Below are 122,845 nucleotides of genomic sequence, written 5' to 3' on the forward strand. Positions count from 1 at the left end.
AAAACAACTCCTTGATCTTTCACCATCTTCTAGATAAAAGATGGTAGCTGTCCTCATTTTCAATAATAAATGCCCAACAAATAGTTATTGTCCAACCCTTTGCAACTTACCTTGATGAGTTATGATAAAAAGATGTTCATCGTGGATTTTATTTCCTTTTATTTCACTTTGAAGTTCTTGTGCATTCAAAACTTTATCCAACTTTAAATGAAAAATAGGAAGACTGATTTTAAAATTACAGAACTTGAGTCTTTTTAATCAATTTTCATAAGAAGTAGAGTATAACTCTGGAAAAGGTCCCCAAAGTCCCAGATTCTCAGAAACCAATCTAGTTTCTTTCAAAAAATGAATGTAGGAAGTTTCATCATAAAAAGTGAGTTGAATTTGGGGGTTTTGTCCTTAGAAAAATTTGATTTGGTCGAACTTTGTCATAACAAGTGCAATAACATCACTGAGAAGTCTCATCTTGCCTGTCTATGATGGGAGTGTGACAAAAGCTTGACAATTGGCTTAGATGACTACATCTTCCAGTCCTTTGTTCTTTTATTCTACTAAAGAGCCTGGTCTGTGAAGGTCTTAACATTCTTTATCAGTTCATCCTTAGAAGCCCATTGATGAAAGCATCAAAGTCCCTTATTTTTGCTTCTAAAAAAAAAAAGTAAAAAAGACAAACAGGATGAAATTTAGCTCAGAATATCCACATACCTCACTTGTTGAGGCTTGAGATTTCTCTTTTATTTACTAATGATTTCAAGAAGATTCTCACTGCCCTTTATATTTCTCCTTTATGAAGAACGTTTATAAAAATAGTTCATTTTTGAGATGCACTTCCAGTTACCTAGGTTGGGATTCATTGACCACGTCTTATTTATCTACATTGTGCAATGTCTGCCTGTTATCTAAACTGCAATTTATCTTTTATACTCTTCTGCCCAGATTCTGGATTCTGTGCTTTTTACTACACCTCTATCAGAGAGGTGACTTTTCATCTAGAATCTCTTTTTTTTTTTTTTTCCAATCAGAAATTGAAAAAGCATAAATTTTCATGAAAAGAAGGTATCTTTAAGTCTGGTCTATTGATGATGCATTAAAAACAAAGTCATATAGCAGAATTTAGAAACTAACACTGGAAGTGAAATATCATTAGGACCCTGCCGCTTACCTGCAGGTAGTCCCCATAAACGAGACCTCCTTTGCTGGCTTTATTAATACCAGCTTGTGATTTGTCTTCTTCACTGCCTTCTATAGATAGATTTTTAAAAGCATATCTGCGGATTTAATAAACGAGGAGAAAAAAAAACAGAGCTTGAGAAAACACAGTTAACTAATAATTGAGTGATTAAACTTCTAATTTAAGAAAGGTGATAATTTTCAATGCTCTTTAAATTCAGAGATTAAAAATGATCATACCTGGCACCTGTAAGAGCTAAACTCCGCTTAGAATACAGGTCAATACTCACCCAAAGTTGTTTCCTAAAAATGGGCACCCACTCATGTTAAAAAGACACTGAGGAGCAGGGAGTTGAGTCTAGATGGACCCTATCATTGACCTACCCAGATGTTATACAGCTGCCTTTTATGCATCCTGCTTACTGTGACCCAGCCAATCAGCATTCTTCTTATATTCCCAGCTAGTTTCTCATTTCTACTGGTACAGAGAGGGAAATTCAGAGTGAATTTTTATTGGGCACAATTTGTTTGCTAGTACAGCAGCTATTCTGCCAAACTTAACCACCTGATTTGCTAAGTTCTGCTTTTATTTTCAAAGTGAAAAAAATAAATTTAAATAAATCAATAGTCCAATTAAAAAAAAAAAACATTCATTCAGTTTCAAGTAACAATTTGGTGTAGTGTTAGGGTTTGCAATGATGATCAGATTATAAAAAAGAAACAAGTATTTATTTATTCTCTCATATTTGCTTATACTTTCGAATCTTAAGCCAATAACTGAATTTGAATGTCTCTGGGGAAAAGAAAGCACTCTACAACAGAGGCTAGTGCCTGCTCAGAGCTCACTTGCATTTATTATCAGAGTTATCCTGGCCAAAATCTCCTCTAATAATCAGGAGCAGTTAAGCTCTCAACACATTGCACTGTAATTGAAGTGGATTGCTTCATCCTGACACACCAATGACAGGTAATAGGAGTCATCCACATTAGGACACATTGTCTGTAGAGAATTTAAAAACAATAATAGCTGTGGGTCCACAATTTGAAACAATGTCAGCAATAAAAAAAAAATGCTTTCTAGAAACAATGAGCTAAATTTCATCCTGTTTGTCTTTTTTACTTTGTTTTTGTAAAAGCTCGAAAGAATTGCTGCAGGGACTCTCCCATCAGGGCAGAATCTCTTAGCCTTGACCTTAGCCTGCCTTGGCTGCTCACTAAGAACTGTCCTCGGAGACAGCACTTCCTATTTACTCCCCCCTCCCTAAAATGATAGGTAAGAGAAGCAGGAAATCATCAAAATCATATCCTACACCAGTCATAATTCCTTTGGGATTTTCAGACCCGGGTAATTGATTGCACATGGGACAGGACCTTACATGGGAAAGGGATGGAGTCACTGTTCCTTTTTCTGGTGTCCTGGGCCACAGTTTTTGAAAGCAGAGAATATCTGATTGTCCCTCTTTCTCCATTTGGTTTTGCAAGTAGGTATGAGCTTTTAAAGAACAGAGCTAAATAATTTGTTGCACTCTCCTTAAGCCTTTTGAGCTGAGAAGTGCTCTTCCCCTATTGGTAAACATACTGGTGAAACTAATAAGGAAATTGGCTTTTCCCCTATAAATTAGAAAGAAATGGATATTCTAGGAAAAAAAAATAATTTGCCTTTTTATAAAGTAGATTTCTACTTGCATCTCCCAAGTGTTATTAGTTTAGTGGTGTGCTTTTATAACTACAAAGACAGCCTCTCCAGCACATGCACTTCTGTTAATTTTTGTCATTGCAAGCATTATCAAATTTATGATTGGTTATATTCTGGTAATTATCTAGGCAATACGGAAGTTTTTTTAGTTGGAACCCAATTTGTCAATCTGATGTGTACCTCAAATTGGGAGATTTTTCTTCATGATCATGTTTAAAACTTCTTTAAACAATAATATCTACTGTTCCAAGTACATTTCATATACTGATTTTTTTCTTTATTTCTGGAGATTGAACCCAGAGTCCTGTACCTGCTAGGCAAGCTCTCTACACTGAGCTACACCCTTGGCCCCTATAATGGATATCTTCCACAGACATTGTGAAAATGCACTTTAACTCAAAGAAGCAAATCTAATGAGAAACCTCAGACATTCTAACAAACCCAAAGAAAATATGAGTAGAGGCAATGATCTCCAGTAATCTTCTAAACTTTTTATAATATATCCACATGCACTAACTCTGTATACAGATGGATTATGGAAATAATACGCTAGAAGCAAGACTGGTTGATGATGTAGCTTGAAGAATGCAAATCACAATGAATTCTGGGCTCAAATGGTCCCCAGAAACCATCTAATTTGTTTCAGAAGTAAAACCACTGAAAAGGTAAGAGATAAAATAACTTTTTTTCCTCAGATATGCAGTAAAAGTATCAAAAGAATATGAAAAATAAATTAAGCCCATTAAAACCAAAATGTTCATCTCATGTTTTTTTTCCTTGTGATTTCTTAAGGCTATGCTATAGAACAGAAGTAAGCTCATGAGAATAGAGCAGAGAAGAATTAACAGAAACTGGTCTTGGGGCTAAATTGGAATGTAAATAGGAATTTGGAAAAGCTACTTTTTTTTTTTTTTAGCCATCACAATATTTGTTTCTACAAAACATCATTTGTAATCTATTGTATTAGGTACATTTTCTTCTTTCATCTACCCCTGATGATTATAACTGCTAAAATGCAACCCCACCAACCCAGTTGTCCAAATTTTTCCTACTCAACAGGTCACAACAGTCCCAGAAGCCTGCCCAGAGGAGCAGTCCGGTGGATAAATAATCCAGTGTCCTGTTTTTCAGAAATAATTCTGAAAGGACTATGTTTTAGTCAGCTTTTTGTCACAGTCACCAAGAGATCTGACAGGAACAACATAGAGGAAGAAGAGTTTATTTTGGCTCATAATTTCAGAGGTGTCATTCCACAGATGGCTGATTCCATTGCTCTGGGCCCACAGTGAGGCAGAACATCATGGTGGAAGGGCGTGTTGGAGGAAAGATGCTCAGGACATGGCAACAAGGAAGTAGAAAGAAAGATCCACCCAGAAGGAACAAAGTGTATACCCCAGTGACCCACCTCCTCCATGCATACCCTACCTGCCTGTAGTTACCACACAGTTAATCCATATTAGTGAATTAAGCCATTGATTAGGTCATGCCTCTTGTAACCAATTAATTTGCCCCTGAATGTTTCTGTATCGTCTCACATCGGAACTTATGGGGAACACCACATGTCCAAATCATAACAGAACCTTCCTTCAAATATCTTTGAGGAACTCCTAGCTGCTCACAGTATTGACATGAAAATTTATTCTTATTTTGCTTTTCCTTCTTGTCTTCCTATTTCTACTTCCCTATCCTTCACGATTTCTTTCCAGAATCACCTCCTAAATAAATTCTCCCTTTAAGTCCTTATCTCAGGGTCTGCTTGGGTGAAAGCCAAACTGGTATATACTTATTTATACTTAGATCATACATTTAGGAATTGAATGGTTACTTTTCTTCAAAACATTTGTTCTTTCTAAGCAAAAAAGCATTTATGAACATAGATGCCATTCAACAAAGTTTACCTGGGACAGTGACTCACTTGTTATTAGTGGGGTTATGTTTTTGTCTCACGCCACATCTCAGAATCTGAAGACAATGAAAATTCCTTAGTTAGGTTTTACCTTAGTCATACATGTAAGAGCTTTTCAAAGTCGTACTTGGTAAAGTCCAGTACCAGCCATTAACAAGTAATGTTTTTTGTTTTGTTTTTTAAATATTTTGCTTTAGTTGGACACAATATCTTTATTTTTTATTTTTATGTGGTGCTGAGGATTGAACCCAGTGTCCCACACATGCTAGGTGAGCGCTCTACTGCTGAGCCACGACCCCAGCCCCAACAAGCAGTTTGCTCAATGATAATCATGGCCTACTCCAGAAAAGGCAGATAAAAGCCGTGGGAAGCTGACGCAGGAGGATGGAAAACTTTGTGGCCACCCTGGGCAACGTAGTGAAATTATTACAAAACAAAAAACAAAAAGGGCTGAGAATGTAGCTTAGTGGTAGAGCATACCTGAATTCAATACCCAGTACAAAAAAAAAAAAGAAGAAGAAGAATTTAGATACTGATTTCAAGTGAAGAGGACTTGCATTGCTAACCATAGATCAATTACCACACCATTTCTTTACTGTTTTCCAAAGGGGGGAAAAAATTCTTGGAAGTTGTGTGTAGATAAGGTTAACGTAAGCAGTCTTATATATAAAGAAATTCAGCTGGGTGTGGTGGCACATGCCTGTAATCCCAGTGGCTTAAGAAGCTGAGGCAGAAGAATCACAAGTTCAAAGCCAGCCTCAACAACTTAATGAGACCCTGTCTCAAAATAAAAAAAAAAAATTAAAAGAGCTGATGATATTGCTCAGTGCTTAAGCAATCCTAGGTTTAATACCGGGACCAAAAAAGGAAAAAGAAAAAAGAAAAAAAAATTATATGCCTCACACAGCAAAAATACCACACACACACACACACACACACACACACACACACACACACAAATACAAATACAAGAGATCCTTTTCTTACTCTGAACTAAGGAATATGTGTTTTCAGAGAAATACTTACCGATAAACTTGTATTTTTCTTCTTAACTTATTAAAAGCCATGAATATTACAAAAACAATTCCATTGAGATTTGAAATATAAATTGCAGCTATTTCAAACACAGGCTTATGAAAATTGCTTTTGTTTGCTGTTGATGGAGCACTTTGTGGTAAAATTTGAATCAACATTCATTTTTTCCAAGCCCTACATTTTATATTGCCATTTAAAACTTGTCAACAAATAATGTTCTTCATCTGGTTGACGAATTTTATAAATAAAACATATACATTTTCAATTTAGTAGAATTTTAAAAATGAATGTACTATTTGTAAATCAGAAATTATTAAAATTATCTACATAAAGTAAACTGTATACAAATTAATTTGTATGAAGTTTTCTTGAACTTTCAATCATATATTATGAAGTTTTTAAAGCAATAAAAAGTATCTTTGTTATCAAAATAAAACTATTTCATAAAATATGAATAACTTATAAATTATAAGACAGAAATTATTTTATTATTATAAAAAGAAGAATGATGAAAAAGTCTCAGTCTTGTCATAACATTCTGTTGGAATCATATGAAATTTATAACTTATAGGCCAAAATGTTTAAATAACAGTGATTTCATATGATTCATCCTATTATTACTATTACAGTCATAATAAACATCACACAGTAAAAATAATATAAAAGGCAACTTGAAAGTCAAGCATATTTTTATACGGCTCAAAAAGAGAAGTTTTTTTTTAGAAGAGGAAGGGGAAAGCATATTTTGATGCTTCCATGATAAGTTATCTCCTTAGAAAATCAACAAAATACGCATGATACCCACATGTATTTAGCAGAGAACCCAAGACTTCACTCTCTTATAGTAGTCTGCATAATTTTCAGATCTGTGTAGTCAGCTTTTCACCTCTTTAACCAAAATACCTGACATCAACAACTTGAATGAGGAAAGATTTATTTTTGTTCATGGTTTCAGAGCTTTCAGTTCACTGTTGATGGGCTCCATTTTTTTTCTGAACCTGAAGTGAGGCAGAAAATCATGGCAAAAGAGCCTGGAAGAGGAAACTGGAAGCTCATGGCAACCAAAAGGTGAGAGGTTGGGAGGAGAGAAGGAGAAGGAGGAGGAGGAGGAGGGGAGGAGCAAGAGGAGGGGGAGGAGGAAGAGGAGGCAAATGGGGAATGATATTGAACAAGATACTGTCCCCAAGAGCATGCTCTCAGTGACCTATTCCTCCAATTATGCCCCACCTGCCTACTGTTTCCACCACCTCCCAATAGTCCATTAAAATCATAAATACCTCATTGACGAGTTCAGAGTTCTCTCAAGCTGATCACTTGCCAAGAGCTCCACCTCTGAACATTGCTGAATTAGGAAACAAGCTTTCAAGACATGAGCCTTTGGGGGACATTTCTGATCCACATCATAAGGAGATCTTATTTCCCACGACTTCCCAGTGAAACATCTGATGATGCACCCAGAATATAAGGACTAAGTCCTGGAATCTTCTAAATTCTTCATGCTTAGAGTGACCTCCTCTCATTTCATCTGAATTTTATTGTAATTAAAATACATTTCAAATACCCTTTCACTGGGATGCTTTCCAAGGTGCCTCCAAAAAGAGCAATTTCTTCCCTAGTGATTGAGCAAACTTGGTTCCTATTCAAATTCTTAGCACTTATCACATTTGATTCCCATCTTTTGGTTTGTGCCTGACTTGCTCATAAGCCTATATTTCCTTTTAGTCAGCACTATGCATCACTTTTCTTTGAACTCAGCAGAGGTCAGGTATATAAGAACACACAAAAAAAAAAATTCTCAAGAAAATTGAATCTCATCTTTCCATCACTCTTTGTTCAAACAGAGTCAGGATGAATTCAAAAGCCTCATTCTGCAGCATACTAATAATATTTGGAATCCTGGGAAGGAATAAGGACCTGCAAAATACACTAGCTGAACTTTGTTTAAAGTTATGAAGCTTCAAGCACAATGGAGCTCTGTTTATACATAACATTGCAGAGAGGGGTGTCAGTAAGTCTACAACTTTTGCTGAATTCCTTCTCATTAAAAGTTCAGGTATAATTAACTCTGATTTGTGCATTTCAAATTCTCATAAGTCCGAGGTTAAATTGATTATTTTCAAATAATTTGAAATGTGTAAAATTATTTGGACATATTGGTGCAGAAAATTTAAAAGTGGAGAAAAGAAATATATTTTTGAAATCTCTTTTCATGCCAGACACTATGATAGAGCTATTTAATATGCTCATGCATTTATTTATTAATATAGGTTTTCATTTTTTTTTATTCTTCAGATGGGGTCTCACTGTGTTATCCAGGCTGACCTTGAACTATCAGGCTCAAATTTTAGCTTTCCTAGTATCTGAGGTATATACCACAGCAACCAAATATATATATATATATACATTTAGAACTCTCAGAACTGACTTTGTCTGGGTTACACATGGTGTTAATTGATGGAGTCAGACATAAACTTAGAAATTTCTCATCTGAAGTCTGTTTTCTTTCTCCTTCAAAGGTTGCCTTAAATTCCCAACTGTTAGACTTCATGACATACCTTTCCAGATTCTGTTACCCGCTACAACGCCAGGGATGCTGACTAGATCTTGGCTGGCTAGATTGGGTTGCCTATCCCCATAAGAAATAAACAAACAATGTAGAAAGAACAAATAAATATAAGGCACTTTGTTCAAAACTGGGGACACTCAGTTTGTCCCTTCACTGGTCCTATGGAAACAGGTACAATTTATAGAAACAAAAGCCAAGAAATATACATATATAGATTTAACTAGGCTGTGTTAGCCAGAAAACACATTATGAATCTTGTTTTTCTATTCTTGCTGGTACTTTCCATACTTTGAGGTCAAATTTTCACCCTCCACTGAGATATGGAAAATATAAAGAAAAGAATAAAACTTGGAACTTTTAATTTCAGTGGGGCCCTGTTATCATTTTTTGAATCAACAATAAAACCCAGGTTTTGTATTGCTATACATCTAGGAGTATTTCTAATGACCTGTGTAATTTTTAAAAAATTATTTTTACAATGATTATTTGCTCATTTGACTTAGATTTCAATTTTTATTTATTGCATGATCAAATTTGTAAGATCCACAGTCTCGTTCATATGACAAGTTCACTGGTGTTTGCAGGAAATAAGACATTTGTGAAAAAAATAAGTCTCATTCACTCCAAACTTGCCTTAAGACAGCCTTGTTTAAACAGCCAAATGGGGAGAAATGTTTCCAATGTTAATCGAATAAAATACTAATAGGACACCTAAAGATTCATGTTTCTAATAAAATAAAACTTGAGCTGGTTATTATTCTGTACATAATATTACTTTGTACTTTTTAGGCATTTTAAATATGTCACAGGTTGTAGAAAAGTTCATGATCTATCCAATAATGGAGAAACCTTTAAAATAATGTATCAAAATATAATGTGTGTGTGTGTGTGTGTGTTACAGGGGATGGAAGTTAGGGCCTTGAACATGCTGGGCAAGTGCTTTTCCCCTGAGTTACATCTTTAGCTCATATTCTTATGTGTTGATTTAAATTATATTTCTATTTACCTACAAATGCCATGATTTTTGTTTTCTCTGATATAAAGAAGCTGATTGATAGTGGGTTTGGGAGGGGGGAACATGGGAGGATTAGGGGAAGATGGTGGAATGAGATGGACATCATTACCCTAACTACATGTATAAAGATACAAATGGGCTCTATAAGTGTAATATGAATTGCAATGCATTCCACTGTAACAGAATAAAAAATAAATTTAAAAAATCAAACAAAAAATAAATTATATTTCTAAAATATAAATATAGATTTTTTGGATACCATGGATCAAACATAGAGGCATTTAACCACTGAGCCACATCCCCAGTCCTTTTCATTTTTTATTTTTTATTTTGAGACAGGGTCCCACTAATTTGCTTATGGCCTCGCTAAGTTGTTGAGGCTGGCTTTGAATTTGTGCTACTCCTGCCTCAGCCTCCCAAGCTTCTCAGATTATAGATAGATTTCTACTAAAACTATACACTCAGCTCTTAAAGACAAGCAACCTTCCAGATCCTAAGATTAAAAAGATGAAGCAAGACAGGAAAAAAATCTATTCTATCACAAAACTAAAATCCATGAGGGAAATTACAATAAGCTAAGAAAAAAAGAAGATGACTTTAGATTACAGTATAGCTATGAGAAAAATGAAACAGTGGATAAGATGAAATAACAGGGGTCAAAGGAGATGAAGAAAGTTCTCTTAGAGAAGGACCCCAAAGGATTAGGAATCAGCCTGGCACAGATCTGAATGAACATCAGATCCATCAGATCAGATGGAATGATGCTAGTACATTTTATAGCATTTTAATGTCAAAGCAAATTTATAAAGAAAAGATATACATAGAAAGTTATACAATCGATATATTTAAATTCACAAATATAATATCTTGTGTGGTGGAATTGTGGAATAAGCCACAGTGTGACTGTTTACACATATTGCAAAATAAGTTTTCCTGAGTTTTGTGGTTCTATAGTAACAGGACCACATGTCATCTCAATTATCTCAGTACTTTTGTCTATTCATGCAATTGTGAAACATCTTTTCTATTAAGCACAATGTTGAGATTTGGCTTGTGCTTGCAGTAGACTGTCATATACCTACTAAGTTCACTTAAGTTGTTGCCTCATTTTCCAGAACAGTTTAGAAATAGGCCCACTGTGTCACTGATAAAATGTAACTGGAGCTTTTCTCTGCCAACATAGAGAGCATCCTCAAGGTGGTGAAGGCTAGGGGAAGAATTCTCATTAGCCCCCACCTATTTGTAGTTGAACATTCTTGGTCACTAGCAGGTATAGTGCAGTCAGCTAAAATGCTGAGACTGAATAAAGCACAAATATTGCTGTTTAGAAGAATAATAATTTTAATTCTTTTATGCTAGTTTCACAAGAATTTAAAGGTGGAAGAAAAAATAAAGATGCTGTTTCTGAAATTTTCCAAACTACTCATTGCACTTCAGATATTGGCAATGAGTTATATGTGAATTTTCAATTATTTATTTTTTTGTACCAAGGATTAAACCCAGGGGTACTTAACCACTGAGCCACATTCCAAACCTTTTTTATATTTTTATTTACAGACTTGCTCTCATGAAGTTGCTTATGCCCTTGGTCAGTTGCTGAGGCTGAGGCTGTCTTTAAACTCATGATCCTCCTGCTTTGGCCTCAGAGCTGCTGGGATGACAGGTGTGTACCACCATGACTGGCTACTGTGAACCTTTTTAAAAACAATTCTGATTCAAGATAATTTGTTTTTCCTTGCTCTTGCCAAAACAAAAAACAAACAACAACAACAACAAAAAAAATCCCAAGAAATAAAAACAACATGTACGAAGACTTGAATTGAAGTGTCAACATGCTTTATGTACAAACAGAGATATGAAAAATTGTGGTAAATATGTGTATTAATAATTATAATGCAAAAAATACATGTGTAACTGCATAAATTGGCATGAACATACTTTATATACAGAGTTGTGAAAAATTGTGCTCTATATGTGTAATAAAAATTGTAATGCATTCCACTGCTGTCATGTATTTTAAAAAAATCAATAAAAAATAAATAAAGCCTGTACAGGCAAAAGGGAAACAAACAAAGAAAAAACTCAATCTATAAAATGTCTATTTAGATAGTTACTAAACTTTTAGCTAACTCCAAGTTACCCACATAACAGACCAACCCTATTTCTACCTGACATCTGACAAAAGTTAGCCCCATCTTATTTTACTTTCTTCTCTACAATTGAGGCTTCATTGTGCTGATCAGGCAAAATCACTTGCTCTGTAATCTTTAAAAGAAGTTATCTACTTCTAACAACTCACTGACTGATAGGAAATGAAAGCCCAGAGAATTTCAGAATAGCACATAAATGCATCACCTAGGCAGGGGAGGAACAGAGATAGTAATTAAAAAATGTTCTGGATCCAAGTGTGCAATGATCATTTCCTCTGTTACCCTCCTTTTGCTAAAAGGACAGAGGGCTTCTTAAAGAAAATGCATGTATGCAGGTTCTGTTGAAACAGAGTTGTTGATCATTTATACCCTTTTTGTTCCCCGCCCCCGCCAAAAAAAAAGAAAGAAAGAAAAAGAAATCTTTAAGGACATGTGACAACATACATTTAATGAATATGAAAAAAGAAAAAAATGTAGCCAAAATAAATATGCACAAGGTTAATACCCTTCTGTCTTAAGCGTGTAACAAATTTTGTGTTGTCTTTTTCCTATAAAAAAAATAGGCACATAAGGAGGAAAGGGCAAAAGAATAATGAATGTGGAAAAAATATAAATAAAAGATTGCTGTGATTCAAGGTGGAAGAATATGGACAGTTGGTTAATCATGAGCCACAATATTTTTTCCAGTTTTCTAGAAGCCAAATACAAAGAAGAAAATTGCATAACTATATGATTTACTGTCATTAGAATGAAAACAACCCAATTGTCAGGAAATCCACCAAAGTTTCTGCTAGGGATACAAAGTAAAAAATTCTTGTCTTAATATGAAGATAGTACTTAGAATATGGATGATTCAGGCATTAATCTCAAACTGTAGCTTTCTCTTTCTGTCCTCTCTCTCTAACCCAAAACCTCATGTAGTTTAGTCAAGTGCTCTAGCACCAAATTACATCCCAAATCTTCAATTTCTGGTTATTTTTTAAAGGGTTATGCCTCAAAGTTTTATTAATATGCTATAGTTTTAATTCATCATTTTAGGGAGGGGTCTGGAAAAGAATTTCCCCCATTACCTTTAATAGGAATTATAGAAATAAAGGTTCTATAATCAAAGGTTGGCTCTACACAAGTACACTAAGATTCTGTGAGGTTTCTTAAAACCTTTATAATTTCCAAATATATGGTGAATCTCAAATTTAGGAACTCTCATTTAAAAATTCAAAGGAATTTACCAATGAACTCGTGTTGTATTGGGCACAACTGGGGTTGTCCTGTACTAGAAATTCTAAATACTGCCTCCCTCACATTAGAACCTTGGCATCTCATTTGTAAATTGACATTTTCCTGTGCAGGCAGGGTAAAATAAATGAAAAAAGAAAAAGGAGAGAAACTATGATTATGCTCCTATTGGTGATTGTTGGTTGGGTGCTGTGAATTTTTCTCCAGGAGGCAGGAGGAAAAAGCAGTGTTGGAGCTTTCTTTGAGAAGTAGGAGTCTCTGGTGTTAGCAGCAGAGTGAGCTTGAATTCATTGGATGTGATCTCCTTTGCTGCAGAAGGAACAAATCTAACCTAGTAAAAGCGCTTCACTTAGAGCGAAATAGCACTAATAACTTTCTAATAGTGTCCTTAACTCTCCAGGATGTGGTTGAAATCCTTCCTTTACCATGATGTCTTCTTATAGCACCACTAACCCAGAGGGAAACAACTCCTGACTTCAGAGGGCACCTACTTGTAAAACTCATCTGGCAAATGTTTGCTTTACCTCTGGATCCTGCGAGCAGTTTTTGCATCTTTTGGTGAAGACTGAGTTGTTGTTTGCACTGCATAGACTGAACACTCAGAATTGTTATTGACTACCTAGTCATTGTGGTTGACATTGAATGTATTATCTGAGTGAGTACTTAAAAACGAAAACAAACTCATTCACTTAGAAATGCTTTTGAAATCCTCAGTATTTCTTCAGGTTATATGAATTCAAAGAACTTCAAGAAAAGACCTGATATTTGAATTTTTTTAATTATTGAAACACAAATATACATATTATGATAAAATAGATTAAAAATACACAATTTTGAAAATAGAAGTTACCAAAGTACCACCTTCCAGAAATAAGCAACTATTGAGTTCATTCTTATCTTTTCTAATGTTTCATGCTTAGAAAAAAACAATTATTCTTTTTATAGATTAATAATTATAAGAAATTTTATATAATTATAATTATAGGAAAATTTTCATTTCTGTTAAAATTTGTAAAAAGCAGCTCAATTCCTAATAGCTTAGATATGGAATCAACCTAGGTGCTCTTCAACAGATAAATGGATAAAGAAGTTGTCACACACACACACACACACACACACACACACATATATACACACATCACTCAGTCATAAAGAAGAATGGCTTTATGTCATTTGCCCATAAAGTGGAAGGATCTGGAGACTACCAAGCTAAGTGAAATATCCAAGTCCCCAAAGCCAAAGGACAGATGCTTTCACTGATACGTATAAGCAAATCCATAATAAAGGTGGCGTGAGGGGGAAGAATAGATATTCATTAAACAAAGGAGAATGAAGGGAAGAAGCAGAGATAGAAAGAGGAAAGTCTTTCTTCATTTGCATTCAAGAATATTTCATTTTCCTGTTTATTCTCATATCTACCGGACATCACATTAATGGTTCTTCCATTTTCCCAAAGTATTTTGAAATAGGGGGTTCAATGGTCATCTTCTCCAGTTACATTCCCTGCCTTGGTAATTCATTTTACTAGCCTCAAATCCATCTATTTGCCAAATGTCTATCTCCACTTTAGACTTCCTCTTTGGATTCCAGAATTCTCTCTCCAACTGTCTACTCAACATCTCTACTTGGATGACTAACAGATATTGCAAACTCAGTGTGACTAGAATTGAGTTAAATTTTTCCCTTCCACAAAACCTACTGTACAGAAAGCCTTCTCTATTTCATTTGATTTTAATTTTATCTTTCTGAATGCTCAGGTCAGAAATCCCAGACTCAGGGGCTGAGATTGTGGCTCAGCGGTAGCGCGCTCCCCTAGAACGGGTGGGACCTGGATTGCATCCTCAGCACCACATAAAAATAAAGGCTAATTGTGTTGTGTCCATCTACACCTAAAAAATAAATATTAAAAAAAAAAAGTTTTCCCAGACTCAACTTGAAGCAGACCCCCTTTAAAATGGAAATCTCTGAATTGTTTTAACTTCTGGACTTCCTCATAGGGAGAATGAAGGCTGAGGGGCTGCCTCCTGGCCTTGACAAGTGCCAAGGGACTTGAGATTATGGCATGTTTCTGATTAATCCAGTCTAGCTAAATCTACACAGTCTATTCCCTAACTTTTGTACCTCTGTAGGTTCTCTCCTCTTATAAAATGATAAACTGAGCCCTGGAAGATTGAAATTTAAGAAATAAAAATGTCTCCTATGTCCTATCTTTCTCAAAGACTGCCTTAAAGAAAATTCCTTTTTTTCCCCATGTAAATTTGTCTCCTGACTTTTTCATGGGAGCACAAGGAGCAGTAAAGTCTTTCCCATCACCCTTCATTCTAATTCCTGACTTGTTTCTCATACAACTAATATGTAATTCACCAGAAAAGCTTCCTTGCTCTACCTCTAAAAATGTATGAAGATTTTTCCCAGAGTGGTGGTGCATGCCTATAATCCCAGGGGCTTGGGAGGCTGAGGCAGGAGGATTGCGAGTTCAAAGCCAGCCTCAGCAACTGCAAGGCGCTAAGCTGCTCACTGAGACCCTGTCTTGAAATACAAAATAGGGCTAGGGAAGTGGCTCAGTGGGAGAATGCCCCTGAGTTCAATCCCCTGTACTCCCCCCCCCAAAAAAAAATGTATGAAGTTTTTAATAAAACATTCTCTCTTTCTCTGTCCTCAATAACCCAAGAGTAAATGGAAATTGAATCATATCATTTTTATTTAAACAAACTTTTCAAACAAAGCAAGTAAATCTGACATTTGGATACCTGTCTGTTCTTCTCTCCTTTCTGTTACTTACTTACTATCTTCCAGTCATATCAGCTTCATTGCTCCTCCTTGAAGCCTGATACCTCCACCCCAGGGTCTTGGCTCTAGCTCTTCAGTGTCCTGGAATGCTTCTCTTCTGTTAAACAATTCCCTTGACTCCTAAGAATTTTCTCAACTCTCACCTTCCCAAGTAAGCCTGATCACCATAATCTGCATTGTTGTCTCAAGCCCAAGACAATATCTTTCCTACAATGTTACACCTCTATTTCTATAACATGTTCCATCTCTTGAAACATTGGGTCACTTATTCATTTATCAGGTTCAGTGTCATCTACTAAGTCAAAAGTTCCAGCAAAATAGAGATCTTTGTTTTGCTCACTGATGGATTCCACACAGCTGAATCCAGTATCTGACCTCCATCACGTGTTCCATGTTTGTGAATGAAGGTAATTGTCCATGGGAATGCAATGCTAAACCCAAGTAAAATGCAAAAGCATTTCACATGGTTCTTGATTTACTGAACACAAAACAAGGATTCAGGCCTCATCCTGTGACCTGTGCGTTCATGAACCATTTCTTGTCATTACATTGTAACAAAAGTTATTCAAAGTCATTGTGTCTGTATCTATTCCTACATTCTACCAGATTCTTACAAGTTTTGCCCTGCAGCTGTGCAAGGGATTCATCTAACATAAAGCCTCAGTGGTCATCTTTAAAAGTCCTAGCAAAACTAGATTATATTACAGATAAAAAATTCTTATAGTTGCCAAAGGGATTCAAATTGTTTTTTTGACTCCCCAGTTAAATTCCATCTGCTCTCTCTTCAGAGAGTGTACTACATTTTTAGGGCTACTGTAATAAATTACCACAAATTTGGTGGTCAGAAGTTCAAAATTAAGGTGGCCAGGAATCCAAAAATCAAGTTGCCACCAGGACCATCCTCCCTCCTGTGACTCCAAGGAGGGTGCTTCCTTTGCCTCTTCTAGCTTCTGGTGACTCCTGCTATTCTGAAAGGTAGCAGCATTAATCCTACAAATGCCAGTTGTTGGATCTGCAAGCCATAAATTCAGGATGAAGTCCTTAAATAATTATGTACACAAAGACCTTATTTCCAAATGAGGTTCCAGAGAGACATGAATTTTGAGATACCATTTCACTATGATGTATAAAATTTACATGGGAAAATTTTAAAATCATTTACAGTATATTATCCTCCATGATTTGTGACTTCTTAATGTTCTATTTTTTTTATTTTGCCTTATTTGTTTTTTCTTTGTTTTGTTTTGTGTGTTTCAAAAAAGGAAAATAGCACACTTCATTAAAACAGCCTCCAAAGGTGTTAGAATAACAACAAATCAATATTTTTGTTCTAAGTAGTTGGAAGTAGATAAATCTCTCCCAAATGTTCTATTACCCAAAAAATAAAAGATCAGAGTTGAGAAAACAGGAACATAAAATTTCAGGGAGAATACTTGGAGAAACCCTGCTCAGGCAACCTTGACATATGATGTCATGAACTATACAGAGACAACATTTTGCAACATCATGGGTCCCAGGTTAAGCATTAGCGGAGTCCTTCCCCCTACCTTGACCAATGGCAGGATCATTCTCAAAATTCCATGGGAAACCACAGAGGTGTTTAAACAGGAGCTTTCCCATTATGCTTGGCTCTAGCTGAGTGACAAACAGAAACCTCCCACAGACTGAACCAATAGCAGACCATGGCAGAGACCTGGAGTGATAAACCCCTCAGCAGAGTCCCAAAAGCCTTTCATTTTCAGAAGATTGGGCACAATGTCTAGGTATGGACTTTTGGGTTGTACAAATAATTAGGATAAGTTCGTGGCACATTCAACACACGTTTATTAATGGCAATGTCACAGTTATGTAATGTTTTCCTATGTATATTACTCTTGTGTATATTATAAAAACAGTTGCTTTCTATATTGAAAGATCCAAAGATGAGGATTTTGTTCAATAAGAATATTCAAATATAATTGAGAACAATTCTTTTTGGATAGCAAGTTCAACATCTTGTTAGTTACAATGATGTAATAAAAATAGAATCGAGGAATAGAATGAGATTCACTTTTATTCTGACCTGAGAAAGTTTAGAAGTTGGGTTTCTAAACTTATCTGATAGAAAAGTATTATATATACTCTCATAAATATAAAATTATTGAGTTATTTAAAAGAAAATCCAGAAGTTCTTGGGCCTATGTGCTGCCTTATATCTCCATAATCACTCAAATAGGTGAGAACTAAAATGTTCATGAATCCTGTTTCTACACCTAAATATGTTGGTGCTTAAAATTGGTTAACCAGAATGTAAAACATTACAAATTTGAATTTTCAAATGATCAATTAGTTTCTTCTACACCATATTTTGAGTTATTTACTATTAATAGGTAATTTGAAAAATAAGAAACCAGTAAGCACAGTGAACTTATTTTAATTAGACCTTTCAGGAAAAGTATCAATGTAAATAATCTCTTAAATAAATTCATCAATGAATTAGGCTATAATGTATAAAACTGGGAAGTAACCCATGACTCCACAAATTAAATTTTGTTTTCATCAGGAAGACCAGAAGATAAAGCTTTTCTTTACAAAAGCATGCCAAAAATAGATACAGAGAACAACAGAGTTCAAAAACCATTTTGTGAACACTGTAGTAATAATGCTTTCAGATGAGATTCATTGATTTATACGAGTATCATTGCGTAAAAGATTGGGAACAAGATATTCTTATTTCAAATAACATCCTCTGCAGATTACTTATTAATTACAAAGGGGAAAAGGTACATTCAAAAAGGAGAAACCTGGCAGACATGTCCTTCACGAAGGGTCCAACTTACCTCCACTAAATGTAGGAGAAACTGAGACCAAACATTTTTAGAGGTGAGGAACTATGAGGACTACAACAGCACCTGACACCTACTACAGATATTTGACTGATAGCTAATCATGAAAAAGAAACTGCAGGACTCAATTGAAAAGTGTTCTGCAAAACATCTGTCGTGGACCCTTTCAAATAACAATGAAACGAGAAGATAGAAAAACAACAACAACCAAAAAAATAGATTAGTGCCTGGGGATGTCCTCTGGAATACAGAAGACCAAATTGACATGAAAATTAAATACAATCCATGTTCCATTATTGGTTCTTGGATTGGTGAAATTAAACATCATAAGATTGATTTGGGGAAGAACTTAGAAAACTTGAGTACAGATTGCATTTTAAACAGTAGCGCTCTGTTCAGGTCAAGTTTTCTGAATGAGATTCTTGTATTTATTTTGGAGCATGTCTTTGCTCTTAAGAGATAAGACTATGCATTTTGAGGTGAAAATAAAACAAAATGTAGGAAAAAAGTTAAAAATTGGTGACTGGTGAATTTTGTATGGTTATTCATTGTGTAATTTTTCCGGAGAAAAAGTGAACAGAGTTATCAATATGCCAAATGAGAAAAATCAGATCATAGGGGATAAATCACAGAAGTGTAACTTATTAAAAGCCCATCACAATTCAAAAACTTAAATACCCCTTTTTCTATAGGGCAGGGGAGAAAAGAATATTTCAGAGGAATGATAAATGAGACTCTTATGGGGAGCTTGATGGGTTTGGAAACTGTACACTCTGCTGAGACAAAGTCCATTGGGGCCACAGAACAGAAGATGGATTGTAAGGCTTTTCTTAGACTGAAAATAAAAGGATAATGGTATGTGACAATGTCTTCTCAGGTGTGTTGAGGGACTTTAATCTTTCTTCTTATGATATAAGTTTAGTTAATAAATCCCAGAGAGGGGACTGTAGAAAATTCTTTCTTCTTGGTGGGTCTGTACTTTGGGCAAATAAGAGAATCCTGCAAAAAGTTTCTTCCTGCACCTTGATTCTAAGGGACCTTGATTCCAAGATTCCAAGGCTGATTCTATAAGGTCTTTTAATTTCCTTTAGATCAAATTGCTCAGTGTGAAACATACGTGTGTGTATATACTATATATTATATGTGTATATTATAAAAGTATTCTTTACTTTTGTGTATGTTCTCTGAGTTCTAATAGTAATCTTTCCTCTGGTTTTCTTTCACTCAATGTAGTGTTTTTTAAATTCACTCATTCTTTTCTTTATATTCACTTTGTTCCTTATTTATTCAAAGTATTCCCTTGTATGGGAATCAACACAAATCATTACCATATATATAACTTTTATATCTAGCATCTATCTCTCCTTTGTACAGATAAACAGTCAAAAGGAATAAAACTGAAGCTTGGAGAGGGATCACCAGATTCCAAAATGGATGTAAGCATTATATAGGTAGGATATATGCTGAATTGGAGTAGGGGAGCAGTGCCACCTTACATAAGTTAGGACCACAGGCTCAGAGGACTCAGGCCATCTAGATGAAGTGTCCACATGTTGCTGGGGAGACAGGTCTTGGCTCCATCCTTAGGTAACTGGTGGTGTTGAACTTCTTGCTTTTGCTGAAGTCTATTACCTTTTGTTTTCTTGAGTTTTTTTCCTGTAGTTCTTGAAGAAAACATGCAGTATTGTTGTATCTATGTTCATCTTTGTGACCATTTCATTTTTCATGCTGGGGTCTGGGTGTTGTTTTCTTTCTCTTTGTGAATGATTCCAGTCCTTGCCTTTAGGGAGGCCCACAGAGCCTGATATCTTCTCATTCAGATAAGTTTCTGTTTAGCTACAGTGGCAAGCCAATTTTTGTATCTTTGTTGGCACTTTTCAAAATGAAATGTAGGAACAATCACAATGATTTTCTTATGTCACATTAAAGTATTTAATGAAAATAGAATGAGTCTGGAACAAATTTCTTCGTCATTCAATAAGTTATCGATTGATTGTCTCCTGTCTGCTATACATTTTTCTATACAGTTGGATAGATCAAAAAATAAAGCAGACAAAATACTCACCTTTGTGGAACTTCTATTCTTTCTCCTTATTTCTGAGCTCCCTTGTTTGTTAAATGGGTGAGAATGGGTGATGGCAATAAGGGTTGGACTAATGTCACTCATGCTTGAAACACTATCATTTCAGATACATGAATTTATTTGATTTAAATATATTTGATATATTGGCTAATCTCTTTCTCCTAGTCTCCTATAAAAAATAGTATATAACAAACACACTTATACACACCCACAATAGAACATCATTCTGTCATTCTGTCAGCTCCACTTTTTATCTTATTATGGACCAAATGAGTGTACCAGTCAGCTATTTATTTCTTTAAACATATGCTAAGCTGTGAGTTCACTTTGGTTTTCTTTTTCAAGATTATTAAGAAAAGTAATCTATTTTAGGAAAAAGTAAAGTATTCTTTACCTTGTCTACTTTTCCAGTGCCTGTAGTCTCAAACTTGTCTGTCTAAATCTAAAAAGAAATAGCATCACTATTAATGGCCATGTATTACCCCCTAAGAGAAAATAAAATACAAGATTATAATTCAAAGCCAAGTGCAATAGTAATATCCAAAGATGAATATTTTTATACATTTACATATTTGTTAATTCAACAGAATGGAACTTTTTATTAAAGCACATTAAAATTAACAGGAAATACTTGTGCTTGAATAACACAAATTTACTTGTCTGTATAACTTGTACTGGGCCAGAATAAATACACTTTCCTAGGCATTGCATATTGATGCTCAACTTTGTTCATGCCCTGAGTCCAAGTGCAAGGGTCAGATAAAAAGTTTATTTCTCTGTGCACTCCTTTTATTCCATCCTTTCCATCTATCAATAGTAATGAGTTTTTTTTTTTCCTCTTGGTGCTACTAGTATTAGAGTGGTGGATAATATTAATGCAGAACTCCTTCAGTTCTCATTGGATTCAGGTTTTTAATTTAATTATCCACTATTTGTTTGTTCTTCTTCTTCTTTTTACTTATACCTGACAGTAGAATCTATTTTGATATAGGAATACAAGCACAGAACATATCTTATTCTAATTAAGACTCCAGTGCGGTTGTACATGATGTGAAGATTCACTGTGGTGTATTCATATATGTACATAGGAAAGTTAGGTCAGATTTATTCCACTGTGTTTTTTTATTATGTAGGTATGTGGGGTGGGGACATGCAGGAGAGAGGAAGGAACTTGAAATTTTATCTTACATCTTGTGCTTGCTACTCAAATTAGCCATCATGATCAGGGAAAGCAAAAGGCAAGAAAGTGTGAGCTTCCATGTTTATTTTTATGAGATATTGTAGAAAGTTATCAAACTTGTGTTAGCAAAGGAACAAGAGTTAAAAGTGAATGGGGTCTTGAGCTTTCATGTCAATGGAGACAATGTGTGGAAAATGGAGGGGATTTCCTAACTTGTGTTGAAAGTTGAAATTTAAATTTACTAAAGCCAGTAATAAGGTAGTGGTGAAGAGGTTTTTTTTTAATTAATTGTTTCAGATATACATGACAGTAGAGTATATTTTGACATATTATAGATACATGGAGTACGATTTATTATAATGAGGAACCCATTCCTGTGGTTGTACATGATGTAGAGTTTCACTGGTGGTGTATTCATACATGGATACAGGAAATTTATTCATATATGAATATAGGAAATCTATTGTCTTTCTTATTTCCATCCCTCCCTTCCCTTCATTCCCCTTTTTCTAATCAAGTAAACTTCCATTCTCCCTACCCCCTTATTATGTGTTAGTATCCAAATATCAGAAAAAACATCTGGACTTTGTTTTTTTGGGCTGGATTGGCTTATTTCACTAGAATGATAGTCTCCAGTTCCATCCATTCATCAGCAAAGGCCATAATTTCATTCTTCTTTATGGCTGAGTAGCATTCCATTGTATATATGCATCACATTTTCTTTATCCATTCACCTGTTGAAGGACTCCTAGGTTGGTTCTATGGTCTAGCTATTGTGAGTTGAGCTGCTATAAACATTAATGTGGCTGCATCACTGTAGTATGTGGATTTTAAGTCCTTTGGGTATATATTGAGGAGTGGGATAACTCAGTCAAATGGTGGTACTACTCCAAGTTTTTTGAGGAATCTCCATATTGCTTTCCATAGTGGTTACACCAATTTGCAGTCCCACCAGCAATATGCGAGAACCCATTTTCCCACATCTTCACCAACATTTATTGTCACTACTAGAATATTTATTTTAAAACTCATTCAAAAGTCATAATTATATTTTTATATATTATAGATACATGAAGTATAATTTGCATTCTTGTGGTTGTACATGATGTGGAGTTACACTGGTCATGTATTCATATAAGATATAGGAAAGTTATGTTCAATTTATTCGTCTGTTTTTCTATTCCCATTTCTTTCCCTTCCCTCCATTTCCCTTTGTTTAATCCAATGAACTTTCTTCTTCACTCCCCCTCTCACTTGTATGCTTGATAATTGCCATTCTGATTGAAGTAAGATGGAATCTCAGTGTAGTTTTAATTTGCGTTTCTCCAATTCCTAGAGATGTCAATTTTTTTTCATGTATTTATTGACAACTCTTATTTTGTCTTCTGTGAAGTGCCTGTTCAGTTCCTTTGTCCATTTATTGAGTGGGTTATTTGTTTTTTGGGTCTTAAGTTTTTTTGAGTTCTTTGTTTATCCTGGAGATTAACACTCCATCTGAGATGCAGGTGGCAAAGATATTCTCCCATTCTGTAGGTCTCCCTTCACCTTCTTGATTGTTTCCTTTGATGTGAAGAAGCTTTTCAGTTTGATACCATCCCGTTTATTGAATCCTAATTTTACTTCTTGTGCTTTAGGATCTTGGTGAGGAATTCAGTTCCTAAGCTGACATAATGGAGAGTTGGATCTACTTTTTTAAAATATTTTTTTAGTTGTAGATAAACACACAGTATCTTTATTTTACTTTTTTGTGGTTCTGAGGATTGAACCCAGTACCTCACATATGCAAGGCAAGCACTTTTTACCACTAAGCTACAGCCCCAGCCCTGAGCCTATTTTTTATTCTAGTAGATGAAGGGTCTGTGGGCTAATGCCTAGTTTTTTGATTCACTTTGAGTGGAGTTTTGTTTAGGGTGAGAGATAGGGGTTCAATTTCATTCTACTACATATTGATTCCAGTTTTCCTAGCACCATTTGTTGAAGAGCCTATCTTTTCTCCAATGTATGTTTATGACACCTTTGTTTAGTATGAGATAACTGTATTTATGTCGGTTTGTGTCTGTGTCTTTATGTTTGTTTTTTGTGCCAATGCCATGCTGATTTTATTACTAGAGCTGCATAGTGTGTTTTATGGTCTGGTATTGTGAGGCATCCTCTTCACTTTTCCCTCTAAGGATTGCTTTGTCTATTCTGGACCTCTTATTTTTCCAAATGAATTTCAGCACTATTTTTTCTGTCTCTATGAAGAACATCCTGGGAATTTTAATAGACATTGCATTTATATAATTTATACAGTGCCTTTGGTAGTATGGCCATTTGGACAATACTACTAATTCTGCCTATTTAGGAACATAGGAGATCTTTCCATCCTCTAATCTCTTGTTCAATTTCTTTCTTTACTGTTCTGTAGTTTTCACTGTACAGGCCTTTTACTTCTTTTGTTGGATTGATTCTCAAGTATTTTATTTTATTTTTTAAGTCTACTGTAAATGGAATAGTTTTCTTAATTTCTCTTTCAGCTTTTTCATCATTGATGTATAGGAACACAATTGATTTGTGAGTATTAACTTTATATCCTGCTCCTTTGCTGAATTCCTTTATGAGTTCTAGAAGCTTCCTGGTGAAATTTTTTGGGTCTTCTAAATATAGAAGCATTTCCTAGGAAAATATGGATAGTTTGAGCTCCTTTTTTCCCTATTTTTTGTCTAATTGCTCTAGCTAGGGTTTCAATGACTATGTTGAATAGCAGTGGTGAAATAGGGCATCCCTGTCTTGTTCCAGATTTTAGAGGGAAAATCTTTTCCCATTTAGAATATTGTTTGCTTTGGGTTTAGCATATACAACTTTGACAATGTTGAGGTATATTCCTACTATTCCTAGTATTTCTAGTGCTTTGAGCATGAATCAATGCTATATTTTATCAAATGCTTTTTCTGAATCTGTTGAGATAATCATGTGATTCTTGTTTTTAAGTCTATTGATGTGATGAATTATGTTTATTGATTTCCATATGTTTAATCAACCTTGCATCCCTGGGATGAACCCTACTTAATCATGATGCACTATCTTTTAATATGTTTTCATATGTAATTTGCTTTCATTAAGAATTAGTACTTTATTAAGAATTTTTGCATCTATGTTCATCAGGGATAATGGTATGAAATTTTCTTTCCTTGATGTGTCTTTGTCTGGTACTACGATGATACTACTAGCTTTGTAGAATGAGTTTGAAAGGGTTCCCTCTTTTTTTATACCATGGAATAATTTGAGGATTGGTGGTATTTCTTCTTTGAAGTTTTTGTAGAACTCAACTGAGAATTCATCTGCTTCTGGACTTTTCTTTGTTGGTAGGCTTTGATGGCATCTTCAAATTTCATTGCTTAAAATTGATCTGTTTAGATTTTCTCTGTCTCTAAATAAAATACAAAAAAAGGGCTGGGGATGTGGCTCAGCAGTTGAGCACCCCTGAATTCACTCCCTAGGACCCTCCAAAAAAATTCTATGTCCTCCTACTTCAATTTGTGTAGGTCACATGTCTCTAGAAATTTGTTGATGCCTTCAAGGTTTTCTATCTTATGGAGTATAAATTTTCAAAATAGTTTCTGATTGCCATCTTTATATCAGGTATGTTAGTTGTGACATTTTCTTTTTCATCACTAATTTTTATAATTTGAGTTTATTTTTTCCTTTTTTGTTCATTACCATGGTTAAGGATTTGTCAATTTTACTTATTTTTTCAAAGAATAAACTTTTTGTTTTGTTGATTTTTTTGAATCGCTTTTGGTTTAATTTTAATTATTTCAGCTCTAATTTTAATTACTTCCTGTCTTCTAATGCTTTGGGTGTTGGTTTCTTCTCCTTTTTCTAGGGCTTTGAGATGCAAAGTTAGGTTATTTATTTGTTGTCTATTGTTTTAATGAATGAGCTCAACACAATGAACTTTCTTCTTAGAACTATCTTCCTAGTGTCCCAGAGATTTTGACATATTTTGTTGTTACTTTCATTTACCTCTGAGTATTTTTTTTATTTTTAGATCATTCCTGATTTCTTCAGCTATCCACTGGTCATTCAATAGTATATTATTTAGTCTCCAGGTGTTAGAGTAGCTTCTATTTTTTTTTTAATCATTCACTTCTAATTTCATTTCATTATGATCTGATAGAATGCAAGTTATCATCTTTATTTTTTTTGCATTTGCTGAGTTGTTTTGTGGCCTAACATATGGTCTATTTTAGAGAAGGATCCATGTGCTGCTGAGAAAAAAGTGTATTTCATCATTGATAGATAAAATATTTTATATAAGTTAAGTCTAAATTATTAATTGTATTTTTTTTAGTTTTACAACTTCTTTTTTAAGCTTCTGTTTGGAGGACATACTCAGTGTGAGAGAGGTATGTTAAAGTCACCCAGTATTAATGTGTTATGATCAATTTGATTCTCAAAATTGAGATCTGATATATGCAGATATCTATTATTTGGAGCATAAATATTTGTCATTCTTTGTTGAATGGCAATTTCTCTGAATATTTTAAGTCAGCTCACCTCCCTGGCCCTGCTGGTTCATGGTGGGAGACTGCCCTCCAGGAAGTTCCCCTGGGTTTCACTCATGGGGTGAAGGAGTTAATCTTTGTTCCCCCAAGTCACTCGTGGACCCTGTTTTCTGGTCTCAGTTTTAGTCTCCAAAATCAGTGGATTCCTCCTCTGCCCTTTAGAGTTCCAGCCCAGGGTCTCTCCTATCCAGTCCTTCAAGTGGCCAGTCTGGAAGGGTAGATTTCCTTGTGATGAACCCAGTCTAATTCCATTCTAAGATTGGGGGCCATCTTGTCACAAAGTCATGAAAAGTTGATTTCTGTTTTACTATAAATGACTGAGATTTCTGAACTTGTTTGGAATTCCTGCCTGTGTTCTGAACTCATCTGTGCCTGGCTCTCCTTGATCATATAACAACCCTCCCTAAAAACTTAGTGGCCCCTCATAAAATTCTGGCTCTCCTTAACCAGATAACAACCTTTCCTAAAATCTCAGCAGAACTTCAGAAATTCTGATGTTAAAATCTCAATTTACTCCCTACCTTGAAATGTTAAGCCATGTAGATTATTAACCTGCTATCTGCCTTTGTATTATGCTTGCCAGAATCCTGTTAGCTGTAAGTTCCCAAGACATCCCCCTTTGTAACTCTTTGTGCTATAAAACTTTTTACCTAGAGGCTGGGCTGTGGATGTCTAGCCCAGCATTGGGCTGTGGATGTCTAGCCCAGCATTGGGAGAGACAGTTGCTGGTCAGCTTTTGTGTACACAATACAAGCTTGCTTTAATTTGATTTAAAATTGGAGTTGGTGATCTTTTCTTTGCGTTGTGGCTCAGCATTCAAGCCCGCATTCCCATGTATAAACCTCTCTCCACTTTTGACTTTTTCCTGGTCACTTAAGTTCATCACTTAGGTTCATTCTATGTTGTGTAGGTTTACCAGGCCTTTATTTGGGGCCATGCTCAGATACAGGGAAATCATGTCCCTGAGCTGCTGGCCCCTGCTTCAAAATGGTTCCTTCTTCCATCCTCCCTGGCAGCCTGGAGAGATTCAGCCTCTTTCCCACACCAGGACATTGGGCAGCACAGCTTCCTGGTTAGTCCAGCAGTGTCTTTGATCTCTGATCTGTCCATACCCAAGACGTGCCTCCGGACTCCTAGATATGCAGGTTCCTTTCATTGATTTATTCTTCCACCATTTTTGCTTGTGCGGTGGGGAGTGGGGAATCACATCTGGGGATTTCTCTTTATTTTGTTATATCCAAACTCCAGAGTCCCTAGTCTGATCCGAATGTCCAGAATTAGTTCTCAGCAAACTCCCCACTTCTCACCTTGCTGCAAACCTGCCTGTCTGCTTTCTTGGTTTCACATCACAGAGCAGCCAGGAAAGCGACCTTCTCCACTCCTCCATTTTGGTCTTCTGGGGTGAACTGATTTTAAAACTAGAGACAGAAGAAGAAAAGGAAACAGTTTTGGAAAGTTCACTCTAAAGTAAAAGAGAGATGGAAAGTTATCAGATCACTGTGATTAGGAGCAACTGCTTTTATTATTTTTAAACATCATACATGAGGGGAACACATTTGAACAAATAAAATTAAGAAGTAGCTTGTTTTCTTTTATTTTTTTCTAGCAAAGGATAGGCAGGAAGAGGGGAGACCTTGGTGGCCTACCTTCTGTTCTACCTTTCTCACTTTTTTTCTCCCTTTTGCACAAAGGAACTGTGAGAAAGTGTTGACAATTTGGGCCAAGAATAAAGAAGTGAAAAGAGTCAATGAAGTTTTAGCAAATCACACTTCTGTCCGAGCTTTGGTTAAATGACAAAGTGTATAGGGTGCAGTTTTGGGAGGCTCTGTGGTGGTTTTTCTCCTTGGGAGCCCCCCTGCCTCCTATCTCTTTGTTTCTGTATCTCTAGCCTGGCTGGCCCTTTATAGACTTGTCTTATTTCCTACCAGCAATCTCCATACTTAAAGCAACTAATCACTCTTCCCCAGAAGTTCAAATGGCAGATAACCAACTGACAATGAGGCCTACTGAGCATACCAACATATAACTTCCTGCATCATAAGGACTCCACTTATTCTGGGGAAAGATGGTGGGAAGAATAAAGGAAGACAGACAAAGCAAGGAAGATAGGATGGGGAGATGAGTTGCTTGTTGTTCCTCTAAGGAGTACCCGAATTCTAAGGTTTTATGTCAAGATTTATAGCTTAAACTCAAAGGAGAAATATTTCAAGGAGAAACTCATATATTACAAGATAGACCCCATTCCTGAATTCTTAACTTAGAGAGTTGAGGAAGTCCCTCCACTTCAGCTTAGTTTGCCTGCACGTAAGGATAATTTTAAATGTATAGCACTTGGAATTATGAAATTTCCAAATATGTGTAAAATATATGTAACCATATCAATAATAGATCTTTATATTATCATGTTAAGGCAACAAGCTGCAAGTAGAGATGCATGCAGTTCCTGACATGCGTCAACAGATGGCACCATTTATACACAATTTATTACTTAATATAAAATTCTAAAATTCTCAAAAGGATTAATATAAAAAACTCAAAATGATTAATATGAAAAAAGAATTAGCATGCTTAGTTAAATTTGTATGCTCTCTGTATTCATTTCTTCCAGAGGTAATGTTTCCTGGTCTTTTTCCCAGCCATTGGCAACTACTTCCGCTACAAATAGCTTCATCTGATACTAAGAAAGAAATGTCCAGGGAAAGATACTTTTCCCAGAACATATTTTTTTTCTTTCTTTTTTATCCCGCTGGATTTTAATTCAAAGTTGTATAAAGATAGAGATAGAGATAGAAACTGAGGAGATTTCCAGATTGGCCACTTAAGTATCTGCCTGGTTAGAGGTCACTATTAATCTAGACATTTGACAAGGATTATTCCTTTACTTATGAGAAAATGATTTCCTAATGTTAATTTTTAAAATTTTCACTCTATGATAGCTTCTCATCAGTTCATAAAGTCCCAGAGCTGATTCAGTCAACATTTTTGGTTTGTAGATTATGTGCTTTATGAGGCACAACATAGCAACACAAATATTTAAATTGCCCCCACATTTTACAACCTCAACCTCTGTATTTTATATAAAGGCCACAAAATAAATATTGTCATAATGAAAATTTGATACACCCTGAGGACTCCTGCTTACCAAAATCACAAATGGAGCAGATGGAGAAATCAAAAGGGTATGCTGAGAAAGGTAGGGAAAGCGTAAAATCTTCTGAACAGTTTCAATTTTCATTCCTAAAGGCTAGAAATAAGCAAAGGGAAAGTGATTTTTTAATTCATGTAGGAATTTCGATTTTCAATATTATGTGAACATAATGTAAGTAATATGAATTTTTAAAAATAAATAATAAGAGTTTTACTCACTTTTTATTGAGAAACTCAAATTTGTATTGAGAAACTCAAAATTAGTTTTAAAATATTATTATATGTTAGAACTCGGTTTTGTTTCTTTCTTTTGGTCTCTATTTGTCATGTGCTGCAAGTTTCACTTTTAAATCCAGAATAATTTATGTGATGTTCCTTAAAATGATTCTGTGATGATCAATGTTCTATGCCCAACCTACCTGAAATACTTACACAGGACATACTTCAGTCAGGGGAGGAAGAAGTTTCTGCTTTGTGGACTGGTGGGCAACTTATTTAACCAATTCTGATCTTCCTGAAAGGCATACATCACCATATTTCTTCACTATTCTTCTAAAATAAAAGTTTTGCAAAAACCTTTACTAAATCCCTAGTCAATAGCTAAGAACACTTCAGTAAGGTTTACTCAATGGTAAAGGAGTAGATCTTTATTCAATGAGCTGATTTTTAAAAGCAAACTTGAAACTAAAAATAAAAATTAAACATTACTACAAATAAAACTTTGCCTTTCCAAGACAATGTTTACCAACAGCTATACTTTGCTTGACCAGTTATTGGTTATTAGACTACTTTTCCTCTTCTGGTAACTTTAATCCCTAAAATAAGAAAAATGCAAGTTGCCTAGAGACTGAGTTGACTTTTTATCAGAATGAGTTCTTCATTGTAATTGATGACTAAATAACACAAAGATCATAATTAGATTTACCTTTCTAATTAGTAATGACAATGACTTTTTTAACATTGCCAATTTTTCCATGGGACTCTGTCATATATTTTATATAGATTGCCTAATTTGATACCAAAATATTATATATTTATAATATATAATATTACTATATAATATTATATAGGTATTATTATAAGATTTAAGTACAACTTCAAGCTAATGATATTAATACAAATTCTCCTGCTTAGTGCATAATATCTTTAAAATTATAATAAAATAATTTACAAGTGTCCAATCACTAGAGAGTTCATGTCCAAATGAAATGGGCACTATTAGTAAATGTTGATAATTATTTTTTTATGTATATTTACATATCCCATAACTGTACAAAAAGTTTAGTTTATTAAATGCTATTAATTGCAACCTTTGGGAAGTAAATTAATAGTAAATAGTTGACTAAAATAATATTTTTGAAACAAATTATACAAAAGTTAAACATATTGTGAGCATCTTGTGACAATTAAAAATCAATTTTTACGTGACAATTTTGGGTGGATTCCAAAACCCAGGATATTTCAGCTTTTACTGCATTACTACTAAACTAGTAGAATAAAATTATCAAATACTACTGAGTACTGATCATGGTCTAGGTAATGTGCCAGCCATCTCCAAGTATATTTTAGTTAATACAACAAAGTCATGAGGTCGATGCAATTGCTGCCATTTGATAGAAGAGACACAGACATGAGGTTAAGAAACTCAGCTGAGGTCCTGCAGGTTGTGAGAGGTGAGGACTCTGTCAGAAGCCAGAACTTCCCATTGCAAAAGCCATATCATCCTCTTAATTAAATAGCACTCTTCCCCCAGCCAACAGTGTCTTTTCATCTTCTACTGAAAAGCAAAAACAAATTAAACCAAAAGAAAATTCTGAATGTTACATATTGTCAAAAATATCTTAATGCAAACCTCAGTAGTCCCTTCCAACTTATGTCAATAAAAATATTTGATTAATTTTTGATAGCACTGAGTGGATGAATTCACTTTCTAAAAAGATAGAAAATAGGTTACATAACTAATGATGCAATTTTAATTTAAAACACTAAATAACCAAGAGAGAAATAAAATAGTTCTTTACCAAATCTTACAAAATATGGAAGTTGCAATCACCATAAATTACAACATTGTTGGACAAAGATTAATTGAAGAAGTGACTGTTTAGAGCCTCACTTATTCTTAAAATCAGAATGAGCCTGATTTTTTTTCATGACATCTAAAGGACCTTGAGATTCACTAGGGAAAAACACTATTTTAAAAATTCATCCTAATTTTTAAAAAGATTATCATTTATTGTAAGCAACCAATTCAAGATGGATTGATTTTGAAGCTGCAGGTAACAATAATGTTATTAACATCTTTGCTTTAACATTGGGTATTCTTTGAATAGCATTAGCGTATTTTCATTAGACCTGACACTTAGACTTCTTGACTTTTGAATAAATCACCCAATGAACAGGACATAGAATAATAAAAAGGAAAAAAATAATGACAAGGAATAAAAAGAATAGCTTGATCAATCACTTGTCACTTGTGTTTTTCACAGATAGCATTAAGGTTTCCTAACTCATGACTTTTTTGTTTAATTATATTTTGGGCAAAATCTTAAGGACTCTTAGGAAAGATAAAGCTTTACCTTTCAAAGAAACCACTGCCATCTGCCACTGACCGAAAGAAGTTTGACCATGACTTTGCCATCTCCACTTCGTTTCACGGGGTGCATAATATTGTTCGGAACCGAAGCAGAATTCGCAAGGTGATCTGGTTGGTGGTGGTGCTGGGCTCCGTCTCACTAGTGGTGTGGCAGATCTACAGTCGCTTGATCAACTATTTCACATGGCCAACCACGACATCTATTGAGGTTCAATATGTGGAAAAAATTGAGTTCCCATCGGTGACATTCTGTAATTTGAACAGGTAAAAATCATTTTTTTAATAATAATTGGTCCTTATAATTTTTCTAATATAACTCTGACAGTTTTCTTATGCAGTATGCCCCATATGTAAATCCAAGGAAATTCTTAAACTATACATAAAAGCACAAGTTTAGGGAAGTAAAGAAACTTATTATCTTCTTTCACTTATTTTTCTTATTGTTTTCCTTCCTCCCACAGTTATATGCTAGTGTGTAGCAAGTCTCATGGTTTGATAGACGTAAAAGTCTTGATTCCTGCACTTAACAATTTTTGTCAGTAAAAAGGGGAATATGAATCATCGTGATGCAAAAATGATGACTGCATGATACAATAAAGGTATATGTGAAGCTCTGAATGCACAGAGAACAGAGGGGCAGTTACTACCTGGGGTATGGAAGTCTGGGTAAAAGGAGGACTAGAAGATGCTAGGTGGAGATGAGGAAGGACTGAGAGAGGTGACAGGCATGGAAATATGAAAAGTTCTCTTGTACATATGATGACATAGTCAGTGTAGCAGACACAGGACCAGCTCCTGGGGGTTGCACAGGGCCCTGAGCTTAGAAGAGCATTACCCTTGACTTTACACTCTGCTTTCCTTCTTGAGTCCTCCACTGTAGCCCACTGCAGAAAGCTACAATTCATTGACTGCACCAAGTCAGCTGAGAAAAGGGAAGTTTCCCTGTGAGGCCTGCAGCCCTGTAGCTGCCTGTGGTGAAACTTAAAAGGTTACAAATAGGATTTTTGCCTGGGTAGGCAGAGGAGCTTCTTAAGAACCCCCACTTATCAACTGTTTGACCATGAAGAAGTCACTTAATCTTCTTAGCTTCAGTTTTTTCAGTGTATCAAGTTACAAATCATCTGCTTTACATACTTGCCATTATAGCAGAGGAGGTGATATGTACTTCATATTGTTTTATTTTGGGGGTAATTCCAGGAGAGGTGCTCAATTTTTACAGCATGATTGTGTGACTTAGTATCTTGAGAACTTAAGGTGTATCAAGATGTCAAAAAGTATTCACCACCTGTTTTAAATGTGCTCTAACAAAGTTTGCCTGCAGCAACCCTTGTTTGAAGGCAAGTGTAGATATCACTTCAGAAGCACCATATGAGGGTTTCAGATTCTCCCTAGGGAAATAACCATGACTGACTAGTGAAAACTACTTTTAAAAGCAACACTTAAAGTACTTGGAAATATTTATTCAGGAACATATGCTATCTCAGTAAAAACAGGCAGGATCTTTAGAACTGGAACCACACACTTGTTTTCTTGCCCCTTTTTATCTCAGAATGACAGAAAATACACTCCAGCTGGGTTTCCCTGAGAAGACAGGGCCTCAGTTCCCCTCAGCTCCTAGCCACAGGCCACAGTGCCCCCTGGGAGGTTCAGCTGCCAATATGACTCATCCAATTCAGCTTTGTGTTGTAGAGACAAAATTCCCAATTGCAACAACTTACAGTTGGGGACACTGTTCCTCAGTGTGATTCCCATATGCACAGTGGGTTAAATGAGGGAGAATAGGCTGATACTCTCCCTCACTCTCACCCAAGCCTGCTTTTGTGGAGGTCAGAAGAGGAGAGGCAAGGTCAGAAGACCACAAATCACTACCCAACACAGAACTTGTAAATATTTTTCCTGGAAGGAGAAGCAGGCCAAAGGTAGAGAGAACTTCAAAGTTTCCCTTAAGGGCACAGATTTTGTAATTGAGTATGATGAGGTTCAAGTCTAAGGGCACACTTAAAAACCAGTATATCCAGGAGTGCTAGGGCATACTTAAAATCCAGCAACCAAGAAGACTGAGGCAGGAGGATTGCAAGTTCGAGGGCAGCCTCTGCAAATTAGGGAGACCCTGGCTCAAAATAAAAAGGGTTGGTGATGGAGCTCGTTGGTAACACACCTCTGGGTTCAATCCCCAGTGTGGCAAAATAAATAAATATTAAAAACAATATATATTTGGGGGGTAAGAAATTAAGAGGAACATGATAGCTTCATGAGAGCAACAAGCTAAATCATAATTTATCAGTGATAATCTAGGAAAGAAGAGCCCATCTAAAATCAGAATAACTCTCTAAGACTGGTCCCAAAAAGTACCCCTGCAAATTTAATTAGATCAGACTCTGGAGAAATTTATTCCCCAGGGTATTGGTAAAAACAGAAAAGCTTGAAATGAGTGGATCCTAACAACTACTTGTGCTCCCAACAGAGGCAGATAGCTACACAGGGAAATTAGGAACCCAGTCAGATTAAGCCTCCTAGAACAAGAGGGTTTTTTTCTCACTATAAGCACCAGAGTCTATTTAATAGATTATTTTCTAATCCTATTATCCCCTACATGAAAAAAATCATTTTAATAGTCATGCAACCAAGTGATGACAATGTTCTATATACCTTTATTGCAATAAAATTTTTTAAATGAATATAAATAATATAAAACAAAAATAAGGGAAACAATGCACTAATACTTTCTAACATTAACATATCTTTAAAAAGATATACTTTTAATCCTTTGCAACAATTGATAACATTGTATTTCCATTTTTCAGCTTTTTGGAAAATTTGTCAATGACTTCATCCAAATTAGCCTTCCTTACACTATCACTGTTTGATAAGGAGAACAATCAGATTCATTAATTTGGCTTCACTCATACTTCATCTTTTTTTTAACTATCTATCTATTTATTTATTTATTTATTTTGTGGCACTGGGGCTTGAATCTGAGGGCATTCTACCACTAAGCTACATTCCTAACACTTTTTATTATTTATTTGTAAAATTTTCAGACAGGTTCTCTTTAAGCTGCCCAAATTATCCTCAGACTTGCAATCCTCCTGCCTTAGCTCCTGAATCACTAAGATTATAATCATGTGCTACTGTGCCAAAGCCAGTAACAGTTTATAAATGAATACTACTTTAATTTTGAAATGTTTCTTTCATGTAAAGCAGTGCCTATTAAAATAGGAAAACAAACTCATGAAGATGCATTTGTCAAACATTCATTAAAATCATACTTCACAATAAATTCCAGAAATTGAAATATTCCATGCCCTTTCAAATACCTCTGTGTCAAAAATTTCCACTAAAATATCTTTGCCACAAAATTCACAATAAATTTCCATTATATTTTGTTAAAATTTCTGAAATATATTTTCTTCTACTAAAATAAGAGAAAAAGGCAGATGGAGTGAGTTCTGGTATAAATTAATCCATTGTTTTAGAACAAATAACTTCTGTCACTGTATTTTTACAGTCTGTGGGCTATTTTCCTCGGTTCAAATCTGTGTGAATGAAAAAATGTGTGGGTATGCATATTAAAGGAGTTTTAACAAAAGTTAAAATCATACCTCTGATACAAATATAAAATAAATGTGTCAAAGATTTTGTCAGTTAATGAAAGAATTTATAAGATGCTGAATTGGTTCAAAAAGGAATCTAAAGAACAGATATTCTTCCCTATTTTTCACTCCACAAAATTTTCTGTAAAATATAAATTTCTTGTTAATACATGATACACCTGAACCTGGCTTGGCAGGGCTCAATGAAAGTCTGAGTCAGGCATCAATTTTCATATCAGATGAAATTTTGCTTTTGGATAATATAATTTGGGGAAGTGCATTTAGAACCATTAGTTTACATAAGAAGAACAAATCTAGTCTAGTTATTAGTTCACCATTATTAATATAATAGAAATATTTTAAAAGGACATTTTTAAAATGACATCTCTTTCAACAGTTTTACCTATTGTACTTACACCTCCCACAAATGTGGTAATTCCCTCATTTCTCTGCATAATGGTTTTGACAAGAATCTATTGAACTTGATGCGAGGGAGGACTGCCTCTTAGCCTATGCAAGATTCCAAAGTTTCAGAGCTTTGGAACAGATCCCTGCCACCCTGTCAGTCATTCAGAGTTAGGAACTTGAAGAATCTTAGTAGCCCATCCCTCAATACAGAGTTAGCCCTGCACTTTTCTCTCAAATCTATTGCTAATCTAAACTTGATTCCTGAAAAGATCCCCAGAAATACTTTCAACCATGAAAAATAAGATTACTAACTAAGTGCTAAGTTAGAAAAAATTCCACCATGATATAGGCTACTGAGGAAGGCAAAGGAGGTTATTTGCAGGTTTTTAAGATGTGGACTGGCTTTATGAGATTCAGAACTGGTTATATAAGGCACAAATTAGGTGCTTATCATGAAAATAGCTTCTAATCTCTGAAATATAATGTTGGTATAGGGTTTTGTTTTCTTCTCTCTCTTTTTCTTTTTTCTGTTTTGTGGACACCCTATCTTGACTAGGAAAGAATTAATCGTGGTTTATATAAGAAAGAAAACTTATGTATGTACAAAAGATAATATAAAGGAAAATGAAAATAAAATATAAGATATAACCATAATGAGATATCAAATCATTCTAGCAAGAACTGATACTAACAAAAATACAAAAGATGATACATGCTGGTGAGGATATGGAGAAAAAGGAATCCTTGTCTACTATCAGTGGGAATGTGAATTAATACAGTCATATGGAAAGCAGCGTGGAAGTTCTTCAATATATTGAAAACAGATCTACCATCTGATCCAGCAATCCAACTACTGGGTATCTTCCCTAATGAAATGAAATCAGTATGTTGAAGAGATATAAAAAAATCCTCAAGTTTATTGTAGCACTACTCACTATGGCCAAGAGATGGGAATGACTTACATGCCCATCAGTTGATGAAAGGATAAGTCAAATGTGAGGCATGGACACCATGAAATGCTCAGCCACAAAAAGAATGAAGTTCTGGCATGTGCTACAGTGTGGACTGAAACAGAAATCATGTTAAGTGAAATAAGCCAGGCACAGAAAGAAAACTATCCCATGATCTTACTTACATGGAGAATTTTTTAAAGTGATCTCTTGAAGATTGAGAGTAGTTACCAGATTCTGGGGAGAGCATGGGGGAGGGAGGGATGAGGAATGGTTGACCAGTGGGTACTAAGTTACGCTTAGGAAGAAGAAGTTATGGTGTGCTGTTGCACCAGAAGGTGACTGTAGGTAACAATAATGTAGTATTTGAAAATGAGAGAAGAAAGGGTTTGAATGTTTTCTCCATAAAGAAATAACAAATGTTTGAGGAGATAGTTATTTTTAATCTGATTTAAACATTACAGAAATATACAAGTGTTGAAACATCATGTTACTCCATTAAAATGTATAACTTTCATGTACCAGTTGAAAATACATGTAATACTACTTTAAAAAAAGAAAGCAAAAAAAAAAAAAAAAAAAACTAATGTAGAAAATAAAGGAGATCCTTGAATGACACACAAACCAGAGACCACTTGACCCTGTAAACTTGCTAGGAGTGGACAACATGTTCTGTTCTAGGCTTTTTATCAGTTGGAAGAGACAAAAATCTGTTCAAGGTCAAAATATATAATATCCATAAAATTCTCAATTATATTTTGAAAGAAACATAAGGCATGCAAATAAAGAACTCTTTGTAACTATAAGGCAGAATTTGCTTAGCAAAACTAGAGTATTTTAAGGTAATATGGTGGTTAGATTAAGTAGATCATTTCTGCTTTGATTACCAAGAGGACACTTTGACAATAATGAGACATTTATTTAATGAATATTTACCTAACATTTATTATATTCCAGGCACCTGTCTAAAGGCTTTAAGAAAAATAATTAATTTATAATGCATTGAGGTAGGTTATATTAACATGTATCAATTTTACAGTTGAGAAAATGAAGTGGTAAAAAATGAAGAAATTTGCTAAGTGATACCATTAAGTAGCAGTAACAACCAGAACTCAAAGAAGAAACAGCACTGCTAGGAGTGACATAGAATAAAGAGTTTACAATGGGGGTTAAGCCCTACACAGTTGTGGGCCTGGTTAAGTAGCCTTTGTAAATCTGTTGCTCCCATTTCTGGTGCTGGCCCTGTTCTGGGCAGAAAGAAAAATGGATGTGAAGTGGAGAAAATAAAGAGTAAATGGAATTATGTGCCTATTGTTCACCACCACCAATCTTCATGGCCTGAGTGACTCAAGAGAAGTTGGCACCTTCACCAAGTTGCACTGTCTCACCTGACTCAGCATTTGATGTGGTTGAAGGGGAGCATACAGGACTAGAAGAATTGCCATCTGACTGCTGCTCCATTCCAGCAAGTTGAGTTGATAGCTAAGCTATCGTGTTTTGGGGTTCCTGCCCTATAATGCACTTCAGAATGTAGCCACACACATACAAGGAAGGGAATGCTCAGAGTTATAGTGACAGCTCAGCTAAGCAGATGTAGAACTAAGATATGAATATAGCAGAGCTGGGATTTGAACCCAAGAAATATGGCTTCTGAATATTTGTTCTACTTTCTCAACTCTGCCTTTGAAGGAAGAAAGAATTAGGTCTAAGATCCATTAGGATTCATTCAGACCAAGGTGTGAGAGGTATTTCAGGGGATTAAAATTATATACTTACATACAAGATAACTTGTACAGTGTGTTAAAGAACAATAGACCTGAATATCTTGCAAATGTGAAAGAATGTAGAAGATACGAAGAAACTAATAGAGTCCAGATGTTTGGTTTCTGTCTTCTAGATTGTTCCAAGTCTTTATTTTTCTAATGGTTGCCTTATTCCTACTGATAGGTTCCAAACAGCTGCTGTAGCCAAATTTGGAATCATTGTTTTCTTATGGCATACTGTATCCAAAGTCCTCCATCATCAGGAAATCGGTGCCAATTCTACTGGTTTTAAAGAGGCTATTGATTTTATTGAGAGTCACCAAAACTTCAGTGTCACAGATTTTATCAAGAATAATGGTTTTTATCTCAACAATAGCACTTTGCTGGCATGTGAATTTTTTGGAATACCATGTGGCCCAAAGGTAATGATTTGATAGTTTATCATATGATGAATATAATAAGCTGCTTTTTGGTACTGTTTCACATTGAGATAAAGTTTACTTGCTCATAACACATGTATTTCTTTATCATCTATGAAATTAATCTACATTTAAGATAAAAAGTAGAATATCTGGAGTCCACTAATAAAGAGATTTGAAGGGAACTTGGTCCCATATTTTTTCTCCACAACCAATTCTGAAGTCTGTGTTAAAGGAGTCTAAGTAAACTTCACAAATTCATAGTTCTGGGGTACAATTCCTTAACCTTTTGATAGCATACAGTAGACAAATAGAAATGCCTGAGAGATGGCTGTCAGAGATGAAGAAATTGACAAGAGATATCCTATATTCTTCTTAAGGGGGGTTTTCTATCTTGCTTTTTACTTACCAATATATTTCAACTCATCACCAGGAAATTTTGTACCAGAAATGAGTTTTTCAGTGGCATATTACAGAAACACAATCCTGGTAAGCTGAAAAGTACACGAAATAAAGTGGTTTAATTGGGTACTCCTAGAGGAGGAAATAGGTTCAAAAATGGTACATAAAGGGACTACAAGGTTATCCTGTACTTTCTATCTTTGTTTCTGTCTCCTAACACAGGTTGGCTTCTTTCTGTATGAGTTCTCCCTCCATAGAGCCAAAATGGCTAAAGGAAACACTTGACTTTCATTATGATAGGCTAGAGCTCCAGTTTTCAATGCAGTAATCCTATGGAAGACTGATTAGCTCTTATAAGGACACATAAATTCATGAACCAATCACCAAAGCCACAGGGTCAGGGTCAGGTACTGAGATCAGCTCAGCTTCTATCACATGCATGCCTCTGTGGTGGCTGGAGGAGGTCAAGGGGTAGATAATGTGATCCACATCTTCCCCATAAACATATGAATGAAGGACAGGTGATTCCTCAAGTGTGAATTATCGAAGCTGTTCTTCACCAGCAAAAGCATGTTTCCAGAAGCCTTGGTAATAAGGTAGGTAATAAAAAGAAGTAATTTCTTAGTAATTTCATAAAAACATGTTAATTTTATGTGAAAATGTCTCATTTAAGGAATAACATGCAAATTCACAAGTATATATTAAAGAGAAATAAAAATTATTAATGAATACACACATAAGTCACCAGAACATTCTATCTAGTATTTCTGAATTGTTTAGACATCATGATTTAAAAAAAAAAAAAAAAGGTATGGCAATTTAAACCTTAGGAGCGATGAAAATACCCAACTGATTGTGTTTTATTTGGTTCATTTTTATATTGGAGGACTTTAAACATGTCTTCACTGAATATGGAAATTGCTTTACTTTTAATCATGGTGAAAATATCCAAGGATGGAAAAAAGTGAGTGTCTCTGGAAGAGGCTTAAGCTTGATCTTCGATGTCAATCAGGTATTGAATTTTCTTCAATCTAGCCAGGATTCCAAACAAATAGGGGACACATGTTTTTTTTTTTTTTTTTTTTTTTTGTTGTTGTTTTTTAAATTTTACCCTGTCAAATATCTCTGAACAGTTGGACATTATTTCTGTTTTTATCAGTTCAGCCTACTGTCCTCTGAGTTCTATGTAATAATTGACTTAGAGATTAAAAAGACCTAATTTTGAGGTAGAACCTCAAGAGTTTTAGTTGTCCTACTTATCTCTGTTAACGTAACTCCAAGAATTCTTCTTGCCACAAAATAAGGAAACCAGAGATTTCTAAGTTGCAATGTATAGAGTTAATTTAAGATGACTCTATGCATTTAAGAAATAATTTTGGTTAAGATTTTCCTGCAGTATATTTTAGAGAGGAACCATATATTCACATTTGATAAATCATAGAATCTGAATCTGGAAAAATTGATGAGAAAATAATTGCTATACATATATTATAGACTGGACTTTGCTCAAGTCTAGTTTGGGAAAGTTATAGTTGGACTAAGACATTTTATGAATCTAGACCTCACAGGCAGGTGTTGAGACTCCTGAGAAATGGAGTGGTGATGTCTTCAAGAGTGTCTGGTGTAGCTCCAGTTCATGGTTGATTCTCACTTTACGTCTTGCGAATCTCTTCCACTATTACACATTTAGAGGTTTTCTACTCTGTAGATTTATAAATGAGGATTATAAAATACTTATAGGTTAGAAATTCAGAATTATGCAATCAATTAATGGCAAAGATTACAAATAAGCCTGGTCTTTTGAATCCCACCAAATTATATAGTCTCCTAATTGACATAAAGGAAGTCATTGGCTATTTTGTGTATGTATGTATGTATGTATTTACTTTTGGTATGGGGAATTGAATCCAGGGGTGTGTAAACACTGATCAACATCCCTAGGCCTTTTTATTTTTTTAATTTTATTTTGAGACAGGGTCTCCCTTAATTGCTTAGGTATTCACTGAGTTACTGTGGCTGGCTTTGAACTTTTTTTCCTCAACCTCCATTGGCTACTTTTAAGGAATTTCTGTTAAGATACTTGTACTTACTTTTTGTATCCAATTAAAGATATTTTTATTTATGTCCAAATACAACACTGCACACTACAATGCCCCTTCCTATACATATATTTCATATATATATGTGTGTGTGTGTGTGTGTGTGTGTGTGTGTATTTGATCAATATTTTCATGTCATTCAAATATTAGCCCTGAGATCAGTTCAAATATTAATTACAAATTTTACAACCTAAATTTCTTACATAATTTCATAATCCAAATAAAATATACATCTTCAATGCAATGCTGCATAAGTCATCAGCATTGAGATATTTTTCCAGACTTGCCACTTAACTGCTTTTTAGAGGGTTATAACAGCCCCAGGAGATATAGCGTTCTGTGTTGTAAATAAAATATTAAGCCTGTTTATTAAAGTAATTACATAAGCAGTTATTCACTGAAAAAAAAAATCATCTGATCCTCAAGTTTATTCTTGGTACTACGTACAGCCTAAAAGTACAACTAATGACAAAGTCACTGAAAATATCATCTTAAATTTCTTTATGGGGCAGAAATTTTATATCAAAATAACACTAATGTTACAGAATCAGTGTCAGCCTTCACTAACATGGGAAAAATAAATTTGAATTTTGAATAAGGACAGGGATTTTAATACCAAAACAAGTGACAAAAGATTCTCTAAAACACATGAATCAAAGAGAAGAGCCGGAGAAAGCAATGAAATGGCAGCTGGGGAGGAGAGGAGCAGAGGAAATCAGATTATTAGCCATGACCAGGGTCCCAGCTTCCATGTAGGGTGAAAAGTAGAAAAATGCAGAAGTCCAGAGTTGTGATTCAAACATGGAAAGTATGTCGTAGCCATTTAATTTTCATACCTTTTATATAAAAGAGATTGAATTGGAATATGAAACAATTGATTTTACATAAGTCCAATACATCATGAGATTTGATGAAACTCAAGCTGTGTAGAACTGATTTAATTACTCTGCAATTTGAGGAAACGTGTATTTTCATTTCAGGAGGAGTTTACTGACTCCCCAGGCCTGGGTTTTGCTGATGCTGGGATCGTCTTTGTTATTCACTCACCGAAGAAGGAGCCACAGTTTGTTGGCCTAGGGTTGTACTCTCCTGTGGGAATGCACACCCGGGTAACAATCCGCCAGCTGAAGGTAAAGATGGGACGGAGAATGAATTATTTTGTAAAGAGTACTTTTTCACTAGAATCCTTTTCTTTGTGCTTTTAAACCATGGTGGGAAATTCCAAAGTTTTAATTAAGTTCTTTTCCTCTATCTGGAGACAAATATACAGTAAAAGCAATAAATCTACCTATACAACATAGAGAAAGTTGGGAAGCCTATCCAAACCAAGGTGACTGAGCTTCATTAGAAATTAAGAATGAGGATAGTCAGGAACTGATGGCACACACCTGTAATCCCAGCTGCTCTGGAGGCAAGTTCAAAGCCAGCCTCAGCAAAAGCGAAGTGCTAAGCAACTCAGTAAGACCCTGTCTCTAAATAAAATACAAAATAGTACTGGGCATGTGGCTTAGTGGTCAAGTGCCTCTGAGTTCAATCCCAAGACCCATCTACCCATGTGCCAAAAAAAAAAAAAAAAAAAAAAAATGAGGATAGACCTAAGCTGCTGTGCTGAACTGTGTGTTCTCATTGGAACTATGTGGGAAGGAAATAAATAAAAGAGACAAGTTCAGGCAATCTTGGAGTTGGGACTGGTCTGCCAGGTTTCCATTTCCAGCCACTTTCAGTCATTTATTTCCTTAATTATATTTATGAGTTTTTCATCTCTTCTCTTTTGCAGTTGAGGAGGGTAATACTTCCCTTTCATAAGTATATGAAGCTTAAGTGAAGTAACACAAAGTAAAACTAGCTTTATTGGCTGGCATATAATTGGTTCTCAATAAAAGCTTTTTTGTTTGCGGATTTTGGTTTTGTGGTTGGGCTTATATATATGCTAATATAATATTTACATAAATGAGGTTTTTTTTCCTTGTATGTGTCCTTTTTTGAATGATTAGTCTGCTGATATTATAGATTGGCATTTGAGAAAAATGTCAATGAAAGACCACTAAAATCTTCAGGGACATTCAGGTTAATTGGGTAGAAAAAACAGGCAAATGTAGTACATTTAAAAACATCATGGAGCTCTGAGAGAAAATTTTAAAAGTGTCTGGCCTGGTACCATGGTGCATGTCTGTAATCACAGAGGCTCTGGAGGTTGAGATAGGAGGACTGAAAGTTCAAAGCCAGCCTCCGCAAAATTGGAAGGACCTAAGCAATTTAGTACAATCCCATCTTAAAATAAAAAGGGCTGAGGATGTGGCTTGGTGTTTAAGAGCCCCTGGGTTCAGGTTCAATCCCTAGTACTACCCTGTCCCCCAAAAACCAAAATTAGTGTCTGCTGTCTCTCTAATGGAAAATGGGTAGAATGACTGAGATAAGTCTCCTGCTGCATCAGGTCTTAATTTTGATCTTAAGACAGTCCACCAAGAATACCCTTGGGGAGAATGCAAGCCTAACATCAAGCTCCAGAATTTTCATCACTACAGCACTTATGGTTGTTTGAAAGAATGCAAAGCCCAGCTCATAGAAAAGCGATGCGGATGTTTGCCTTTCCTGCTTCCAGGTAAATAAACAGTGACCCTCCCACACTCAATTATATTTGCTTAATTTGATCCTTAGAAAATCAACATGTAATTCAATTGTTTTCCATTCTGGTGAAATTTTATTCTGGAAAATCATTCACTTGCCAAATGTAATCTCAACTGATAAATTCGAAATCCTGGAGTCATTGCAGAGATTTAGGGAAAAGAAAATTGTGTTATCAGGATGGGTCCTATATTCTTATTGCAAAGGTTAAAATTGGATGCTCTCAAATATTTAAAACAACCACATAGGGGTTTTCATAATTTGAAAGAAAAATAAACTCATGTATGTAGAGTTTTTGACCCTGGAGATTTCTTTGTGAACGTGAAGGTGGCTTCAAGCCTCCTTTGCATACAACTGGAGACATTTCCAGGATCAGGCATATGAGGCAGGCCTTGAAGAAGGCAGGAGAGCAGGATGGTTATGAATCAAATCCAATTGTGAGGCATCTCAGCCAAAACAATTTCTGATCTAGGTGATCTTGACCAGGTCATGTAACCTCTCTATGCTTATAAAACGAGGAGAAGGTTTTTCCACCTTATAGGGTTGTCTCAAAGATGGAAAAAGCATGTGAGTAGTTTTAAACGTGGCTGACACAGAATAGAATGGAGTCTAGATAAATGCTGGGCATTTTCATTCAGTTTTTTTCACCTTCCTCCTGTAGCATCTTCATGGAGATGGGGGCTGGAGTCGGGCAAGACCTGTTTGGCTATACCAGTTTGCCATTATGCACTCTTTCCTTCCTCTCCCTCTCTCCCCCTCTCTTCTTCTCACACACATACACAAAGACTTATAATAATGCTGCCTCTTATAACACGACTATGTAACTGGCAAACTTCTCCAGGGACTTCAAATCATCGTTTCCTTCCTTCTTTCTAGAATCTAGATGTCTTATCTCTGAACACCACCCACACCCCCTGCTCCCCCCAAAAACTGACACTTTATAAAACTTCTGTCTCTGGCTCTGATATGCCATTCCCAATTATATCGGAAACATTAGTGGAGATAAGTCTGAATTGATTCATGCTGCATGATGTTTATATTTTAAAATTTATTATGTTTTAAAAAATACAAAATGAATAATTAATATGAATCAGCAACTAGGAAAGATGCTGCATAAAATACAGAGCATGGCATCTGTGTGAACATCAGGATGCATGAAGTGTTTACAGGACTATCATGTGATTTGGTTAAATCCTCATATATCTCTGCCTATACTTACAGAAGAGAAAACTGAGACTTATAAAGTGAATTAGCTAAAGTAACACCATTAATAATTTGAAGAAGCGCAACTCCAAATCAGACAGGTAGAAAATCTGGAATTATGTGTCTTTTATACTGCTGCCTCTAATACATACATCTCAGTATTCCATTGTAATGTGGGAAACTGATTAACTTATAGTATTATACCAGTTTTATTTGTTTGTTTGTTTGTTTATTTCTTGGGTACCAAGAATTAAACTTAGGGGGGTACATCAACCAATGAGCCACATCCCCAGCCCTATTTTGTATTTTATTAGAGACAAGTTCTCACTGAGTTGCTTAGTGCCTTACTTTTGCTGAGGGCTGGCTTTGAATTTGTGATCCTACTGTCTCCCTCCTGAGCCACAGGTGTTACCAGCATGCACCAACTCGCTTGGCTTGTTATATTTAAATATGACTGAGAAACGCAAGTTTTGTGACATTTGACTGTTCCAGATTCCCTGAGATATGAGTTGTTTCCAAAATTCCATTGTCTTTTATCATGGAAGAAATATTATTGTGAAAATTAAGGAACAATCTGGAAAAATCAGTTTTTTTACTGACAATGTCAGAGGCAGATATTCTGTTTTTCACTTCTGGCAGTTCCTTCACAAAGAACACTTTCTTGTAGTGAGTTAGGCATTTCGCAAATTGTTCACAAATTCTAAGCGGACAATATCCTGATTTTCAGGATTATTGAATAAACACTCTGGCTAACCTTAGAGACCACAAGGGTTGTAGCAATAGAGAAATATTAAAGTTCAAAGTCTAAGGATTTAGAATCATCCCAGGGATAAAACTCAGTTTGAATGTATATTGATTTTGTTATTTGTCTCACAATCCACAAAAGGTGCTTAACAAATATTGGTACTTTTCTGCCTCCATCTACCCCTAGAAGGACCATCGAGCAAGTTGTGTGTGTGTGTGTGTGTGTGTGTGTGTGTGTGTGATGAAGGACCAAGAGAGATGATAACTCTGAAAGCAATTTTAAATTATTATTTAAATATTATCAATTTTAAATTATTTAATTTAAAAATTTAAAAATTTTTAATTATTTAAAAATATTATTCCCACTTAAAGGTTTTAGAATTGTCTAGACAAATGGAAAGCAATAATAAAAAAAAAAACTATTTTCCTCTCAACATTAGCTTTCATTGGATCCTAACATTTTTTTCATACTCACATTACATAAATATCCATATGCATGGATGGAAGCGGTGGATGATTGGAGGGATGTGGGTATGAAATGTATTTTTGCATTAGGCTGCTTTATTTTATAAAATGCAAAGTTCTAGGCCTGGAGGTGTAGCTTAGTGGTAGGGCATGAGGTCCTGGGTTCAATTGCCAGCAGTCAATCAATCAATCAATCTATCAATAAAATAAAAGTAAATATATATTACTTGTTTTTAAGGAAATGGGATAGAATGTGACCTACAAAAATACTACAACTGTGTTTCTCCTATGCTTGGTAAGTGGCTTAATTTTTGTTTTCAGGATTTATATTATTGTTACTTAGAGTAATATAAGACCCAAAATCATAGTTTGGATAGCCCAAAAATAAAACAGAAAATAGACAATAGCAGGGAATTTTTAACATTCTTAAACAATTTACATAAACATAGACAAACCAAACAAAACCCCTCTGATTCCAAGAAATATGTCACTGAAATATACACAGAAGCCAAGTAACAGCACCAGTGTTCTGGCTTTTATTTTTAAATATTCATGTCATTTTTCAATTTTTGTTCTTTTAAAATAATAAAACAGACTTACTTTTTTACATAAGTAAAACATTTTTGTGAATAGTTTAAATATTACCAAATAGAAGATAAATTATGTAAAAATCAATAGAAGCTCTATCCCTTCAGGAATTATTCTGAGAATCATTCTTTCATTTATTCATTTTATTATATGTTCATATTATATATGAAATTTTTACATAAATGAAATCGTAACTGCACACACTTTATTTATTGGGAACAGCTTCTTCCTAAATAGCCTTTTATTTTTCTTACATACCTGTCTTAATTTTGAACCAATGTTAACATTCCTATGGGTTCCTCCATAACTTTCTCCACATATATAGATTCATATTTATGACCTTAAGTCATTGGTTGTTTACTAAGTGGAATCCTAATACATACCCTTTATGAAAGGTGGTTTTCTAATGTATTATGGAAATATCTCCAGGATAGCAGGAATAGATTTAATAGCTTCTTTTAAATAATTGTAAAATATTTCAATATATCAGTATGAGTAGAAAGGATCTTATATTTTTCTATAGCTCACAAGCTAAATGTGCAAAGAGTTCAAATTATGTTGCCAAATTTCTTCCAATTTCCCATCTCTGTTGGAGGCTGGAGGGAGAGCTGGTGGTGGTGGTGGGGTGTTGTTACTCCCTGTAAGCATTTCTTCAGGGATTGTTGTGGGATGACAGGGTCACAAATGTGTAGGGAGTGTGTGTGTGTGTGTGTGTGTGTGTGTGTGTGTGTGTGTCTGTGAGAGAGAGAGAGAGAGGGAGAGAGGGAGAGTATGAGTGTATAAGAATATATTAGTGTATGTGAGCATGAGTGAAAGAGTGTAAGGGTATGTGTGCGCATGTGTGTGTAAACAAACATAGTGACAGTGTGAATGTATGTGACTGTAGGCAAAGAGTGATGATTTTACTAGTAATCTTGAGGAATAAGAGGATGTATGCAAAGTTACACACCAAAGGAGTATCAGTGTTAGAGAATGGAAAACAAGCCCAAAGGTGGGCCCTGATCAAGGGGTTTTGGTGACAACAGGTTCACAAGAACAAAGGTTTTCTGCATTAAAACCAAGAGAAAAAGGTGAGTCTGAGTAGAGACAGGGTGAGGAGCAGTGAGAATGGGCTCTGGGAGGTGGTGACACCTCCTCCAGAGCCTCCCCCCTGCTCCCCCAGACACAAGTGCATTCATGGCTTGGTGGAACTAAAGAAGGACAGAAGAGAATCTAGTGGCTGATTGAAAAGTTACTGGTCCACAGAAATAACACTCCAAACACCGGCAACACTGTCTCACACCATTATGTATTGAAACAAGATGAATTCAGTTTAAATCAAAGTCATTGGCTTTTGTGATTATATTTGAAAATTCCTCTCAAAGTGATACAATGTCACACACACACACACACACACACACACACACAAAACTTTTGTGCAAATAGCTGATATTTTATGGAAATATACCCAGACATTTGCTGAAAAGACTTTATTTCTAATGAAGGTTTTAGTGACTCAATGAATTCAAAGCTAGCAACTCTTTGTGTCCTGTCTTCTTTGCTGCATTAACAGTGAAATATAAACACCATTTGTTAAGAAAGTAGTGACAATATCTGATACTTTTTAAAAAATTAAAAGTAAAATTAACACTGGACTGGGGTAACATTGGACTGCTCTGTGGTAGAGCAGGCTTGCATAAGGTCCTGGGTCCAATCCCCAATACTGGGGATACACACACACACACACACACACACACACACTTTTATATATGTGTGTGTGTATACAAACACACATATATAAATAATCGTGTGTATACATATATAAACATATATGTATATATACTTTATATATAGAAACATATAGAAACATTTTTACATTATTTATTTTAAAAGTTCTGATCTCCCCATTGTGAAATATTCTTCCCTAATATCCTGTCCTGATTTGCATTTCAGACTACATTGAATTTAAGGGATTATGTACAATGGGAACCCACAATTCTAGTTGCCCTGTTTCTTGTGAAGAAACTGAATACCCCGCTACCATTTCTTATTCATCTTTTCCAAGTCAAAAAGCTTTAAAATATCTTTCCAAGAAGTTGAATCAAAGCCAGGATTATATCAGGTAATCTTATTAGTCTCATAAATCATTCATTTTTATCTTCATTGAAAACTTCAAGTCTCGGGAAATAAAATGCTGATCAATCAAGGGAGGGAGTGGCTTACAGAATTGAATTAATAATGACAGCATAGAAATTTATCAGTAGGCAAGATCATGTCTTTCATCTCCTTACTTTAATTGTGTGAAAATCAACTGATACTTGCTAAAAACATTTGCTCAGTCTGTTATTGCCCTGGACCCAGGAACTTCTCAATCTTCTGCCCTCTCCTGGTGCCTTTAGCTCTACCAAATCATGAAATCGTGTCCCAGGAAAAGGGCTCTGCTTGTTGATGTCATTTAGGAGGTATAGGATCACAGTTTCATCGTCCCAACTGGGGAAATAAGAATGCTAACTAATATCATTTTGATGCCTAAAAATATGGAAATTTCCTATCTTTATATTTTATAGTTTGAATCTCTTAAGAACTGTGTAAGGTAAATTGAAACAGAAATTACTATTGTCATTGCACAATGGAGGAAATTAAAGTACACTCTAATTCAAGTAACTGACCTATCAATGGCACAGAAAGCAATTATGCTTGAAAACTTATCCACAGGTCTTTTTCACAAAGATACCAGATTGCAGTTTCCCTGGTTAACTGAATATTAAATTATCCGGTTGTTGCTCTTAGATATTATAAATGAAATTTCTTATGGATTTCTTGATTTTTCTTTTAAACAATGGAGTAAACTTAACATTTCTTTTTGTTTCTCATTTATAATTTTTAGTCCTAGACCTGAAACAATGACAATTGCATATCGGTATTTATAATTTTATCTATTAAAATAATCTAATATTAACTAATTTAAACTTGATTTGTATTGCACAGTCAAGTAACTAACTTTTGAAAGCATGTTTTGATTCAGCTTTACCTTGGAATTTATTATAATTAAAATAAATTTTTATTAACTTTAAAATTTAAAAGTTCAACCATGTAAGTAGACAATAAAATTATCTTTACAAATCAGAAAGAAAAATGTATTTGTATCAAAATAGGGCTTCTGGGGTATTATTTCAAAAACTTAGCATATTAAATGATAGAGAGGTAGAAATTAGCAATTAGTCTTTATTTATAATGCTGACTCCAATACAGATATCTTTTTCTATTTCATTTTAATATGGGGAACTGATTCATTTATAGTATTATATCTGTTATATTTAAATACATCTTAGATGATCTCAGCTATTAGAGACCTCCTGAATTTCAAAATTATTTAAATTTCAAGGAATGTAGGCAGGCATGATTTTGGAGACATACTGGTGAATCAGAAAAGAAATCCATGAACTCAACAAGATGATACTAGAGAATACTGAACTCAGATTATTATGAATAGTTCTCTAACTAATCTTATCATTAGGATCCTATCAACTCAGTGGTTGTGAGTAGTGGAGGCTGTTACCACAGGCCTAAGACAGATAGCTGAGCAAAGGTGTGGGACTCAGGGCTTGCCCAGATGCTAGACAGAGAAACTTGTCTGTGTAGTGTTAGCAGAAATAATAGAGTCATAAATCGGCAAACACATATACAATTAGTCAGGAGAGAAAACATGAAATCTTAGCAGAAATATGATTTAAAAAGAAGCAATCTCTAATTTAAAGGTTAAGCCTCTGTATGGCAGAAATCAACCCCAGACTATGGCCGTTCCAGGTTTCATGGGGCAGCTGCTGAACCTCATTATGAAGGGGAGAAGTTCAGCCTTACAAAAGCATGCAGTGTGGAGGTGATTAAAGTAGTAAATTTGGCTGAAATAAAATTGATTTCATCAGTTATACAAGTGAAGTTTTAAGGTATTTCTGTGTTAACAAATTTTTAAATTAAAATTGAATGAAATCAATTTTTACAAAACCAGTTCACTCCCTTTAATGAAGCACTTATGTTCAAGAACTTAGAAGCATTTCCTCTGCATTTGGTAACATAATAAATACTCATTTTTATTTGTTCTCTTTGCTCTTATTAAAACCCAGATTTTATTTTATAGTTGTGCCTTTCAAGCAAATGTTATTGGACTCCATTGAATAAACTCACTATTACCAGGAGGCACAGGTTTGGTGAGACTCAATTATTGGTCATATCAGCTGTCTGAGAGAAGTAGAGTAAATATCACAATATTTTTTATAGGAGAGGAATTTATCTTATTTCAGAAACACAGATGGATAATGCATGGAAATGATCATGAATTTTGTGCTTGTGAAATCAAACAATATTATCAAAGTACATGCAAATTAGAGTACAATGGAGGACAAAATGATTGGAATATTACTAAAATTTCTGAACTTCCAAGACAACTTGATTATTTCTTTCACTCTGCCAACTGCTTTATTATTTGTAAACATTACTGTGCCCCCTGATTATCTCTTTAAACATTGCAAATTCTTCTGTTACTCATGGTTACTCCAATGGAAATTAAGTACACATATTAATGATGCATTTTGAATTAAGTATATTTGGGAATATTGATTAAAAATCTGTAAACAATAAAGAAAATGATTTGCAGCCACTCTCCTTAGATATGATAAAAAACATGACATAATTCCAGGAATCATTACTAATAGGATCCATTCTCAGTCATAACTATTATCCAGCTAACAATCATGAGGTAGCTGGTTTCCAGTTCTGCTTATCACATGGAGAAGTTAATATTTATCCACTCATATATTGGTTTCATCTTTAACTTGTTATCTTCTACCATTTAAAAAAATTTTTTTAGATGTTGATGGACCTTTGTTTCATTTATTTATTTTTATGTGTTGATGAGGATTGAATCCGGTGCCTCACATATGCTAGGCAAGTGCTCTACCACTGAGCCACAACCTCAGCCCATATTTTACCATTTTTACAAATATAAATGAGCACCTCTTATGTGTGTTAAAATTCAAGGGATATTCTAGGCATTAAGGATACTCAGTATAAGAAAGATAAGAATGCTGCCTTATTATGCCTGATTCCTTTGGGATGGAAATAGACATGAAGTGTACATACTCACATTAGATGGCTCTAGTTGCTATGTCAGGATAAAAGGTAGAAAGTGGTAGGAAGCCAGGGTCAGAGAACGTTATTCTTAGGAATATGGATTATGATCAGGAAAGACCTTCCTGAGAAGGTGACAGTGAGAACAAACCTGAAGCAGTAGTTCTTCAAAGTTCATGGAAGAGTTTCACTAAGAGTACATGGGAAGTCTCAGGGAAAGGGTTGGGTTGAGCAAAGTGTTATGATCCAGCAGTTGCAGAAGTATATTTTGGTTATTATGTGAAGAACAGAGCATGTGTATTTGTTGAGATAGGATACCTTAAAAGTGGAAGCAGAAGGACCAGTCAGAAGGCTAATGCAAAAATCCAGGTGAAAGACTAGGGCTGTTTGAGCAAAGATGAAGCATTGAATGGGCTGTGAGATGGTGGGACAACACTAGAAGTATTCTGAAGATGAGACAAATAGGGTTTCTTGTTGAATTAGCTATGGGATGTGAAACTTTATAAATGGGGAAAATATCAGTTAAACTGTTAAACTGTTAGGCATACAAGTTGAAATACAGGAAGCATTTCAATGTGTTATTGAAGTTCAAAGTAGACTTTTGCAAAAAAGTGAAGATCTCCAAATTATAGAGAGCTCTCATTTGCAAATAATGTTTAGCCACTCTGGTCACCTGTAAAGATTTCCAGAGGACATTAAGAAAACAGTCTTAGCTTAATTTTATCAATAAAAAAAATCAATAACATTTACAGGGCATTCACTATATGCCAGCTTCTTTGCCCATTCTACATGTACATTAACTTAATTTCTCCCCAACACAACTCTGCAATTTCAACTCAAAACTCCTGACCACTGATAAGGAAACCAAGAATTGGGTAAAAATGTGATTTCTCTAGGGTCACATAAGTCACAAAGAAAAAAACAAGGATTTGAATTGAAACTAAACACACACATAAATAGTTGTAAATATTTCTTCAGTCTATATCAATGCATGTTTACAATTAATGTCTTTTTCTGATAGCTCAGGAATGAGACATTTAAAAATTGTTGGGTCTGGAAAAGAATGTTTCTCTAAATTCCAACAAGACCAAAGTGCCTTTGAAATGATGCTAATTTGAATTAATGATGGATAGACATACTGTGTCTAATTCAACATTAAATAGCATCTGAATTGAAATGAGTGCTACTTTTGTAAGATAGGAAATAAAAGTAGTGCTGTCAGTCTTGAGCTGCATTAATTCTGTTTTCATTCCCAGGGAGAATCTTGTGAACATTGAAATAAACTATAGTGACTTAAACTATAAGATAACTCAACAACAAAAAGCAGTGAGTGTATCTGAGTTACTTGGTAAGCATTATTTATATCCTCTATTTTCTATTTTCCTTTCATATTTACAGCTTAGCTTATCAACGGAGGAGACACAATCAATAGTAATGTTATTTGTCTACTTTTTAAATCCAACATTTTTGCACTCCCTAGAAACACTGCAAACTGACCCCAAAGGCTTTGACAAAGAAATGGCTGATGCTCAGTATTTCATACTCACATTTATATTTTATTCTCTTGATGGACAATCCTGTCATCAAGGGTATTGTAATGTTTTAGCAGGAGGAATTCAGCCTCCGAATACCCCTACATGGAGTTCCACCCCAGGGTGGGTTAAAAAGAACATGAGCAAGCAAAATTGGGCATTTGGTTGAACAACCAGTGCTCATTTTCTTTCATTATATGTCCCCTAACCAACATACTTCCTGACTTCCTAGATCTCATTGCCTTTTCAAGAAAGCCACATAGAAGATAGAAGACAGCATTAGAGTCAGGCAAAATGACATCACTCTGATCTAGCAGCTGAGACCCAAGATAGGGAGGAAGTTTACAAACTCTCCAAAGCTCATGGAGAAACCTATACTTCATTACCACACTTTACAAAATTGGCAAGATCCTGAGAATGACTTATGGCAAGAAAGTAATGATTAATAAAGTAATGTGTGTGAGGAGGCACTGTTAGAATTGTCAAATTCACTGAGATAAAAAGTAAAAGGGTGATTGACAGGGACTAAAGGAAGCTGGGAGTTACTGTTTAAACAGTTTCCATTGGGGAAAATGAAAATGTTTCAGAGATGCATGTTGGTGATGGGTGTCAAAAAATACAAATATAGTTAATGCCACAGAGCTGTACATTTCAAAATGGTTAAAATGGTAAAATTTAAGATATGGATATTTAATCACAATAAAAGCATAAACAATAAAATAAACATAGATTTAAAGACATTTTGAAAAAGCAATGCTGGGTTGATATCTTTTAGTCCAATGAAATATTATAAATGCCTCAAAAGAAATAAAGTTTGGACTCTTAAATTCCCAGTTGCTTGGAAATTAATTTTCCAGAAAACTCTAATGCCATCTGGATGACTCATTTCTTTTCATTTAACACATAGAATTGGATTTGAAATTATCTAGAGACCTTAATGAATTTACCTGAGACTTCTTATCTTCCAAAGTCTGAGTTAGAAATTTGGAAACAGATTTTTTGTTTACCTTAATTCTCCATTTAAAGGTGGTTTGGACTAATATTATTGTCACCTGAATTGCTATTACTTTATTTGTACCACATTTTATGGTAATACAATTAACCTATCTTCATATAATGTTATTTATTAGTTTAAAATAATTTCACTTCTAACAATGTTTAATTTTCTTTCTATGAAAAACCATGACAATTTATGTATTGATTTTGATTACAGCAGATGTTGGCGGTCAGCTGGGCCTGTTTTGTGGAGCCAGTATGATCACAATTATAGAAATCATTGAATATTTATTTACCAATTTCTATTGGATATGCATTTTCTTTTTGCTGAAGATACCTGAAATGACTCAGAGGCCTCCTCCATCTCAGAATCATCTGGGGAACAAAAATCAGATACAAGAGTGCTAATGTTCAGTTAGTATAAATCAGATAGAATAGTGCTAATGTTCAGTTAGAATAAAAGTCTTTGTATTTTTCTTCTTAATATCTTCAGATTTTTTCATGGCTAATTCATTATTATGATACTTTATGCTATCATTTTGAGAGTTCAATAAAAGTCATTGAAGATATCTATGTGTACTTCTATTTGTTTTAATTATAGAAATAATAGAAAAAGGCATTGTCTACATTTTTTTGCTTAAATTATTAAGGGTTAAATAATTTGACTGTGAACGGTAAAATGGTAAAATGGAAGGGACTATTTAGAGATGGTATTAATCTTCAGCTTGTTACATTTCACACCATTCAAATAATTCCTCAGAATTTTAAATATATGAATGTTAATCTTTAAAGATTGATAAAATAATTCAGGGAGTTTGTGTTTTGAAAGGCAAGATGACAGCTCTCTTACCTACATAAAAAATGGAAGAGATTTATGAAGATTTTAAAACATGGTGTGTACAAAAGACCTTAGGTTTACAACAAGATTTTCAGCAGTAAGTCCCAGTGATACACCCTGAACCAAACATCAGTAGATATCATAACAAAGATAGAGCCCCTTATGCAACACACCTCATAAGAAAAGACAGGTCATATCATAACCTGAATCTGTGAATGACCTGCTGGGCGGCTGCTATGTATATGAATATTAATCTGTAAAAACCAAAAACACTTGAGTCAACTAACAGAAAGAAAATGTCTGACAGAAAAGCAAGAAAAGTAGTAAACTGGAATAAGAAATAGCAAAAACAAGTGGAATTTTTGAGACAGTTGAAAAGGAATGGTATACAGACAGAAAACTGAAAAAATGGTTACAACAGACTCAGTGATGCTTCATTGTCACAATTTGTTTTTCTTGTTATTTGGGGTTTTGCAAGAAAGGAAGAAATCCCATCTGAATTTGGGAAATTATTTAGTCTAAAGGGATACATCGAACTCATCAATTTACCCGCCTTGGATGAATTTAAATATGGTGGTACCAAAGTATAACAGAGAGAAAGGCTTTAGATGCTGAATTGAGTGAAAATTGAAATCGCCCCAATTGAGACTTCAAGCCAATATGGCAAAGCCCTATACTGGCTTTGCTTGTGCACTGGAAAGCATTGGAGCTAACAAGCAATTGCAGCTTGAACAGGAAGAAAGCAAAAGATACCTTGTAGTGGACTCAACTGTACTCAAGCCCATACATGAAATGTATTCATTATACACATAAGGGATTTGCCATTCCTGGCTTATAGTCTTAGGTCAATTTTACTTTTCACTCAGTTTTAATTGGTCACATTAAACAAGGATCTTCACAAATTCCTGCAATAATTCCACCACATTAGAAACTATTCCTGAAAGTTGTGAGATTGCTTAAGTCTTTGGTGTAAATTCTTCATTGTTGTGAAGTGTGCATCTCATCTCTAATCATGAAATCTTCCCCTTTCTCCTGGATATTTTCTCAAGTTTCTCATTTCCTTTTCTGCCCCACTGTCACTATCTAATTTCCACCTGGAATTGAAGCCAATCCCTTGGAACTCTGCATTACTCCTCAGCAATTTATAGCATGTGCTGGAACAAGTTGTTAAAATGTTTCTTGTATGATGACATTTCTCTTATTCCAAATCATTTTTGGCTTTAAGTTTCTTATCATCTTTTATTAGGTATCTATTTTAGATATTCAGCATCATCTTTTACCTCTTTTCCCAACATACAGACTCAGACCAGTTCTTTCTCATAGTTAGTCTCATTTCTCCCCTTTTCAATTATATCTTTGTCTTTCATGGAGATACCTCCACTTGCCCATTTTGATGCTTCCCTGATACATTTCTCCCATTTTTTTTCAATCCCAATTTAATTCCTTTTAGTCTAAACATAATATGGTATTTAATTGATACTAAACATTTTAAAAAATTTATTTAAATATTGCAATAAATCAATAGATTCAATTAGCTAATTGAATACATTTTTACTTAGTGATTAACAGAAGATTAAATATATACCATTTATACTTTCTCTTCTTATTTGTTGATTATTTTTTAAAAATTGAAAATTTAAGAAAATAATAATATAAACAGCAACATACTCACCCTTCAGATTTAACCATTTTATGTTTTGACTTATTTCCTTCTGATTTTTTTATGTATAAAATTATTCTATGCATCTCAACCTGAAATTTACTTTTCAATGTCATGTTTACAGTGTATTCATGCTAACACACAAAAGTATAGCTTACTACATTATTGCACAAAATTGCTTCAATAAATATGCCCCAATAAGTAAAATAAATTTGCCTCGATAAAAATTGCCTCAACAAATAAATATTTATTTTTTCATTTTCCCTATTCATCTATATTTATATAGTTTCAAATTTTCATCTCTAGCAAAAATTCTGAAATAAAACTGTGTACATTTCTGCTTGATTATATGTCAGAAGTCAAAATGCTGACCTTTTTTTTTGTTACATTCACCTTGACTATATATTAGCCAATTATCTCTGACATAGGTGATCCAATATATGCAACCAATATTGGCATAGAATTCAGATTGATTCGTTATCTTATGAGACTTTCAAGGCTTTTTTTTCCCCAATCTGATTCTGATACATTGGCATTTTTGATATAAGAATACAGGGGGCATTGTTGAATGGCAGGCAGGATGGAATCTGAGATGTCCTAGACGACAGGTAATTGTGGAAAAGTACTAGAAGCTATAACTGAAAAATGAGTTGGTATTCAAATAGTTTTGGTTGAATTCAGAATGTAAGAAATCTGCCTCAAGGTTGTGATGCCAAAAGAGTGAACAGAGTAAATGACGTTCCCACTAAAAGCTCTATCCTCTTTAACAGGATGAAAGAATATACTGTTTGGCTCGTGAGTAGGTACCAGTCAATCTACCTAGTATAGATTTTAGCCACATTCTTGGGTTATTTCACTGCAACCTGAGAAAAACAATCATGGTGAATGTCACATATTCTAGATGGAAAGAGTTTTCCACAGCAGAATTGATTCCAGAAAAGTGTTGGTGAATGGTCTGTGTTTTTAACTATTATGCAGGGGTTTCTGAAATTAATTATTGTATAGTAAATAGAGAAGAAGAAGAAACTATACTCAGAGAGAGAAATGAATATTTTAAAGCATTCAGAAAATTAATAAGTGATATGGGTCAGCAAGGCTGGCTTTGGAAAAGATACCTAATGTGGGGACTGTTGTTTTTTTGTCACTCATCTTAATAAGTCATAGCATTATGTAATTCTGAAAGACTGTTAAGAGTTTCACTACTGCCTTGAAGACCTAAGTAATGCTGGCATGTAAGTTACTACCTTTAGACTTAATTAGATGGAAAGTTTTCTTCTAAGATTTGGCAGGAATCAATGTGTGTCTTCAAAATAATAATAAGGATGGGGAATGGAAATAACAAAAATCAGATAGAAAGGATTTGTATCTTTAAGTCTTACTGAACTAATATTTACCATATTATACGAGAGGTATAAGTTGCGGTTCAGGGTAAGTAAGAAAAAAATCATGTACTGCCAAAGATGCTAACTAATTTCCATAATTAATTTAATTACCCTATAACCCTATAACCCCATAACAGTGCCCAGCAAGTTTTATAAAAATCCATTATCATATCATATGTTATATGCCTGTTTTAATTAAATGCCTGTAAAAAGAAGACTAAGTATATAAACTCATGTCAAATTTAAATGACATTTAAAAATTTCATAAGCTAACAAACATAACATACCATTCATTTACATATGGCTTTGTCAATGGCTATTGAGATTTCATTAATAAATTAATGTTTTTCTAAGTCACTAGCAGAGTTTGTCACTTTAATAAAAACAAGTCAAGCTCTTTTTTTATGACATCTTGTAGGTGATCAGTTGTGTGATATGACCTGGATATTTCTTTCCCAACTACTGGCTATGAGGTACTTATTGAGTGGATGATCAGCTCAAACTTCATACTTTTTAGAAGCATATGGCCACGGAAGTTGCTGTTGATGCTTTGGATGAAACATAGAGTGGTTATGTTTTCAAATTCTCTGTGGGAATGACAGACAAGATTTCCCCATGAAGAGATTGTCTTGACCTATGATCATGGCTGCCTGCTACTGAGTAAGGCGTATTTCTGTTATGGACCAAGGAGAACTGGAGGGAGAAAATGCAAATCTCTTCAGGGTTGCATTGTGGATGCCAATCTGATGGTTCTCAATATTGTAACTGTGAAAAAAAAAAAAAGAGGAAAGAATATTTGTAAAGGACACTACTGTGTCTTGTCACCTGGAACCCAAAAGAAAAAACAGAATCCTCAGACTTTTTAATCTGCCTATATGTTGTCCAAAAACCTTGAAACAAGCAAGATAAGAAACCTAGGACCAAAGCATGGAAGATTAAGTGTCTTATTATTTCACAGTGTCTTGCAACACAAACACCAACACATTACTCTGAAGAAACAGTGTAGGAAAAAAGTGCCCAGAACATATTGCCAAGAGTTGTAGGCTGTCCTTTCTGAGAGCTTCTACTCTAAAACCTGAATGTAGTCAAAAATAAAAAATAAAAAAATTTAAGAGTAATGTAAAAAAATCAAACAACATTTTAAAAATTTTAAATAAATAAAATAAATAAAAATAAGCCAAAGCCATTTTTAGGCTACATGCTCCTTATTTAGCTGATTCGAAAGAATTCTTGTTTACAAAGGAAATGCATTATATTATTCTTTCTCCTGAATTATACTTTCTCCTGAAGGAGTGTCCTCATATAGAAAAATATTTTTAAAAGAAGAATAAAAAAGAAAGGAAAACCAACACATGATTAAGTTCCAGAATATTTATTGCAAACACAAAATGTTCAAAGAGGTGAATAATTCCAGTTATTGAAGTACTTGAAAGAGAGTTAAATCCTAAAGATCAGTTTTCCAAACGTAGATAAACATTAGAGAGAGGCCTACAAGAAGCTTGATAACAAATGTTAGTAGCTGCACAGAGGTGTATTTTTATATTGTATATTTGTGTAGTGTGCTTGCAAAACAGCAAGGAGATTAGCTTTGAGGGAGTAGAAGGGAAATTATTAAATTGAAGACTTGGAAATCCTTTTGGAGTAAAAGAGAATGATGGCAATCCTTGAGTTATTATGTGTGATTGTCACATTGCAGCAAAGTAAAAAAAAAAAAGCTTGATAGTTTATTGAATGGGGTACTTAGACTGTGGATGATGCCAAAAAGGAAAAATAGGCAATATTTTATATTCAAGCATTGTCAAAGAATATGGGAATATGAGAATTCTCATGCATTGGTGAAAGTAATGTCCACAAATACAGCCTCTCGTAGTCACTATACCAGTACTTTCGCAAACTAAATATAGGAGCTAGCAGTTTTACCCTTGGAGAACACATACACACACACACACACACACACACACACACACACACACACACACACATGACTCTGGAACTTGGTGAAAAGAGACATTAGAGAGATTGAAATGAGGACTCATTTGGCAGGCACTATACTTCCTGTGATTGAGGATAGCCATGTTATAAACTTAAGAATAGTAATAGTTTTTTGTCTTTTGTATATTTAATATCTCTGACTCTTCTGACAACATCCTTCAGGACTTCCATGACTCTGTTAAAAAACTACAATTTTGTGTGGGTTATAGATGTGCATGTGTGTGCTGGGGGAAGGATGTTCAAATAAATAATCTGTAGTCAGCACAAGAAATTGACCACTAATTGGAAAACACAGATGTTTTACATATTATATAAATAATTTATTTTTCTCCTTCAACTGGTTCTACAGTATCTGGGAAGGATCTCTGACAATCCTAAACTCCTACTGTGTGGCAAGACTCTGTGTTGGATGCGTGGGCCATGGAGTGGATGTGCAGTCCAGACCCACCTTCTTACAGGGTCTATTGGACAAGAAGACAAGAACATCAAAATTATATAGAGAATGTATAATATACCAAAATACACTCTACTGTCATTATATGTAAAAAGAACATAAAAAATATACAGACAGAAGAACAGCAATGGTATTATACCCAGGTATTCTAGGGACATAGACCAAAATCAGAGTGGGAAATGATGAAATTTTCATGTGTAATTTCTGGGGCATCTTGTTAGAAGAAAGAAAACCCAATCCAAACTAAAAAACAAACAAAAAAAAATGCTTCTTTGGTCAGAAATCTCTACAGTAAGACTTGAATGCTAGTCAATGGTGGCAAAGTACAGAAGAGCAAAGATGACCATCTTCATGGAAGATTCCCTCCACACTCTTAGCAGAAGTTTCACTGGATGGTACAATAAATGCTACTCTTTCTCTACTTCTATAGTCCATCAGGGTTCACAGTTGAGTTGTGAACATCAGGATCAGTTGGGTTTTCAGGCCGAAGAATACAAGTCTTTTATACTTATAGGGGCCAGTTAGTGTTGAGATGTCTTTCCTATGGCTCATCTAGCCCTTTTGATTGCTGTCATGTGACACACATCTAGTTTCATCATGTTCTTCTCTAATTCAGCTTTGATTCCTGCCGTTTCCCTGATCCTCTAAATCCTGTTCTTCAATGCTAGTCCTAAGATGCAGGATAAAGCCACCTGCTATATCTTCTCCGAACTCTTTGCTCACCTGTTTGACTAAAACTTCTGCACCTGAAACATAATCATCTTATATAAAGACACCCACCAGGCATTTACTACTGTTTGCTTGTTTCAGATTCAAGAAGCGTTGATACATGGTTGCAATCTGAGCTCTAGTATCCAGTTGGCAGATACCGACTGGATCAGTTACTGATTCTGTTTGACTTTGCAAATTACCCCAAGTTCATACACTCCAGTAATATGAAGACAATAATGATAGTTTCTATGCAATGAATTGCTACAAGGATTAAACACATGCAAAATATGCAAAACTGCATTTGGCACATAGTGACTATAGCTTTGTTTCCTGATCATCAATTTTGCTGCTGATCTAGAATTTCCTAAGAGCTTAAAGGGCAAGAGGGATTCTGTCCCCATTTATTGCAACTCACTCATGCCTATTAATTTTGATTATACGTTACAATACAGTCTAATATTTAAGGATATGTATATTTTTAAAAAGGAGGTCTGTGACTTTTATTATAGTGTTAACATTATTTTTTATAAACTCTTTTTAAAAGGACCTTAAATGTCAAGAAATACAATGAACAGTATTCCATGAATTTTGAACCTCAAGTATTCATGAATCAGGAACAAATATTGGTTAAGGGTCCCAACAGGCATGTGGTCCTTGAGGTAGAGGCACTTGCTCCCTCTGAAGTCTAAAGAATTTCTATAACTTTGGAACATTTTGTTGGGTGCAAATCAAGAAGTGTGTAAATGTTCTAATATTCACCTTTTGTATAATGCTCTCTCAGCTAACACTTTGGTAATATTCCTCCTGTCAAGTGAAGAAAGAGCAGGTTGGGTTGACAGGGAAAGGACAAATGAAAAGAAGAATTATAATGTGGGTGGTAATTGAATGATGAAGTAGATCTTTATAAAGAGCCTTCACTTTGTCAAAAGATAATAGGTGTCGTTTAGTGCTTTGTAATTACTTCTCATTAAAAAATTGCAAAAGAATTGTCAAGTGAAAATGTAAGATCCTTTATTGTCTCAAAATATTAAGTTGCTAAAGTTAGAAACTTATAAAAAGATCCAATTTCTTTTTCTTAAATATTTTCCTAAAATCTCCCCTATAGAACCATTTTTTAAAATATTCTTATCACCATTTATATTACGTTGAGGTATATGGAGTTGAAATATTCAAAGTAAATGTTCAATTTGGAGCTACATATTATAAATCAAAATAAAAGGTGCAAATATGTGTATATATTTTTTCTTTATGTAATTATAATTTTCCCTTTCAATGACTCAGGTAATTTTCTCCTTTCGTTTTCATAAATAACAAAATTGACTCAATTTGTTGGCATGAGGAAACAAAACAATAATATATGTAAGATGTCTTTGTTTCTTATGGAAGATTTGAACAGTTGTCTGTATTACATCTAGTCCAATATGATGCCTAGTTTCATGTGACCATTAGGCATATGGAATGTAATTGTTCTGAATTTATATATGCTGAAAATGTAAAATACACAATGCATTTAGAAAACTTACAACAAAATAAAGAATTTAAAATACCTGGTTACTAATTTGAAATGTGTTGCATGCTGAAATGATATTTTGTTTATATTGTGCTAAATAAAATATGTTATTAAAATAAATTTCTTTCCTTCCTTTCTGTTTTTTGAAGTGTGGCTACTAGAGATTTTTAAATTTAAAAAGTCACCATGTCATAGGTGACTCTTTGTACCTTACCTTTTATTTATATTAGACTATTTGGATAGAAACTACCTTTATAATTTTCTAGACAGACTTAAAAATTATTGTGATTTAAACAAAATTTTACTAGTGTATCAAGGAATGATATCCACCCTGTTATTTAATATCATATCTCATATATTTACAGTGAAAAACGTAAAATTATTAAACAGATATTATCCAAGAACATCACTGCACATGCAAATCGTCACTGTCTAAACAATTTTAAATGCCATACACCTGAGTTCCAAATTTCTGCCTGCCTCTAGCACTCTAAGCTAATGACTTCCTTTGATAGGTTATTAGGCTTTCTTGTCAGATCCTGAACCCAAATTCTTCATATTCCCTAATAATTGTTTTCTTCAGGTCTTATTCTCACCTTCTCTCAGATTCCAGGGCATAAGACATGGGCCACAAGTCCCATGTCCATGTAATGATTCTTGCATAAAAATAAAGAAACTCTCTTCAGCTGTGTTATTTGTGCTAATACATTCAAACTTAGATGTACAATGTTAGGTGTGTTGTTGTCCAAAACTTTATGATTATGTTTTCTCTATGGCTATATGTGAATTCTACTGAAGTGTACTCATGTGTTGAAGAAAGCCACAAAAGGAACAGTATTTATGCATCTTTTTCAGGGATGTGTTTTGTGAGTTAATACTTGACTTTCATAAGACTTTTTGCCCCCAATGACTCAAAACTGTTTGGTAGACAACTTCAGTCATCCCTCTCCAAAAAATAAACAATCTATTTCATTAATCATAGTAGTGACGATGCCCAACCTTTATGTAACACTCACTGACACTTCCCATCCCCAGCTTTTAAGAGATAGTTTCCAATTCAGAAGGATGACTAAAATTTGAATACTTGAGCTCTGTCTGGGATATAGACTGTACCAGATACACCATATGGACTGGAAAAGAATGATTGAATAAAAGGACATTTTATCTTTCTGTATAATAAAAACCACAAGCATTCATTAAAGAATTTGAACTTAGGTACCATAATTAGGTCAATATTATAGGATACACTTTTAGCAAAAAACACCTATATTAATACTCATACACTAATCTAGTCATTCTGACTTTAGCATGAATACAAAGTCCTCACCAGATTTGTTTATTTTGTTTATTTCTTAGAAGCTGGCTTTCAAACATTTTAGTAGATCTACTCGGTAATTCAAGACTGCTAAAATTAGTATAGTCAAAACTTAAGATTTTATTATGAAAGTCATAGTGCACCAAAGTCAAAGTGCACTGTCATTTTTACCGCCCACCCTCAACCCCTACATAAAAAAAAGGAATTTTGGAGCAGCAATTAACTCTACATACTATCTGGACTGGAAATATTTTTACAGATTAGGAAACTGAGTGATAAGGAGTTAAAAGACTCAGGGCTGGCCTTGCTATATTGAATTCAGGATTTTGAATCCTGTCCATTGTTTCGTTTTGTTTATCTTACTACATTTCTTCTCTTCAATATAATAGAAGTATTAAGAACTAGAAATGCAATTTTTATAATGCAAAATAGGGGAGTTTTAAAATTTTATTCTTATAAATGAGCAGTACATTTTTATTGGCATTTGATAGCAGATATGAGCTATCAGAAACTTAGTTTGCTTATAATAATACTGTATAGATCTACTACTTCTCTTATAGGTTACTTGTTCTGGAAAATTTATACAACTTCCTTCAGAATTAGCTATAACTATTTGGTTGCAGTTTCTGAACAAGTTGTGTGATGAATTTGATGTAACACAAATGGACATAATGGGTGGAAATAATTATTTTTGAACTCATTGGGGAGTTAGGAGTGAATTCAAATCTGCACACAGGCAATGACAGTCAGTTGACAGTTAAGATGGTGAACTTTCCTATCAGAAAAACTGTTCTTTCTGAACTTTGATTCCAAATAGCATGATCTGCTGCCCTCTGGTGGTCCTATGAACCATTGTCTGAGACTGCAAAAAAAGTAATTATCACCCCTTCAGTAACAAAGAAAATATGAACATGCCATTTCACAAATCAGAATTCAAAATCTACCGTAATAGATTTTTAAAAAATGAAGTAAATGATTAGTTCTTAAATTTTATATATATACATATATACACATATTTTAATACACGTATCTATGTGTATTAAGTATAGTATATATGTGTGTGTGTGCATTCAATTATGAAAGCATAGAAATACACACATTTAAATTTTTTTTTTAGTTGTAGATGAACACAATACCTTTATTTATTTATTTTTATCTGGTGCTGAGGATCAAAACCAGTGCTTCACACAAGCTAGGCAAGTGCTTTACCCCTGAGCCACAACCCTAGACCCCGCCCCCGACACACATACCTTTTTAATTCAAACCAATAAACTACTGTCTTTCATCACATTTGATTTTAGTTTTAGGCAGAGTTTCACTGGGTTTATTTCAGGATTCAGCAAACTTAAAAACATATTCCTGTTTTTTGTCATTGACCCTCTTGTCTTCTCATGACACATGCTGTCCCTGGTTTAGCTTTAACAATATCTTTTCTCAATGATTTGTAAATTTACATTTCTTCTAATAACTCCCAAAATGGTAAGCCGAAGTTCTAACTCTTCTGATTTCTCTACATGTTAATTAGACCTAACAAGAAACCTGGTGAGTGTTGACTGTAATTCCTGTTTTAACAATGAGAACCATTTTAAAGAAAAGATCTGAGACTTTAGGAGAGATTATAGGGCTGGTAACTGGCTGTTTGGAAATTTGAGTTGGTGCAATTGGAACAGAATATGCTCTTTTCTCTCTACACACATTAATGCCACCTACAGAGAATAGCCATTTGTCTCTTAAACATATTCACAAGAACTTCAAACCCAAGTATAATGTTCTATCTTTCCCATAAGCTCATTTCCCCATCTTTATTCTCTGTTCTGTTTAATGGTACCATCATTTACTTACTAACCAAACCAGCAGTCCTCTACTTGACTCTTACCTTCCCCTCAGCCCCATTAACCCATAGGTATTATGCCCTTTTAATTTTGAGCTTTGATCTCTCCTCAGTTAGCTTCCTCCCCTGCTGTCACCTTAAAGTAGGCCCATACACAAAGTACAAACAGCACTTTAAATACACACTTGCTCCTTCCCATTAAACCCTACACGAATGACAGCATGATTCTTTGCATACACTAATAAAATAATGGAATTTTAAAGTCTCCTCTTGTTTCCAATATCACTTGTTATTCCTCATCCCCTTCAAATCTACTCTTTAGCTCCACTGCTCAGAATAATCCCCCCATCCCTTCGTCAACAAAAGTTTGTCAAGTGCTACTTTTGTGACAGATTCAAGGGATATTAGGGAAAGAGCCTTAAGAAACTTACAGCCTAATAAAGAAACAGATGATGTGTTAACCATTCTAGGTATTGCAGGACAACAAGGTACACAGAATCTACACTTGCTTTAGAGAGTTTGGAAAATCTCCAATGAAACGTTAAGGAGCTAAGCGCTTAAAGAGAAATAAGAGTTTGTCATCAGAGTATGGACATAGCATTTCCAAACAGAACAAATCATGCTTGCAAAGGTAGCAATGATCAGAAACAGGCTGTTAAAGGTGATGATTCTTGTATCTTTACTAAGTGGAACAGCAATGAATAATAATTATATGACTTTAGGTAGCAGAGCAATTTGGATTTGTGAAAGATTACTTTCTCAGCAATTTGGAAGTGTGGAGTGGAGAAGGTAAAAACAGGAAATAGAGAGTTTATAAGGAAGATCTGGCAATTGTTCAGGAGATGATGAGTGCCTGAACTAGGAGACTGTAGGCATAATAAGCAGACGTTAAGACACTTCCAAGAGGCCAAAATTGCAATGCTACTTCCTCAAAGGTAGCAATGATTTACTCATCAATACACTCTGTTAATCAAACTTGAGATAATTTTTTGTTGTTGTTGTTGTAGTTGTTTTTTTCTTTTTTTTTATTGGTTGTTCAAAACATTACAAAGCTCTTGACACATCATATTTCATACATTAGATTCAAGTGGGTTATGAACTCCCATTTTTACCCCAAATACAGAGAGATAATTAATAAAGGAAAAAAAATTATTTTGGATATGGTTTCAGTTTGTGATCTCTTGTCCCTTTTACTTTGGGCCTATAAGAGCACATATATCATGGCAGGAGCCCATAGCATAGAAGATCTGTTCACCTCATGTCATTCAGAACACAAAACAGAGTACAAGGAAGGGGCCGGGGCCCTAATATCCTCTTCAAAAAAAAAACTTCCTCCCACCAGGCTCCACCTCCTAATGGTTCCAGGCCTCCAGATGGCACCAAGCTGAGAGTGTAATACATGAGCTTTGAGGAGACACTCCAGATCCATACTATGGCATGACCTAACTGGCACAATGCCAGCCTCAAGTAAATGCTCAATAAATACACATTGGATTCTGGGAAGACAAAAGTATCACTGGAGTTGTTTGAATCCTCCTGAATCTCTCTTCCAAATGACATAATGTGCATTTTCATCTCACCCATCTTCTCTCAAGTTATTCATTCCCTAAGCATTCATTCTTTACCTTGAAGACATTTCATGATTATGAATATTAAATATCTTAATTATTTGTACACATCTGTTACCCTTAAAAGTTTGTGAGCTCTTTAAGTACGCTGATGCCATTTCATATTTATGTGTGTTTGGCTTCTGTGACTAGCCTTTTTCTTTTTTTCCTGTCACTTTGTTGATACTAAAGAAAAATAGCATTTAAGGCTATTTCTTCCCAAGATGAGCCATTAAAAAATTTATGTGTGCAATGAACCAAAATGCATTCTGCTATCATATATACCTAATTAGAATTAATTAATTAATTAATTAAAAATTTCATAACTGAAAACGTATACTGTGTTCAGAGTATGCACCTACCTAGCAGCAAAAAAATTAAAGTTATGACAATAGTAAATATAAATTAAACTTTAAAATAAATAAGGTTATAAAATAACTCCAAAAATAACACAAATAATGCACATGGTGACATTGATATCATCCAACTGAAATAAAAACAATCTAGAGAGAAGTGGAAAAAATAATTTATTGCAGATCTTTTACACAATAACATTGAACATTTATACATATATTGAGTGTGCTGATATGAAAGACTAAAGTTAAAGATATTTTTACACAAAAGTAGTTGCACTGTATTTTATAAAGATAGATATTAATAAATTAGCAGACACATTTTAAGAGTAACAGGCCAGTTATTCCAACAGGAATGCATTCTAGGTTGAAATCAGACTAACAATTCTGAACATAGTGCCCTGGATAAAATCACGTCGTTCTGAGTAAAAAACAACAAAAAAAGCAAGCTCATTTCTGAAAGGTTAAGAACAGCTCTATAGCAGTACCCATCAGTGTATTTCCAGCTTTATTCCTGGACACAGCTAGAGTCCCTGACCTGTAGCCCAAGCCAATGTGACATCTCAATGTGAAAAAACAGCTTTTTATAACAGCTGCAAGTGGATAATGTGATTTTATATAAGGGATACAAGAGAAATAGGAGCACTTTAGAAGAATTATGATTGCCATGTGATTTGAATGGCCAACCAAACACTTTAATAGCAGAAATGTATATTTTGTATTTCCAAAAGGAAATTATCATACTTCAAAATAGTCACTCTTAGCGTGGTATATTCATTCTTACTTTGGAAGTCTGAAAAATAAATAACATTTTTTCCTAAAACCTAGAATTCAGTCCTTTAGAAAATGATTTCTATAATGACATACACTGACATGATATAAACTTTGTTCTATGTTATAGTCATTAAAATATACATATAGATGTGGAGTATTGAACAGATTTGGTAAATAATTATATATATATCTCCAAATACTGCTCTGTTTCATTTAATTAAATTCAACAACTATTTATTAGGTGCCTACTACTTGCAGATCACCAGTAGGTAATGCTCACAGTAGATTTTGAGACACATGAAGCTCACATCATCCACATCAAAAGCCAAACTTTAGATAGTATACTAAAACCTTAAAAATAATCAAAAGCAGAGCTAAAGTTGAATAACAGAGCGAGATATATCTAGGAGAAGTGCTTGGGATAATCAGATAAGACAGTGACATCTGTGTCCGTCCATAGGGAAGCATGGCTCCTTGGCTTGGCACATATTAGGAGACAATGGGAACTTAATCTGCAGTTCTTTTCATCTCCCAATCTGAGATTCAGTTATCATCCTGATTAGTTTCCTTTAAAAAGTGAAAGAAATGCAGAATTAATTTGTAGTGATAATAAATCTTGTAGTATCCCTCTAAATACATTTTTTGTGTGTGTCTCTGGCAGTATGCTTTGCATTCATAGCTACAGTGTCTATAAACCATTTACAATACAATTCAGAGAAAAATTATTCTTAGGGTCACCCAGCTAAGAAGACTAACACTTGAGATATAGTTTATTTTTCAGAAAAAAATAAAAACATTCATTATCATGCCAACCTCATAGGCAAATTATTTAAAAGTAAAAACAGCTAAAAAATAAATATTTAAACACTTGGCATTCCATTCCACTTGAGACTTGCTATACTCTAAAAGGCAGTTTACATACACAGAAATAAATATGATTAAGTAGTCTCACCCGCTCTGAAGAACCAATAATGTAACAGGGGAACCGAATGTCACACTTGCTTCTGATGCTCTACCTCGTGAGGTGGAAGAGGCTAGATGTGCCCCTGGGATGAACTAGGCCACTGCAAGGGGCATGATTCCACCTTGGGTGTGCTCAAGTCCAAGGGCTCTGGATAGAGTACAACCACAGTACTTGCAAACTCCTAAAACTTCCCTACAGAATTATTTAGAGTCTGGCAAAACTTAAGTCATTCATTCCACTGGAAGAAATTCAAAATGGACTTGAACTTCAAAAAAATCTCCAAATACCCCACAGGGAGATACTGTGGACCTTAAGCTTCATGGTTAAGAAACCTCCCAGGAACTGAAGCCCTTACTTAGTCCTGGTGGTGATCTTAGCACTAGCCCAGCTCTGAGGGGTCCTAGTAGGGAGGGTGTCCCTTCACAGCCCACTCAGTCACATCTGAACTAAGTTAGGAAAAGCAAAAAAGGCAGTCCTTCTCCAGCTGGTGCTTTGGTTTTAATTTCATTGGAAAACAACCATAAAGTATCACCTACAAAGTACCAATTGATCTAACTGGCTCATATAATGTTTCAGTTTTTTAACCCTGTCTTACTTAAGAGTTGATTTCTATAAACAAAAATTCTTTTCAAATTAAATACACTTCTAGTGATTATGATTGAACTCCCCATTTTATACTCTGTCTTTAAAATCAGGTTCGTCATACCTCTGTTCCTGTATTTTTTCTGGAGAGGAACCAAACTTGCATTGGTTCTTTTTTGCCCTTCATGGACACTGGGCCTCTGTGCTCCAAATGGAATTGTGGATCTGAGTTTTCTGGAGACATAAGACATCTAAAAGAGAGGGGAGAGAGAGTAAAAAGGAGAAGTAGATAAAGATTCTTGGGAGAAGGGGTCATGTACCCAAGTTACAAATTAAGACAGCAAAAGTTTCTAAAGTTGTATTTCAAGACACTCCAGGTTTTAGTAATAATGATCATGTCAGGAGTTCCTAAGATGGTGTAGAATCATTTCAAATGGGAACAATGACATAATCTTCTTAAATGAAAAATAATCCCAAATGCAGGGGAAAGAAGTGGAGGTGATAACCACTTGAAGATAAAGAAAAAAAAAATCACTGAGTTAACACACATGCAAGAAACTCAGTGAAACTCAGTGAATACCAAGGCTTTTCCCCTTACCTGTAAGTGTATTCAGAAACATTTATTTTCCCCTTTTCGCCTGTAGTTTCTGTTCTGCTTGTGAGGTTGACCGTGTTTCCAAAGAGACAATATCGGGGCATCCTCTGTCCTATGACACCTGTCACTACTTCTCCAGTGTGTATCCCTATTGTTATCTGCAGAAACCAAAGCTTTGCTTTAATAACTTTGATCAGTAATATATGCATTTTTGCTTATTTTATGTTATGGAATGTAGAATCATCATATAAAATCATAAGAATTCTCTATAAGAACTTCAAGCACATTACAAGCAACTTCAAAAACTGTCACCAAATCTTGTGTCCCAAGAGAAACATTCTGCTCCAAAGAATCATTCGAAGTCTGAAGATTGCAAAGATGTGAACAGGGCCACTTGCAAGGGACACAGTAAAGAGATTTTAAGCAATAAAACAGAAGAGATGAGAAGTTTAATCTCATTCTCATGACTTTTCAGTACATGGGACAAATGAGATAATTTCCAATATGAGAGAATGTAATACAATGGTTTTAATAAAAATACTCTGGAATTTATTGTCAAGATGCCCTTCTTTGCACATAGTAATGATCTCCTGCACAAGAATATAAATTCATTTCTCTCAAAGGCCTACTACCAATATTACACACACACACACACACACACACACACACACACTCACATATTTATATATGGTTTTTTTTTGTTTTTTGTTTTTTGTTTTTACTAACCTGAACAGATTCACCATCTACTTGAACCTGGCCAGCAATTTCCATCATGTCCAAGGCCAGGTGGCAAATGGATCGTGCATGGTGGATGCAGGGCTCTGGTAAGCCACTCACTGTCATGTACTTATCACCAACGGTCTCCACCTGACACAGCACACATAGTCAGATGTCCACTGGTTAGCATAAAAATGACACTTTCATTTGTTACTATAATAAAAGACAAAAATCTTCCCAGGATTCTCAATAACTTTAAGCTCTCCTTCCTCTTAATTCTATTAAAATCCTAATAGATTAAATTCCAACAAGAAGAAATCTTGGAATTATTTTAAATTTATGCACTCGGTACTTGGAGTTATGAATGAGCAGAGAAACAATTGGTTTCCTCTAGTAAGCAATTAGTTTCTCACATGAGATCCCCTTCTAATTCAGTAGAATAATGTATTACCTTATTTTTCCCTGAAATGTGAGACATTTTGATGGCATAAGCGCTCCACCTTAAGTTCAGTGATTTATTATGGTCCTTAACCATTTATTCTTATGATATGCTCAACAAGTGCTACATTGTACCTCAGAAAATGACTATAAAATAAATAGTCCCTGTGAACTTATGTTACCCTGGATGCCTAGAGATGGTTTAGTTAACATTCTTGCCTTTATAAAGCACTATTCCACTGACTTTCATTTTTCCAATATTTTATTTGTTTTTAGTTGAAATAAAGGGCAGAAACACCGAATAAATGTTTATCTTCAAATTGATATTATCTAAAAGCAAATCTGAGTCCCAAGGTCCTGTCTAAAGCTCCCAGACTTCTTTACAATGAAAGGCATTTATATAATTCAGTAAAAATGTCTTTTACAGAGTATTAAAATGAATGCTATTATTTCTACTAAATGTGATAAATGACCTGCATGGTTTTGTTACTCAAGTGCAAATGAACTGATGAAGATTTTCTTTTAACCAGGGAATCTTCTGCTCCATAAAACATTGAGCTTGGTTACATGAAAAAGAAACTTTTATAACAAGAAATAATTATTTAAGAAAACAGTAAATAGTGACTACTTGGAGGCTTACTGACCCAAGACTGCAGGTATGGTCTGAGAATAGGGATAGTAGTGCTTCTGAAGGGGAAGTTCAGAGCTCAGATTCTGAACAGCACTGCAGTGGGTTCTGATAAGGACTTGCCTTATAAACAAAGGGGTTTTTCCGTGAATCTGTCAGTGTGTCGAATCTGGTGTAGAGGTCGTTGAGAAGGTTGACAATCTTCATGGCCCCTTCTCCAGATGCATGCTTGCTACAGAAAGCATTGAAGCCCACGATGCCACTGAAGAGGATGGTCACGTTGTCGTATCTTTTGGCAGGCACTGGACGCTTATGCCTCAGTTCATTGGCAACGGATGGAGGAAGGACAGAATACAGCAATCTGTCAGGGTTAGGAGAAAGCCACTGTGAGAAATGCTGATAATACTTTAGTGTTTTTGCTGGTCTTTTCAAAGAGCACCAATGCCATTTGCACAGTTTTGATAAGAAACTTCAAAATTAGTACTACATTCTCTCTCTATATATGTATATACATATATAATACACATACATATGTGTACGTATATATATATATGCATATGTGTAATATATGTATACATATGTGTATATATGTATATATGCATATAAATGTACATGTGTGTATACATACATATATATGCAGAGACAGGAAATATAGAACATATCATTTGTTATTCTAATCACATATATTCCTAAATCCAAGCCTATTCAAACCAAGTCAAAATAAGCCAAACAAATAAGTAGGCAAAACAAAGGATTGGCAATGGAAACTCAGTTTTCATTTATTTTCCCATATATCCTGTTCCTGCTATTATGACATTCACAGTTTGAAAGTGGTCACTATCAGTGCCTAAAACATATTATGTAAAACATAATAATAGAAACATGTTTACTTCTCATGAACAAGCAATTCATCTCAATCTTTGTAAAGTAATAAATGAAACAGCACAATTCTGCAGTCTCATTCACACCTCACTTCTTCAAAGAGGACATTGACAAAACAGGTGGAAATTGGTTTAGACAAGAAAACATCTTCTTTCTGTAAGCAACACTGAAAATACCACAGTGGTATTGGGGATTGTCCCTTTAGTAACAATTGTGGTGAGCACACAGGTGGAGGCGGAGAGGTGATAGATTAAGGAGATGAGCAGAGACCTGTGGGCTCTTAACAAAAAGAAATAGGAACACATGAGGTATCCTCATCTTTTCCCTGCCCAAAGCCAAAGGTGAAGTTTAAATATACAAAATAGAGCTGAGCTCTCAATGTTTCTTCTAGCCATAGTGGAATGTCTCCAGTCTTGAATTTTAACATCTAAACAGATAACACCTTATAAAATATTAAAGCTATCTTTGAATAGTAAATGCAAACAGAGTAGAATTATTTAGCTTCAAAGGAAATTAATAGTGACTGGTTTATAACAAAGTCACCTTGGAAACCCAACATTTTGTAAAATAATCTAATCTAATTGAAGGATTCTTGAAGTGAAAGAACTCTAAAAAAATAATAATAATAATTTCAGAAAGTCAAACCCACCTTGGGGAAACAAAACAAAGAAATCACCCTGTGATTAGTACTTATCAGTTACACAATTCAAAGACAAGCCCTTGTTCCAGTTCCCCAAATTCTCTGGTTTGGACTCCAGGTTTATTGTGGGAATTGAATGTTCTACTCAAATTGACAATTTAGGGGGAAGTGAATTAAGAGCTTTTTCAATATATTATATAGGATATATGGACATTACATCAGTTTAAATATACATTCTTTGGATTACTAGTTATCTATGTCACTGCTATTGTTTGGAACTGACATTACAATCTTTCAGATTCATAATTCATAATTCCCAGGCCCTACACTAATTTAGAGTACATGAAGAGACATCTTTGAAATAAAACAATTAATTCAAAGTTAATTGTTCAGCGCCCACCCAATCCTTGGACCAATGAACATGGTCAGGATACAACTTTTGCATGAATTCAGAATTTGATTTCGATTATTTTTACACTTTTCTGAGAGATATTCTGACCTCTATCCTTTACCTTGATTTCTAAAAATAGAAGACATATTCCTCTTATCTTTGAGACTGATATATTTTCTTATTCATATTTTCTTTTTTACAGCAAACTATGGCTGGGGATGTAGCACAGTGGTAGCAATTGTCTGGTAGCCATGAGACACTGGGTTCCAGCCTCAGCATTTAAATAAATAAATAAATATTAAGTAAATAAATAAGAGGAAAGTAGAAGATTTTATCTACTATTCTAGATATACATCAGTTCCATGCTTTTTTAGCCTGTTAGCAATCTTAACTATAGTATCATCATAATATAATATGAGTAACACCTTGTCCTTATTTAACCATATTCTTACGTGTCTGTCTTTTTCTTTTCATCTTCCAGGGCTCTTAATGTGAGTTGCAGTCTGTCCGTGAGAATTTCCAGTTCTTGGGTTAGTTTGTATTCCTCCCTGAATTGTTCTCCCAAGAGAACAAGGTCGCGGGTGGCATCGTGCAGAGGGATGTCACTCAGATACAGACCTCTCCTTGTCAAATCATCCAGGTTCATCACACTGTCATACAGAGAAATAAGACAAACTCACTCCCAACTTGTTCCAGTGACAAGATCAGCCCTGATTACTGTCACGGAGCATCGTCCTGATAACTCCTACCATTCAAAGGTAGGCTGAAGAAAAAAATGATGGAGAATTGAATTAATAATATGACTTTAGTAACTTAGATATTTAAAGATCTATCAAAAGTGAGCACGAGATGCATTTTCATCAAGTTGTATTTTTTGGAATCAAAGAGTGTGCAGAAAATGGGTCTATGGAATATGCTTAATATGTACTTTATAAAAAGTCGCTATTTATAATTTTCTAGAATTTTTCCTTATTATAAACAAAGGAGGAAAAATCTATCTTAGCAGAAATGATGCTTCTTTTGAGAAACTAGTTCATTTTTACCTATGGGTTCTATGAATCTTATAACTGGCTGTATTTCTCATTTGAACACAACGTTTAAAAGTTTACAATATTTATTACCCATCTTTAACATGTATTTTATGTACTTAAGAGACCTTTTGTGCTATTCTTACTTTTGGTTTTCAGTTCTTCTTCTGTGCTTATTCTCTTCAACTAATTTTTCTCATTTTTTGAAGCATTATTTGACCTTGCTGAATCCTACTACATTCTTTGTAACTTGTTATTTTTGGAATGACTTAATAATTTTTATTGAGTCAGCCAATATCTGGTAAGTGAAAAGTTCACAGCTCTTAAAAATTCAACTCACACATCTTAAGGTTACATTATTGCTTTGAATTATGTAAATGCAAAGGAATTCTGGTTACTCTGAATAATAATTTCTCTAAAATGACAAAATCAGATTATGACTTTACTAAACAACTTTAGATTAACAGAAGTTTCCCTTGCAATAAATTATCAGCAGAAATTTCCATAAATCTAAGAAAAATTAGAATGGAAATATACAAAATAAAATAAAGATTTTTTTAATGAAGTACAGTTTCTTTAGATATTTTGTTAAATGGAATAGGTAAGCTGAAGCCCACTTGCAGAAATAAACCTATTTAGAAAAAGGCATTGGCCAAATGGTATGTAAGACGTGCCTATAAGCAGAGAAAAAATGGATTATTATAAGTTTAAAATGGAAATGATTGGTAAAAAATGTTCACAATGAGTTAGAAAATTTAATCAAATTATAAGTATCTCATTGTTTTTAAAAAGTTATTTTAATGAGCTAGCAAAACATTTTTTCCTCAATTTAAACCAATCATTCGGAAATTATTTATCATACAAATAAGATTGCTTTACTTGATCTCTTGGTTTATATAATGTGAGAACAATCTTTCTGTGCACATGAGCAGGTCTAAGAATGTCTCACTACAGGGCAAATTTCTAGATATGGCAGTGAACAAATATACTCAAAGCTGGCTGTGGTGGTGCAAGCCTGTAAATTCCAGCCCCTTGGGAGGCTAAGTCAGGAGGATTGTGAGTTCAAAGCCAGCCTCAGCAACTTAGTGAGGTCCTAAGGTCATCTTTCTAAACAAAGTATAAAAAAGGTCTGGAGATTTGGTTCAGCGTTTAAGCACCCCCAGGTCCAATCTCCAGCACAAAACAAACTAACAAACAAAAAAACCCCAACCAACCAACCAAACAACAACAACAACAACAACAACAAAAAAACACAGTACACTCCAAAATTTCTGCTTCTGCTTTCAAAGACACCTTTCTTTCCATTAACAGAAATTGTACCTATTCGTGAGCTGTGATTCTACTGAAGCTCAACATGGAAAGAGGCAAAGGAGAAAAAAAATACTATTGATAGCAGGTGAGATACTATTAGATCAATTTAATTTATTTACATCCCATAATTTTGTCTCTTTTATTTCCATAACATGTAATTTCCAGAAAATATCATCATTATTCTTATATTGTCATATATATTAACATTTGATTGAAAAATATGTAATTTATATTTAATACACTTAATTATTTAATAATATATTGTTCTTATGTGTTAATACTACAGTTATAATATTAAGAGAGGTTGTTACTAAGTTTGTTAGGTTTTTCAGAAATTATAATGTAGTATCTTTTAACAGAAAGAGATCATGGTGAAGTTAAATTAAAAATTTAACCAATAATCCACCAAAAAGTGCTTTCTCAAATGTGTTAGTAGAGAATGCACATGCATTTTAGTTTTACAAAGTTAGAAATATGCAAAATATCACCTAATTACAAACCCCCACAGTTATCTTTTCCTGTTGTTCTAAAGCAAATTTAGATGTATTTTTATATTCTGGATTCCCATGCATCTTTTAGTAAAATATTTCTCAAACTGTAAAAATACCAATGCATAGATTTGTTCCCTTTTGATGTTTATTACAAACAACATATTCTACATAAATTTCAATTTAACAATATATGTTGAGTAGTGTATCCTATAAAATTATTAAATAATTTTAATATGAAATAACTGAAATCCAAAAATCATCAGCATCCTTCTACAATTTTTTCCCACATACTATAGAAAGGTTCATTTCTGAGTGTCAAATGTACCCATGTCTTTATGCCATCATATTGGATGCTTTTATTTTTAATCAAATCTCTTGAATATACTATAATATACAATTAGCTAACTACAGATTAGATATCCCATGATACAGTGGCCTATAGAACTTTGCAAATGGATTTAGACATGACAATGGATTGTGTGACTTCTTCTGAGTGCAACAAATGTTTAATGAGATCATTTTTGTTTTAGAGAAGTATAACAAAGGTTGGAAAATCCCATTACACTTTAACATAGGTAAATATGACAGACTATAATGTTATTGAACTCCTGTTACCTAAAGATGGTACTTATATCCATAACTATCAATCAAAAAAGTATTACCTTGGTGAACACAGAAAAAGTATGCTGTCTGCTTCAGGTAAGTAGATCATTTGACCCTTGAGACGTAAGCAGCTGATTTCAGTCCCAGTCAGTTCATCCTCACACTCTAATTTCTCTACATCCAGTAATCCTTCCTTAGAAAGGCAAGACATAACCATTAACTAGTGCCTTTTTCCCTACCGTGCAATTCAGCAACAAGGACACACATTCCTCATTTCCCCCCATGCATAAAGAAGAGTGAGTGCCTCAGAGCAGGAGAGGGCATTTCAACAGGTGATAAGCATAAGCGGTGAAATTATGATAGACACTACAGAAAAGTGAATGGATGGTCTCTTCTGAACTCACAAAAGTGGTATCTACTGCTCATATATTTAAAGTTTTCATGAATCTTGTTGTCCCTTATTTTTCCAGTATGGCTACAACTTGTATTACCAGGTTCTACTAAAGAATAAACAAGGCCAGTCCTGTATTCACAGAGTAGCTGAAAGCAGTCAGTTCCAAATATAAAAAAATATGTATAAGTATGGCCTTAGGGAGAGATTTAAGAAGGATGAAATGTATCCTAGGTAAACTACCTTTGCTATAATTATCCACAAAACACAAACTGTGAGATCTAGACACTATCTTAATTATCAACCACATGATATTTTTTCACTTTTATTTTCCCACAAAATGGCACCAAGAAAAATAAACAAGTAAGTTGTCAACACTGCATAGGGAGTAGAAGATGATGGTTTTACTATGATATGACACTGGATTATCCCAGTGAAACTTCTAAAACTCAGTTCCATAAATTTTGATCAGGTAACAGAGCTCATGTTTCTCAGCCACACTTCAAATCACTAACATCACCTTTTAGATAAGCATGTTTTTGAGGTTTGGCTTTTATCTTGCTATAACTTCTCCATCTCACAGAATGTCACAGTAGATAATTTTCTCTTCTGATCATGTCTAATTAGTAACACAACTAACTTATACTCAACAATGTCTTTGATGCAATAAGATCTTATTACCTTGCTTCTCAATACAAAGACGGTATTGATATGTGAAAGGATCCCATGGAAACTAATATCAATATGAGGACGAACCAGAGAGAAGACAGACAGAAGGCTGCAGTTCCCAGGCTGGAGCTAGAATGTAGATAAAGAGCAAAGGTTACTTCAGTAATTGAAATCAATTTTATGATTTTGTATTAATAACTGCATTAAACCAGCTCAATTATTTTTAAAAGTAAAAAATTGGGACTATTGTATAAGAAATATACCTCAACAATGAACTCAAATCCCCCTGTATGCAACTCTGTGGTCAAGTGGACATCAAATAGTTGCATTATCATAAACCCTAGTGTGGATTCAGGCAACTAATATCCAAATATAAGCTGATGCAAATAAAATAAGCATTTTTAGAGGGACAAGTAAGGAAAATTTGTCTTCAAAATGTAGCATGATAATTTAGATGCCTCGTTAAATGCCCATGTCCTTTGATGCTTTTTCTTCTAAACCTCATGACAGTCGTTTTTTAAAATTTCCTTCTTTTATCTGAATATGTTAATGGTTGATTTTCAAAGCTGTTTAGAAGGTAGATATACAATGAATATTTACTCAATAAATGAAAGCTGTTAACAGCAAGTTCCCCATTTTATCATTAAAACTAGTATATTATTCTCACAGATATTTCCTGTTGCCCCATAATTGATCAAAGCAGAAACAAATAAACAAATTTCCTAAGGAAAGTTGCAGTATTTCAACTATATTGTTGATAAAAATTTATGGGATATGTGATATGCTTTATTACTTGATATAGTCAAAGGGTTAAATGAATGAAGGGCCACATGTATCAAAGCTATCAGACCCCAAGTCAGTAAGCCATCATTTTACCTGGGGGAGCACTCTGTATATGGCATTGCCACATTGAGTGACCACTAGGTCCCGGTCAAATATTATGTGAAAAGGAAAAGCTTTGCAGAAGGTATATGGGCTGATGCGTGACTCCTGGGTACCATTTTCTTCAAATCTGTCAAGATCTTCATAAAAATCTTCTTCTTTTGACTCTTTTTCCTCAATTAAGAATTGAGTATGATCACATTCTTCATTTCTCTGCTGAATAACCTAGATGCCAAAGAGGGGAAATGATGTTAACTGTTTGCATTTCAGTTGAGATAGCACTTCTAAATATAAGAAACTGGTTATGAGAATTACATTTAGAAGGTTAGTTGTAAAATATTAAAATATATGCAAATATGCACATGTTTAAAACAGAAACTATTTCTGAGCATTGATGCATGAAATTTGATGATTGAATAATTATTATTTACAAATATGGTATCTGCTTCCCCCACCCTGTGACTCATATGGCCTCTTGGGGGTAGAATTAGGGGAAAACACACTCCTCAGACAAACCCATAAGGAAAACCCACAAGGAAACACTACTTAATATGATAAAAATAATATTTAAAGACAGTGAAAAATTAATACAGAGAGATGTATATTTTAAAGTATATGCAATGTCCTTTTTTATTTGTCAATTAGCAAGTAAAAAAAATCACAACAATCTAGGTAGGGTCCTAAAAAGGAAGCAACAGTAAAGACATCTGCATTAAGCCCCAGGTACAGGCTCACTTGAGCTAGATATATTCATTTGATATCAAGATTTTAAAAAGGGGATCTCATGAAAAGAGAGAAAATAGACATCAGACTAACAAAGTAGAAGAAGATCATCAGGAAGGAGGGAGAAGAAAGAAAGAGGGAATGAAATCTGCCAAAGTATGCTATTTTCATGAGTACACCACAGTAAATCATGCTTTTATATATATAATTATAATGCATAAATTACAATGATAATAATAATAATAATAAAATTAATAATAATAAAAGAGAGATCAGTAGAGCAAGTAGATCAGGAGAGAAAAGAGGAAAGAGAAAGGAAAGGTACTGGGGAATGAAATTAATCAAATTATGTTATATGCACATATGGTTATGGTTAATGAATCCCAGTATTATATATAATTATCATGTACCAATAAAAAGTAAAGTAAATATATGAAGTATCTAAGAATAAATCTGATAAAAGATGTGAAGGATCTGTACAGAGAAAGAAAACTGTATAATCTTACTAAAAGAAAGTAAAGAAGACCTAAATATATGGAGTGAAATGCCATATTTGCATATCTGCAAAAAAAAGATTGGAAATGAGATGCATATACTATTTTAATTGAATTCCAGTAAGATTTCCATTCATGGATGTATTTCAAATCTCTATGCAAGGTTTTAATTTTTAAGTGTCTCTGGATTTGATAATGTCACATTACACATAGTACACATTCTAAATGGATAAAACTAAAGATGCACCTGCAAATCACCAACAGGTAAGAGCTGACAACTCCCAAAAGAAAATCATGTATTTTAACATGACATGACTTGATAAAATACATGAGACACTTTTCTAACATAATCAATTTAAATGTTGCAGTTTTATTTTGTATAATACTGTACTTTGAAAGTTTGGGACTTTCCATGGTGTTAGAACATAACTATGATAGCTAAGAAAGTACTGCCCATTAGATGGTCATTAAAATCAGTCAAAATAGGATATCTCTGTCTCCATGTGGTTCAAATGTGGGCTCACTACAAAATGCCACTTGAACTTGAATATGCTGAACACATAAAAAGAAGTTCACTGGGAGAGACTATACTGACAGAAAAACAATGATTCCCTTTGTTACAGTTACTCTATTAGTGCCTTGAAATTAGCACTCAAATCTAGTGAAGTATATTATCAATGGTAGTTCAAGTTTTGAAGTTACAGATCTGGCTTCTTTGACCAGAGAACTTTTTTAATGCCAAAATTTCAGTTGAAAAGAAGAATAAAACATTGCAACTACATTTCAAGGCAAAAAAATAAAGAATCACCCAGAAAAAAAAATCTGTAAAATAATATCTGATTTTATACTATGGATATCTTGCAGGCTGAAATCCACAACTTGGTTAGTTACACAATCTCCTGCTTCCCAGCTGGGGTGTGCTCACAGGGAATGCAAAGAAATTTCTTTTTGCCTTAAGCAATGTATATTCAGAAAGAAACTCTGCTGGCACAAGCAATTAAAAAATATCCAGTATAATGCATTCCAAGGCCATAGAAGATTACTGGTGTTTTCACATAATATAGAAGATTACTGGTGTTTTCACAGTTCTAGGTGACACATATTTCCAGTAAAATCCATTAGCTGCAATCACAATAGGTAAATTCAGAATATCATTTTTAATATATTTACAAGTGTCATATGTGTTAAGAAGAGTCTCCAGCATGGTGCATTACCTTCATGTCTATTTCAGTTCCATGTATTTGCTGAGCTACTGTTTTGATGATTCCAATGACAATATCCTGAAGTCCTTCTCTCTCTGAGTAGTAGTGAAGAATGAGTCCCTTGCCCTTTTCTGCATCAGTGCACCTGAAGGAAGGTGCCCGCATACCTGGGTAGATGGTAGCAAGATGGTCATGCAGAGCATCCAGATTCTGCAGGGAAGAAGAAAGAGGGATGGATAAAAAGCACTTCCACAATGACAGTGAACTTCAGAAGAGCAAGATATGGGAAAAAGGCTCAAAGCTGAGTTTATTTGGCAGCTTGGCAGAGCAAACATTCAGATGGCACATTTTTCACTTGCTACACTGAGAAATCTCTAGGGCAAGTGCCACAGGAAATTGAAACTAAAATAGTACAATTAAAAATATATCTATGGCCACTAATAGCACACTTCAAGAATGGATAAAGAAGTGGCATGTAAAGAAAATGCCTGACATTGTCACATTGTCTGTTTTCACATTTCAAAAATTTCTCTCTGCTGTGATGATTGTGGAGAGGATTAAATGTTGACTAATCCTTAAAAAAAAAAAAAAAAAAAAAAAAAAGAAAATGCCTGAGCCAGATAAAAGATAGAGTTTGAGGGTTAAAGCAAAGATAGGCATATTTTTAGGAGTTTTAGGTAGTTGTATATGCATCTTGTAATAATCAATAGGGAATACCCTTCAGTTTATACTATGATCCTCAGACTTAGTTTTTATTTTAATACCAATCTTAGAGTGGTAAGGTTATGAAAATATAAGTATATTATTTTATGGAGTAATATTTTAGAAGTTTAAAGCACATTTCAGAAATTAAAGGAGCATATTTCTCCACATTCATTAACAGTCTTCAATAAAGGTAAAAATTCATGAAGAGCTTGAGAAATAATTAACTTTTGGAATTGAGGTCTTGGAAAACTGATAAATTGACTAGTAAACATTTTCTATTCTTGTAGACTTACATTAATTTAGAACATGTTAAATTTCCTAGAGTCTTATATTATTCATATACAAAACTGGTTCCTATAAGTATTATCACAATAAGTGATGCAAAATATACTTTTAACTTGGTCCAATGTGACTTTCAAAATAACAATTCACAATTCATGTGTAAGTGTGTGTGTGTTGCCCATAATATAAACACATAGCCAACATGGTCATGAAGGCTGACACTCTAATGCTAAATAGGTAAATCTGGTGTCTTTTTGTATTGCCTCATCTATACAGTGCTTTCACTTTTCTTCCTCAATATTACATCTGTTAAAATCAAGTCAGGCTAGTTCTTAACAAGAGCATCAATTCATTCTAATTGCTTCTAGAGGCTGCAGTGGCTGTGTAAAGATAATCCAATGTGGCAGACAACAAGTGTTACACAGCTGATATTACTTACAAACCCTCGAATCTTAAATTTATATTTTGTTCAGTTGAAGGTACAAGGCGTTCCTCCTATGACAAGTTCTTCTCATGGGGATTCTTCCCTGCCTGAGAAGGGACAGCTTGAGGGCTGCGCTTCATGACCCTTGAGATCCTTTTCACTTATATTGATGCTGGGAAAAATCTCATGAAAGATAATGTGCTGAGAAGAAAAAAAATCGCCAAAATATGTTTTTCCTTTTAGCTTCATTTGCACAAATTCCTTCTAAATCAAAATTGAGTTTGTGGCTGAATTAAGGGCATTTGTCTAATATATTCACGCTTAGAGCTATGGTTTATTTGAAAGAAAAAAAAGACTCAAGCAAGCATTTAATTTTTTTTTCAATTTTTCTTTACTTCATAAGTCAATAGGCCCATACCACTTTCATACCCACCTATTTTCATCTTGTGTCATATGTATTATTATCACATTTTTACACAAAGTCAATGCCAATATAAGAAATGATACCGTTTCTGTTAGCAGTAACCCTGATGCTCAGGCATGTCAGAGACTGGATACCAACACCCACACCTGGTATTTGATGGGTCACTAAAGATAGGTACTACACCATGTATGTGGGTAGAGAGCCATTTTAATCTACATAGAGTTACTGATAATATCAAGACATTAATATTGGTAATAAATTCTGCTTCAATTTATCACTTATGGCAAATGGAATACCGAAAAAAACTGAGAATGTTCACATTTTAAGTAACCAACTCTTCTGTGGTAACAAACTCTCTGGAGATTTGCTGTTTTATTGAATTTACTATTAATTAAATGGACAAGTAAAGTGCTTTCCTGGAGCATAAAAGATTTAACACCACTTTGTAATATTGATTTTCTTTAGATAGTCTCTAACATAAAAAGTACCCCTGGGACTTCTTTAGTTACAGCTTTCCTTACTTGGTTTTACTCTCAAAATTAAAGTGATTTCCACAGCCTGCTTACTTGAAGAAAGAGGATTAATGATTATAAATTAAATTATTTTATTTGAGTGTTATTATATTGCTAATATATGTACCATCTTTAGGACCACAATTATTGTGGCAGCCTCAGAAAGCTACAAAAACTGTTTCTTAGAATAGCTGAGAGAAAACCTTTCCTACATTTGATATTCTATCTAAATGAAGCTGCTATTCGCTACTGTATGGTTACATTGTATTCTGAAGAAAAACAATTTTATCTCAAAACTGATAATCTGTATAATTTCTAAATATACCCATGAAAGCAAGTACAGGAAGAAAAGAGCTGTGTAGTCTAATACAAAAGATACACACACACACACACACACACATACATATATATGAATGAATTACATATATACATATATATGAATGAAACCCAAAGAGAAATGCAAAAAAAAAAAAAAATATATATATATATATATATATATATATATATATATATATATATATATATATATATAAACACACACTGCAGTATAGGTAGGTTTCAAGGACATGAAAATATGATTATATTGATTCTTCCTGCTTTTGTGAAATAAATGAGAGAAAGAGAGTGAGAGAGAGAAGAGAGGAGAGATAGAGAATAGGTCCATGCACCTATTTTATGTTGAGATAATGAAAGGTTAGTCTGAGAATTCAATTTCATTTCAAAATGTTTTGATATCATTTTGCTGTTCATTCTACATCCAAAGTGAATGTACTTTTTTCTACTCAGGAATGCTTCTACCCGGAAGTTCATATTACCCTGTCACCTGACATTTATCATTTGTAAAAGAAAAATTAGTTTCTGGTATCCTGGGAAACTACACTGGAGTTCCAGATTTAGTATGCTCCACTGATTTAGGAAACAAAAGACAATTTATTATTTCTTTGATAAATGCTTTAAAGTTAAATGTTTTTAAAGATCTCAGAATATCGCAAAATATGTATAAACTTTTTTTAATATGCTTGCCAAATAAGCTCAGACATAATTACATGATATGAAGAAATTCACTACCTCATTTTCTTGCTTCCTTTACGTATAATCCAGAATTCCTAAATTATCAACAGAAATGAATTTAATAAGACCTTGCCTTAAAATTAAAAAAAAAAAAGAGAGAGAGTTTTTTTAGTCTTCAAGAATGGTAACCTAGCAGATGAGGAAGAGGTAATTGTCTATATTGAGATTAGTGAAGTTGAGATCTGAAAGAAACTTAAAAATCAATAATTACAAATCTCTCTGTTTCTCTCTCTCTCTGAAGGAGGATGAAACACATTTCCTTTGTTTTCATTCCTCAGACCTCTGAAAAATAGGACCAGCACCAACCTTTTAAAATGAGAATCCTGGGGTGAGGTGGGGGTAGGGGGGCAGAAAAGATGGTGGAATAAGATGGACATCATTACCCTAGGTACATGTATGACTGCATATATGGTGCGATGCTACATCATGTACAACTAGAGAAATAAAAGTTGTGCTGCAATTGTGCACAATGAATCAAAATGCATTCTGCTGTCATATATACCTATTTATTAAAATTAATTAATTAATTAATTAAAAAATAAAATGAGAATCCTGTACCTTAAAAATCATTGTTTAGGTTTTCTAAGAAAGAAGTCATTTTAGAAATTGAAGATGAAAATTTTCAACAAACAAGATGTAAATAAAATGACAAACCCAATCCTGGATAAAGGAAATTACAAAGAAAATAGAAAAAGATGAAAGCAAGTAAGAGGTTAATGCTTTAATGACACTTTTCTGAGTTTTTTTCAGCAAGTTTTAAAAGAAATATTTCCTTAAGGAATAGGCTTCTACCTGAAAAAATTAACACAGTGAAAATCCCTATTTGAAAGAAATTGTACCAATCATTAAAATTATTTAAATTGGAATAGATTTGCATTAAAAATATTTATCATTACCACCCTTGACATAAATATTTTAATTAAAGAAAAAAGAAAATAGTCAAAGATCTATACATGTGTAAAATATTCCACTTACTCTTGTGCTTTTAAACCCATGTTTTTTTAAAAAAAGATCCTGCATATATAATATGACATTTGACAGTTAATTGATGGTTTGTGAAAGTATACAAAAGATATTCAAAGAGCAATGTCTTCTAGTTCTAAATTATTTCTTTTTCTTCCTTCACAAGCCTTTTAAAAGAAAACTAAATCCTCCTGTGTCAATTTTAAAATTGCAGGCTGTAGAAATTGACATTTCGGATACTAATTTGGATGCTAAGAAAACAGTTTCTTTTAAAATTTAAAAGTTAAAAATAAAGTGAATAATGCATTCTTTTCTAAGAAATATAAATAATTTAGGGAAGTATTAGAATTTTACAGCTGTTCAGGAAAATCCTCATATTTCCCAAAATAGCCTTTAGCACAAACATTTAAGAATTAGATCAGTCATCAATCCCAGATTGTTGCTGGTGGGCTGGCCAAATCACAATGTTGTATTTTCTAAGCCAAAACCTGGAGCCAATTGGATATGAAGAAAATCCTTTTGCAGGCTGAACAGAGGCACTGAATGAAGAACTTGAATATTGGTTAGCTGAGAGAATCAGTGAAACTGTCAAATGGTCACTATAACCAAGATCAATTTAAGGACCCAGTATCTCCAGCCAACAATGAAAGAATGTTTAAATGTTCAGTTGAGACCCTTATGCATATTTAAACAGGACCATAATTTAAATCCAGACTGGGCCTCTCAAATTGCATTTTGCCTGTTTAATTTTCAATAATTAACCTGGCAGCCTTTGACGCTCATTTTATTTTCATCTTAACTCTGTAAAATTCTTGGGGAAGTAAAGAATCTACAATGTAATTGAGCAACACCACTGAAATTGAATTGGCCATCCTGTTTAGGGTCCCATTCTCAGAGGTCATATATCATCCTAGCAAACATGGCTTATTCAAAGAACTTGGCTCATTGTACAATTGCACGCGCGAACACGCACGCACACACACACACACACACACACACACACACACACTAGCACAGATTTAAAATATAAAGGGAAAAATAATATACACACTAATGTTTCAGTTATACATTGTTTTATATCAAACCACTGCAAAACTTACTGGCTAAAACCAATATTTTATTATTGTCTTGTACGGTTCTGTGGGTCATCTGACAACAAAAGTTCTTACACTGGTTTGGAGTCAGTTGGAAACTGGGGCTGGGGTTATCAGAGTGCTGTAGCTGGCTTTTTTTTCAAAATAGATTACTCAAATGGCTAGTATTTATGGCTGGCTATTTGCTTCAGCTCAGCCAGGTCATGGCCTGTCTATGTGGCTTGTGCTTCTCATTTCATGTGCCTGGGTTCCTACAGGGATCATCCCATGAGCAACTCTTCCCAAATATCCAGGAGGCAACCTCAAGATTTTTTCTCCTGTAAACTAGAAAGTTTCAAAATGACACTTTGGTCATATTCCATGGGTCAAACAATAAGTAAAGCCAACTCAGATTGATGGGAAAGGGAATCACACCCCTTGATAGGGGATAGTAAAAATCATAACTGTAGAAGTGCAGATGTGGTGAGCAATGTTGCATTGATTTTTGAAAAATATAATCTCCCAATATGCAATGAAACATTTGAAACCATGGATTTAAAGTGGAAATACCACCAAAGTGGACATTTCTTATTGACTACTTTCTTATGGAGACTTCAAATTCCATATATTCTCTGCAGTGTTTTAATCAACAAACTAGAAACTTCAAATAGAAATTTATACAGCAAAAGCATGGGACCACATAATTAATTGCTTATTTAAGCATAAGAAAATGGAAAAATAGACAAAATTTCCTGTTGAATATGATCTTACCTTTAAAAGAATATATAAAATTAAATATTTAAAATTTAATATAAATTAATATATAAAATTCAAACATCAAAATAAAAAAAACCTTATTATTTCTATCTCATGTGCATATATATCATGTTATAATTACTGTCAACAAAAATAAAAAAAAATATTATTTTGCTCAATGGTCCAAAATTAATGACTTCACAGAAGGTAAGTAAAATCAATTCTAAACTATTTAATGTATCTAGAGCAATGTATCTCAAACGTTTCCTCTAAAATATTTCTCAAGTTTATTACTGTATTCATTTATAGTTTTAGCTATATTTTTAAAGTCAAAATGGTAAAATAAGTCAATTTAAAAAATTGAATGTAGATGTACAAGAATGACTGTATACACAGGGTCATGAATTTGATGTTGGAAGCAAAGTCTTTCAAAGAGATAAAATATATATTAGTTTCCATTGTTTCAACCAAGAAACCAAAGAAGATCATAAAATACATGTGAAAAAAAAATTTTTCTGGAACTTAACCACAAATACTACCTTTACTTTTTGTCTTTAAATATAAACTTTGCATAAAGGAACTGAGGTATTATCACAATATAATAACCATTTTAAGTGAAAACTATAAGCCCTTCAGAATTAACTCTTTGGTAGAATGCATGAGTCAGTATTGCCCAGGTAAAACATGGTCAAATATTCTCATGTGTTATGATTTCAGTTACTATTTTATTATTCTGTGAAGACTTCAAATGGAAATATTAAATGAATATTTAAAACACCAACAGATACAAATAATGCACCTTAAAAATTTGATATCAAACAGTAATCTCCCTTGTGTCATTCTTTTTATGGCACAATTTATGCTTTATCTCTAGATAAAGCTATGTTGTCTCATTCCAAATTGATCGTCCTTAATAAAATAATTCATCTTGAACTATTAGTGAGTTTGCTTAATAGTGTTCCCTTACTATATACTCAAATAATGAATATCCTTTTTTTTTTTTCTCCTAAAAGATATTCCTTCATCCTTAGACACACAGATTGAATCTGTGGAGATACAGTCATTAACAGATTATGCATGGTCTTTGGTCTCCTGAAGTTTACATTCCAGTTCAACAAACAGGAAATAATAATGCAGCGTGAGAACAACTGTGGCTGGGAAATAGAGCATGCTATGCAAGCATGAGAAAGCCAATCACCCAGACTTGGATAGCTTAGAGATTGGAGAGAGGAGGAAAGTCATCCGAGGAGAAGAAATCTGATCTCAGAATAAAGAAGATTTGTCTAGATGAAGAGGAGCCAGTGTAACTTCCATGCAGAGGGAAAAGCATGTGCCAAAGCTCAGAGGACAGAGAGAACAAAATAAGGATTCCAGAACAGGTTAAGTTTGGCCAGACTGAGAGAAAGGAAGACAAGGAATAGAAAGAGGATGGAAGTACTTTCAATTATCTTAAATGTTTGACTTTTCCAATGAGCAATGAAGAATTACTCAAGGTTTAAGCAGGAAAATGGGATGAGATAGATTTGTATTTCAGGTGAATCGCTAGGATTATAGAGGGGAGAAGATAATGCAGTTGTTAAGAAAAGAAGCAGGAAAGACACCTGATCTCTAGATGAGGTTAGACTCTCCAAAGAGAATTAACTCTTTGGTAGAATGCATGAGTATTGCCCAGCTAAAACATGGTCAAATATTCTCTTGTGTAATGATTTTAGTTACTATTTTATTATTCTGAGAGGACTTCAAATGGAAATATCAGAAGTATGTGGGAAATGAAAAAGATGTAGCAGAATCTCAAAATTCAGCATTTAGGTAATACAGCTTAAAGACTTGGTGATTGATTCAATTTAAAAGGGTGAAAAAGAAACAAAAGCCTTTAAAATCTCTATAACATGAGACCCAGTTTGTCTTAATCCATAATGAAAGGTTGATGTTCACAGCCTAAAGAATGTTTTATCACCGTGTCTAATGCAAACACCAATTTTTATATTTGAGGTAGGTTCTTAAACCACCTCATGAAAACTGTTCAATTTATAGTCACATACAGAAAAAGCTCCATTTAATTTCTCTGTAATATACCTAATGATAATAAAATATTTACTTCTAAAAATATCAGAACTCTAACATAATCAATTTGTCATGAAGACATACCATTTCAAAACCAGAAAAAACAATGGGTGAAAAGTGGGTAGTATCAATGAAAACTCTATAGTATTCTAAATATCTAGTTTCCTCATTAATCATTGGGGGAAAATAAAATCTGGCATAATCTAAAGTCTTGTTTTATTGCATTTTAATGTAAAATTATCCACAAACTGGGTGTAGTGGTGCATGCCTGTAACCCCAGAAATGGGAGGCTGAGACAGGAGGATCTCAACTTGGGAGCCTGAGGCAGGAGAATAGCACGCTTGAGACCAGCCTCAGCAACTTAGGGAGACCCTATCTCAAAAGAAAAAATAAAAAGGGATAAGGACAATGTTCAGTGGAGGTGTACCCCTGAGTTCAACCCCCAGTACATATATATATGTATGTATATATGTATATGTGTATGTATATATATATATATATATATATATATATAAAACCCCAGTACATATATATATATATATATATGTATGTGTATATAAGATATAAAAGTACTATATATGTTTATTATATATATTTGTATACATGTAAATTTATATTATTTCGTACTGTCTTTGAAATCTGCTGTATATTTTACTCTTATGGCAAATCCCATTTCCAAGCTCAGCAGCGGCATGTGGCTAGGGGACTCTCCTACAGAACAATGCAGCTCTGAAACACAGAGAAACACACCGAAACAACTGCTTGCTCTCTCACAATGCCATAACAAGGTCAGCAGATGGTGATAATGAATAGAGGTTAAAAACAGAATTTATTAAAACTTTGTGGTGTTGCTATGATCATTGAGAGACAATATTAAGAGAACAACTGAAATTTGCAAATTTACTAATGAAGTGAAAATTATCAACAAAAATATTAAAAATGGTACATGTATTCCAAAATTTTAAACCCCAAAATACTTGAAAGTACCAAACTTTAAACCATTCAAAATGACCCATTTAAATGCTGCCTGTTTAATTTTATAATTTTAATTTAAATATCTTCCTGTAACTACTTTGTTTCGAAGCAGTACTTTTTTTTTTTTTTTTTTGACACTGGTGGTTTAGTAAATCCACAGCAGGAGATTGCAAACCAGTTCCATCTTGATTAAATGCTGTTTTAAGTTTATAAGAAAAATGTCCCTATGTAAACAACAGACATTTTTGATTAAACACTAAAGTTCTTATTTTGGCTGTTAAATCAATAAGGCAGCTGGGCTGAGAGTAGTTTACATTCCCTCAAAGCTGGGCTTCAGTTCAGTGGGTGTGCACTGACATCATTTTCCAGCAAGGTCTGGCTGCTCTCAGCAGTCAGCTTAGAAATATTCCTTGTGAACAACTACATAATTTTTTATGTTAACACATTTCATGATGAGGGTCTCACAGAGGCCTGTGCTTAAAATAGCACAGTCCATCCAGAAATAGACTTTCATCTAATGGGGTAATTTACTAGTAAAAAAAACTTGTAAATTTTAACAAGACTATAAGATAAAGGCCTTTGGTGACATTATTTATCTTTTTCACTTGACACTGACTTTGAAAGGTTTCCAACTTTCCTTTTACTAATAGACTTATTAAAAGGTAACTCTACAGCAAGTATGCTCAGTATTTTGGGGGAGGTAGATACCTAAGAGCCCTGATCCTTTTTCCTAAATGACAAGTTCTACGTAGGACTTTGTAAATACTGATATACTCTTTAATTAGACTCTACTAACTGGAACTATCTTACAAAATGAAAATAGAACAATATTATATGTCAAAAACTTTAAACTACAAACTTTAGCATGTATAATAACTAAGAAGCCGTTGAATAGATCATAATAGGCCCTGTGAAGTTTAAAGGATATTAATTTATGATTTGCATACTAGAAATGATCAGCAACTAGAAATTAAAAAAATATGAAGTAAAAGTGCTAAAATATGTTCAAGACCACCCAATAAATGTGGGAAAGCCCACTATGATTCCATTTTAGCAGCATAAGACTCTTGTACAGATGACTGAACAAAAGCATTCTAGAGCCTCTGTTTAAGAAACACAAACTCATAACTTTTACTGATAGAATATGAAATTGCTTACCTGTAGAAATTCTCTGACATTAGATCCCAGGACACGCAAAATGGTATCATAACCAGATTCTTGACAAAAGACAAAAAACATCTTCCCAAACATTTGGAGGATTTCGCCAGCATTGAGATCTGTTTTATGGTTTGAAAGAGGTAAAAAATATATACATATATATATATTATAGGTAGAATACTGTTAACGAGAAGAAGGAGGCTAAAGGTATATTAAAATGATTTAAAATAGCTATAATTTTTGTGCAGAGTGAACACAGTTCAAAAGAAAAACATCTGGCCAGGACAATTCAATGCATTCTGAGAAGACAATACTAACATATTATTTAATATGTATTAATACATTAACAGACCGTAGATTCTATTTTGACATATTTACATAAACATGGAGGATATCTTATTCTAATTAGGATCCCAGTCTCGGGGTATGCACAATGGTGAGACTCACTGTGGTGTATTCATATATGTACAGAGGAAAGTCATGTCAGATTCATTCTACTGTCTTTGCTTTTCCTGTCCCTGCTCCCTTCCCTTCAGTCTAATCCCTTCCCTATGTCTAATCCAATAAACTTCTATTCTCCCCTACCCCTTGTTGTGTGTTAGCATTCACCCTTTGGTTTTGGGGATTCACTTATTTCACTTAGCATGATAGTCACCAGATTCAGACATTTACTGGTGAACATAATAAAGTCATTCTTCTTTATGGCTGAGTAATAGTCTATTGTTTATATAAACCATATTTTCTTTATCCATTCGTCTATTGATGGGCACCTAGCTTAGCTATTATGAATTGTGAATTGTGTGTAAACGTTGATGTGATTGCATCACTATAGTGTCCTGATTTTAAATTCTTTGGGTATATACTGAGGAGTAGGATAACTGGGCCAAATGGCATTCCATTCCCAATTTTTACTGCTCTCCAGAGGGGTTGAACTAATTTGTAGTCCCATCTGCAATGTATGAGTGTACCTTTTTGCTCATATCCTCACCAACATTTATTGTTACTTGTATTCTTTTTCATTTTTTTTAATACCAGGGATTGAACTCAGGGGTGCTTGACCCCCAAGCCACATCTCCAGTCCTATTTTGTATTTTACTTAGAGACAAGGTCTTACTTGTTACTTCTATTCCTGATTGTTGCCATTCTGACTGAATTGAGATGAAATCTCAGTGTAGTTTTAATTTTCATTTCTCTGATTGCTAAAGATATTTAACATTTTAAAAAGTCATCTTAATTTATCATCAGATCAAAAATGTGAAGTGATTTCTTTTTCCTTTAATGCTACTCTTGACTGCATAGATATTTCATTTTTTAATAACTACCAAGTTTCAATTTTAAGTTATTTCATATTTTGTTTCAATTTTGATTACTAATTAGGCTGTATAGTTTTCTTATTATTAACCACTTACTATTTTTTTTTCTAATTCTGATGTACTGTTGATCAAAGCTACACACTTTATTCTATTTTATGCAAACTACAGCTTAAGTTATGCTGTGGGAATAACAGATATTACCTCGAGTATAACTTTCTCCATGAAACTCTTTGTCTTTGAAGAACATATGGATATTAATGGTCTTTGCCTATAAGTCACAGTTTCATGTTTCTTTTATCAGTAGCTAGCATAACTTGTGATTGTAAAAAGAGATTTGGGAATAGTAGTATCTGCATACACTTGTTAATTATGCTATTGCTGACATCATAATTAAAGTTATTACATTAATTATTGATATATTTTTTTCCTTCCTCAGTATATAGCTTTCTATGGGGAGGTTCATGGAGCACATTTTCTCTTTTCCATTCTGGAAAGAGCTTGTAAAGGGAAGAAGAGGGGTGGGGGATAGCCTGACCCTATCATTACATGTGTACGTGCTTCCCATCAGGGGTTGTGATACTGAAACATACATTCCTTTGGGCTTCTATATGTATCTGAATCAAAGAAAAAAATTTGCATTCAACTTACTGAGAACTTTGCTTGCAGCAGCCACCAAATCATAAGTTTTGGAATCATCATATATTATTCTGACAAGAAACTGTCCTTCTTCATCTAACTGTGCCTCTTTTCTGGAAAACAAAAATGAGTGAGCAATGTGGGGGAGAAGTTGAAATAACAAAGTAGCTACCATAGTCATTCTATAAAGCAATGGTTTTATATCTGAAATAGGATTTGTTTTATTTAAATTTATTTAAATCAAGATATTATATCTAAAAGTTTAGTTATAAAGAGAAATTGTCACATCCCTTTTCCCAAATTAAAATATTTTAACTATGTTTTCATACAATTGACATTTAAATGGTACTCTAATACATGTAATTATAAAGCACCAGTAAAAAATGAATAAAACATTTACATAGTACTCTAATGCCCAATATAATACTTGACACTGAACATAATCAAGAAGCAACTTTTAGTTTAATAAAGATTCATCAAACCTTCATTGTGTCCCTGTATGTGCTGGACATTGTTCTAGACACTAGGGATAAAATCTTCAGTGAAATTGACAAAAATCCCCAATCCCTTAGAATACATATATTCTAGTAAAGGAGATAGACAAGGCATAAGGCTAATATGTAATATAGAAAATGAAAATACAGGGGAAAATAAAGCAGAGTAGAGAGTTGGATGTTCAAGCACAATAGCAAGGAAGGCCTTGCTAAAACGAGAGAATAAGTGAAGTCTAAGTGATCATGAGCCATCTGGGGGAACTGTGGTCAGGGCAGAGGGAATGGTAAGTGCCAAGGGCTGGGGAGCATCCTCAGGAATTACAGAGGCCAGTGTAGATGGAACAGAGCAGAGGACCAAGAGAATGGGTCAGGGAGATCACAACAGGCCACCATATTTGGATCCAGTTGGTCATTGGGGTGACTAACTTGAAAGAGATGAAGAGGTTCTGGCCCTTGCTATGTGAGAGGCTAAAAAACTGACCTAGGTTCAATGAATGAGGCTAACTGCTGCATTGAGGATGGAACAGAAGCTTGTAGGACACATTGAGCAGGCCAGTTAGAAAGCTACTGCAAACATTCAGGTAAAAAAGACTTCAGGGTAGGAGCAGGGGCAGGGGTGGACAGGCAGTGGTTCAAATCTCCATGCTTGTTCCACACGATTTGCTGATGGACTGGATGCAGAGTGTGAGAGGAAGAAGTCTAAGGGATGACACCAAGGTTTTTGGACTGAGCAACTAGAAGGATGTTGTCATCAGTAGCTGACTTGAGAGAGACTACTGGAGGTAGACTGGTGGTTAAGATCAAGAGTTATGTTGTCAACATATTAAGTTTGAGATGCCAAGTGGACTGATAAAATCCTCAAATATATCCTTTGCTTATTAAACACAGTAGCTCAAAATGTACACAGTATTAGTGGAAGAAAATTATAGTTATCATTTTTAATAGTCATCACAATTCTATAAATACATTTATTTTGATATTTGGATTACTTTTCTCAAACAAATGTCCAAATGAGAGGGGGAAGCCATCCTTCAAAACACTGTTAGGTGGAGAAAGGAGCTGACAAGCTCCCATATATCTTTTCCAGTGTTAAATCATAAAAATACACGGAACTTGGATATCAATCTCTGACTCTTAATCCAACAGATCCAAGTCACTGTCTGTTGCCAGGAGAATACATGGAAAGCTAGACACCGTACCAGGGGAAATTCAAGGCAGGACAAATCACTTTCTCTCCTCTGAAGCTTCCTCATTGCAGATGCATCTCAAGAGAAAGTTTAAAATGGCGGTACAGCCTATGCCACCTTTAGCTTGGAGATATTCCTGAGAACACCCAATGTTCTTCAAAGCATATCATTTCTTGGCCACAGACACGCATTCAATTTCTTTGAAACACACCCAATCCATAATAAGCCTTGAATTTAGAACGAGATCCAAGTAGAAAACACAGTTCTTTTATATAAAATGGAGAAATATCCATTTCCCCAGAAATCCCTTAATCATGAGTCAAAGCATTCCTTCTTTCCTTTCTTATTTAAAAAAAAAAAAAAAAAAGGTGATAAGGTGAGAGAGAGGGAGAGAGGGGGATAGGGAACAAGGGGAGGGGGGAGAGGGGATGGGAAAGAGGGGAAGGGGGAGAGGGGGAGGAGTGGGGGGGTAGGGGTAGAGGGGGGAAAGAGAGAGAGAGAAGACGGGAAGGGAGGGAATAATGGACTGGAGATGCAGCTAAGTGGTAAAGTGCTTGTCTACCATGTGTGAGGTTCTAGGTTCTATCCTCAAAACTGTAAAAATAACAACAAAATAATTTTGGTAAGCATGGAGAAGTATGGTGTTCTGAATTTCAGAATCCAGAATTTACTAGCTAAATAAATTTGAAGAAACAATAGACATAAGCATGAGCATTAACCTTTGTTTTCTAAAGTGGGAACAAATATATAGCTCACTTTCCACAACTGTAAAAACATGTGCAAAATTATGTTCGAAGTAGTTGAAGCATTAATGCACATTACTAATAACTACAGTGCTTCCTTTGCCTGCATATTCAGTGTAGAGCTATATGCAAAATGTGATCTTCTCCTTTCCTCCAAACATAGGTAGCTATTATATTAAAGGGACAGAGCTATTCAAAGACTTGACTCTTTTATATCAAACTTCAGTAGATATCCAAAACTCATGAACACAGAATGTACAAGCACCAATTTATCCTTTGAGAAATGCTATTGTATATTAATGCATTTCTAATTTCTAATTGTAAAAATAAATAAAGTACTGGAAAGGAAAAACTAAAAAGAAAAATAATCCTCTCCTATCCTGAGATAACCACTGCTAATATTATATTTAAGTTACTCATTCTTCAATATCATATATATATATATATATAAAACTGCTTTAAAATCTCTCTTTCTTAACTTACTATTTGATAGATATATTTTCATATTAATAAATATATTTTTGTGCCATGACTGAATAAAATTGCATTGTATAGACATATTACAGTCTTGGTAAAAAAAAATTAGATGGCTTTTATTTTTTTCCATATGTATGAACAATGCTTTGCTGAACATCTTTGTCGTTAACTGTATTTCTATATAAAAATAAAATAAAATCCTAGAAATGGAATTTCCAATTTAAAGGTCATAAATATCCTGATTCTTATTTTTGTCATTTTGCCATTAACATTTTATTATGAAACAACACTAATCTACAAATTATAGTTTTGGAGTCCCTGATTTAGTCCATGCTGATAAAATATAAGTAAATGCTAATTTAACATATGATAAAATTAATTAATTAATTCAAGTTTTCACCATGCTCCATTCTCTTTCTTCCAACCCAAAGAAATAAAAGTCACCAATTTCTATAATAAATGCAGTTTCTCTGAAACACACACAACTCTGTAACAAGCCTTAAATGAGTGGGATACAAGCAGAACACGCAGCACCTGGGCATAAAATGTAACAGCCATTTCCCCAGAAATCACCACAAGTCAGTGCATTTCTTTCTGTCTGTCTTTTTATTAAAGACCTTTATCTTTCAAGCTTTAGCTTCTGAAATGGCCTACCCAAACATGTTTCCTTGTGAACATTAGTACAATGGCAAGAAATAATCACCTTCTCTTACTAATTTCACACCAAATTCTACTGAGTTATTCAAAATTACTTAGAGCTCTTTAATTACATTTATCTTAAAAACCTGTGGGCGTATCACACAGGTTTTTTCTTTTTTTTTCTTCCTTTCTTTTTTTCCCTAGAGGGGTTCTACCACACATATTTAGACTTTGTTTAAATCATTGCATTACACAAATAAATTACGTAATTTCTTCATCATTTAAACTACACTTAGTATACACGTGAGGAAAACCATGGTTTCTCTGAGAACCCTAATTAAAATGTTCTCCCTAATGAAAGATTTTGGATGTGCTTTTATGTTTCAGTTGTTAGGTGGCAAAAATATACTAGGTAATATGTAATAGGCAATAGGTAAATGGGATTAAAGTGCATTATACACCTTTTCATCTATCAAATAACCGCCAACAGAAGTGCTATCTTCATATGTAGTCATTTCTTGTATTTTGATGTTTTTGATGATGATAATGACGATGATGATGATGATGATTACTATTTAAATCTCTTGGGTAACCCCAAATGAACAGTTTCTACTGTGTTCAAACAGTATGATTTTCAGGGCTTTCTGTTATCTTTACCTTATGTACCCAATGACTCTGCTTGGGGTAAGCATCAAATTCTTCTACTCAGTGCATAACTCCAGGAAAGCAGTCAACAAACATTAACAAATATTTAGAGAAGGTTTATTTTTAATGTGGCCTAAAGTTTAGTTTTAAAGTGGTCTAGGATGAGGTGAAAAGGGCATTTCCTTTGGTTCACAAGTAAACCTAGATAGAGAAACTCACTTGGTTTCACCCATAAGTCACACTCCAAATAAGTAACTAAACTAATCCCATATGCAAGCACACTGAATCTGGACAGTTTGCCTCTTGGTGTTTAATTTCCTCCTCTGCAAAACAAAGAAATAGCACTATTTACTTCCAGTCATTTCAATCTATGTAAAGGGCTTAGGATAGTGCTTCTCACAAGGTGCCCAATATGTCTGTTATGGTTTGAATGTGAAGTGTTCCCTAAAAATTCATGTGTGAGACAATGCAAGCAGGTTTAGAGGTGAAATGATTGGGTTTGAGAGTCCAATCAGTGAATTAATCCCTGATAGGATTAACTGGATGGTGACTGAAGGCAGGTAGGGTGTGGCTGGAGAAGGTAGATCATTAGGGCTGTGGGGTATATATTTTGTATCTAGTGAGTAGAGTGTGTGCATCTCTTCCCCTTCCCTCCCTCCCTCTCTCCTTCCCCTTCTTGGTGCAATGTCCCAAGCCATGTTCTTCCACCCTACCCTTCTGCCATGATTTCTCCCTTATCTTGAGCCCTGAGGAATACAGCTGGCCTTCTATGGATAGAGACCTCTGAAACTGTGAGCTTCAAAATAAACTTTTCCTCCTCTAATTGTTCTTCTCAGGTCTTTTGGTAACTTCAATTAAAAAGCTGACTAAATCAACATCTAACAGATGACCATCATAGTTGAAAAAAAAGATGAAGGAAGAGGGAAAAGAGGAAGAGGAAGAATGGATAAGAGGAGAGGAATGAAGATAAAATCTTATTAATTCTCATTCAGCATCAGAATAACTTAACCAAACATTTACTTTGTTGATTAAATGATACGATTTATGAACTAAACTTGCCAAACCAAGCTCTATCACCCCTGTCTTAAAATCATGACCAAATGATAACGAATTCTATGCATTATAGCTACGATTACTCAATAACTACTTAAAAATTAAGTATTTTTAAATGAATAATTTTCCCAGCAGAAATTCATTTCTAGTAAGTCTGAACTCCCAAAGAGAGAATCTAGCTCAAGGAGGCTGCCCAGGGGGAGAAGTGCCCTTCAAATCCATGAATAGCTTCAAGATCTTTCACTAGAGGTCACTCCCTGTGAGTCTTGTGTTCATCCTTCTACACTTTCATGAGGGACACTCATATCTTAGGCTTTTTTTTCCCTGTGACTAGCCTGGCATGGGAGACCCTGAATAGCAACTTCCTCATTTTTTAAAACATATCCACAATCATTTCAAATGAGCTGTTATCAGCAACTTCATTCTTAACCCTGGGAGTGCATCAATTCGTAGCTCTTCTCAAAAACTAAATAAATAAATAAATAACTTCCTCAAAAGTTTGGAGGTTGAAATTTCCTTGATTGCCTGTGATGGTTGATAAAATAAAACTGCCTTTAAAAATATTATAATTAAAATAATCTGTGCAAGTTCCAGAACATCCCAGAAAAGCAAAAACAGGCAGTACTAACATACTTGTATATCACCCATACCCTTCCTAAATTGATTGGCTTTGGGAAGGAGAAGGTTGCAGGTCCTTCTCTTTGGGAGAAAGCACATAGTAGATGGTCACAAGCCCACCTATATTCAAATCCCTGATCTGATCAGTAGAGATAATGGCTTAAAGCAGTTTTTGCTAAGGTTTCACAATCTCAATTCTCCTATTTATAAAATGAGAATAATGAGTGCATCTGCTTTCTACGGTGGGATGAAGATTAAGTGAAATGAGGATGAAGCACTTAGGACTGTGACTGCAGATCCATATGGTAACAGTCTAATATAAGTGAGATATTACTTTCAAAACAGAATGACACTCTGAGCATTCCCATCTGGTTTTCAAATTTAATTTCAGTAGTACAGACATTTATCTACTGTCTATGACATTGACTTGAAGCAGCATCACACATACCTGCCTTTGAGATGCATGCTAAAGGATTCCGTCATGTTCTGAATTCAATCCAGTAACTGCCTTTTCTCATAGGAAATTGGAAAATCCAACAACAGCATTCGTAAACCTTCCAAAATGTCCATAAGACAATATAAAGAACTCCCATCCTTCCAAATGGATATGCTATCATTATTTAGCATATCTTTTGCCTTTACTGATATTAAGAATGATCTATTTTATAAAGTGAAACTAGTTAACAACATTAAAATGCATATTTGCAATTTGCTAAAAGGTTGGAGCTTAAGTGTTCTTATTACTATAAAGGAATAACAATAAGAGGTGAGGGGTATGTTAGCTTGTCTATGGTGATTATTCCTCAGTGTGTACATACGTCAAATAATCCAGTTGTATACACTAAACACATACAATTTTAATTTGTCAATCATATTGATAAAGGTGGTTGGAAAATGTCTATTTCAATAGAATATAAGTCTTACTAAGTAGGGTTAAGATGTTATCATTCCAACATTATAAATTTCGGTTGCAGAAAAATATCTGTGACAAATGTGTGTTCTGTGTTCTCTGGAAATTAAGAATGTAAAAGGTAATTCATACATAAGAATTTATACATATTATATTTACAGAGAGTGGCTGGTAAAGTATTGAAAAAAAGAAACATATAACATTTTATTGACCTTTCTCCTAGGGGTAGTTAAGGAGGATAGACAGACATAATTATAAGGTCTTACGTATACTATGAAGGGAAATTACAGTTTTGAATATGAGATGTTCCTTTACCAAGTAACATTTGTTGTGACCATTCAAAGCTGATACCTATATATTTTTACAAGAGGAGGTAAAGAGAGTGAAGAAAAGAAGCCCATTCCAAGTGCAGATGTTACTGGGACACATCTAAAAATTCAGTATGTTTGAGGAACTGAACATGGGCAGGAGTGCTAAGAGTAAATGTGACATACAGACTGAGAGGTAGCCATGATTAGGTAATTTGAAGATGGACTAGTAAGGATTTCAACAATTTAATATTTAATGATTCAGCATGAATGGCAAGTAGATCAGAATTTGCAATAATGACCAATGAAATAGTCTCAAAATATCAAAATATCAAAAACTTCAGAATGTTTAACCTTGTCTAGAAATCTCTTTGACCTCAATATCTTTTGATATAGTTCATATAGAAAGAGGTGCTACATTTTTCTAGACACAAACAACAAAGACACCATTTTCCTTACTGTTTCCTCTTCACTAGACAAGGAGACAAAGTAGCAAATGCAAAAGCTCCAGGTATTGTTGTCTTCTGAGTTGTCACCATGTGAATTAGGCCAGTTGAGGTTTCTTTATAGTGTTCATTTACTTATGTGTGTTTTCCTGTTGCGTCTGTGAGACTGCACAGTATCAACCCATAACTACTGCTGTCCAACACATTAAAGAGAAACATTTGCCAGAATCCCTTATTCTGGAGAAAAGGAAGACGGTAGAAAGGATATTGTTCTTGTAAACAGCAGCCATCTCTACTTAATTTTTGCCATCACCATAACTGGATATATAGAGAAGGAAAATATAGATCTCATTTTTTTTTTCTGGTACTCATTGTAATGTGTGAAGTTCCTTTTCTGACACACTAAATTAAACACTATAGTTCTATGATTTTCTTTTAATTTTCAAAAATTGCAGAATATAAAGAAAATAAAGATTTTATATGGATTCTTCAAATCATAAAAAAATAAAGATGCAAAACAAATCAAAGCACTTGACATAAAGTTCTGACTAGCCTTACCACCAAGGGCCATGTTGCTCCCCAACATCATAGTCCAGGTTCTGGGAGACCCTCATGCAAAGAGCTCACTGGCAATATGAAATGGTTTATATATAGACATCTGGTTCCCAAAAATTGCCCCAGACATAAGTAAGTTTCTTCAGAAAAAAAAAAATCCTGATCCTAACAAGGACCTGGTTTTCCTATTTTTCTGTCTGTTAGGAAGTCTTTCGTAGTTCAATAGATATTGTAATACTCAACTGAAATGGTAGAGAAGAAAGGATTTTGGACATTTTAAATAGCTTTATAATATAAAGAACCATTAACATTTGAAAATATACATAGGTTTATTCCTACTTGAGAACAGATATGAAAAGGTATAGAAACTTAACTCATGTCTTCATAAATATGAAAATATAATCAAAACATGGCAAAACATGATGACATACTTGGATAGACAACTACAAAGGATTGTAACTAGTTCATAGCAAAGCATGCACTTCTTTGAAACATAACGTCTGAATTTGTCTTAATAAAATGAACACTCAGAGCATACATGGTGTTTTCTGACAATAAATAAGCACTAGGGGCAGGGAAGTGGTTTGAAGAGTATAACATGAGATTGACTCCAAAGTAGAACTTCAGCTGGAAAATAGAATAATGAAAATAATATTTTTCCCATAATTCACAGAATGTATAGAAAAAGAACTAAACAGTCTGAGAAAAGCTAAAGAAGGACTTTTTGAGGAATGCAAGGGAAGGTAATATGAACCAGAAGTAAAGAACAGAGGTGTCTAAGAGGCACTTCAGATTCAAAGTTACTGGTATCAGTTACAGGAAATGGATAAGAGAGGGAGAACAGACAAATAAGTAAATAAACACACATCGTAGTTACCACTTATCCTAGTGATATGGAAACATTTAGATGAATATATAGTTTGTAGACTGCAACAGGTGTGTGTGTGTGTGTGTAGACAGACAGATACATAGATACATGCGTAGATATTTTTTAAATCGTTCTGGGGATTAAACCCAGGGCCTTGCACATACTAGGCAAACATTCTGCCACCAAGTTAAATCCCCAACCACTCCAGGTTGCTACTATTAAAAGGAAATTTCATATCTTTCATATGAGCTGGGGAAGAGTAAAATTGAAAAGCACTGATTTTACAATAAAGTGATTAAAAAGCTACCATTAATTAAACTGCTATTTAAGAATTGCACTAAGCATTTTGCAGACGTTATTATTACAACAACCCTATTATATATATACATATACACATATATACATATATATATATATATATATGTATATATATATATTCCTTTTGAAGTTGAGACTTAGAAAGTGTAAGCAACTTGAGAACCACATAATCGTTTTATAACAAAATGTTTGTTTACTTGAACTGCAATGTTGAATTCATGATTAACAAATTCAACTGGAAATGTTAATTTAAAAACTGGAAGATCAGAATATGTTGTCTAACGTGTAAAGTGTTTCCATATTTGAGTTTCAGACAGGAAAAGTAGGGGGAGAAAAAGACCAAAAATATCCTGATATCTCTAGACTCTCTGAAGGCAATGGATTACATCATTTGCTTTTCTATCCTCAGTGCTTAAAACACTAAACTATGTTCACTAAAGATAAGCTTAACAATATATGAAAGAGAAAATGAATCAATGCATGAAAAAGTATTAGGCCCTGCTATAAGGAAATCAGATAAAACCATACAAAACAATTATGTATTCTTAACAGAAGGGAAAATAATTGACAACCCTCTAGAGGAATTAACTACAATATTTGTCAAATAGCAATGTCGTTAAATTATTATCAAATTTATATTCCTCATATCAAAATCTTGATCCAACTGTTTATCTCAGATCTTTTAGTAAAACAGAGTAAGGCTTATCAATGCTTTGTGTAGCACTTCATAGTTAAAAAGATATTCAGTAGCCTGCTCAATTCTAGGTAAATGATTATCGTTTTTAGAAAGGTGCTATTTCTTATTAAAATTTTGTGCAGTTTGGGGGATTGAAATCAGGGTCTTGTGTGTCTAAGCATGTGCTTTACCACTAAGCTAAATCTGTAGAATGTGTTATTTGTTTTTTAATAGATTTTTAATCATCTTAGATTTTTCAATTTTTTGAAACCATCTTTAGAATCCATATGTTCCAGTGAAGTTAGAAAAATCTAAAATTGAACTCAATGAAATAATTAGTTTACCAGTGCTGATACAAGGTTTAGATAGATGGTTAAAACAAGTATTTAGATGCATTTTTAATATTAATACATCCTGACTTTATGTGTTTTCTAGATTAATCATTGAATTTTCTCCTTATTTAGGAAGCATGGACTCTTAAAAGGACCATAGGAAATTTTAATGGATATCAACAAAACAGGATTTGAAGTAGATTTAAAGGTCTCTTTTTTTTTTTTGTGCTTTTTAATGTGTAGATCAGAGGTAAGCAATCTATAGCCAGCGGGTTGAGCCTGGCCCAGTGCGTTTTTCTTTTTTGGTCCAGGAGGTAAGAATGGTTGTTACACCTTTAAACAGTTACATTTTAATATTCTGTAGATTCTACACAATGTCTTCAATTTTTATTTGGTCCATAGCACCTAAGACATTTAGTATGTGATCCTTCAAGACAAAGTTTGCTGGCCTTTGGTTTGGACAATTTTTCATTTTCCTAAAATGGGGAATTTAATGCCCCTGTGAAATGGTTATACTGTTGGAAAGAGTAAAGTGGATGCTGAGTTTACAATGAAGCATTTTCAGTTTTATCCACTAAGAATTTTCTGTCTGTAATCTGTTACTTAGGGTTTTATTTGTCATTAAATGTTTGGCATCCTTTCTCAAGAAGATGGATGACCATTTCCTACTAAAACAAAAAAGTATTATATAAAATATTTGAACATCTACTTAGTTTTTCAGAGGCCAAAGAAGAAGATAGAGCAGTTTGTTACTTATTGAGACAACGAAAAATGTTTTCTTACATATTAAATATCTCATTAAAAAAAAAGTTCAAACTGAAAGTATCTTCAACCAATAACTGCCGTGATTTTCCTTGGAGTGGAAGGTGGAATAGGGAGGAAGGATCAGAATCATTTTAGCAGCATTTTTCAATTACACTCCTCTAATTTCTCCTCCTCTCTCCCCAGGCAGTGAAAATTTCTGCTGAGGTAAGCAAATAATCTTCCAGTGGGCATTTAACAATCCCTCAGGGGAACTGGGTAGGAGACCAATTCCCTCAGCGCAGAGCTAAACCTGGGTCACTGGCATTGATAGTAAACTGCATCCCCTAATACAGGCTAGGATCCACCAAAAGAATGCTTCAGAAAAAAGGAGGGGGAGAGGAGGAAGAAGAGAAGGGGAAAGAGAATGAAAATTAATGTCTGGATTACCCATACTAGTTCAACCAACAGTATTCTCCTTGCTGGAAAGTAATCCTCTAAGGTATTTTAAATGAAAAAAATAATACCCTATGACTTGTTTCATTTTTACAAAAACAATGTTGTTTTGATGACTGTTATTACTGCTTGTCACAAAATAAAAACTAAAAAGAGCTGAGGAGGTGGAGCAGCAATAGAATGTCCCTGGGTTCAATCCCCAGTGTTGAAAATAAATGAATAAATAAAAATTAATAATTTTTTAAAGTTGCACATAACTTATTATTCTTATCATAATTTGGAAATTCTCATCAATGAAATTTGTGTTTTTAGATTTTCATCCCCTCTGAGGAAAATGTGATCAATATTGAAAATTGTTTCGATCATTTAAATTTTTTAAAAGTTTTGGAAGTATAAGTTTTCATCTCTATATTTACCAGTTATCTGAACTGATGATGGTAATAGATAAGACATACATTCTAAATGTGGTTAAATTCTGTAAATACTGTTTAATCATCATAGTCATCTTTTATTATGCTCTTGAAATTATAAACATTCATTGTCATAGTATAGCCACCAGAAAATCTGAAAATTTCTGTTTTACACATGAGAAAACATTGTATGTAAGTTGCTTTTATAAATTTACATAGAAAGTAGCTTACAAATAATCCTGTATTTAAATTACACTGTTTAAAACCTTGTTCTGTGTGTTTGCCTTTCTATAACTGTCTACCAACCACTGTAAACGTATAAATATATTTAAAAGGTGGAAAGAAAATCAAAGTCTCAAAGTAAGCCTTAGGGCCTAGATTATTGTTTGATTTATAATAGCCAAATCTCAACATCTTTTTGTAATATATAGATGCATTCTGTGAGTAATGTAAATGACGTATGAAATAAGAAAAAATGCTTAATGATTGCAGATCCAGGGAAAGATATTGCATTCTAGGGATGAATTTATAACCTCTGTCATTTCCATGGAAGTATATAATTCTAAGAAGTCACTATCCTATTATTGCTTAATAAGACCTGTTAGAAATGATTGATAATATTCACAATGTGCTTACCAAACAATAGCAAGGAGTTGTTACCTACATGAGATAACAAAATAAATTCAGTGACTAAGGGAAATCAGAGTATACAAAAATGTTTTTATCTACTTACAGAGGTAACCTTTCTCTCCACCACCATTAGAATGTGATAGAATGTGATAGGCTGATTATTACTCTAAGATTATAATCTACAATATGGTTTGGTATAGCTAGTTGGTGGTGGTCAGTTATACTATTAGATGCAAATTTCTTAAGTGTGGGAGAGAGAGGTAACTTTGGTAGACTGAAATGATTCAGGGGCTGAGATGATGACTCATCATTATAACAGGTTCAAAATCACAGGTGTGTGATATTTCAGTTCATATCCTCAGTACTGGGCTCCAGGCTCTAGATTGAAACCAGGATGCCCACCCAGAACTGTCAAGCTTCATCACGAAACACAAATAAATTAGGTCCCAAGGGAATTGTGGGGAAATTGAAAAGAAAGTCTTCCAATTACACTTTATTTCAGAGGAATAAATACATTTGATGCACTTGCTCAAGAAATTGAGTGCATACAAAAAAAAAAAAAAAAAAAAACCTTAATTTTATGTGTCCACGCCATGTGTAAATCATAAAGGAGCTCAGGTCTTCCGTTTATTTTTAAGGCCTCTGGTAACATTTGCCTCGCAGAGAGGCCTGTGCAGTCCCTTGGGCCCCCTCTCTGCGTGGGAGCTGACCAGCCTGCTGGGCCTGGGAGCCATAGGCTCTCTTACAGTGTTCCCACGCTCTGGCTGGGTCTGGAGGCCGCATTGACCCCAAGGAGCTCCTTTCGGTGGCTCTAGTCCTCCCAGCCCCGCCCTGGCCACCCCTCCTCTCCGAGTCCCAGTTCGGGGCGTGGGAGCGCAGCTGCAGCCAGGAGAGGAGCATAAGGGCGGGTGGAGACAACTCCGAGGATGCGCACCCGCCACCCCTCCAGGAGGCAGGCAAAGAAGTCATTAAGTGCGGGGGACAATGCTAGGGGCCTCTCACGAGGATCCCCGACGCAGGGCTCCAAGGCGCGATCCCTGATAGAAAAGCCGGTCACTTACTTGATGTCTTCCCACACTTCGGGGCCATAATTGCGGATCACCAGGAGTTCCAGGGCATGATTCACAAATCCGTACTGTAGGGAGAAACCGGAGTGTCAGGGGCCCGCGGCTGTAGGTGGAAGGAGCTTGGGAGCCAGGCCGCTGCATCTGCTTCCACTGCGCCCTTTAACCTTTTACCCAGCCCCCCACCCGGCTCTATTAGGGGTTCCCTATTATACCAACTGAGGTGGATCGTCGCGGGCAACTCCCCGCTCCCCATTAGGGGCAGATTCTCCCCTTTACCGTCCGCCCTTTCCCCACGCCATCTTCTCAGCCCCACTCACCTGTCAACTCGGGAGACAAGCTGAAGACCCGGCACAGAATACGAAAGGCACCCGGAGCCTCCCTCTCTCGGGCGCTCAGCCTTCCACACTCGCGGGCCCTGCGGGAGCCGGGAACCACCCGCACCTCGGCCGCACCTTCCTTTCCCGAGCTCGGGAAGCTGGGGCGCCGCTCAGAGGACCGGCTTGGGAAGCAGAGGCACTGATCGCTCCCGAAACTACCCGCGGCATTCCCGTCTCCCCGCTGGAATGCAGGCAAACGGAGGCTTCCCCCGCGGCGCGGTGGGTGGTGCGCGCCTCCGGACCCCGCATCACGCTCCAGCAGCGGACCGGTTCCCTAGACAGCCAAAGAGAGCCTCCCACAAAGCGCGAGGTTCCTACCTGACCCGGCTGAAAGTACTCACCATGGTGTCTGCGCCCGGAGCCCAAGAGACAGCCTCCAGGCAGAGACGGCGGGAGGAACCCAGGCAGCGGCGGCAGCGGCGACAGCGCAACCCGACCGCGGTGGCAGCATCGAGCTGAAGCGAGCGCATCAGCCTTGGCCCGCCCTGATTGCCACCTCTTTCCAGCCAATGGCTAATCGAGCTGCAGGGGGCCGGTCGCTGCTTTCCCGTTCTCTACCAATCAGTCTTAGAGGGGGGAATTCAGATGCTCTCAGTGCTGCTGCGCTCCAGTGCCTTCCCGCCCCCGTCTGGTGACAAGACCTTCATTTGAGGCCTTAACAATGAGGATGAAGAAGATCCAGCTTTGCTCTTTGCATGAATTTCAGAGTAGAAGAGGGTGGGGGGAATAGCTTTTATAATCCCAGAGATCTCCCCTCAAGAATAATAAAAACTAGGGTGAGGAGGGGACTGTTTGAATGTGGCTGTGCTTATACGTGTGTTTGCAGGGGACAATCCTTAAACCGAATATACACTCCTGGAGCTCAGTATCTTCATGTATATTAGAGTCTTGAAGATAAACATTTCCTTTGTGGTTTGGTCCCACAGTAGTTTATGGCAGATTGAAAGCAAATAAAACTGAGTTAAACATTTTATTCTCAGTTAAAGAGACTGAATGAAATGTTGAGTGGCATGAGGATACTTTGGTGAGCAACATGTTAAAACCATCTCTGGCCCTTAGTAACCTGTTCAAGATCCAGCCATGTTCTGGGCTTGATCCCAGGGGAACTCCTGACCCTACAACCATGGCCAGGAATCATGATTACAGGAAGTTTTGAAGTCTCTAAAATTGGCCTTTGTTGCTGTTTCTCAGGGATAATTGATGAACTGAAAAGGCCCAGTACAAAATACACAAGCTTTTAATTAATCTAATGCTTCCAGCCTCAGCACAGGCAGAAAGAAGGTGAGAGCAACAGGGCTGTCTGTTGCCTGAAGCTATTGTGCTTTAGGTGCATGGGTACCAGTTTACACAGTATGGTCCAAAGTGAGGTTATCATTCTCCAGTGGATTTAAGAAGTCAGGATGTCATTCTAAGATGTGAATAGTTTGCTATGAGAGCAATTTCAATACTAAGAGAGAAAATGTAAAACAATACAATTGTATTTGAAGATATATGTTGATGTATAATTGATACAGAAATAATGATCTAGCACACAAAACAACCAAGAACCTAAAAAATTTTCATCAATGAAGTTATGATTAAATAGTCTTTCGTCAAATGGAACACCTTACTTTGTACACTTACTAAAATATTGAGCCATTATTTAATACTAGTTTTTTAAAATTTTATTGGTGCATTATAATTATACATTATAGTAGGATTCATTATGCTGTAGTTGTATATGCAAATAATTGTTATAACCTTTATGTTTTAAATCATTTAAATGGCACATTAAATTATGAAAATGTATGAAGGAAACTTGATACATAATGATAAAGAAAGATACATTGTTAGGTAAACAAAAGACACATGAATGGAGTCATCACCAATTTTTAAATGGATTGTGTAGAATAAAGTGCTATTTGGGTGAAAAAAGCACACATGCGTATACTATGTCGTAAACATAACCTGCAAGAAGGAAGCATAGGAAAGTGTTGTTCTAACCATCATCTAATTCCTGGAGAGACCAAGACACTTTTTAAAAAAAAAAAAAAGAGAGAGAGAGAGATGAGAGAGAGAGAGAGAGAATTTTTTAATATTCATTTATTCTAGTTCTCGGCGGACACAACATCTTTGTTTGTATGTGGTGCTGAGGATCAAACCCGGGCCACACGCTTGCCAGGCGAGCGCGCCACCCCTTGAACCACATCTCCAGCCCCCAAGACACTTTTTACATTATAGTTTTCAGCATAGATGTAAAAATGTTTTTAACTTGTTAAAAAACTTTTTCTTAACCATGTCTTTGTTTTTCCTCCTTTGAACAGCAGTGTAGTCATGGTGTCTCAGTCTAAATTATGCTATGCTCTTCTCCATCTTACACTTTTTATAGATGAAAAAGGAGAGAAAATTGTTCTCTGGGGATGAAGAACAGGGAAAGTTCACCTGGAAAAGTTATGAGGGGAATTGAAAACTGAGTGTTCCTACTAATCTCTCTTTGTCTCCAATTCAAATTTCCACCCTGATTGTTTCTTTTGTCTGGTATATTTTTGCACTTACTGTCCTTTGGCCCAACATATATTTGCATTTGTAAATATTTACACTGTTCTGTTTTCTGTCTCATATTCACTATGAGTCTAAAGAAAGTTCTGTTCACTAAACCATTGTTGACTTTTATTTGGCTTACTAGATAGCACAAAGGATGTGACATGAAGAAGGGTTCCTGCCAGCCATGGAAGAGCTCAACAGGGGGTCACCATGCTTCTTCAAGTGACCTATCCAATGTCACTTCTGCTGATCAAGGAGCATAGGAATAATATCATGAATTGGATTATGCCATATTCTCGGAAACAATACATTTCATTCTTCTAGGTGTGTCTCCAGTCAAGGACAATCAATTAAAGAGGAAAAGGAGGAGCTTAGGGAATGGCTCAACCAGCACTAACGTCAACACTGACTATTTGAAGATCAGTCTAATGAATGAAAAACAAATAAATATAAGGCAATATGTGGCTTTCGGAAATGTCAGATGAAATGACTCACATTTGCAGCTAATAAAAAAATTAATTGTATGAGTTACATATTAAAGTATAGTGACTATTGTTTTTAAAACTTTCCCAGTCAATATAATAATAATAAACCTTAGATTGGAAATAAAGAGGGGGACGATTATAAGGTGCTTTCAGGTCCATGCAAATGTTTTTCAAAGCTTGACATTTTCCCCATTTTTTTCAATCATGGATCCAGGTTTCTGTTATGGATCATTTTTTTAGAGTGGCATGTTTTTTAATTTCAATAATTTTTAACAGGAATTTGCTTTCAGTTCACATGCTTCTTTAATCTGAATTGCTCAGAGCTCAATTATCACTTAACTTGAAGCTTCTGGTGCTAATATTTCATGGGTACACAATAATCATTCCTCTTGTCATATTTTTTTGCTGAAACAATTACTCAATACTTGAAGCAAAGAATTTAGAATGCAATGAGCAAAGAGAAAAGCACAATCAAAATGTCATTCTATATTATGGTTCTGGATATATGGGGAAAAAATTCAATAAGTCTTATTCCTAATCAAATTTATTTTTTTTCTTCTTATTCTCTTCCTCCTTCTTATTCTTCTATATTAACTGTAATCTTTGTCACGCAAAAAGGGGATTATTGAATATTTTTAAAATGTCTTGCTAAAGTGACGTTTTTTACACCAAATTCTTTTAAATGTTTATTTTTTCACCAAATTTATCTACTTTAAGCCTGCTAGCATGCACTCTACCACTGAACTACATCCATAATCCAGGAAACCTCTTTAATGTACCTTCCCTGTTAAGAAATAACAAAAATAATTAAAATAAAATAAAATAAAATCTTCACCAAGAAGTAATATAATGAATTGTTTTTTCTCACAATCCTGAAGGATTTTGAGATTTTAGTCAAGTTAAAAATGAAATATGGTCTTACCTATTGGTAGTCAGAATCTAGCACTTGAGCTACATGGATATTTCAAAAGCAGTCTATAACTCTTAAAAACCTCTAGATATCACATTATAATATTGTTCTTCTGAAATGAAAATTCAGTCATATATTATTATGGATATAAAGAGAAATTCAAATGGGAACCACAAATTCAAGTATTTGTTTATTTCTCTTTTTATCTTGTCTCCATTGAAAGAACAAAGAATAAAGTTAGCTAAGGGGACAGCATAGTATAATGGTTATTTGCAGATTTTTGGACAAGTTATTTAGTTTCTTTCAACTATAGTTTTCTAACTTGTAAAATAAAGTGATAAATATTATTTGTGAAAATAACAGGTCAGCTATGCTCAATGGTGCACACCTATAATCCCAGTGGCTTGAGAGGCTGAGGCTGGAGGATCACAAATTCAAGGCCAGCCTCAGTAAATTACTGAGGCCCTGAGCAACTTAGTGAGACCCTGTCTCAAAATACAAAATAACAATGGTAAAATGCTCCTGGGTTCAATCCCAATTCAGAGAGATAGAGAGAGAGAGAGAAAGAAAGAGAGAGAGAGAAGAAAAGAAAAACAAAATAATGAGTCAATATGTTCCAGTGCTGAGAAGATTAAAAACTGTACCTAGCTCTCATGTTGGTTGGGAACAGTGACTGTTTTAATGCAACTATGATGCTTAAAGCTGTTAGTGGAAAATATTAAATACTCAGAAATTGTTATCTAATTTTTTTTTGAATTGTTACTATTGCTGCTACTTTGGGATCAACAATTAATGTGACTAAATCCTTTTTGTCTACTTTATAGAGCTGGGATCTGTCTCCTGGTAGTAAATGCACAGTGAAAATAGCTGAAACGTGGTGATTAGATCAGCCTTGTAAGTTACTTGCTTGGCCAATCAACAGAACTTCTCATTTTAATGCAATAACTGCCTGATTCAACTTCTTCCATTAAGGTACTATGGGGATCAAAGAAAACAGCCCACTCGACACTTTTCATGAGGACTGCACAACTCTGTCACTGATTGCATGGGGATCACTAACTGAATAAGCCAATGACTCACATATGAAGGGATGGAGACACTTTGCTCGGCCAAACACTAGAAAGCCTTCTGGATTTTCAGTTAATTCCATTTGTGCATTTTCTTATAAAATGGAGTTTTGTGAAGAACCTACTGAGTATTTTAGAACCCCTGCATTCTGAGTGACCACTCTATATATTCAGTCACATTCCTTCTCCTCCACCTTTGCCTGGGTGATCTCTGGTCATGCCGGCCTGTCTTCAGCAGGAATTCTGTTAGGTCAGTTTAGCCAGAATCCCCCTTATCCCTGATGTTTCCGCTTAGTCATTTTTAATCCTCTGATCCCCTGCATGTCTTCCTGGCCAGTTTCCACTTAGCTCTGCTTTATTCAGAGTTGAGTCCCAGCCATCTTCCCTACTGCAGGACCCCACATAGTGGTTCCTAACCTATAAATTACTGAAACTCTCTATATCTCAGTTTCCTCTCCTGCAAATAAAAAAAAATGGTGGAGATTAAATGTGATAACATTTGTAAAGGACACATATTACAGGGCTTGACACGTGGTAGATATTTGTCAGATGTGAGCTTTATGATCCATTTAAGCAGTGTGTTTATGAAATATATAGTTCATTTTCACATGTGTCATGTTTGAGTTAAAATGACTTGCTTAAATCCAATGCTGACATTATAGAGAATATAAGACATGATTCCTGATCTCTTCTCTAATTATCATTCCAGCCACACAGATGGGCACCAAAGTCAACAGAATAAAGCAGCCCCAGATGTTTCCCATTTTATTATTCCAAAAGAATGAAAATTAGGCCATCCTGGAGTATCTTATTATGTTCTATCTTCTAAAATAATAAGCCTTTAGTTCATTGAAATGTTCTTATTTCTTTCCTCTGTATACTTTATTACTTTCACTTTCATTCCTGCCAAGAGAATAATAAAAAAGTCTGCAAATAATTGGCCATAATTTCCAAGGCAACTCAGACCTATTTTTTGGTCTGCTACGGAAAACTGTGGTTTCTTCAGTCTGATCCTAGGTAAAGCTGATTTTAGTAACTCTAAGGTTTTCTCACATGAAAAAAATAGCATTATAGTGTGACATGAGTTAAGAAATCCTGAGTTTTGATCTGGATGTTCCTACAGATATAACCTTATGAATGCTATGGTAGACAGAATAATACTGCCCCCCTTAACAAGATTTCAACATCCCAACCCCCAGAACCCATAAATCTGTCACCTTATGCAGCAAAAGGGACTTTGTGAATGTGATTCAGGGAGTGATATGGGGAGATTACACTGAATTATTTGAATGGACTTAATTTTATCACCAGGGGTCCTTATGAAAGAGAAGCAAGAGAATCAAATCCAAAGAAGCAGAGTTTAAAAGATGTAAGGGATTGGCCATTGAGCCAAGAAATGCTAATGGCCTCTGGTTGCAGGAAAGGGAAGGAAGTAAATTATCTTTTAGAACTTTTAGAAGGAAAGTAGCCCTGCTGACACCTTGGTTTTAGGACTTCTGGACTCCATAACTGTAAGATGAAAAATTCCCATTGTCTTAAGCCACTAAGTTTATGGAAATTTGTTACAGCAGCAGTAGGATACTAATACAGTACACCAATCTTTTCTCAACCAAATTCTGAGCTCTCCCAGATACCTTTTTGTGGTCTGAGTATTTGTGTCCCTCTAAAATGCATATGTTGAAGCCCTCACCGCTAGCGTGATAGCATTTGAAGTTTCTGGGAGGAAATTTAATTTAGATGAAGACATGCATATTGGGCCTCCAAGATGGGATTAGTATCCTCAAATGAATAGCAAGAGAGACCAGACCATCCCCACTACCATATAAGTACACAACAAGAAGGTAGTCATTAGCAAGACAGGAAGAGGGTTCACCAAAGGAACTGAATCTGTCAGCACTTGATCTGAGTCTTCCCAGCCTCAAGAACCGTGAGAAATAAAAGTCTGTTGCTTAAGCCACCTGGTCTATATGATTTTGTCATATTGCTCCAAGCTGACTAAGACATATCTACAAGTTCCATTTCTATGTTAACTTTTTAGAGATGTCAATATGATAGTTGGAAGTCTCCCCATGTGCCTCCACACATATCTTATTACTATCTATCAATCTCCTGTTCTCCTGTGGGCCAAGTTGTATTTCATTGTTAAAATGACCATATTGCTGTAACCAGTACCTAAGAGAGGACCCTCTTATCACAGACAGCCATACACTTTCTTGAAAGTAAGCATGTCTCCCCAGGATTGTCAGGAAAGTATTGATGTTTCCACCACAATTCTGCCTTGCAAACAATAGATACCAGCTGTGACTAACTTAAACAAAAAAGAAACTTGTGAATTTTGAGTAGCTCACAAAATCATGAAGAAAACTGAAAAGATAGTGAGAAACGCATAAACTATGTAAATTCTACACATTTCCTCCAAGAAAAGGGATGCAAAAGTAAAGAATATGGATTGGTTGTTCTGTCCATCTTATAAAGTATTAAAATATTGGAAGTGAATTTTTACAAGGAAATAATGTTATTTGAGAACTTTTTTTTCAATTTGGGAAGTTTAAAAAAAGTATTTTTGATTTTCATTATAGGTAGGTGCATTACAAATCTAAAGATTTTTCCTGCCTGTATTCTCTTTTCATGGCAAGAAAACCACTTTCAATCACCATCAAAATCCTTAATCCAGTAAATGCATTGAATTGGAGATCATCGTGCTAAGTAAAATAAGTCAGACCTGGAAAAAAAGAAAAAAGAAAGTCAAGGGTCAAATGCTTCCTATCATATGTGGAAGCTAGACCAGAATAAGGGAAAAAAAATAAAAAGACCAAGACAAAGAAAAAGAGGAGGAGAATCCCATGAAAATAAAAGAGAGATCACTGGAAGAGAGGAAGGGGATTGAGGGAGAGGGAGGAGGCACAGGAAAATGAAGGAACTATAGAATAAAATTGATCAAATTAAGCTATGCACATATATGGCTATACCAGAATGAATTCCACCTTTACATATATCTATAATATGCTAACAAAAAATTATAAATGAACAGAAGAAAGAGGGAATGAAGTAGGAAGGAGGAGAAGGAAAGGGGAAGCAATGTAGAATGAATTGGAGCAAATTATATTCCATCCATGATTGTATATCAAATGAAACTGAATATTTTATATATATATATATATATATATATATATATATATATATATATATGTAAAATGAACTAATAAAATTGTGTGTGTACACATGCATGCATAGACATATATATAATAAACTAATCATAAAAAGATTCTTGACCTATTTCCCAGCATTCTTTATATCTTTTTTCATTTTCTCTTTACATTTAGATACCAAAGTGGGTAGACAGATGTGGTTCTTCCTGGGAATTGAGATTTGGGGTTGAGAAAACGAAGTTACAAGGCTGGGAAAGAAGAGGAGAGTGCCATATGTTACTACTTATCTCTGAACTAGGGGAAAAGATTCAAATTAGAAAAAATCAATTTCTGTAATAAGCCTGTGAATGAAAATCTGTTATTTGTCATGTCTTACTATTAAATATTATTAATTATACAATTGAGTATAAATGCAATAAAACCATCATAAGCTGACTGATTTGGCTTTTCTAGATTTTATCTTTACCATTCTTCTTCTAGTCAAAGTCTTTACTATTATACCTCGACATAGATTCCTGATAAGAACTCTTTATCTTTGGTCTCAAAAGATATATTCTATGCTCTAGCCATAGTATATCGAACCACACAAATCATCACCCTAACCTACTGGACCATCTTAGGATGGAAGGAATCCTAATAAACAATATTACTTGGCCCTTATCTGTATGCCCATGGTTCAGAAAACAAGGAAACAGTAGACTGAAATGCTTACCTAGAAATACTCAGAGAAATGATAACTGTTAGCAGAACTTGCCATCCAGGTTGTAATCAGGAATAGTTACCCCCATCCTTTGAGAGGGGCCAGAGTAGTCTCCAGGGATTAAAAACTCTGATGAAAATCTCTTGCGGAAATTCTTTTAAAATGCAAATTCTTATGCTCTAACACTGTTGTCATAATTGCTAAACATGTAGTTTTATTCAGGAATTTGCACTATAATTTTCATCCTTTTTCGTCAAATGATTCTTAGGCAGGTGGGCCATAATTAGAGGTACTCTGTTTGATTTCTAGGTGAAGTCTAGTGCATAATACTCTTTATTTCCTTTCACCTGATCTCAAGTTTGAGAAATGAAGGGTACCTCGTGAGCAGGGAACTCCTCTGAAAAATGTACAAGAAATTCCTAAGTAGGTTGCATCAGCTACAAGAAGATTCTGTACAGACTATTTCGAGTTCTCACAGTAATGAATTTCTCTTAGCAACTGCTTGGCCATGCTTCTGCTCTTTGTGCAAAAATCTTCCTGGATAGAAGCTACTTTCAGTGTGTAATTGACTGTGTGGGAGATAACCAAACTTCAAGAACTGATTGTCAGGAATCGTTCTCCCTCAAATAGATGTGAAAGAGGATGGAAGGAGCCCTGCAGTCCTTTCTAGGCCCACCCTGCACACATTATTAAAAAGAGAGCTGGCACTCGCATCCATCCTAAAAACCTGCAGGAGAAGATAGCATCCTGCCTTTGCCAGGTGATAACAATCTTCTTTGTTTGGGTGTGACCTCTTAGGAATAGGTCTCCTTCCTTCTGAGAACAGCCCAAGTATGTAATAGGGAATTTCTTGCTCTCAAATCAAGTGTCTCTCATTCTTCCCGGGTGCTGAAGAATTATAGGCTATCGTCCAATAGGCACAGAAAATGAGAGACAAAACCTAGAGAGCACCATCAATGGTTTTCCTGATTTGGGAGAGGAAAGAACTGCAGATTTTCCCCAATGAAGGCTTACGTGTGTCACCACATTAGGATTCTTCCTTTGTTATCACTTATCCTCAGTGCTACTTTTTTTCCAGGCTTAAAGATGGGCACCTTCTGGACAAAACTCATCAATCTCCTGATTATGTGGGAATCTGAAATAATGAGTAGCACAAAGTATAGAACACTATCTGACAATGAGTAGGCCCTCAAAAAATATTATAGCAGGGATTGTGTTGATCATTCAAATCATTCTCATTTCTTCCTAGCATCCCTTGCAGTAAGCTTGGTCATGTCATTTGAGTGTAGCAACCCATTTGGAAACTCTGCTTACCCAGTGAAGAGTCATCAGTAACCAAACATCTGTCCATGAATCTCTCTGTGAACCCTTCTTTTCCTCTCCTCTCTTCTTCACCCTCCCCTTTAAAATGCTGGGGATTGAACTATGGTCTTGTACATGTTAAACAAGCTACCATGGAACTACACTCCAATCATCTTTATTTGATTTTGAGTCAGGGTCTCACAAAGTTGCTCAGGCTGTACTTGTAATGGTCCTGCCTTAGCTTTCCAAGTAGCTGGAATTACATGTGTGCACCATTGCACCTGCCTTCCTACTTTCTGATACTTGACTTGCAACTCTCTTCATTATTCTTCACTAGTGGAAACAAGTGGACTATTCCTAACTCTGTTGAACATACAATCTGGTCACCACATTTTCTAACAATTGCATAGACTTTTTCCTCAAACACCACATATGAGTGCACTAGATCTTCTGGAAAGCCAGATTTCTATCCTCATTGCAGGAATAAATGTGGAGGGTCTGAGATTTTCCCTGTTAGCAAATTAGAGTGACACAGCTTCATGGTTGCTCACAGAAGATGCAAATCTCCTGGATCAATGAAAAAAGATTAGCTCGCCATAATATCACCAGGAAGAGGGCATCAGTGTGATCTTGCACTGATTTCCTAGGTTCCAGTTTCCACAGGACAGTGTCAAGAGAACAAGTGACACTGATTAACACAGAGCATTGGTTTATAGGAGAAAAATCCTGAGTTTAGGAATACGCATTTTTTGAACTAAGATAGCCAATACCTTTTTTTTTTTTAACAAAATGATAGGGACTGATATAAAATTGTGTCTTATTAGCATATAATGAAGACAAATTGATCCTGCCTTGTGCTATAATACAACACCATTATGTTTGTATAAGCCAGGGACAATTTTATTTCTAAATTCAGTTTTGTTAAAATTTGATTTTATATGTGATTTAAAAAACTTAATAAGTTTTATTGAAACAAAAGATTTACATCCCTAAAGGCATACATTTTGACTATATTTATACATTTTTATCACTTATTTTCTGAGAAGGGAGTTTAGATTCATTTACATGTTTACAGTAATAGCCTGACATTAAAGTTCTTAATCTGTTTTTCCATACTATTGTGTTGGAGGTTTATTCTGCTATAGCAGCAAGATCTACATGAGAACAAATCTATTTGCATAACTTGGAACTATATTATTTTTACTTTTATTTTTCTTTTTAAACAGAACTCATTTCAAATTTTAAGAGGATTTTTTATTTAAATACTTGTATTACCATGTTTATGTGGCAGCAGTATCTAACAAACTTCTGAGACACAGAGTAATATTTTGAGAGACTTAAGAACTCTTCCAGAAGTAAAACCCAAAATAAATGTGTTATTCAAAGCAACTGCAAAAATAATACTAAAAGGAGCATTGTTAGTATGAAAAAGATTTTCAATGCAAAGTGTAATATCTTCCTTTACATAGAGGCAAAATTACAAGAATAACAAGTCAGGAAAAAAGGATACCTATAGCAATACATATTTACCAAAAGCTAGAAAAAGATGTAGAGATGTATGTTGAATATTGGCTGAAAATAAAATTTCATCTGTATGTGAAATCCCATGATCAGGGGCTGGGGATGTGGCTCAAGCTGTAGAGCACTCGCCTGGCATGCGTGCGGCCCGGGTTCGATCCTCAGCACCACATACAAACAAAGATGTTGTGTCTGCCGGAAACTAAAAAATAAATATTAAAAGAAAATTCTCTCTTTCTCTCTCTCTCTCTCTCTTAAAAAAAAAAAGAAATCCCATGATCATTATGAAGAGTGGGACAAGAAAACAAATTCTCTTTATTCCTCAAATTCAAAAATAGCCTCATCTAAATCAAAGTCAGAGACTTCTAGGAACTGATATGATAGTTCTAAATCCCATGACTACTATGACCACAGCTTTCCAAAGAGCTCCAGTTTTGTTGCTCTTATTCCAGGCAAATCCTACTTAACATTAGACTGTCCAATTTGTATAATAGAATTTTCTTTTGCTTAGTTTCATTTTAGTTTATTATGAAGTGACCTCATAGTTCTTTCTCAATAAAGATGACCTGGCAGCATTTCAGACTAAGCAAATATCTTAGGATTTGGGTATTATGCAAAATAAATTTCTGATATTATATACTTAAAAATTTTAAAAGTCTGAAAGATAAGAGGATAATTCAGGATGAAAAATAATGTGTGGATTATGTGGACTGGACAAAACAGTTAATCAGTTTATTCAGGTTAAACAGATGCAGGTGTGGCTAAGAGCAAAACTGTTTCATGGAAAATGCAGATGGGCATAAAGTGAACAGTGTTTGAAGTGGCTTAAAATAGGAATACCAAATGTATGCATATCATCAAGATAAAGAAAGAAGCATTAAAAAGGGAGCAACAACTTCATCAAAAATCTAGTAGCTGACATGCTAAAATCAGATGGAATCTAAACTCAACAGGTTACAATAAACTAATTGCTTAGAATACCATAAGCTCTTGGCTTTCATAACTGAAATGTTTTATCCCCCTTCTTACTAAAGGACATAAAGATGTTCCAGAACTTGAAATGTATCGCAACAAAACTGTACATGATAATATTGTAAATTTTGATCGAAAATGACATTTTGGTGTTTTCGGCTAAGTAAGACAAGCCTCTAACTTGGATATAGACAAGAGAATCACAATTCCTTGTTTTCTCTGCTACATTAGATTTGTTATGGAGGAAATGGGATGGCCCTCTTTACAGGAATGGCAATGCATCTTGCTGAGGCCTCCCTGTGGCTTCTTTCCCAGTCACATGTCATGCCCCCATCCCTACATCCTTTACATCTTTCTCCATTTAACTGTCCAGGTCCTACTATGTGAAGAGTGAATTAACACCAAAGTGCACGATCAGGTGAAATAAACTTCTGTGTTTGTTCACTAAAAGGTAGTGATCTGTATTAGTTTGGTTCGTGAACATCCCACAAAGGCCCATATGTTAAAGGTTTAGTTTCCATCCTGGTGCTGTTAGAGGAGATGGAACCTTTAAGAAATGGGTCCTTGTGGGATGTCTTTAGGTCATTGGGGGCTTGTATTTAAAGGAGACTTTGGAACCCCCAGTCCCTACCTCTTCTTCACATCCCAGCCATGAGGTGAATGGTTTGCTCTGCCATGTGCTCCCACCCAAATGTGCTTCCTGCTTCCACCAGAGGCCTGAAAGCATTAGGTCTGTCCAATAAGGAACAAAGTGTGTTAAACTGTGAGCCAAAATAAACATTTTCTCTTCAAAAGTTGATTATCTCAGGCGTTAGCAGAAAGCTAATACAGGATCTATCAAGCAACCCTAATGAGTATGCATCAAAAAGACACATATTAATAATGTTACTTAATAATAATAATTTATACAGTTCAAATACATACACTTAAAACTGTTGCAGTAATTTCTTAACCCAATCTCTTTGGGACTACAATAGTTGCTTGAACAGAGACTTGAATGAAAAAAAATGTGTGTGTGTGTGT

The 122,845-nt window shown here is 34.7% G+C and overlaps 3 protein-coding genes across 3 annotated transcripts in view; 1 reads left to right on the plus strand and 2 right to left on the minus strand.

The window, feature by feature from the left end:
• Tdo2 (tryptophan 2,3-dioxygenase) overlaps positions 1-1,495 on the minus strand; it is a 17,996-nt gene extending 16,501 nt beyond the window's left edge. The window contains exons 1-3 of the mRNA XM_076865032.2: positions 1,461-1,495; positions 1,163-1,268; positions 111-201 (exon numbers count right to left, since the gene is read on the minus strand). Of these exons, the coding sequence (XP_076721147.2) occupies positions 111-201; positions 1,163-1,268; positions 1,461-1,495 (232 nt within the window). The remainder of the gene's footprint in view (positions 1-110; positions 202-1,162; positions 1,269-1,460) is intronic.
• Positions 1,496-29,352: 27,857 nt separating this feature from the next.
• Asic5 (acid sensing ion channel subunit family member 5) lies at positions 29,353-55,240 on the plus strand. The gene is made up of 10 exons (XM_076865238.2): positions 29,353-29,392; positions 31,897-32,203; positions 38,838-39,075; positions 40,361-40,486; positions 42,554-42,703; positions 44,028-44,175; positions 46,849-46,905; positions 49,131-49,299; positions 53,561-53,652; positions 55,050-55,240. The coding sequence occupies exons 1-10, from the start codon at positions 29,353-29,355 to the stop codon at positions 55,238-55,240; spliced, it is 1,518 nt and encodes a 505-aa protein (XP_076721353.1).
• Positions 55,241-68,640: 13,400 nt separating this feature from the next.
• Gucy1b1 (guanylate cyclase 1 soluble subunit beta 1) lies at positions 68,641-109,661 on the minus strand. Its single transcript, XM_076863877.2, has 14 exons — positions 109,538-109,661; positions 108,814-108,887; positions 95,259-95,359; positions 93,298-93,416; positions 82,903-83,100; positions 80,466-80,696; positions 79,602-79,718; positions 78,589-78,722; positions 75,549-75,746; positions 73,307-73,544; positions 72,127-72,267; positions 71,404-71,558; positions 70,930-71,056; positions 68,641-69,826 (listed from the first exon to the last, which is right to left on the minus strand). The coding sequence occupies exons 1-14, from the start codon at positions 109,538-109,540 to the stop codon at positions 69,803-69,805; spliced, it is 1,860 nt and encodes a 619-aa protein (XP_076719992.1). The 5' UTR covers positions 109,541-109,661; the 3' UTR covers positions 68,641-69,802.
• Between the last annotated feature and the right edge of the window lie 13,184 nt (positions 109,662-122,845).

This window comes from Callospermophilus lateralis, chromosome 8, assembly GCF_048772815.1.
Source record: "Callospermophilus lateralis isolate mCalLat2 chromosome 8, mCalLat2.hap1, whole genome shotgun sequence".
In the NCBI taxonomy this organism is placed as follows: domain Eukaryota; kingdom Metazoa; phylum Chordata; class Mammalia; order Rodentia; family Sciuridae; genus Callospermophilus; species Callospermophilus lateralis.

Excerpts from the sequence above, each read along its gene's own strand:
- Gucy1b1 (XM_076863877.2), bottom strand. Across the intron at positions 72,268-73,306 it reads AAAACCCCTTTGTTTATAAG|GTGGAGACCGTTGGTGATAA; the intron begins GCAAGTCCTTAT and ends GTGCTGTGTCAG. Across the intron at positions 69,827-70,929 it reads GAAAAAATACAGGAACAGAG|GAAACTAATCAGGATGATAA; the intron begins GTATGACGAACC and ends CACTTTTTAAAG.
- Asic5 (XM_076865238.2), top strand. The coding sequence starts at position 29,353 with ATGGAGCAGATGGAGAAATCAAAAGGGTATGCTGAGAAAG. Across the intron at positions 32,204-38,837 it reads ACATTCTGTAATTTGAACAG|GTTCCAAACAGCTGCTGTAG; the intron begins GTAAAAATCATT and ends TCCTACTGATAG. Across the intron at positions 40,487-42,553 it reads TGATCTTCGATGTCAATCAG|GAGGAGTTTACTGACTCCCC; the intron begins GTATTGAATTTT and ends TTTTCATTTCAG.